Genomic DNA, 144,179 nt, shown 5'->3' with positions numbered 1-144,179 from the left:
GCTGTCATGGATTCATTTGAGCTTGTCAACCCCCATACTTTAAAAACAGTTGTTTCACAAATGAAATCCTCAACATGCTCACTTGATCCAATCCCAACATGGTTCTTCAAAAGTGTTTTTGACTGTTTAACTGACAATGTATTAGAAATTGTGAACTGCTCTCTATCAACTGGCATCTTTCCCACTCCCCTAAAATCTGCCATTATAAAACCACTACTTAAGAAAGGAAAGCAAGATAATTCTGTTCTCGGAAATTTCAGACCAATATGTAACCTTTCATTTCTAAGTAAAATCCCTGAGAACGGGATTTTCAGACAACTTACTGATTTTCTTAGCAAAAACATTTTATTTGAGAAGTTTCAATCAGGTTTTCGTTCTAACCACAGTACTGAGACTGCATTAGTAAAGGTTGTAGAGTGGTTTAAATCTTATCTAGCTGGTAGGCATTTCTCTGTTGTCCTGGGAGACTCTGTTTCTGATAATGTTGACATCACATGTGGGGTCCCTCAGGGGTCTATTCTTGGTCCCTTGCTCTTCTCCCTGTACATGATCCCATTAGGTGGAATCATCAGAAAACATGGTGTACATTTTCATAGTTATGCTGATGATACTCAGCTGTACATATCAGTATTGCCTGATAATTCACATGCACTCAGCTCGCTGGAGAATTGTCTCCGAGATATAAAACTTTGGATGTCCAAACATTTTCTACAACTAAATCAGGACAAAACTGAGATTCTTGTCATTGGACCAAAACCACAAAAAGACAAATTGTCGAATACGATGGGAACCTTGCTTTCAAACTGCAAACATGAAGCTAAGAATCTAGGTGTGATTATAGATTCTGACTTAAGCTTTGAGCCTCACATCAAATCTATCACTAGAAATGCTTTTTATCATCTACGCAATATTGCAAAAGTTCGACATTTTCGGCAAACTGATGCAGAAGTGTTAATGCATGCTTTTGTTATTACACGTTTGAACTATTGTAACAGTCTCCTTTCTGGTCTTCCGAAGAAAGCTATTGGCCAGCTGCAATTAGTCCAAAATGCAGCAGCGAGAGTTTTAACCAAAACAAGCAGACGAGCTCATATAACTCCTATTTTAGAAACTCTACACTGGCTTCCTGTTAAGTTCAGAATAGATTTCAAGATCCTTCTGCTTGTTTATAAAACTCTCACTGGCACAGCACCAGAATATTTGAAAGACCTTTTGCTAGCATATCAGCCCAATAGAGCTCTCAGGTCTTCTGACGCTGGTTTTCTCTGTATACCACATGTACAAAAGAAGAGATTTGGTGAGGCTGCATTCTCATTTTATGCACTCAAATTGTGGAATGCACTGCCAGTTTACATTTGGGATGCAACTTCAGCAAATATGTTCAAGTCAAGACTAAAAACCCATCCTTTTAATATTGCATTTAAGTTACAAAATAATTAAATTAAGACTTTATAATGTTTAAAGCACTTTGAGCTGCAACGTTGGCAGGAAAAGCACTATACAAATAAAGTTATTATTATTATTATTATTATTATTATTCTGTAAAATGACAAAAATGTCATCCCATCACTATTCTGCAATACAGTCATCAGAAAAGCAAAGATATTGAATTTTATTTTTGAACTAGGCTTATTCATAAATATGACAGTGGCTGACATGTCTAGCTGACAGCTACCATAAAAAAGCTGGACGGAACAGTGGTGAGCCTGGCCATAGTAGACACATTATTAAAAAACTCTAGAGGAGCCTGGCCTGATAGAGCAAATGATCTTCAGTTACACAATACTGTGGATAGCAAGGTAGACTTCTGGTTTGTCATAGATAAACGTGAGGACATACATTGTTATCCTAACAAAGGCACCCCTTACAGCAATGTCATTATGATTATCTGCCTAGTTTTCACATAAATAACATATGGAGATTCACCGATCCGATACTGGCCTTAAATGCTGGATCGGAGATGAGCTGACATGTGTGGTGATAACAATAACAACCATGTCTGCGGTCTAGAATTACTTCACAGATACCAGCAAAACTGGGAAGGTGCGTGTTTCGAAGAGTGGAAGTAGCATTTCACATTTTAAAAAAGAGCCTTTTGTGGGATCGGTACTCAGTATCAGCCGATACTCAAGGTTCAGTACTTGGAGTTGTTAAAAGTGGTATTGGTACATCCATATTAGGTATGGTCCTCTAGGCATAAGCTATGATGTATCCACATGGGGCTAGCTGTGATGATAATGTTGTTACTTAGTAATGGGTAAAACAAAAATTGTTTTAATTACACCCAAACCACATTTTTGTTTATTGATTTGACCTCCAATATCTGCTCCATCCAGACTACTGGTAGCAGGGCAGCACATTCAACACCTGTCAGACTACTGGTAACAGGGCAGCACATTCAACACCTGTCAGACTACTGGTAGCAGGGCAGCACATTCAACACCTGTCAGACTACTGGTAGCAGGGCAGCACATTCAACACCTGTCAGACTACTGGTAGCAGGGCAGCACATTCAACACCTGTCAGACTACTGGTAGCAGGGCAGCACATTCAACACCTGTCAGACTACTGGTAGCAGGGCAGCACATTCAACACCTGTCAGACTACTGGTAGCAGGGCAGCACATTCAACACCTGTCAGACTACTGGTAGCAGGGCAGCACATGGTTCTTCAAAGCCCAGCAGCCATGCAGCAGTGCTGTCTGTTGCTGTATCTTCCAGCAGCTAGAACGTTCATGTTCATTCACCTTCATCAAAACAGTTAGCATGTTGGTCTTCACCATACATCCACTATGGGCAATATATTGTTTATGTAATAAAAACTGTGTAGAAATTGCTGTCTGACTAACAGAAAATACAGACTAATACAGACTAAAATACAGAATTTGATTTCACATTTGTTAATGTATCTGGTAAACAAAAATGTCTGAACAAATAGTTTCAATATTCAGAGGATGTGTAGATGAATAGACATACAAAATGGCATCAAAAACAAACAGTCAAACGGATTAAAAATGAGTCACAGCGATGTGGCATTTTCAATGGTAGCTCAGTTCAGGCCATTACTAGATCTAGTAGACCCAATGTCTTTATGTGTGTCTATAACTAGGCATGGAAATTGATAAGATGTTATTGATACCGATTCCATTATCGATTCTGCTTATCGGTTTTATTCTTTATCAATTCCCTTATTGATTCCTGAGTTTTCTGTGTGGGAAAAAGTAGGCCTAAACAGTTTTTCTTTTACAGCACAGCTGTTTTACTATCTTGAGTCTCTGAACAGTGTATAATATCTGAACATAACATTTGAGCATAAATAAAATGTGCTTGAGCAGCTGGCTGTAGCGTCAGAGCTATCTGTAGCAAAGGTCTGTCTGTCATCATCTAAAATTGATTAAATGGGAGAATATTTGTGCAGCATTCGTTTTCATTTCTTAGTCAAAGAAAACATCTGCTAAACCTGCCTGCGTAGCGCTAATATTACCCTCAGTAGCGTTGTCAAACTTGTCAAACTTGCGTGTTGTTGAATTGTACTCTCTAGAGTACCAATCAAGCCACAACCATAACCATAGCAACGACTTGCTCTGACATTTTTACATTGGAATGTGCAGACGCTTTGAAAACTGTCAGCGCATGTGCAAAACATGCCGGCATCGATAAGAGGAATCGCTAACCTCGGAGACGTACGATTCTGATGCGTTGAACAATTTGTTACCGGTTCTCAACTGGAACCGGTTCTCGATTCCCATCCTTATCTATAACTATACTTGTATTGCATTAATACTCTATCATAGTGCATTATGAGTACTTATACAGCACATGTACCGTATAATGCCTTATGCTTATGGTCTTCATAGAAAGTGTTACCCTAGTTTATTTTAGCCAACACTGCAAAATAAAATAAAATAAACGAAATAGCCTTGCTTCAGGTTTATAAATGTTTCTTATGATGGCACAGTTTACTTAGAGTGTTCCACTGACTCTTCCTTCTTGGAGCAGAATTCACCGGATTGACACCAGAACCATGTTGTTATGGTGGATGGTGTACAAATTTCAAGAACGAAGAAAAGCAAAATGAGCGTTTAGCCGCTAGTGTGAATTGCCTTTCGCACCAGACAGATTTTCTGATCCCATTATGGCTCCAGCTAGCGTTCTTAGTGCAAATTTCTCAGCGCTTGTGTCGATTGCACATTCTCCCGAGGCCTAATGAGGGAGTATTAGCCAAGGGAGAAGCAGTAATTAGAGCAAGCGTCAGAGTGGAGGACAGATGGCATGCAAAGACAAGTCTTTTCCCTCTGACTTATTGTCCCACTTCTTCCAAGTGGCAAGACCTGTCACTTTTTCATTCTACAGTATGTCATAATCTTTTGATACACTGATTGAGATCAGGATGTATGGGATGACTTATTGCATGTTTACAATCACTCGCTGGTTAGTCATCTCTTGTTCTTGTACTTGAGAAGATGGCAGTTTTTGAACTCATAGAGAACCTTTTTTAAAGGTCTGCTAAAGTGGGGCTGGAGTTGATTATAACTTGACTCATCTTGAGTCAGCTGCTGTTATGGTTATTGTCTTTAGTTATCAAAAAGTACTTGTGTGAAGATTTCTCTGTTATGGAGACTTACAAGACCAAACAAAAGTGAAAAGGAATTTCCCCAGGTGTTATTGAGGCTGATTCATGATTAGATGTGTATGAGAAGGTTTAGTTGTGGATTTAATTGATTCTTAGTAGATTGAGTAGAATTTATAAAGCACAAAGAGCTTAAATCAATTGACTCCAAAGAGGCCTTTTAGAAAGTCCCATGAGCACAGAGAGAAAACAGCAGACAAAAAGCTCCCAACGTTGGGCGGGACTCATATTTATAGAGCTGTCCTTGGTCATGAGGTCACTATTCTTGGGAACCAATCATATTATACAAATCTGTGATTGCACAAGTTATGGGCCCTGTCCATAGTCAGAATTATTAATTGCTCCACAGTTCTTGGCACATCTCTTACAGGAAGGAAATCGGCCTTCCTTGAGTGCTAGATTCGCCAAAATGTAGAGAGACTTATATTCTCAGTATAAAATGATATAAAACTACAACAGTTTCCTCAATCAGTTGAGAACTACACATAATCATGTAAGCTTTGTGCCTGCCTGCCTGTCCCTGCCCATTTGATTCTCCAGTTTTGACTGTACATAATTAGCTTGGGATTTTGTCACAATTTAATGTGTTTATTAGTGTATTGTTTATGGTAATGTATTGTTCATGTATTCAAATATTGCGATGTGTTCTGTGTCTGCCTGTAGCACATTTTGAGTTAATTAGCCTGTACAGGATTGTGTGGAAGAAATGTGGAAAGTTGTTGACAGCAAATCAACATCTCACCTCAGGAAGAACAGTGTAAATAGTATGACAAATATACTGTATGTATGACAAATATCCTCAGTCATGCATTTTTATTACATTATTTACACACATTTGGGTATTCATCAATGCTTAACGCAATGCTGTGTACCACTTAATGGTAGATCTGAACAAACATTTAGAATGTCCAAAAAGCCCAGAGGCACCCTTATCAGATATATTCACAAGAGTCATATGTAGCTACAGTACATTTATGAGACTTTATTTGTACTGCGTTATGTTCAGTATAAGACTCGTATGCAGTAAAGGGCTGTGTATGACTTGCCAATTTGAACATCGTTGTTCAGGTGACAGTGAATGGCTCCATGTAAATCATCTTCATTCTGTCTTCCGGCCCTGCAGCTGGACTTGTTCCTCTTTAGTCTGTTGGGGGCAGCTGAGGGCGCAGGTGCCGGTTAGCACTGTGTGAGAAGCATACCATGGGTGTGTGTGTGTGAGTGCGTGCGTGCTGTATGTCAGTGTGTGTGTGTGTGTGCGTGTGCATGTGTGTGTGTGCATGTGCGTGTGTGTGTGAGTGCGTGCGTGCTGTATGTCAGTGTGTGTGCGTGTGCGTGTGCGTGTGTGTGTACGTGTGTGTGTGCGTGTGCGTGTGCATGTGTGTGTGTGCATGTGCGTGTGTGTGTGCACATAACTCACAGGGGCCAAACACAGCCATGCCCAGCACACCTCCACCTCCACCTCCACCGGATGCCAGCCTGCTCCAGGGCATTCTTTCTTACAACACCTCCACTCCCCAAAACCAGCCAGAGGAAGGATCAGCTCACAGCAGGCTCCCTCCATTTCTCACTTTGACTGAAGCCTCTGAATTAGCCTCCCCCCCCCCCCCCATGAGGGCCCTGACAGCAATACCTTTCTGAAGCTGTTTGAATGTGACATTCTAGCGTTGCATTTTGTTTATTTTTTCTTCCCTCTTTGTCAGTGCTCCCCGAGCCCTGTCTGTCTTTTACACACACACACACCTGTGATGCCCCAGGGCTAGTCCGTCATCCCGCACCAACACGCACACACACACGCACACACACACGCATACACACACACACACACACACACACACACACAAACACACTCTGTCTCGACATGGAGGAACAGAAGAACATTTACTTTTGAAGTGCCTATCCAAAGGTCAACACGTCTCAAATTCTAGTCCAATAAGAATCAATGACCAGCCTATGCCAAATACTATCCTCATCTAGGAATGATGAAGGCATTAACTAATTAAACTTTGTTGTGGAGATGTGCAAATTAGTCACTCTTTTCCACACAGCTGTTTATTCGTTTTCTTCTCCTGTGTCCCTGTAATTCCCTGTAGCTACCTGCCTACCACAGTATGTGCTTTGGAAAATACAAATGTTTTTTTTTAGGAGGGGGGGCATGCCCACTCCCAAAGTGCCATGCAGGAAGGTGGAGCCAGCCCCGGCCCCCTCAGTTAGCGTTGGCACCTCAGCTGTCAGCCAGCCTCACTGATGAAGAGAAGGTGTGGGGCGAGAGAGCTGATAATGAAGGTACCATCTTGTTGTCACCACAGACTGTTTGCTCAGGGCCCTTCCGAGGTGGCGTCAAGCCACCCCCAGTACACCACCACCACCACCACCACCACCACCAAACTCCTCCACCCCAGGGCTTGGCACTTCTACCAGGGGAGAGGAAGGTATTTTTACCCGTTTCATTTCCATCAGCACTCTCGGCCAGATCCAAGTTGTTCGGTGCAAATGATAATATTTTGCTGGATTACTGATCTAGTTTCTCATGGGGTTTTTTTCTTTTCTTTTTTCTTCACTCCCTTGTGTGGAATGAGTTGTGATACAAAAACTTTAGAAACAATGCTGCCCCATAACTCAACAGAGCATAGTAACAATGATTCTTTTTTTGGCAAGTAATTGGAAGAAAATAAATAAATAAATGTGTTTTTGCCAAGCTTCTTGCTTATGATTATTGCTTATTTCCATTTACCAAATCTCATATCATTTGCAATGTCATTTAAGAGTGTTTTGTCCATTTTTAAGGATGAATAGAGAGGCCAAAAGTCTGAATAGCCCTGGACTGAATCTATGGGAAGCCAACAACACAAAGGGTTGATTGGCGAAGTCTGTCACAGACTGGGTCTTAATGAGAGTGTTCCGTTGGGGTGTGTGTTCCGCCCACTTCCCCTGTGCTAATTGCTTTATTAATGGCCTGCCTGTTCCTGATATCACCATCCGCTCAAGGACTATTTGTACCCAACATTACCCACTTCTCAAAAATCAAAGCTACCCGACCCTTAGGTCCCTGATCGCAGGCGGGATAGTAGACGGCAGGGGAAAATAAAAACAACTTTATGAAGCAGCCGCCCCACCAATGAAGCGGATCATTTGAAGAAAACCATATGCAGTGGCATCTGCTTCCTATGACTCCTTGCAAACTGCTCAGTAGCTACATAGTCACTAGAAGCGCACGGAGCACTGTTTTTAAACCAAATAGCCATCTGTCTTCTTTTCTTCCTTGCAAGTGCTTTTCTTGGCACGCAGCAGAAGCCGCCCTTCTCCGACATTCTGAAATGAGAGCGTCTCCACAGAGAAGTTAGTGGCAACTGCTGCTCACACAACTACTCCCTAAAGTAGAGAAACAGGAAACAGTGATCATTGGAAGTCGAATATGTGTGAATTGGTTAACTGGATGAATGCAGATCTCATTATGAAAATGTTTCAGATATGAAACTGCCAAACATACAGTATGACAGAGTAAATATGATCTTACATGGCCTGTGTTGGGCAAAGCACTGTTTTGTTACAAAGATGGTTGGACAACGATTGTAATGCTTTCCTAAATCTCAACCTCACCTTTAGTCCTCTCTCCACTCCACTGGTTCCTAGAATATCACAATAGGAGAGTGAATTTTAAGATTTGGTCGAAGACAAGCCCAGCGGAAATGAGAGTTAATCAAAGCTTTCATCTCTTCCCCTTTTCAAGACTTTCTAATGGCAAACTGCTAATGAGTGCCACAGCCATAGTAGCAACTGAATGGGATAGGCGGGACCCTCAAGAGTCTGCTTCACATTGTCTGCAACTGTCTGTGTTCTCACGCACAATACATGCTGTACGTGACATGAAATCCAGGCATTAGGCATAATGCAGGGTACTGGAAATGGCGGTTGGTAGTGTTGAGATATACTGCTTTTAATAGATGTTGATAAGTAGGTCAACATTTCTATATGCTCTACTTTCATCGCTAAATCCCTTACCTTGTTTTTAAGTGCTAGCAGTGATAATTTCACTAATGGCAGTATGAGTACTTAGGAGAGGAAGTGACCAATGCAAGCTTTACTAATTGATGAAAATAATACCATGCGCCCCAGTCATGGCCTAACAAATGAGTGAGGTGTTTGGAGAGTCTAGGCTGACAGGGGTCTCCTGCAGGTGCCTATTGTGTCAACTCACCATGAGGGGTTTAGGGGTGGGAGGGGAGGCGGCTGGTTTGAACACGGCCACTATAAAAGGAACAAGGCAGGATTAGCTTGTTCCCAGCAGTATGGGGCTATTTCTTCGGTAACGTCATTAGACGGCATTAAAGCGTTTCGCTTTTTTCTCCATTATTCTTCGAAAGTTCCACAATGGCCTGGGGGATTAGATGACTAGCAGCTTTAATTGACAGACTGCAGTCTATATTGATTGTGCCGCAAAATGATGTTATCCCCCCCATTGCTTTGATATTTGGAACAAGAGAGGAAAAAGGGATTAGTTACGCTGTATTTCTTTTTTCTTTTTTTACTTTTCCCACTAAATTCCACTAATTTGTAAAGTAAGATGGTGGTAAAAATGAATTTTCTTTACACCTCAAAGAATGTGAAATAGGCCCATGCTCATATAAGAAAATACATTTTCAGTTTGCTGTGGTATTCAAATTTGGCAACTAGATGTTCATACATCATCCTCCCCTCTGGTACAATACTAGCCATCTGAATAGTTTCCAAGTGAAGATATATAAAAAGTTACACCATTGCACCAATGTCTCCCTCACCTACAGACAGTAGTAGTAAGAATATAAGTTCCATGACCACAGCTCTCTCTAGGACTAGAGTCTTTCTAAACCTTCATTTCCACCCTGCTCTCTCCATGGCTAGAGAAAGCAGCCGTACACTAATGTAGTCCTTCATCCCACAAGTACTAGTTTGTAATTAAAGCGTGATTAAGAGGCCGTTCTTGATGAATGTGTGTCTAAGTGCCCCATGCTGAGCTGGTGTTGGGCCCAGCATGGAGGTTTTAATTGATTCAGCCTAATCAGTGGGCAGAATTAAAACAGTCACAGTTGTTTGGGGGGAGGAAGGAGAGAAGGTGCGTTATTCTAGAGCGGACCGGCAGAAGGCATGTTGTAGTATCCTGCATAAATTATAAAGAGGGAGACACGCACACCAGGCCAGAACCAGGTTGCCAATGTTCTGATGGCCAAAGAAGAGAAGAAGAGTCCACCAATTAAGACTGAGACTGGTTGTCCATGTCTCTGACACGTAGGCTAGGCTACAGAATAGGCTAGCTACAAAGTTGGGTGCTACATCATTTGGGAGTAGATGAGCTCAAAGTCCCCTTTCATAGAATAGAAAAGGACAAAGAAAACATACCCTGCATACAATTGGAGAGTAAAAAGAAGGCATCTTGAAAAAAGTTTGGGTAAAAATGTTTTAATATTTTTAGAATGTTACTGTATGATCACCTCTAACATTCACAAATCACTTTTATTAATAAGCCGTTACAGGTACATTTGCATCCTGAAATACACATTCATTAAAGTAATAGAATAGATTGCTTATAGGTGAGTAAATCATTTTTTATCAATTAAAGTTATTACATAGTTTTATGGGATAATTAATTACAAATGGGCTGGTGGTGATTTGTTTTAATAATAGATACCATATTACAATAGTTCTATTGTATCTGTAAAACTCAGTATTTGGCATGTTCACTTTTATGGAATATCATGGCAAGATATTTGCTTAGAGTGGAAGTCGACGCCTCCAGTTATCACAGACATACAAACTGCAAATGAATCACGACAGCAGTAGTCATATTTAGCCCAATTATACACAGCTTGAGATTGTTCCATATGGTCACTGACTACTGTTGCTTCAGTCGTCCTCACTGATAACTACCTATTAAGTGCACATTAAGTTAATAAATAAGTATGTATATGATGCTATTGTTTTGGCAATGCAAACATGACTTATGCATGACTATTTTTAGTTATATAAAAGCCTTCATAAACCCTTTATGGTAACCCTATGGTAACCCTATGTATAAGGGCTATCATAATTAAACCCTTAATAAGACCTATGTGTATGCTTCACAAGTTATTTATAACTATAAATAAATGTCATGCTGTATATAGGACGTTTCTATGAAGTAGCCCTAACGCAAGTACATCAAACTCAACAGTATAGGGACAGCTGTTTTTGAATTGGCTATACTATACTTTGTCCCTCCTGAGATAATTGTGGTCTGGCTAATGAATGAAGCCAAGCTGCTTGTACAGATGGCAGTCACAGGACAGTTCTCTCCTTGGAAATGTCAGTAGTCTTTAAAGAAAATGACTCTTTGAATATTGTGTATTAACCCCATATGATCTCAATTAGATCTTGTTTAGGCTAATAGGAGTCAGTCAATTACCTTTGGGGGGGAGTATGTATATGTATCTATTATGTATTATCACATCATTATCTACTATATGTTGGGAGCACTTTTGACATTTGCTCTTTGAATGTTGAGAAAATTAGAAAATATATGTAATACTGTGTAAACAAACTGCCTGCTATTGTGGGAAAACATGGCATGTTTAATTGCTGTTTTGAGATCAAATTACATAGCTGTGACATAATACCGCAAAATGATAGGGGGATGAGCATTTTTGTGTCACTAAATTGGTAACAACTTTGAAAGGTTGTTTGGAGTTTACATTTAGTATATATTCAACAGCAATCAAACAACTGTATCCATAACTTGTCACATTTACTTTAACTCTAACAAAGTATTATATTGTTTATTTCCCTTTATTTCTTTATCACACACACACACAGACACACACACACACACACACACACACACACACACACACACACACACACACACACACACACATACGCATGCATACACACACACACACACACACACACACACACACGCATGCACGCATGCACACACACACACACACATACACCCACACACACCCACACCCGTCCTCTCCACAGTAGGTCTGTGCACTGTAATAGCCACACCTGGAGAGACGCTGAAGCGATCCTTGTGTGAAGCCTATATTATGCTAATTGTGACCCACGGGCACTGTGTGAAGGCTTGGTATAATTATCCGTGTAATTGTCTCGTATTTTGTAAAGTGCCAGATCGTTTAATTCAGGATTAACACTTCTCACCTCCAACGGCCGAAGGCTTTACTCAAAATCACCCCTGTTCCCTGTGGGGAAACTCAACAATATTCATAAGCCACCCCCCCCCCCCCCCCCTCTCTCTCTCTCTCTCTCTCTCTCTCTCTCTCTCTCTCTCTCTCTCTCTCTCTCTCTCAGTGACACAGCTAAAGGAAGGGGGAAAATGGTGCTCTCCTCTTAACTGATGTTTGCAGAGAGTTGACAGAGTTGCTTATCATTTCCGTCAGTGTCACTTTTCACATGCTTGACTCTTTAATCCCTCCACTGTTTATCCATAGGATGGGTGTAATGAGTTCCTACTGTTGTCCGTCAATGGACCTGCTGGTTTCGGTGAGGCTCGTACGGTAACCACAGATTACTCCTTTATCATGGGACGGATCCTTTGGTTTTTTGTTTGGAGGTCTCCATACAGCATGAAGCCACAAAGTCAAATGGTTGTGAGGAATATCTAGGTGTATGCTGCCCTATCTTAACCTTATTTGTCTCATCTGTCACAGGTAAAATAGTGTAGTATCCCTTTTTTCAGGAAAATGTATGCTAACATACACATACAGTACATACAGTCTTTGTCAGATAATATCATTGGTCCCCAGTTGTAATTCAATTCAAAACAATAAGCATGACGTGATATTGATCATGATTGTTCTCAGGTTAAGACTGTAACATCACCATAGCTCTTCCTGCTAGTACGCCACTCACCAGCTTTCCTCAGAAGGTTGTTTAACTCTGATTACTGTAATACATCACTACTCATGTCATAGAAACAGTTCTCCCCTCAAATGTGGCTCCATTAGCCATTAGCAACCGTCTATGGCAGGGGTCGGCAATTAGGTTTGGCCTCGGGCCAAATTTTTTTTGAGCCACTAGATGGCGGGCCCGAACATTTATATTTTATTATTTTTTTTGTTTTTTTCTAACACCAGGGGAGCCACCCATCCTAAATTTCGTTGTTTGGTACCTGTACTGTAGCAATGACAATAAAGACCATTCATTCATTCCATTCATTCATTCATTCATAAGTAATTGATTGTTAAAAAATGTGACACGTTCTAATGCTTTGACTTTTCTTTCGAAAAATGTACACATCGCTAGTCAACTAACACAGCTTGTTTTGTGAGCCTGCTAACAATGTAAAGTAGTGTTGTAGTTAACTAGGTAACAATGTAAAGTAGTGTTGTAGTTAACTAGGTAACAATGTAAAGTAGTGTTGTAGTTAACTAGGTAACAATGTAAAGTAGTGTTGTAGTTAACTAGGTAACACTGTAAAGTAGTGTTGTAGTTAACTAGGTAACAATGTAAAGTAGTGTTGTAGTTAACTAGGTAACAATGTAAAGTAGTGTTGTAGTTAACTAGGTAACAATGTAAAGTAGTGTTGTAGTTAACTAGGTAACAATGTAAAGTAGTGTTGTAGTTAACTAGATAACAATGTAAAGTAGTGTTGTAGTTAACTAGGTAACAATGTAAAGTAGTGTTGTAGTTAACTAGGTAACAATGTAAAGTAGTGTTGTAGTTAACTAGGTAACAATGTAAAGTAGTGTTGTAGTTAACTAGGTAGCAGTCCAATCCCTTACGTTGCAGTATTTTGGCTTGACTAGCAAGTTTGTGTTGTGATTCTCAACAACGTTGAAACGTAGTTTCACCCTTTTCCATAGTTTTGAATAATAAATGTGTGGACTGACGATGTAGCGCAGCCTAGCTTATTCTAATAATTATTTAACATACTTTCATTCTGAATGATTCCCCCCTCCTCCCAGACAAGGTCACATTATTATTGGATTGGTTGTTTGCGTGTCGGGTGAAGTTAGCTAAACATTTAACCTGCTAACTAGCAAGAGAAACATCATGTCACTCTCCAAAGGTGTAAAGAGGAAAGTTGACGGTGAAAACAGGGCATTTAAAGAGGAATGGACAGGGAACTATACGTTCATCCTACCTGGTTTCATCAACGCAAAGCCGTTGTGAGACTCACATCTTCCGTGCTCACAATGTTCCCTTTCTATACATGCGAGTCGTCCTTTTCCTCAATGAATGTGATAAAGACGCACGAGAGGAATCGATTGATGCAAAAAAAAACTTGAGAACTGCCTGCGGATTAAAGTGACGTCCATATAACCAGATATCAAGTAAATACTGACCGATGGGAGATGCCACTTTTCACATTAAGTGAGTACCAAGCCTGTCGTTATTGTATTTAATAACCTAATTGTATTTTGTATATTTTGAATGAATGGCTCATTGTAATTATTATCCCTAATAGCGTGTTTGCTCTGTCGTTTCAGGAGCATAGGCCTATGCACCACCACCCCTCGCATAAGCGGATTACTTTTCTTTCTTTTCTTTTTTTCACCGATTTTGTTGTCAATGTTTTTCAGAATATTAAACTGAATTTGCTTTGTTACTGTTCATATGTGTGTTGCAATCACATATACGTAAACATTACGTTTGAATTATTTACTGAGCTGGTGTTATTTTTTTCAAACCGCACACGGCTATTTCAGCACTACACGTTGTCCACCTACTGATTCACTATGAGGGGTTCAGCGTCAGTGCGCTTCGGTGCACCCCGCTGCCTGATTGTCTGTCCCTGTGTCATTCACTCTCAACATGGATAAAAGTACAATAAGCATTATTCAGGTGGAGGTAGATTCTCTATTCGGACATTATAGGCGCTATATGTGGGACTGTCGGTCCGATATTGTAAAAAAAAAAAAAAAAAAAAAAAAAAGGATTCTCAAAATATTCTGCTGGGCCAAATATTATTGGTGATGGGCCAGCAATGGCCCGCAGGCCGCCTATTGCCGACCCCTGGTCTATGGGTTAGGGACTGCCATGCAATTCCCCTCTTAGGATGACAAATGCTCTTCTGTCTAAATGAACACTTCAGAACTCTAAATAGACTTAACAGCATGACAAATTAACTCTCAGGTTATACACTACACAGCAACTAATGTACACTGGTATCTCTTGATCTGAGATAATGGCAACATTGACTGTCATGTTGTCATTTGGATGACTGGGTGGAGTTGAAGAGCTTTAGCTCAAACCCTTGGTGATGGGATTGAGACATGCACCATTTTCAGAGGCTGTCACAGAAATGCAAATGTTGAGTGGCAACAGGTGACATTTAAACAAATGCAATGTCATTAAATGTCTCTCAGCAGACACTTTGCCTCTTTCTTTCATTCTTTCTCTTTCATTCATTCATTCATTCTTTCTCTTTCATTCATTCATTCATTCATTCTTTCATTCCTTCGTTCTTCCTTCCTTCATCTCTTTCTTTTCTTAGGATTTCCAGTCATTAAAAAATGTCCAGGTTCTGAGCTCTCCTGAGGTAAGCCTCACATTTAAAGAACTGAAATATTCAGACAATGGAGGTGTGAGAAAATACACTTCAAAGATTTAGAAATGATTGTGCATCCTAAGTATGACATGTTTGTAATTCAATACTCTCATTTAGACTGGTACCTTGGAATTAGCAAGTTGCTCAGCCATGTCACATATTATCTTAACTAAGCTGACAAGTGAACAGTCTGGAGCAAAACGATTAACCCTCCAGCAAGAAAACTGAGACAGTTGTGTTTTCGCTCAAGCTAATCTGACAGTTATGAATTGTTAGACTCGAAAGCCCCTGACAGTGAAGGGTTTTTAATTTAAACATTACTTGTTTAAATAGTCTATAGCCTGTTGATGCTGAGGTAAATAGTGCAAGTTTGGGCCTGGGACGAAATCTCGACACGGCACCTGAAGTATTCATGATACAACAGTATTTAAAATGATCTCAGTGTGACTCAATTCCCTCTGGCTAGATATAGTTTCCCTGAAATCTGTGGCAGGATTTATTCTCCAATCATGTCATGTGATTGACCAAAGTGTTTTCGAGACTATAGAAACATGACATTGAAAGAGTTATGTTGGCGTTTATGCAATAATATTAAGCAATATGAGTGAAACCAAGTCTCAATAGGACTGAAACTGCCTCCCGAAATCCATATAAATGTGAATGACAGATGAAGAGTGATCAAAGACAAAAGTCTTTGTGGTATGTTTTTGTTCATTAATACCTAAATGACATCCTGTGTGTGAAGGGATTTTGACACAATTCATTTCTTCAGCCTGGGTTTGAGCCAGAACAGAGAGCTTAGCACTTTGTGTTTACACACAGGTAAATGATTGGCACTTGGCATGTTACCGTCTCTGCACAAAGGTTCTAACATGCAATTGATGCACAACATGGCATCGTTGAACTGCCACACCAAACTACTGGTGTACAAAAGCAAGTTCTACAACCAGAGCACATTGAGTATTGAGAACATAATAGACATAACATTACTGTCTACCCCTGAGATAACATTTGTATCATTTTGATCAGAGGCGATCAAGTACAATACTGTATTTTGTCCTGAGTCCCAGACACACTCAGTAACTGTCACTGAAATATGTTAATAGAGCATGAACAGTCATTTGTGAGGAATAATAAACCCAGGTAAATTGATGTGTTAGGAAATAATTTGAGGCCACATGTCGCAACCAGTTAAAATGTAAATGTCAAGCAGCCTACCTGCAATGTGTTTTGTTACAATCATTGACTCATCTGGTAAAATACCTGTTATTATATAGAAAGGCATGAAGACCTACAACCTAGTTTCTCTGCTTGCACGTGTTGGGTAATTTCCATGCTTCTCCAGAAAACATGCCACCTCTAATGTAGTACCTGGAGGTAATGTCTGTCTGTGGATTTATAGGAAGGTGTCTGCTAAATATATCATTATTTTCACATTTCCTTCCTGTAGTCTGTGTATCTGCTTTGCAGAAGCCTGGAGGCGGGGCGGGGGGCTGTGACTGGGGGGGTGGGGTGGGGGGGGGGAGTAGCCTTATCTGATCCAGACCACTTTGGAAAGACACCTGTGGAATTCTGGCCAATATATTACCACCTAAATAGCCATAAAATGCAGATTTAGTGTCGTACCTGGGCAGTCTTGACAGCTGCAGGCATGGCTGCTCAAGCTCCTTAGGATGGCTACAGTACTTTAACCTGGTTTGAATATCGTAACAACATGGACAGTAAGACATAGAAGAGAGATACATATGTTTGCTTAAACATTGGAGTGGAATTGTGAATAGCTGCTTTAAAAAAAAAAGAAGAAGAAAAAAAAGAAGCTACCCACTACTAGTGCATCCTCTCCCATGTGCTGTATACCACTCCCCAGCCACAGGGACTGACTTGAACCAGATTCCCAATCAGATGCTGCTCTCTCTCTCGCTCTCTCGCTCTCTCGCTCTCTCGCTCTCTCGCTCTCTCGCTCTCTCTCTCTCTCTCTGGAGGCATGCTCGTCCATGGTTCAGCTTGGCCTTGGAGCTGACACTCCATTCTGTCAGAGGACCTGGTCTTTGATCTACTGGGCTTACCTGCTGGCCTAGGTTGAAAGACTGTTTATGTGACACCTAATGTGTTGACAGGTGTCAGGGCCGGGGGAAGCCTCTCCCTTTGTCTGCAGCCTGCCTGGGGGGAGGGGCGGGGGGCAGGATGCTTCTTCTGAGCCCCTGGGGTCTTCCTGTGGTGGCGTATGTTTCTAGTACAATCCCCTTAAGGTGATGGAAGCTTTAAATAGAGGCTTTAGCCAGCCCAAACGGGTCCCCGGTGTGCACAATTAAGTCTTAAACACCTTTGTGCACCCCCTCTTGTTTGTTTTTTCCTGTTTTCTCTTCTGTTGATGAGTTGTTTGTTTTTTGTCCTCCTGCATGTTTAACAATGTCTTTTCAGACAGATCTGTGTTCAGCGGATTAGAAAACAATGGTCGAAACTTTCATTTGGTTAAATGTTGTTTAAAAAATTGTTAGTTGACAATTTTCAGTACTAGTATTGTATTATTATTGTATAATGTATGTATTATTGTGTATATTTGAATGCAGTCTCAGTTTAAGACAATACATATGAGAATGAGCAACTGCATGCTCATGCTAATTAGATTAGATTAGATTCAACTTTATTGTCATTGCAGAGTACAAGTACCAGACAACGAATTGCAGTTTAGCATCTAACCAGAAGTACAAATAGTGCTATAAAACATGATAGGTACAGTATGGCAAGTACGGTAGTTAGAGGTATATACAGTTATGAGCTATGTACAGTTCAGGTAGCAATGTACCTTAACTGTACAAAACATTTACACAAAAACTATGTAAAACATGTTCTTTTTATTGTATACGACTGGCACTATGAAGGACTTCAAATCAAGTATTAAAAACTTCAAAAGTTGGAGCTGGAAGGCAGTCGATTTCTATTCTCTCTATACTCTTTCTAATGCCTTTGAGATTAAAGTGTGTGACAGAGTGAGTGAAGTCAAATGAAACAGGGAGGATGTAAACGTGTCCGTGTGTGATGTTCTGCGCTGGGGGAATGCAGTTGGGCCACGTCTGTCACCGTTCCGATGGGAAGTGTCACTTACACGCTCCATGGAGATCCCTTTGCGTGACAGCCTATAGTTCTTAAAATGACACTATTTCAAAACGACCTCCAGTATCTTCATGTGCTACAGTGAAGGGAGGTGAGGAAACCAAATGTATTACGTGCAACAGTGGAGCATAGAGTGGAGATACAAGACAATTGATGGGAAATATGTCATGACATGGTTTTTTGACCTGCCTTGAGAATCAATGTGAAACGTCACACCTCCCCACACCACTCTCTGTCGCTCTACTATCTATAATCAGTGTTGTATGGGGCAGAAGGATGAATGTCATCTATGAGGTGTGACCACAGTCAGCTCCAACACCTCAGCCCTATTGCGCTTCATAGAAACACATGACTCCATGAAAGTAAAGGAGGGAGATCTCTGGATGAAAGTAAAGGAGGGAGATCTCTGGATGAAAGTAAAGGAGGGAGATCTCTGGTGGCTCAGTGATACCACATGGATTTACTGCTCCTGTAATTAGCACCTAGCGCTGCTTATGCATGCCCTCGCTAGGGAGTGGCTAGCTAACTAACTAGAGGCAGGTCTAGAGAATCATCAAATCCCCCACTCTGAACCCCAGTGATTCCAAGTTGAGGATGCTTTGTATCTTATGATACAAATGATCAGTTTAAGTCTTCTTCTAGAAACCTTTATGGTCAAGTAGATGTTGAGACTGAGGTACATTGATGTTAGCTAAACTTGCCCACAGATATCTAGCCGCTGTTCCAGCCCCTTTACCAACGTTGCCACAGGGCATTTCACTGTACTCAGCACTTAAATGATAATTTATGTGTTGTTGTCATGGACAAATTGCTCCAGGAGGTGTACCATTAGCTAAACTCTGTCTTCAACATGTTTTCACCTGTGCGAGAGCTATGCCAAAAATGTCATAACTCACTATGTCCCTGGGCAACCAAAGACACAGCATACACCAGAGATGAAGCTGATGTGGAGACTGATAGGTTTACCGATACACGACAGACACAAATAACTCACATTTGCTATCTTATCTATGCTGTTCATCACTCTAGGTAGTGAGTGTGTCATTACAGGATGGTTTTAGTGACAGGCAAAAAGGCTGTGTTGTCAGTCTATTTGGCAGATTAATGTGAGTGGAAATAGGAATAATCATAATCATAATAATTCATCAATGTTTTATATGTATAGAATATTTTTATGAAAGGCACTTGTTTAGTGATAAAAAATTAATTTCTTCTAAGTTTCAGGACATGGCTAGACTATTATTGAAAAATCATAGAAATAAGTAAAACCAAATCAAATAAAGGTTTATTTTTAAGTGTTTTAAAATATACAAATATTTAAAGTCCTAAGGTACACTTTAGCTTCTTGTGATGATTGGATATGTCATACTGTATTAATGTGACATATCAGTACACTCCTCCTGGCCCAATGAATCCTCAATGCCGTATCTGTTAAAGCAGTTGTAAGAGTGATGTAAAAACTTGACATGCACCTGGAACAGAAACGGGTTAGGTTTCCAGAGCACAGCGTTGCCTTAACAAAACAGTTGATTTATAAAAGTGTCGAGACACATGAAGTGATTAATCCTGACAAATTTGATGGGACGGCTGAAAAAACAAGAGCTCTTATCTGATTGAAACAGACCACAAGACTGAAGTCACGATGTAGGAAACAGGACAGAGACCTCTAGTGTTTCCCTTTGGAAACTGACTTCTGTTGTGAGGGCTAAAAATGATGGGGCTTTACACACTACATCTAAAACCGAACTATGTTGGCTTGGATATTGTCTTTAACCATTGTGTGAACACCTCAAATACTAATATAAATACTACTATAAGTATTTAGCCTGACATCATTTGACCCAGGTCTCTATTCTAGAGGGTACATTTCGACCAAAATATGTTGAATATAACATGAGCCGTATGTCCAGAGTCATGTGACCAAGCTCTAGCTCCACACGCGTAGCGACAGCAAAAGCACAAGATGGGCATGAGGAGTGTGAGTCTGGCCATCTGTAAAGAGAACCTTCCCTAGAGGACCACATGGCTTTACCAGAGGTACTAGAGGCCCGGCCAGGAGAATTGCTGCCTGGGTTTGAAGAGCTTCTTCCCTCTTTTTCTTCAGTAGCATTTCACCATTATTAATCACGATTTCAATCAATCTAATGTATTTAGTCCTTTCTTTTCAAATAAATAAAGTTTTGTCACAAAGTGCTTCACAAAATGTTTCACTAAATGAACAATATAAACAGTTATGAACTATTGTTAACCTACAGTATAGGACTGTACATGCAAGAGATGGATCCTGCACACTCTATTGCCAGTTCAAATGTCAATGCTCTAACAGTCTAACTGATATGATTAGAGCCATGGTTTTCCAAACATGCCCTGGTTCAGTGTTTTATTTGTTTCTTTGTCATTCAACAACCAACCCCTCTATGAAACACCTTTCCTCCTCAGTGGAATGTTTCAATATGAGCCTGTGGTGAGAATGCCTTGCCGGGTTGTGTTATGTTTGAATCTCAGACGGAGGGTAATAGCATTGGGATGTAGCCAAAATCTACTAAACCGTAGCTTGGGAGAGAGAGAGAGCAGTCTGAATACAGTGTTAGAAGGGGGGTAACTTCACCTTTTTTCCTCAAAGCTGTTTTCCCCAGGGTGCAATTTTCACCTTTTTTGTTCTGAGCAAATGCGTGGAAAAACACCTCTGTTGCCACAAATAGCAGTTGGCAATAACCTGAAATCTGCATGTAGTTTAATTTTTAATTCCCCACATGGTAATTTAAGGCTTATCATTGCTATAACAATATAAAGGAAATTGTAATAAATAAAGACTGAGCCGTGTACTTCACACATAATCAGGCTGCAGACATGAGAGCAGAGGAAAAGGCAACACATTATTTTCAGCATCGTTAATGAATATCGGGAAGCTTCTATTACAGAGCAATTAGCAAATTATAAAGATGGAAGAAAGGTATTGTATTAACTTCACACAGCTAATAATGCACAGAGGGACTAGGCAATACAGGTGTGTTGAAAACAGGACTCTCTCTCTCTCGCACGCACGCACGCACGCACGCACACCTCTACTCCACCTGCCCTGCAAATCTCAACGGCAGAGTTGTCAGAAGCTAAGTACACCTAAGGAGAAATACTAACCTAACAGTCTTAACGTTTAACTATTGGAAACTTAAGTTAAATTAGATCAGGGATAGTAGGGGGGAACATTTCAAAACATGAAAGTCAGATGGAAGCAACTTAAAGTGAAGCTAAGAAAAAACAGAGCTTACTCAATTCAGCCCTTTTGTTCGGGAATTGCTGGTATGCTAGGTTGTGTGAAGGTGGGTTGACATGCTCACTGTGACTACAGTTGAAACAGGATGTTGTGTTGACTGCAATGAAACTGGCCCACACACACACACACACACACACACACACACACACACACACACACACACACACACCCCTTAGAGAGGTGCTCCCAGGTGGCTGTGAAATGCCCTGGGAACAGGGTGACATCATGGCAGAGGGGCTGACCCTGCAGTTAGCTAGCGTTAGCGTGGAGCCAGGGCAGCCAGGGCAGGTATTGTCAGGTATTGTCCCGACTTGTCAAACATCCATTGACATGGTGATCCTTTTACATCCGCTGAGCGCTTCCGCAACAAAACACAAGAGGGCTGTCCCACTTTCACCTCCCCTTCTGACACGGCCTGTGCAAGGCAAGGGGATAGGGGCGACAGGGGGGGGGGGGGGGGTTCAAGCACCATGGGGCAAACATCACCAATCAACATGTCAATCACAACACCTTTGTTCTGCTTGTTGCTCGTCACGTCCAACACCTTCTCAGATCACCTCATCATACAGAACAGTGAGAATGGATCACTCTAGAATAAATGTACTCTTGTGCCTTGTTTAAAGACTAGTTGATTAGTATACCATTTATTAAGCTGTGGAAAGATGTTGAAGTACACATTTTCCATAATTTCATAGTTTTCTTCGCAGTGAAAAACGCCTAAGCTAATACACATTTGAAGGATAAACATAAAAAAAACGACATTTTAAAGGTGAGTGGAGGAAAGGAAACAGGATCAGGATGACTTCAGGATGGCTATCAAGCTCATTTTGCAATCTCAACTACATGTATCCTGTTCTGCCACCTAGTGGTAACTACTGGTAACTGCAGTCCATGGAGCAACATGACCTACTTACCTATCACACTTGCCTGCAATATACCAACAGGCTCTTTAAAGTAGTAAAGGCAACTTGACATGTTTAAATGTGATATAGAATCAGTAAACAATAACCATGCAGCGAGATACTACTTGATTATAGATGGTTTTATCCATAAGATAACAAAAAAACTGGCTCCATAAAATAAAAAAATATAAAACTATCTTCACTGTAGGTTTTTCTCGACTGTCATTCTCATCCTCATAAAGAAACACATTTCACACAAACCTTTGTCCAGTGACTGAGTTGCAGGTCTTTATTGTGATTCAACAGCTTGGCAACTAATAACTAAACACTGAGACTTTCTTACAGTCAGCCAACAAACAAGGAAATAAGCAAGAGTAACTAAGTTTTCCAACATCAAAAATAACAACAACAACAGTCTCTCTCACATTTAGTAAAATACTGATTAAAAAGTGCTAGTGCATAAGGAGAACAAATAAAAGCACTAATAAGTGCTTTTTGGTTCCTTTATAGGCCTGTCAAAAATGTTCACTGTCCTCAACTTCAAAATAGAAGAAAATGCCAACATGGCAATATATTCCACAATCTAAAACCAAAGTAAACAAGATAAGATAAAAGTAAATTAAAAAATAATAATATCACAACAACAAAGTTGTCTAGATGGTTTAAATGTTGTTTATACCACATTACCACTCTTATCAAATATGCATTAATGTCAAACCCTAGCACTAATTATATATTAGAGGCTCAAGAGAAGTGTGAATTAAATGTACTGTACAAACAAACTGGAACATCTGCATCTTAAGTTCCAATTCAACCACCAAATCTCCCATTGTAAAGCAGGTGACAGGTAAATCAGACACAGCATGGCCATGTCCAATTGTCCACTGCCAATAAAACAGTCCTACTGAACCAAAACCATCATGTCAAAGATGCTCAGGAGAGGCACAGGAAGAGTATATAACTGGATCTAACATTTGGCATCAGGTTCCTGCTAGCGACTACGCTCCTTAGTCAAGGTACCTGGGCTTTGGTTGTCAGGGTGGGGTTACGAGGCTGCCAGTCCTGAGTGGTGTGTGGATGGTGGGTGGCATGTGGATGGTGGGGCAGGAGTCCCTGTGTCTCAGCTTAAACATGAGCTGCTCCTTCTCCTGGGTGAGCTTCTGACTGGTGACAGACTGCCGCTCTAGCGCCCCCTGCAGGTTCTGATGCTCCTTGGACAGCTGCCTGGAGTGGAGGGAAGAGCGAAAAGCAAGGCTCAAGATTTGTTTATTTCTGAAAGATAGTAATGGCCTTGCGATTATTATTATCTGAAGCCAAATATATATGTTTTTATCTATACTTCATTAAATAAAAGTCATTTATTAGTTTTTGTTTCCTTGGTGCTGTAATGGCAACAGGTGGATTAGCACAGACACTTGTTTGTGGATGAATTAAATTAAATTAGTTTAATTTGAACTCCCACAATCTATTCTCAGAAATCCCCTGCTCAGACAGGCATTGTCCACCAAGTGGTGCCACATGCACGTGTCTCACGCAAACACTGGAGTGAACTTGACTTAAATCTCAATGTCTTATTATTCTCCACTGTGACTTTGAGCTGTGGTTTTACAACAGTCATGTACACTATGTACACAAGGTCAGGGCAGTTAAATAAGCAAACTGAGGAGAATGGAGGTGGTGTGAGTCATGTGATGATCATGGTCTTACTGGATAAGGCTTTGATAGTTGTCGATCCGTACCCTGAGGTCCTCATTCTGCTGTAGAACATGTATGACTTGGTCTTCTAATGACTGATTCCTTTCCACCTTAAATAGCAGACACCGGAACATAAGGACACAATCAGCAGTTATAGCCCAAAGACAACATGATCAAGTTCACATTTGGGATAGCTATTGAAAAAAACAGTAGGCCTATAGTTTAAAGTGTGCTCTGGGTAGTATTTCTATGCCTGTGTTTATGCTGCAACCAAACTGCCCAGGCATGGGACAATACAGCTTAATTAAACTGATTAATCTAAACAGCCCATAAGCAATTAAGAGTATGTTTGACAGCTTGAAGCCCAATGAGAGATGATCTCATTGTGTCCAGTGCCTCCCAGTCTTCCTGTCTAACAGGTCAGGTCCGGTCCCCGTCCTACCAGATCCTGCATCTGCATCAGCTTGCTCCCCTGATCCTGCACCCGCTCACTCTTCATCTCAATGACAAACAGCAGAGACTCCTGCTCTCGCTCCCAAAACGGCCCCGGGCTGCCATGGGCCTGGAGGGAAGGGAGGGAGGGAAAGAGAGAGCGAGGGGGGGGGGGGGGTGTTGTAAAATTAACAGCAAAAAAGGCCCTGAGAACAGATGTTCAAAGTGTAATGTTGCATAGTAAGGGAAACGCAGCTATTCCCCCTAAAAGTAACAATCTAACATTAACTGAACAGTGCATGGTATAAACACAGAAACACACACACCTGAATGTTTCGTTGTAGATCCTTCTTGAAGGTTGACTCCTCTAGTCTCTTTTTCAACTCATTGAAAGCCTGGAGATCTGCAGTCAACTCCTCAACCTTACACTGTATGTGGGGCAGGCAAGAGGTGATGAGAAACAATTGGTATGTTCTTCTGATGAAACATCAAAGGAAGGTCATAGGCCTACAGTGATATACACTGTAAAATAAATGCAACACTTTTTAAACCAAGGATGATTAAAAGACTTACAGCCATAATGAGTTGAGACAAAGCTAGACATGCATACCTGCGAAACCTTCTCAGTTGCCTGATACGTCTCATCCAACAGAGCTTTCTCTTCTCTGTGTATCCTCTGCAGTTCTATGAAGTATAAAGTAATTTGGTGAATTATTTAACTTAATACAGCATCCACTGGTTCAAACATACAATCTGAAACAAGGCTTTTGCAGACCCGAGGTAGTTTCTTTGCAACAGGTGCGTAGGTGAAATCAGACAAAACATTTATTTCATTGTTCCATTGCAAGCAGAGACATAACATCTTCATGGTCAATTAATGTGTCATACTGTAGTAATGGCTCTTACCTTCAATGTTGTGCTCATGTTCCTCTGTGGCACTCTTGCTTTTCTCCTCGTGAAGAATGAGCAGATCAGCAGTGATTTCGGTCTTTACCTGGAGGTTACACACACAAATACTAACTTGGTACAGCATCACCTTTTCCAAAGGGAGCAATGTCTAGGTCACCCAGACGGACAACCACAACTCTCTTCTGCATGGACTGAATCCAATAACTCAAATTCGAACCCAAACTTGAGGTAACTAGAATTTTCGCTCACATCTTTCATGACAAATAGAGTGACGAGTGTGGATTGTATAAGTAAGGACCTTGACCATGTCATGGTGGAGACACCTCACAACCAAAATGGGTGCTACCATGAGTCATACAATAAACAAACACCCCTCCAAAGGCTTACTCTAAAGTGTTCTTACTTTGTCAGTATGTTTGTACAAATCAATGCTGTTTCGTTTTCTCTTCGCGGCATTACAATGCCAAGCTTGCCTATAAACAGGTCTGGCTTTGTTGGCAGTGACATTTCAGAACGGGCCAAAGGCATGCCAGAGTGCTCTAACTCACGGCCTAGTCACACGGGCACCATAACACTTGCACACAAAATAGGCACTGTTCCCAATCTATTCTGTAATGGAAAAGCATGCCTTGTTTATTATCAGTGACAGCTGCACAATATATGACCTGACATCATCATTTGTTACTTGCTCTCTGGTTAGTCTTTAAAAACTGCTTGACTTGAAGCTGCATGTCCCTGTGGTATGCCATGGGGCCTCAGTTTAAGGGCGACCGGGTGCTTTCTCTGGGACCAGATTTCCCCATGCAAATTTGGGAAGCTAACCCGACAGACTTGCCCTGAGCTTAGTGGGAGGCTGTCCCCAAACATGTACCGGTTGCTTTGGATATGGCATATTGTTGGTTACGGTAACCACATTGTCTTTTTCTAAATTATGACAAATTGTCTTTTGTTCAGTTTGTTTGTTTCAAATGTACCTACTATTTATGTCTATTATCCATTTCAATTAGGGTTGGCCGGTTTTACAGTTAAACTGTAAATCGTGGTCTAAAAAAATAGCAACAGGTTTTTGTCAATACAGTCATAAAACCATCATAAATTGCTATATATAATAGCGAGTGTTTGTACTATACCTTCTGCCTTTCAACTAACTATACCTTCTGCCTTTCAACTCACTATACCTTCTGACCTTCAACTCACTATACCTTCTGCCTTTCAACTCACTATACCTTCTGACCTTCAACTCACTATACCTTCTGCCTTTCAACTCACTATACCTTCTGACCTTCAATTCACTATACCTTCTGCCTTTCAACTCACTATACCTTCTGACCTTCAACTCACTATACCTTCTGCCCTTCAACTCACTATACCTTCTGCCTTTCAACTCACTATACCTTCTGACCTTCAACTCACTATACCTTCTGCCCTTCAACTCACTATACCTTCTGACCTTCAACTCACTATACCTTCTGACCTTCAACTCACTATACCTTCTGCCTTTCAACTCACTATACCTTCTGACCTTCAACTCACTATACCTTCTGCCTTTCAACTCACTATACCTTCTGCCTTTCAACTCACTATACCTTCTGCCTTTCAACTCACTATACCTTCTGACCTTCAACTCACTATACCTTCTGCCTTTCAACTCACCATACCTTCTGACTTTCAACTCACTATACCTTCTGCCTTTCAACTCACTATACCTTCTGCCTTTCAACTCACTATACCTTCTGCCTTTCAACTGACTATACCTTCTGACCTTCAACTCACTATACCTTCTGCCTTTCAACTCACTATACCTTCTGCCTTTCAACTGACTATACCGTCTGCCTTTCAACTCACTATACCTTCTGCCCGCCTGACCACTATGGGGTCTAGAGCCTTCAGCCACCCATCTCTGGAACTCTCTTCTACAAGATATCCGCAACACTGACTCCCTCTCCACCTTCAAAACCTGCCTGAAAACCCACCTTTTTAAACTGGCGTATTTTTAACTAATTGTTGTTTAAGTGTTTTGTTTTGTCTTGTTTTGTTTGAATCACTGTTTGAATCTGTTGTTTGTTTTTAAATTATGCTTTGTAAGGTGTCCTTGAGTGCTTTGAAAGGCACCCATAAATAAAATTCATTATTATTATTATGTTGTGTGTGTCTGTTTACAACTGTCAACAAGCTTTTCGAAAATAACTTTCTAGCTAGTATGTTGTAATTCTCGCGGATCTACGAGTGACAATGGATGATTACTATGCTTGTTTTTATGTCGAAAAACCTAGAATAGGCTTGAAGAATAGCCTAACGTTGTAGGATACGCTTTTATGCCCTTTTTTGTTACTGTTATTTCTTTATGATTTGATAAGCCTACTAGATGCTATATAGGCACATTTTTGTCATTGTGTGAAAATAATTAGTCATAACCCTAAACCGCAGTTAAACTGGAAATCGGGGTCTTATTTGGGGATGGTTTAACAGCAGAACATTTTTTGAAACCGCCCAAGCCTAATTTCAATATCAAGTGCAATTCAATTTGTATAATGCTTTTGAAAATAATATCATTGCATTATCAAATTGTACTTTAAATAAAGTTTTGGTTTGAATTTGATGTGACTTGCTACCTTGTCAGTGATGCCGTGGACCAGGTCACAGATGTCTCCGTGTGGGTGGCCCTGCAGCAGCTCTGCCCTCGCCTGGCCCCCCGCCGCAGACAGCACCTCCTTCAGGACCTTCAGCTGCCACTCATACCTCTCCAGCTGCTTCTCCAGCCCCACATCCAGCTCCTCCAGGGGAACTTTACCTAGGGGTGGAGAGGGGGACACCAGGTTAGCATTGTCAAGTGACTGTGACTGGGCGCAGTCCCAAATCAATTCCTACTGTTAGGGATGCTCCGATCTGGATTTTTGGGGCCGATACCGATCACCGATTTTTTTCCTCAAGATCAACCGATACCGATACCGATACCGATTTTAAAAAAAATACATAACTGTAGGCCTACTGACTGGATAGCCTACATATTTTTTGCTTTTTAGACAAAAGTTTTGATCCATTAGGCACCAAGCAAACGCAGACCCATTTTTATGGCATAGTAAAGGTCTGGCCTATCACCCAGTTAGGGCCTGAAGCCCAAGTCAGTCGATATGGCTGTATAAAACACATCATAAACGTGGCCTTCATGGTTTACATACTGTTACGTTCTCCTATGTTTTCTGTTCAGTTATCTGTCTTCCCCAGGGAAAAAAAAAAAAAAAAAAAAAAGATCGGTTTTTGCGATCGGCCATTTTTGCCGATCACCGATCGAGTCATTTGGAGTGAAATCGGCCGATTTAAATCGGTGGCCGATAAATCGGAGCATCCCTACCTACTGTATGACTTCCTTCTCCCTAGCCACTTACACAGTGGAGTCTGGTGGAGGTAGACATTGCAGGATGGGCTCATTGTAATGCATGGAATGGAATGAGGAATGGTGTGTTAATATGGTGTGTTTGATACCATTCCATCATTCCAATCCATTCCATGCATTTACAATGAGCCCGTCCTCCGGTTTCTACCTCCACCAGCCCCCCTGCACTAACAGTATGTACTATAGATCTGGTAGGATTTAATAGGGACATCCAACTTGCTTGGTAAATGGACTGCACTTATATAGCGTCTTATTCCAAAGCACTTGCAATGCAATGGCCTCTCATTCACCCATTCACACGAATGGCGGCAAGCTACCATGCAAGGCGGCCGGCCCGCTCATTGGGAGCAATTTGGAGTTCAGAGTCTTGCCCAAGGACACCTCTACAAGTGGACAGGAGGAGCCAGGGATCGAACCGCTGACCTTGCGGTCATTAGACGCAGGTTCTACCTTCTGAGCCACAGCCGCCACCATGCCTGTTGCTTATAGCTATCCAATCCGCTCAGATATACAAAAGACAAATGTGTCTAGGTTGAAGGGGCTTGAAAAGACTGATGACACAGTGGCCATAAGAGTTGAACCCAACCTGACTTACAACCTTCACTGGATTGACTAGACTCAGCAGAACAATAATACACACACGAATGTGTCATACTTTATTCTATAAATACTTGTACTCTCTGTATAATCCAACTGTGCTCCGGTGCAACTTTAAATGCACTCGGGCACCTCTGCATGGAAGGTTTGACATTACAAAAACTTTGGCTGACCCTCAGAACCGTAATAGCATGGCAACAAACACACCTCTGAACATACGCTGGTAACTGCAAAGCAATGGAGGCTAGTGGGTGTAGAAATTAGAGGACGGTGTACTAGAATTCTTTAAGTATCTAAATAGAAAATAGAACAAGGCAGCCTGCTTCCTTCAGATTGTATAGAAAATGTATTTAATTCTCTTTTGCAAAAGGAGAACAGTTTACAAGCATGACAGAGAGTCTGTCAGTGAAATTCTTCTCAGAAAAGTTAAGTTCATGGCACAGAGCCTAGCTTTTTATGTACAGGTAACTGTCACACCCTCAGGTAATATACAAGCAAATCACAGGGATTTCCTGTCTACATCAATAATGAGGAGGGGGTCACATGACACTAGCTGTGATGCAAATTATGAAGAGGATATGGGGGGATTGACCCCCACTTTCTCTTATGGCGCTTTTCCACTACCGGGCTGATCCGTGCCGTACTTTCAGAAACGCTTCTCCATTATACGGAGCGACCCGGGACTGTAGGAGGAGTTACGTGTCATAAGAATGCGATAAGAACTATGTCAAAATGCAGCATTATCATGCACAGATCAGCCTTAAAACATGTAACGTTAAGTGCCTGTTACTTGCCGCTTTCACATCTTCGTCACATCAACGGGGGAAATGCGAGATAAACTCAGTTGAACGGAAAGTCCTAAAGTATTTTAGCCTTCCCCCTTTCCACTGGTAATAAGGAATTGGCAAGAAGAGATCGATATAAATAGATCAACATTTAAACAGATGAAGAGAATGATTACAATATAGAGATAAGTGTTATTACTGGAACTGTATTCTACTAGCGGGATAATGCACTCTCTCTCTATTTCGGGCTAAACTGTGCAGTGTAGCCGGCGTCCTGGTTCCTCCAGCAACCGGACACTTCCATAAATAACAACAAATATGTAATATGTAAATATATAAATATTAAATAATATGGAAAGGGGTGATCGCAGTTTTAGAAGCATGTAACGTTAGATATATAACGTTAGACAGGGAGCGATGTATTTCTATGGAAAGGCTGTGCTTGACACTCTCATTGGAATGACGCGGGGCTCATACAATCTCCGCGTTTGTTATAGATGGGTCATTGACGGATAAGACTTTTGAATGGGCCAATTTTAAAATACTAACAATAACAATATATTTGGCCATTATTAAAACATTTGGAATGTAGTGTACACATGCATTTATGCAAAAAAAACAAATTAAGAGATTTTAGTGTTTTTAAAGTTGAATGAATAGGACACGCCCTTAAAAAAAGTCATTTGGGGCGACCGTAATTTATCTAAAAATTAATATATTTCCTTAACATTACTAATATTTTAACAAGTATCAGTAATTAAATAAACTGTTTAAGAAAGACAGCCTTGTGTGCCCTTTCATTTTTTGTAAACCATGACTTCACAAGTTTATTCTATAATGGCAGTGTCTCCCTCGTAATGCAGTTACAATGCCCATTTTTGTTCTAAAACCCATAAAACTGAGTTAAAATGTGTACAGATAATATCCACTTAAGCATAGTATACAATTGATTAATATTTGAGCCAAAACTGATGGATATTCTATTTTGAATTTAGTACAGTAATTGCCAATAGTTGGTTACCCCACATGACAGATGGTCGCCCCAAATGATGAGAAAACTGCAGGCAGTTAAAAGTCTATTTGAAATGTACACAATACAGTTCAGACTAAAGAAAACGGAACAAAGTTTTTATTACAATCTTTTCAAGTTGGTCAAGTCAAAAATATTCTTAAATTCATTCAAATATCACAGAACTAAAAAAATGTACAACGTAAAACGCGTAGGTTACAAGTTTCGTCAGGAACATTCAAATATCACAAATGTTAAAAACATTAAACATTTAAAAAGTTAAAGTGCAATGCACATTATATGCTTCAGGAACTTCTTCAAGAACAAATATTTTACAAATGTAAATGTTCACGTCCTTGTCATCTCATCTTTGGTTTTGTCAATCTATGAGTGAGAGAAGGAGGGTTAAGTAGCATCACTTTTGTGGACCCTGGTAGTCACATTGCACAGGGATCAACAATTTCAGTAAATAAAAAGTAAACAGTTGTATATATGGAATAAAAACTAAACACCAACACAGTTCTATAGAGTCAATAAACAATAAACACCAACCTAGTTGCATGGATGAAATCAACACTAAACACCTACAACACAGTTGTATCAGTTCCCTGTATATGACTTACAACACAGGCTGGTTGGAGCAGTGATCATTTGTTACATTAAAACGATGTTTAGGAACATCAGCATGTAACAAACTAGGCTATTTCCATTTCATTGTTACTGTAATTTCATTGTCTTTGCTATTGTCATTTCATTCTCATTTGTCACTTCCATTTTCTTTTCGTTCCTTTATTTCCCCATTTTATTGCCATTTCATTTTCCTTACTCATTGCATTGTGACCAATGACCATCTAATCATTGTGACCAGACTCATGGTAAACTGCAGGCATTTCTTTAACACCAGGGGCCTCATTTATAGAATATGGATAAAATGTGATCTTACCCTTGGCGTACGTAGAAAACCATGTCAAAATAGTGAATCATAAAATTTCAAAGTGAGTCAATTTGACAGTGGAAACGATCGTAGCTCTACGTCAGGTCTTGACTTGACGTACGCACATTACCTACTAGTTATGCAAAGTTATTACAGGCATGTGAGCCTCACTCGAACACGTTAATGCCTACTTAACTGTAATTCATGCGAAGTGAAAGTGGCTCGTAATAAAATTAACAATGTTGTTATCAGCCGAGAAATTGTTTAATTCAAGATTTAAAGGGAACTGATGTTTATGATTGTATTTCAGTCTTCCTTTATATGCCATTAGGCTATTGTATGGTGTAATCATTCTAAATTGAGGCGTGATAAAGGCGGTCGGGTATATCCCAGCCCTCCTTCAGCCGCATCCTGCCTGATGTGATCGGGGAAATTCGGGGGCGTGCGTTTGCGACCGCGCGTCTATTTCTGATAAGACAGTCGATCTCCTCCTCAGTAAAGTTTCTCTTCTTTTGTTTGTCTACCATCGTGTGAACTCGTCAAAGGTGCTGCTCAACACCCCAATCAAGCCTATTTATAGCACTTGGCTTAATTCAGCCTCTATAATTGAGCCGCTATCACAGGGCGTAAATACAAAGCTCATTCACCTGCGTTCAATTTCAAGTATATTGTTATTTATAGACGGAAGTACGTACGACAGACATACGCAATTTTAAACAAGCACAGTCCGTTTTATAAATAATGCATACGTCCATTTAGAAAAATTTGCTTACGTGCAAGTTAAAGATGACGTTCAAGTAAATTTTTATAAATGAGCCCCCAGGCATTTCTGAACTTTACCCAGTCTTGGCAAGTTAGCTTCGAGACGCGAGAAACATTCTGGTGGCCTAAATTACATACAAACTTAAGTTCAAGATATTACAGAAAAGGTCATTCCTAATCCTACTAACATGACAGTTTCAAATACACCAGAGAAAGATATAGCCTACTGCATGTTACCTATAGTTTTTTACCTTTCTTTTTTCCTGGCAAGATAGTGGGCTCTTGCTGCAGGGTCTGCGTTGACCCGCTGCCTGTATCGAGCAGTCTTCTGTTTGCTTGTTTGTGGTGCCATCTAGAAAATAGGTTAAACTAGTTAAACATAACTAATACATCTACAATTACCTAAATGGAATGTCATGCTATACAATTTTTACATTTCTTTCATAAGATTGCACAATAATCAAAAAGAAACGTTAATTCCTAAATAGGAATGGAAAATGACTGAAATGTAGACAAATATGTGTTAAAGTATACAAAGAGTTATGCTAAAACAAAGAACTGTATGTATATAAATCATTAATAAAATATAAATATACAGAAACTACAAATACAGGACGTTTATCTATCATGTAAGACACTCAGCAGTGGTCGCCCCACATGATACTAGGTCACCCCAGATGATGTTTTCAAGTTCAGTCAAATATTACAGGCTAACAGTTAGCTACAGAAACCAAACTAGCTACTTCTTACCACATGTCACTATCAAATTTATCATCAAAATATAGATTTGCAGATAAAACTTATTATTCACAGTTTTGTGGGGGTCGTCCCACATGATATCCAAAAGTGGCAAGTACATGACAGCAGTTAAAAAAGAGATTTATTTGCAAATATGAGAGAGACTTACTAACCTGCCAGTTGTTTCTCTGGGTCCCTCACATGTGACTGGCGGATGCAACATCTGTCCTTGAGGTGGTTTCAAAATAAAAGTCCCACAATTGTGTTTTCTTGATGGTCGCCCGAGATGATATTTCATAAAATGTACATATTCGGACAACATTCGTTTGTATTTTATGATGGAAATATAAGTGCAAATGCTTAATAAGTTTGTCAATTAATGTAAAACATGTTTGAAATTATGCCAAATAGAGCAAGGGATATATTTAAATCGATTTAAGTGATTTTAAACCGGTTGTCTAAATAGAAGTCAAGGCTGGACGGTCGCCCCACATGATGTTTTGACACTTCAGATAGCAGAAAAATAACCAATAACTAAAATGTTTGGAGAAGTTAGAGTGGTTATGTATATGGGGAAGGTATTAGACATACATGTTATCTTTTTATGTTTTTTTATGTTTTTTTTAAGGTAAGAAATTCAGTTGGACAGAAAAAGTAGGCGTCACGTCATTGACCCAGATACGAGTGCTGCGCTGTCTCGCTGGTAGTCAAATATATTTATTTATATAGGCTATACAGCATATGGATGTTACGTGCCTGTTACTTGCCGCTTTCAGTTCTAGTAGTTTAGATCTCGCAAGGAATCGCCGACATGCCCCAACCCTAACCCTTGCCACTTTCAGTTCTAGTAGATTTGTAGTTTAGATCTCGCAACCAGGGATTGGGAAGCGATGTATTTCTACGGAAAGGCTGACTGACGCGGGGCTCATACAATCTCCGCGTTTGTTAGTGCTGCGCTGTCTTGCTGGTAGTCAAATATATTTATTTATACAGCATATGGATGTTACGTGCCTGTTACTTGCCGCTTTCAGTTCTAGTAGTTTAGATCTCGCAACCAGGGAATCGCCGACATGTTAAAGGGAGCAAGACGCGAATCTACCGGCATTTGGCTGAGTGAACGGCAAAAATGCCTGGACGGCACAGCTTGGGATTCCATTGAAGTTACAGGGAACGATGTGTGAAAGAGGTTTAAATGTTGAAATAACAGTAATACCATGTGCATTGATAAAATGACATAAGGGATGAAAAGGGAAGATGGCAGTTTTATGGCGCTTTTCCACTATCGTGCCAGCCCGGGTCGACCCGGGTCAGCCCTGTGCTTTTCCATTTGTCGGCCTGGATCAGCACGGCGCGGTACGGCACGCTTCTTTAGCTACCCTTCGAGGGCAGGAACCTTTTTGAGACCCGGAACCTTTTTGCCAGGCTGCGTGTGACGTGTGACGCTGCACACCGTTGATTGGTCAATGGAAATCGTCATCCCATGTTCATAGATTTCTTCGCTAACCGCCATCTTTAAATACCACATTCACTCTAGGAAAATGTCACTACTGTTTCTGTAATAGCTTATTAATAAAGATTCGAAAAATTATGCTGACCATCGTATTATCTTAGTTTAATGTCATTTCAATGCATCATAGAACTTTTATTTACAACAAGCCTAACACAAAAATCGCTATTATGCACCATCTTTGCCCGTGAATAACACCGGCTATGAAGGTGGTACAAACACAATACTCCTTTGCTAACTTCACCATCGGTATACGGTCATTTTGAGCCCTTAACCACCGCGCTGACACCCCGAGAAGTTATGCTTTTAACCGTAAACTCAATGAACCGGGAGTTCACCCGCTGCTGCTCGCAGCACCGCGCCTGCTGGTTTAAACTCCCGTTGACAGCGGGGGGAGAGAATAGTTTTACCAGGCAATTCGCTCCTCGCTGTGTCGACCGTGATAGGAGTGTAGTATCGACACCATTCAAATGGTTTTGGATTCCCTGTCCTCTCCCCTATCCGGACACGTTTGAATTGTTATCCTAACCCACGGTAAATCACAGTTATTAACCCGCAAAGGGCACCGTCTTTGCCTGTGAATAACACCGGCTATGAAGGTGGTACAATCACAATACTCCTTTGCTAACTTCACCGTCGGTATACGGTCATTTTGATCCCTGAACCACCGCGTTGACACCCCGAGAAGATATGCTTTTAACCGCAAACTCAATGAACCGGGAGTTCACCCGCTGCTGCAAGCGTATCTATAACGAACGCGGAGATTGAATGAGCCCCGCGTCAGTCAGCCTTTCCGTAGAAATACATCGCTCCGTTATATATCTAACGTTACATGTTTTAAGGCTGATCTGTGCATGATAATGATAATGTGCATAACTGATAGTGCTGCATAATGTTGATCTATTTATATCGATCTATTCTTGCCAATTCCTTATTACCAGTGGAAAGGGGGATGGCTAAAACACTTTACATTTGGATAGATAGGACTTTCCGTTCAATGAAGCATGATACTCGCGAGTTCATCTCGCTTTCCCCCCCGTTGATGTATTAAACAATCTAAGCAATCTAATCAGAGCAGTTGTTATTATGTAATATGATTGATGGATGTGCCATTTTTGATGGACAGCAGTGAGCGGATGACTTGATGTGAGCATGTATTTGACTAATGCTGATAGTCTTGCTCCGAAACCGGATTCAAACTACCGTAATTCATGAACTATATGCCCAATCTAAAAAATTCAAAGAGTTTCTGAAAGCAGAGAAGTTGCACTTTTTGAACAGTTGAACTTTTTCAGGCTTATTACGGTAGTTCACCAACAAAAAAAGCACAGTGCTCAACGTGTCAGGAGAAATAAAAATAGAATTGTGTCGGCATTTCCCTGGTTGCGAGATCTAAACTAGTCTACTAGAACTGAAAGCGGCAAGTTACAGGCACTTAACATTACATGTTGTAAGGCTGATCTGTGCACGATAGTGCTGCATTTTGACAATATTCTTATCGCATTTCCCCCTGCTGATCTGTATAGTGGGGGGGAACTTATGACACTGTTATGACGCGTAACTCCGCCTACTATCTCCTGCTCCTCCTACTCGTTCCTGGTCTCTTGTGTATAGTGGAAAAGCGCCAATACCCAGAACTGTTCAAAAGCGTGCCGAAGCGAGCTGAGCCGAGCCGAGCCGTATAGTGGAAAAGCGCCATTAGAAGGGGGATGATGAAGCGCGCTGGACTGAGGAACATAAGTGATTTTTTTTGTTATGGTTGTTGTAAATAAAAGTTCTATGATGCATTGAAATGACATTAAACTAAGATAATAAGATGGTTATCATACATTTTCTAATCTTTATTAATAAATTATTACAGAAACAGTAAGTGACATTTTCCGAGAGCGAAATCTGTTGTGGTATTTAAAAATGGCGGTTAGCGAAGAAATCTATGAACATGGGATGACGATTTCCATTGACCAATCAACGGTGTGCAGCGTCACACGTCACACGCAGCCTGGCAAAAAAGTACCTTTCCCCAACTTTCGCTACCCATCCCGAACAGGAACTAAAAATGGTACGGGTACTGTGGCCTGGTTCAGCACGGTTGGCAGTGGAGAAAGGCAAAAGAACAGGGCCAGCCCAGGCCGACCCGGCTCGGGTCAGCACGGCTCGCTTCGGCACGCTTTTGAACAGTTCTGGGTATGAGCCTTTTTCCACTATACACAGGAGACCAGGAACGAGTAGGAGGAGTAGGAGGAGTAGGAGATAGTAGGCGGAGTTACGCGTCATAACAGCGCGCCATGGTGGTGACGTATATTTTCACGAGACACAACACAGCCACAACAATAGCAACATGGAGGAACTTGATGCTATCGTATACTTTTTCCTCGGCATGTGGTATATTATTAACCGTGATTTTTTGGAGAGAAAGAGAAAGAGAGAGAGGGAGAGAGAGAGGAAGCTATGTACACATAATAAAGTCATGTTGTTTGAACCCTTAAAACCACTGCCTTCACTTGTCTGCTTTATGAACTGTATGAGCATATGAGATGGCTACTGCCTGATCGATGTCGACACTGCTCGTAGTGAATATAAGCACTTGACGCATGTTGAACTCCTGGTTCATTGAGTTTACTCCCGGTTCACTTCTCGGGGTGGCACCACGGTGGTTCAGGGCTCAAAATGACCGTATATGGTGAGTTAGCCAGCATAGTCTTGTCTTTTTACCACCTTCCTAGCCGGTGTTATTCACGGACAAACACGGTGCCCGGAGGCACCCTTTGCGGGTTAATAACTGTGATTTACCGTGGGTTAGGATAACAATTCAAACGTGTCCGGATAGGGGAGAGGACAGGGAATCCAAAACCATTTGAATGGTGTCGATATGACACTCTTATCACGGTCGACACAGCGCGGAGCGAATTCCCGGGTAGAAATTGTCTGTCCCCCCGCTGATATCCTCCATGACGTGCTGCTGCTTAGAGCAGCGGGTGAACTCCCGGTTCATTGAGTTTACGGTTAAAAGCATATCTTCTCGGGGTGTCAGCGCGGTGGTTAAGGGCTCAAAATGATCGTATACCGATGGTGAAGTTAGCAAAGGAGTATTGTGTTTCTACCACCTTCATAGCCGGTGTTATTCACGGGCAAAGACGGTGCCCGGAGGCACCCTTTGCGGGTTAATAACTGTGATTTACCGTGGGTTAGGATAACAATTCAAACGTGTCCGGATAGGGGAGAGGACAGGGAATCCAAAACCATTTGAATGGTGTCGATACGACACTCTTATCACGGTCGACACAGCGCGGAGCGAATTCCCTGGTAAAACGTTTCTCTCCCCCCGCTGTCAACGGGAGTCGTCAACCAGGAAGCGGTGCTGAGAGAGCAAGACACGAATCTACCGGCATTTGACTGCCGCTGGACTGAGGAACACCATAGGCACAGCACATCGCCATAATAGCGATTTTTGTGTTATGCTTGTTGTAAATAAAAGTTCTATGATGCATTGAAATGACATTAAACTAAGATAATACGATGGTCAGCATAATTTTTCGAATCTTTATTAATAAGCTATTACAGAAACAGTAGTGACATTTTCCTAGAGCGAATGTGGTATTTAAAGATGGCGGTTAGCGAAGAAATCTATGAACATGGGATGACGATTTCCATTGACCAATCAACGGTGTGCAGCATCACACGTCACACGCAGCCTGGCAAAAAAGTACCTTTCGGCCCTGTAGTTCCTGCTCGTGAAGGGTAGCTAAAAAAGTACCTTTCGGCCCAGTTCGGCTCGCTTCGGGCCAGCTCGGTTGTCAATGGAAAAAGGATAATAAACCGGGCTGACCCGGGCTGGCCCTGTAGTGGAAAAGCACCAATAGAGACACTGAGGTGAAAAAGGAAAACACAAAGGGCCAGACCTGCTCTAGATTGCTCAGTCTCTCTAGGTGCAGGTTAAGAGAAAAGAGAGCAATTAGGTCTTTGTGATCATTCAAATGTGTCTGCTATCTAGCCAATGTCAAGCTTCATAGAGAAACTTGTTTCATTGTCTATTAGACTGAGGTCATCAATGTGTTGATTCTGCCCAGACAGTCTGACTGTCTAGTGACTCTTGTGAATACAGTCTCAAAGGTAATGAATGTCTTATCAATAAATAAAATGTCTTATCAGGCATATTATTCCACCACAACGGGCTCATTGTAATGCATGGAATGAGGAATGGTATACAACCCATACGTTTGAAACTTTTGTTTCATACATTACAATTTCTACCTCCACCAGCCTCTCCTGCAGTAAAATAAGTTCATAGTGCTATGTGGGGACTACCATTTAGTGCAGAGATGTATAAAGTATACAAAAATCCTGCTAATATGTATTTTCCCACATAATTGTATGGCTCCTTCTGTCATTTAGAACACAATGTATATTATGTAGCCAAGAAGAACTTGTTATTTCATTCCATGCATTACAATGAGGCCATACCTCTACTGGTATACAGTACTCCTCTCTCTTAGCAGCATATTCAGACAAAATTAAGAAAATAAATAGTATGTATAAATATATATGCAGTAGGTCTATGTAGCAAAACTATACATTATGGTGTAAAAAAAAACAGAAAGCATAAAGTATAGCTTTTAGAACTGTCAGTGATGAGTCTTCGTGATTCATTCAGCAGGCGCTGTAAAGTGTGACATCCTTTGGCTTGATATACAAACTGGCAGGCAGCACTGTTTTCTACAGGAAACCACTCACCACTTCCATCTTGATGGTTGTTGCTCTCCTGATGAGTCTTCTCACCCTGTTTGCCTTTGTTTTTCCTCTAAAAAGAAGAGAAAACTGGGTTATTTTTAATTGATAAACTCTGGTATGGGTATTACACAAACTCTTAGGCTAAAACTAGGTCTCAGCAATTAGATGATTATCATTACTGAGAGGATCTGAACACCATTTTGGAAATGCCAGGGTCCCCAGCACTTTGGGTTTGTCAACAGGAACAAGAGGGGCTTATGAAAGCTCCTGATGAGTACTTGACCCATATTTGCTACTTCAGAGTGATTAAACTTCACATGACTGGCATTCAATCTTTTTTTTCTCCCTAAATTACATAACATGGTAGAATTGCATGATTCAAAACTGTTTTGCACTGTTTCATTGTGTGCTGAAACAAATAAAGTTGTTTTTTAAACATACTTTAGCCTGATTTAAATATATATACCTAATATAAATCTAGCCAGAAAGATTAGCCACAAAGGCTGTCACTAGGCTACCATCACTAGCCTACTCTTAAGTTGAGATGTAACAATACCAAGGTTTCTAACATGTTTCTAAGAGTACAACACCTTGGGCCATCTATGGAGACAGACTCCTCCCTTTAAAACAACGTTATCCCACCCCCACTACCATTATATAAACACATATAAACACTCTACGGAACGCGGGATACCAACTTTATTTGAACATGGAAAAGCCAATAAATACCATGCTACGTTTCGCTCACTATTCTCCAGCCAAGCATTGTAGAGACAATGTAGACAAGACAAGCATAGAATGATGCGATGCATTTTATTGCTTGCTTTAAATCTCTGTAGAGGATCTTAAATACACAGTCCAGGAGCATGTGTTCTAGAGGGTTTGGGATGGCTCTTAAAGGCGGCCATAAATCAAGGCTTTCTTCGTTCCACAGTCTTTTTAAACATTTGAGCGCTGCAACGTTTAGGGCAGGGCAGGCGTTCACTAGCCTCCACTTGGACCCAGTGAATGGAACATCCCAGACACATGGCAGAATGTACACTCTGACTGCAAATGTTTACAAGTGTCTTTAGGCCAAAAGTTGAAGGTTAAGATGCACCCTTATGTAACTTTTGTGAGAAATACCGGTGACGGTCAGCTCCATAGAGTTGAAACATATTTGAAGAGTGCAAAATATCACACATTTGGTAGATGAAAGAAGTATCAACCTTGGATGGAACAAACAAAAACTGACCCCAGGGCATGGGTATCCACACAAACCAATAGTTCTTCTAAACAATATCTCCCATTCATAGAAAAGTGACATTTAGAGTGATGTCTGGTCTTTACAGCCACGAAACAAACATTGGTGTTATTTCATTAACACTTGGCTGTGGCTGCATCCTCTTCATGTGGTATGTTCATTCTGGTCCGTCTGTATAAAGTCACTGCTATAAGTGTGACTCTCTTGGCTTCTCTTGTCAAACCTTTGCAGGCCCCAACACTTCTCCAATTGCCTACGTCAACCATAGAAACAGATGGTTTTGTGATCTGCAAAAGGTGCAGCGTCCAAGTGCATGGTTTATATGTGCTTACCAATACTCTGTGAGAGAAATAGATGTGTATCTCAAAGAGAGTGTGTAGGCTCTACAGGTACCATGTCATTTTGATAAATCAATTGATAATCTACGCCATTTAAATACTGTAGTTTTTGTGAAAGATTTAAATGGATCTGATTCATACACTGCCAGAGAAACTAATGAATTATCCCCTTTCATCTCAGCAATTAAGCAATCCTCAACAATACCATCTTGGATATGGTTTAATCTGTGACATAACTACTTGGTAAACTGTAGCATGAGCTTGTGTCGAAGCAGGTTCATGTAGTACTGGTACTTCCAACTGAATTATTGAACTATATTAAAAAAAACACTTGTGGCCTCTATTGTCAAGACCCTTCCTATTGCATTCAGTGCTGTTTGTCACGTTACTACAACACTTTTGAACTGATTCTGTGGCCAGAGTGAAGGGATCCGGCTTAAGTTATGAAATAAAACCAGAGTCTACAGTAGGCTATGGTATCAGTGTATCTTTACTAATTACCAATGATACAGAAGGACGCATGGATGCTTAAAACAGGAGGCATGATACAATGTACTAACTAGCACTCTCATTTCTGTTAACATAACAACACATACAGTTGGTTCTGTGAAATGTTGTCAACTAAGAGCAGTTGGGCTTCAAACTGTCGTGGGAAATAATTTTTTTCAGGACATCTGTTTCCAATCACAACTTTGCACAAATTGATTGAGCACCACACGTTTGCAAAGCAGCAATCAGGGAAGCAACAGATTATTGGGAAAAACAACTTTCGTAGTTTATTTGCGAGCTCTATTAACCAAACACGTTTCATTGTAACCATGCCTCGAAGCGTCGCGACAATGGCAGCTCAAAAAACAACACTTGGATCGCTAATTAACTTCCCGTTATCACCTCAAGGCGTTTGTCAAATACATTCGAAACACTGGCAAAGATGGATAAATACCTTTCCTCTGCAAGCGTGGATACACACCTTACTGTGGCTACAACCCATTCCTTGTCCCGCGTCCTCCCTTCAACAAGTTCTCTTGTCTTCAGTTTTCAACTTTCAAATACCAAGCCTGCCTGCACTGCACCGGGGCTGTCTGGCTCTCTTTACCAGATGGGCGGATCTTTCATAATCCAAACTCCCCAAATGCCGAAATCTGCGCAGCAAACTGATAGTACAACTATTTGGACCGACTCAGAGCACCTCAAGTAAGATGTAAACGCACATAACATCAATGTAATGCGCGTCATGTGCATACTAGTTGAAGCTCGTGGATTTCATCTCTATTGGTTTGAATTTTTACCGTAATACACAAAAAACACGCACAATTTCCATGAGACAATAGCCATGAAAAGGATTCGTTTATCATACTGGTATGTAACCATGATGAAACATACGATGAAATATTTGTATTATATATATTAGATTTTCTTTAATCTAAAAAGGTTACACGAAATAAATATGTGTTCCAAAGTATTTTAATGCCAGTGTAGTACACTAAAGAATAAACAATTTAATGGATTGTTTGAGAGACAGATTTAGTTATTTGTACTCGTTGTGCCATTACATGTGAATAATATAGTAGTTTTAATAGCCATTAGATCATTTCATTAGAAAGCCTGTATTTACTTTTCAAACTAGTTCCTCACTAGGAGTTCATGTTGATCTTTCGGGGTTGGGTGGGACTGCACTGCAGAGAGGCCATATCATAGCCTTGCCCCAGTGTGCTGCATATCCCACATAACTCACCAATAACATCAGCACTTCTCTCTGTCACTCACATAGTATAAACACTAACAAGACCTACAGTATTATCCATGTAAAACCCCAACAATATGTTTGCCCCTTTAAACTATTCAAATGGGAAGTATGTTCAAGACAACTGTAGTTAATTTTCAACAATGAGACACCTTCTACTGGAATGTTTTGAGTCATTTTAACAACTCCCCCTTGTCAAAGATGCATTGGGAAATATGTTAGATGGATTCAAGACCTACCTCAGTGGCAAGCTGTCAAAGACCAAGAACCTGATTCTCTTCTTAGCACAGCATCAGTATCTGAGGGTCACAGCTTCACTGGGATGGGCCTTGGCAAAGTTACCTGTCCTGGAATGTATGGATTTGCGCACAGAATGTAAACTACTGCCAGGTTGGCAATGTTCCATGAAGAGCTCCACTGGTGGTTGATAAGAATCATATTTCAGAGAGGTGACATCATAGGTTAAAAAGCCAAACTACACCAGTTGCAAATATATAACTAGAATGTATTCCTCAAGTCAAATTATTTCTTTGTAGCATTTCATTATTCAATTTAGGTACTGTAGAATACCGATCTATGTCTGCAACGTTGTTCAGAATCAGAATCAGAATCAGAAGACTTTATTGCCATGACATGTAAACATGTTAGGAATTTGGTTTGGGACAGTGGAGCACGGTTTACAGCAGGACAGGTGCAAGACAGGACAAGACAGTGCAAACCAACATCATAGTGCAAGAGTCATAATTAATATAAATATAAAGTGTAGAGATCAAGTGTTCAAGTGTTCATATCCAGACAGTCCAAAGCTCTCTGGGTGGGGGTGGAGGGAGGGTAGATAGATAGGGGTCAGGTCAGGGGGTGGGGGGGGGCCAGCGGCATTTAGGAGCCGGATGGCTGTGGGGAAAAAGCTGTGTGCATGTCGGGCCTTCACAGTTTTTAGGGACCGCACCCTCCTGCCTGAGGGGAGCGGGGCGAAGAGTGTCCTGGGTGTGCGGGGTCAGCCATGATCTTCCTGGCCCTCCCCAAAGCCCTACTTTTAAACAGGGCCTCAAGGGGGGGCAAAGGGCAGCCAATCACCCTCTCCACCGAGCGTATCACCCGCTGCAGCTTGGCCTTGTCCTTGGCCGCTGCAGCGGTGACGGTGACGATGGACTCAATGATGGCCGTGTAGACGTTGTTCAGGGAGACAAAACGATTAGAGAACAAGATTATAGATTAGAACAATGGTTTCAACATCTATATCCGAGACCACACCAGCTTAATCTTCTCCACAAACAGTTGGTCTATTTTTGGACACGGCCTCTGTTTATATTAAGCATAGATGTGGCACCTCCACAGCAGATCAACTACGGAATTTGAGACACTTTCATTTTTGTGAAAACCCGGACTATTTATAGGTCCGCTACTCTAATCCCACATAAAAAGATGGAGCAGTTGTTGTAGTGAACTGTGTGTGTGAACAGAAGATGTTTCCATGGAGGAGCAGCTGCAGCAGCTCAGTTACCATTGGGTCAGACACCGCTATCAGTATGTGACAAGCTGGCCGATGCACCCAGAGTTTGCATTGCTATCTACAGTAAAAACAACATGATAAACCTATTAGGAAAAAAATGTTTGCTCATCACATCCTGGATAATGCATAGATAATCATGGGGGTATTCCATCAACGTCACTAAAGGACAATCCAGGCTTATTTTGATAAATCCTGCGAGCAGTGGCGGACTCAGGCTGTTTGAAGGGCCGGGGCGAAAAGAAAAAAAGGGCACCTACTGCACAACATGGGACCCCATCAGTGCACATGGTCAAGTTCAGACCATTGGAAGGGCAGCCAATAGGCCACATCCTCTAATTTTGCCTCTCAAAAGGGCACTTTAGTGCAACGTTTTTCAACTGTGGGGGCACATGGTCAAGTTTAGACCCTTGGAGGGGCACCAATAGGGCACGTCCTCTCATTTTCGCCACTCAAAAGGGCATTTTTGCCACTCAAAAGGGCACTTAAGAGAGACGTTTTTCAACCGTCGGGGCACCAGGAGGGGCGGTCGCCCCCCCTGCCCCCCCCTCTGAGTCCGCCAGTGCCTGCGAGATTTATTTAAAATCAAAATAAGCCTGGACTTTCCTTTAGCGATGTTGATGGAATACCTCCCTGGTCATAATCTAAGTCATTGTTGGTAATCACTTAAACAGGAAAAGAGACCCAAACAAACACCACTGGGTAAGGGGGAAAATACAGTACCGGTACATTAAATTATGACTTTTTTTCTAAATGGTGTAAACTAAGGATTAGGGGTAGAATAAAAAACAGCCTTTTCTCATAAGAGGATTAAAGGGCAAATTACAATCCTTTAATAAGTTATACTTCTCATCACTTTGAAGCAAATGTTTATTAGGCTCCATCCAAATATTTGAGGTAAGACTGTTGAATTCATTGTATATTTAAAAGGGATTTAAAAGCTAATAACTGTATTTGCAGCTATATAGTTTCACACTGTCGACGTTTAAACCTTCTCGCCCATGTTTGAGAGCAAACAGTGACTGTGTCTGTGAAGCATATGGCCTGCGTATAGCACTCAACCCTCAGAGGCACGAGGGGCCTGGGCAACAGTGCCACAGCACCAATGTGCCTCGCTCCTTCTCAGTCAGCCAGCTGATAACATTCTTTCCATTGCCTCTCAGACCAAGTCCAACTCTCAGATAGGGACACACGTGATGGAGTCCCTTCCAGCCACAGTGGAATACAGTGTCTTCCTCAGCTGGAGTGTTTTAGTTTTTTGTGTCGTGTATTTGTGCTTTTGTGTTGCTATAGCGACCCTGGGTGAAGTCTGGATATGAGTTTGTATAAAATAAATGATTTAGTGGAGAGCCCACATTTGCAAGAATGATGTACATTATGTAATTGGAGTTGGAAGTGGTGATGATGGTCTTGGAGGTTTGATGTCATTTCTTATTTCAAACTACCATTCAAGCCTGCAAACTGTGACACTTTAAATAACGTGAAACAATACTATTGTGCAATATGACAACCCTAGTCGTCTATCTGTACAGTATAGTACAGTGGATAGTGTACATAGCCTTTATTTATGTAAACCAGCTCCTTCCCTTCTTGTGATTTTTTTTTTTTTCTCCCTTTCCTAACACCAGGGGAGCCACCCCTCCTAAATTTCGTTGTTTGGTACCTGTACTGTAGCAATGACAATAAAGTCCAAAGTCCCCCAAAAAAGTCCATTCCTTATTTCGTTCCATGCATTACTATGAGCATGCCCTCCGTTTTGTATCTCCACCAGCTTCCAGTGTTAGGTACAGTAGTTTCCATAGCTACAGTGTTAGGTACAGTAGTTTCCATATAATAGTATAATAATAGTTAGGAGGTACAGCACCTGGACATCTGGAATCATGAATTGGAATGGAAGTGCTCCCTTGAAAATCAGGAATGACAGGAATGTTGATAAATTGAAAGAGAGGAAGAGTCACCTGGACCCTGAATAGTTACAGTATGTCTTCCTAGACGTGTATTCTGAAAACAGGGCAGCATATCAGAGATATTAGAATCTTACCTCTCCTCTTAATAGAAACACATGATATCTTAGATGTTTTTAGAGAAAGACTACAGTACACATAATACAGGGGAGGCTAGTGAAGGTATGGGGATGGGCTTATTATAATGCATGGGACAGAATAAAGTATGGTAGTTTGAAAGGAGGAATGTTATAAAACTATGTTATAAGAACTACCATTCTTCATTGTGTTCCATGCATTACAGTGAGCCCATCCTCCAATTTCTACCTCCACCAGCCTCTCCTGGCATACTAGCTGTTCCATATTGTGCAAAAAAACATCCCTGTTCTTCTTCAGGAGCATCCATTCTGATATGTGCAGGTTGATTGTTCTCAAAATGTGCATTGAAATATATATTACTAATTGAATAATCGGCACTGAACCACTTCATACTGCATTACAGCAGTTTTTTTTTTTTTTACATGAACCATGTTATGAAGTCATGCAAGTCACATTTTACCACTACATCTCTGCCATCTTGTGGTCATACAGGGAAACATCAGATCAAACTCAAACTGAAACAGACAGTGCTCATTTGTTGGATACTCTTTTATAAAACATTTTTATTTTATTGTGTGAAATGATTGACCAGTGTCACATTGTTTGTCAGTACAGGAATGAATATTCTCAATCAAAGATTAACCAAACATTTGGTCAACCAAGCAATATATATATATATATATATATATATATATATATATATATATATATATATATATATATATATACACCGGTATATTGTTTTATGTTTTTCATTTTGTTAATGTTTGTTGTTCATGTTAAGGACAGGAAATACTGTGCATATACAATGTTCGAATTAGGTTTGAATTAATCCACTACATTGTTTTTATGGTAATAAATAAAGAATGGGCTATTTAGCACACATTCAGTAAGTTCACCACCAATCCATTCCATTACAGACAGGAGGTCTATTTAGGCACTTTTACAGTAATATGACAAAATAATAAAATCACCTTCATGAAATACACGATCAACTGGAAGAATACCACACCATGTCATCCATCAGAAAATCAAATATGAGAAAGCAAAGCAAATCAAAGCAGCACTATAACATACCACATAACTAAAACCTACCTATGATCATGTACTCGAGCAAACAATCTAAAATAAACATGGCACAATAACAAAGAAGAAACTTGATTTGTCATGTCAACAGGTTTCCAAGAGAAATGTCTCTCTCCAACAGAAACATCAAAAGGCTGTTCACCCATTTACAAGTCCTGTCTGTTTAAAAAACATCAGATCATAAAATCCTACGTCTATTAAAACATTTGAAAAACAACTGGACTGGTTGTACCGTGTTAATGAGTATCCATGCAAAATGACAGAGTTTTCCCTTGAGTTCCCTTGAGAACGGCTCAGTGTGAATACAGGACATATTCTAGGCATCGGAGTGAACAGAGAATGCAATTTTGAGGCAGCCTAGTTCTTTGTCCATACTTCCCAGCACTCCCTGTACCCTGTAGTTGCCATTGGTGAGCCAGAAGGGGAGTTCAATATCAGGCAAGTAGAAGTCGGACTCTGGCAGTGAATAGACCCCCTTAGGAAAGAGGAGACATAGAGGTCACCTGAAACCAGTGGAGGCTGGTGGAGGTAGAAATCGGAGGACGGGCTCATTGTAATGCATGGCATGGAATGAGGAATGGTATCAAGCATGTGTCATTCCATTTCCGTGCATTACAATGAGCCCATCCTCCGATTTCTACCTCCACCAGCCTCTCCCGCTTGCAACCAATAGACAGGAGTACAGCATGAAGTGAAGTGCTGTGTGGTACACAGATGCAGCATGGTGTTGTCAGTGTCATTGGTAATACTTCACATAAACTTGATCTTACACCTTTGTAATATAACAATGTACTATAGGTGCTAAATTACTGCAAACGGTTCTAGATTTCTGAATTTGTACTGATCTGACTCCATTACGTACTCCATTATGTAATAACGATGCATTTTTAAAAATGTAATATGTCAATGCAGTGTTACTAGAATAATTAGATTGTAGCTACACAGGAGCAAAATAAAGCTGTGGATAATTCACCCTCAAAACACATTCATGTGATTAACCACATACCTTCACTCCAGTCAATATAGCAAGACACTTTTTTATGTCCAAATCCCAGCAACTTGCAGTAGACACATTTTCCAATAATCCAAGCAGGTGGGGTCCAATTTGTGGCCCCCATTGCCTTGGTAAATGTGTCTGCTGCAAGCTCACATACGGACATAGTCACATAGACGTGTTTTTTTGTTATGAGCTTAGTCACAGGAATCAGATTTTAGAGTGAACTCTTTAATGTAAAGTGTTACCACAATCTCTTGCTCCACAACCCAAGAAGGTCAGCAATTCAGTGCTCTCAGAGGACATTCACTCCATTGCACCAAGCAGGATGTCAAATAGGGAAGTAGCACAATAAGACATTTCCTACAGTACATCATATACCAGTCATTTCAGTAGCCTACAGATGAATTTAGACTTGAATGTAGACTTACTGCTTTGAAGGGGCAGTGACAGGGGATGCCATAAGTATGTAGTGGTTCAGGGCAGTCTTGGCCAGGTGGTATCAACTGGTTGAGTAGGTCACAAGCATCAGGGTAGTGGCAGCTCCCTATCTCCTCCAGACATGGCACTTTGACCCAGAAGCCAGCTACTTCTTTCTCCAAGGTTACATTCACCTACAGGAGGAGATAAGGGCCAGTAAACTTGTTGGAAAAACATATCCACGAGTTTGGTCAATAAAACAATGTCTTACAGATATACAGTAAACATATCCACATGTTTGGTCAATAAAACAATGTGTTACAGATACACAGTAAACCAAGCTTTCTCTTGAACCTTGCTCTCAAGTTGTTTACGGGAGCAGTGGAATGTTAGTTTTAGGGGGATGGTCAACTGAAAAACAAAGACCGAGTCATTTTCAGGATGACAAGACCTCATAGTCTTAGAGATATTTGTTGTATAGCCAACTGTAGCCTCCATGTTTAATAACTACAATATTACAGAACATTGCCATTGCAATTGTCATCCTGTCTTGGGGATTTCTTCATTTTAAGGATGAGCTTCTTTGAATCTAGGACTCATATCTGGCTTGTATTTTAAATAATGTAGCCATGAGTGTTGCAAGTTGTGTCTGTGGTGAGCTGCTCACATGAAGCTCATGAGATAAGCAGCAAGCATCCCCCACAGACACGTAGCAGCCTGTTTAACCACACATAACACCCATGACCGACAATACACTCACTGGCACAAAGGAATAACCCAAACTAGAGACAGATATGGTAGACTTTCAGTTCCCTAGGTTTTAGAGGTATCTGCTAACCGGAGGAAAAAAATACTGGTAGGCCCAGTAGGTATTAGTATTACTACCAATACTAATTACTACTACTATTATTATTATACTACTATTATTATTATATTACTATTATTATTACTAATACTAATACTGGTATTAGGCCCAGAGATACTTAGCAAATATTACATGATCATATGCACTCAATAAATATTATTTTATGAAAGAACAAGTGTAGGCCTACACATAATCTGACAGGCAAGACTCAACACGGGCGTGCTTACTCACAGGCAGGGGTGAGACCAGTTCTACTGTGGTGGAGCCCGACGCGCTGGCGGTCAGGTCCCCTGGGACGGTGATGGGGTCAGGCGACACGGAGAGGCTCTTCACAACCGCTGGGTCGTCAGGTTTGCCGCAGTTCTTCCACGCGAAACCCACAATCTGTTGAAACATATGGAAGATGTTATTGTATACGATTTTATCAAATTGAATAGAATACTATTACAGCTAACGAAGACTATTAATCATACCCTTGTTGCATTCGTCAAGCGTGTTTTCTTGAAATGCACTTTGCAATCCCCTATAATTATAGTATCTGTAATGCATAGCATTATCATCAACGCAATACAGTTCCTCATGATTATAGTTGCTAATTATCTTTACAATAGAGCTAAACGTATATAAAAAAAATACAATTAACAATTGCTCAAGGTTTAAACTGCTAGATAATTCGTCTATTGAGGCGGCGGCATGGAAGAACACTGCGTTTACTTCCGTATTTATCCACGCCAGTCACGTGACAGAGACCTCAGAGAAGGAGGACTTTATGATTAATTCACATTTAATGTGACGGCTAGATTCAATTAGTTTATTGCTTTACATATCCACCACTCCGGTAAGGGACGCACATTAATCATAACTTTACTCGCTGTACGAGTTGTTTTGATATAGTACAAATAAGCACGGTGTATTGTAAACGACGGGGGGAAATGAAACAGTAATCTAAATCAAGTTTAAACTTCTAGGTAATGCGTCTATTAAGAGTAAGTTCTGTACTGCTGAAATGTTACTTCAGATTTAGAGTTTTCCTTGAACCCATGTAAGGTCTGTCTCAACTTATTCTTCTTTTTAAATCATGAATCAGTAAATGAAGACTGACAATTCTACTACCATTTAATAAAGTATGAACACATTTTTAATGTCACCTCTTTCCTTACTATTTCAGGTGATATTGAAGGACTCATTCCCTGTGGAGCTCATTCATACACAGTGCTCCTGTGTCGCTGGTACAACATTATGTAACCACACCGTTGCTCTGTTGTATCAGTCTGCACATTACTCGCAGCTGAAGACTCCAGTGGTCCCGCCTGTCCTGAGCTGCACAGAGAGCGAGCAGCGTTGGCACAAGCCAAGAACAATGGTAAGTAGTTTGGGGGGGAAAACATATGAAGGCCTACATAAGCACACATGACATCAATATCTAAACAAATGTCTTTCAATTAAATAGGGTGTGAAGCCAGGCCCAGTAGACAAAATGGTTGTCTTGTCTGCGAGGCCTAAACCAAAACAGAGGACGATGGCTGATGGCGTGAGGTAAGTTCAGAAATATAAATCTGACACATCATTTACGATAACACCACTCACACACTGTAGTTATCTGGTACTGCAGGTGCATAAAATATTCTGTTCATTGTTATAAAAAAATAAAAAAAGGGCATCCACAGAGCCCTTGGTAAGTAGCATGGTAGTAGTGCAGTATGGATCCCCTATTATTTTTTTATTTTTATTTTTTTTACAATGAATGAAAGTGCCAGTTTAGGAGAGTTGTTAGTCCCAAGGAATGCTCAGATGAAAATGGTAACCTGACTCCACCAGATGGTTTGTCATTGTAAAAAGTAAGAGGATCACCACTGTATTTTAAATGTATTAAAGTTAATTTGTAATTATACCATGGTACTTGGTCCTGATTGGCTATAGCCTAACTATTCTGGTGGGTAGATAGATAGATAGATAGACTTTATTTGTCATTGCTACAGTACAGGTACCAAACAACGAAATTTAGGAGGGGAGGCTCCCCTGGTGTTTAGGAAAGGAAAAAGAAACACATTTTGGAAAAAGCATAGATGCATAAAATCACAAGAAGGTAAGGAGCTGGTTTACATCAATAGAGGCTATGTACACAATCCACTGTACTATACTGCACAGATAGTCAACTAGGGTTGTCATATTTCACAAGAAAGTATTTTTTCACATTATTTTAAAGTGTCACAGTTTGCAGGCTTGAAAATGTACATGTTTGTGCCTCAGCACTAGCTGCCATACAATCCGTCCGGACTGTCCTGGGCCCAGAACTTAGGCCTTTTCTGTGTTCAGGGCCTTGACGGCCCTGTGGTAGAAGCTATCCTTCAGTCTGTTTGTCTTAGCGGCCGGGGTCCTGTACCTCCTGTTCGAGGGCAGCTTGACAAAGTGTTCGTGCCCAGGGTGGGTCGGGTCCTTGGAGATCTTGGAGGCCCTCCTGAGACAGCGTGTTTTGTACAGCTCCTCCAGAGAGGGGAGGGGGGCGCCGGTGATCCTCTGTGCTGTTCTCACGACTCTCTGTAGATCGCTTCTCTCCGCTGCCGTGCAGCTGTGGAACCAGTTGGAGATGCCGAAGGTGAGGATACTCTCCACTGCGCCGTGGTAGAATGCAAGTGGTAGTTTACTTTCTGTAAAGATAAAATTATAGTATTGTAAAGAAGTTTACATGTAAATGAAGGCCATGGTATACATGATATGAACCACCAGGAGACATGAGTGAGTTACAAAATTATATTTTTAATTGTAAATCACCTCTAGACCTCGGGACCTCTTTCTCAACTCCAGTCCTCGGGACTAGAAGATTTTTGTTGTAACCAGGAACTCACACACCTGATTTAACTAATCAAGGGCTTTTCTGATGGTTTGATTGGTTCAGTCATTAAATCAGGTGTTAAATCTGGACTGGATTTAGTTCCTGACCAGGAACTCACACACCTGATTTAATGACTGAGGCGGCGGCGTGCAAGAACACTGCGTTTACTTCCGTATTTACCTACGCAAGCCACTCAGTCACGTGACAGAGACCTCAAAGAGAGAGGTCTTATAACCAGTTAACATTAAAATAAGATTCAATTCATTCATTTAGTACGGAAGCGCAGCCTTATCTCCTAAAGAGGAGATATTTTCTCGTAATTAAGAGATCCATATCCCGTAATTAGGAGATCCATATATCCATAGGAGATCCATATAGTTATTGTTTCCACCACGGAGAACGGAAGCACATTAATCATAACTTTAATTTAAAGTTTAAATGTTGTACCTTTGTTGTGTTGCTACAGTATTGAATAAGTTGTGGTGGGATGATGTGAATATTGTCACCCGTCAGCGTTTTAAATAATGTATCTGCAGACTGCATTTCAGTGAAGTGCTCCAGCAACAGTGTTCCATTTGCTAGTTAATCTACCTCAGCAGAAGTTCCTCTTTGTGGTCTCTGTGTCCAAGATCAAATCAAACATAATTTTAGCACTGGAGTCAGGCCCTCAGAATAATTTGGTGCTTGCCTGGCACACTGCATTAAATAATGCATCCCTTTACTTCACACAGCACACAGGCCAAATGGACCGTATCTGCTTCCTACTGTAACTCTCCTGAACGTAACAGTGCTGATACATTCTTGACCACAAGATGGAGATCTTGTACTCATTTTCTCAGCTTCGGCATGGGTAATACGGGATATCCACTGGTGAAACTTCAGTCCATCTCTTGTCTGGGATGGGATTGAAAACAATGTTGCCCGATGTTGTTATGAACGTGTATTGACATATTCTCAGTTTCTATTTCTTGAGGGGCAGAAGTAGTCTTGTTGGCTCCAGTCGAGGCAGAACTCAGAGGACAGGCTCATTGTCCGTGTTCTGCTTCCACCAACTTCCCCTCGTTGGCTGAGAAGTAGTATGTTTATGGGTTATGTTGGCTGAGAAGTAGTATGTTTATGGTTTATGTTGGCTGAGAAGTAGTATGTTTATGGGTTATGATGGCTGAGAAGTAGTATGTTTATGGTTTATGTTGGCTGAGAAGTAGTATGTTTATGGTTTATGTTGGCTGAGAAGTAGTATGTTTATGGTTTATGTTGGCTGAGAAGTAGTATGTTTATGGTTTATGTTGGCTGAGAAGTAGTATGTTTATGGGTTATGTTGGCTGAGAAGTAGTATGTTTATGGTTTATGTTGGCTGAGAAGTAGTATGTTTATGGGTTATGTTGGCTGAGAAGTAGTATGTTTATGGGTTATGATGGCTGAGAAGTAGTATGTTTATGGGTTATGTTGGCTGAGAAGTCGTATGTTTATGGGTTATGTTGGCTGAGAAGTAGTATGTTTATGGGTTATGTTGGCTGAGAAGTAGTATGTTTATGGGTTATGTTGGCTGAGAAGTAGTATGTTTATGGGTTATGATGGCTGAGAAGTCGTATGTTTATGGTTTATGTTGGCTGAGAAGTCGTATGTTTATGGTTTATGTTGGCTGAGAAGTCGTATGTTTATGGTTTATGGCTAATTCATCACGTGCTCTTTGCTTACCATCTTTGTCTTTTCCCAATAATAATTAATTGTTCTACTACTCCTTTCTGTCATTGTCTTTTCTTTTTTTTTTTTTTTTTTTTTTTCAGATTTTATCCCTTTTTCACCCAATTTGGTAGCCAATTTAACCCAACTTAGCATCCAATTATCCCCTGCCTATTGCATTGGATCCGCCGCCCGACCCCGTGGCCGGCAGTCCCAGAGGAGGGCGCCAGGCAGACTAGGCTGACTGGCTCCTCGAGCCCAGTACCGTTATTCCGGCACCCCAGGGGGCGGTGTTGCGCGACGGATCCTAGTCCAGAAATACTCCTATACCCCCCCTCGGAAGCGGCCGGCCAATATGCCGCTTCCCGTGTGCCTCGGCCATTATCTGGATCTGGCGAGCCGGGATACGAACCCCGGCCCCGGTGGGCAGCATGCACTAGCGGCCAGTGCGTAGACCGCTACACCACCGCGTCATTGTCTTTTTAAACTATTTTTGCTTATATAGTGTTGTTTATTATGAATGAATGAATGAATGGTCTTTATTGTCATTGATATAGTACAGGTACCAAACAACGAAATTTGGGAGGGCGGGCTCCCCTGGTGCTAGGAAAAAAAAAAAAAAAAAGAAGGGAAAAGAGCTGGTTTACATAAATAAAGGCTATGTACACTATCCACTATACTATACTATACAAATAAAACACTGTGCTGTACTCTATGCTATGCTATACCTATTCTAACATTTCCTATCTCTGAACCTTATGTACGGTACCTGAGGGTTGTCATATTGCACATAGTGTTATTGCACATTCATTTAAAGTGTCGCAGTTTGCAGGTTTGAAATGTCCACAGTTGTGTTTCAGTATTGCACTTGATTTCAATCTAGTAGCTGCCATCAAATTGTCTAGATTGTCCAGGGCCTAGAACCTAGGTCTTTGCTGTGTTCAGGGCCTGAATGGCCCTGGGGTAGAAGCTGAGCTTCAGTCTGTTTGTCCTTGCGAACATGGTCCTGAACCGCCTGTTCGAGGGCAGCCGAGCAAAGTGTTCGTACCCAGGGTGGGATGGGTCTCTTGTTCGTTTTCAAGGCCATCTGTGGCAAGCTTCCTCCTTATATCGCATCTTTATTGGACTGGAGTCTTGGTACTTATGTGACCAGATCTAATAGTTGGCTTTCTCTTCGGGTTCCAAAAAGGCTTATAGCTTGCAGGTGGAAGTCACCCCATTTCTTGACCACGCAGAGGTGGATATTAGACTATATAGACATAGCCAGCATAGAACACTGGATTGCCAACAGGCATCAGGCAATATCTGATAATATTTCTTGCTGGGATCAAACTATAACCATTCTCAAGACACTACTATAGGCTAATCTATTTGCTCCTTCCATAGGGTCCTGTAGGGTGGGGGGCGGGGGCCTGTGATTGGGCGGGTGGGTTGGAGGTATTTGGCGGGAGGGACATTTGTGGGGGGAGGGGGAGGTGGGGGACTGTTGGGGTAAAGGGAGATTGGGAAGGGGAAGGGGGGGGGGGGGGGGGGAAGGTTTATGGGAATTTTGTATTTCTACTGGATTTGTGTTATTCTATTTCTCTTCTGTTCATTTAGTTGTTACCACTGTCATGCACCATTCCCTGAAGAAATTATAATAAAAAATTGATAGTGTTTGTTAGATCAAAAAGTATAGTCCATGGTATCAAGTATAGTCCTTAGTATCCCAAGGGGGGGGGGGGTACTGAGAGTCATAGTCAAGTGTGCATGCATTCGATTCTGCAACCATTCCTTGGTTTCATCTATTCTCGGGGGACAGCTATATCCCAGTGAAGATTGAGTGGTTTCAGTAGCATTTGATTGATATAGGTTAGCCTTTAGGTCGACAATCCATGTCTGGTTAGGGGAAAACATATTCAGCAAAGAATGCTTCCTGTTAAGAGCCAGATCACATTGCAAACAAGTGTAAACATGTCACATTTCAATCTTTCCGCAAGTGAGTTTGCAGTATTCTCACCTTGATACCCCCATGTGTGACAGTTTTTCTTCATGTGTTGATTCAATTTGCACGTGAACGGAAGAACAAGTGTGAATTTTGACGGGCTAAAACTACAGAACTCTTTAGGGCTTCTAATAACATTGAATACCATTCAGCTCCATTTCAGAGGCTGCCTTTGAGTGGAATTAGACCATTAGATGGTCAAGGTTTTCTTTATATAGTGTCACTGTAGTTCACTACCTAGAATACCTAAGACTCATTCACCTGGTTGATGGGACGTGGTTGATGGGCCTACAGGTGAAATGTCCTGCCAAGTATGTTGCTGAAACAGGGTGCACTAGGGGCTTGAAGTGCTGCATGCTGGTTCCACAGTGTTTTGTGTATGCTCTACAAACAGTGAGACAGCCTGGCCCAAGTCCAACAACTTGATGTTGATGTTGTCGCTTCCTTATTATAGTTGTCTGCTTGCTGGAAAACAGTGTGTTCTTTTTGTGAAATTCTATTGCTTTATAGACTAAATGTAGGCTACTATACAATAATCGAGACAGTGATGTTTTGTTATGCAAATTGCTCTGAAAGATTATCCATAACAGCCCACTTTCAGTCATGAGTTCAGTCATTAGGAAATCACATTGAGTCTTGGGAGGGATAAAAAAAGATTGACTACTTGCTTGAAAAACAGAGAAAGAAGACTGTATTGCCGCTTTTCCACTACCGTACCGTACCAGACCCTGTGAGCCCGGTTTGTTTTGTTTTCTCCACTGCCAACCGAGCCGTACCGAGCCGTACCGGGCCGTAGTACCCGTACTGGTTTTTGCTACCCTTCCTGACTAGGAGCGAAAGGTAATATCCGTGCTAGGCTGTGTGTGACCTGTGACGCTGCAGACCGTTGATTGGTCAATGGAAATTGTCACAACATCGTCATCCCATGTTCATAGAGTTCACCGCTAACCGCCATTTTTAAATACCACAACAGATTTCGCTCTCTGCAAATGTAATTTACTTTTTCTGTAATTACTTATTAATAAAGATTTGAAAAATTATGATAACCATCTTATTATCTTAGTTTAATGTCATTTCAATGCATCATAGAACTTTTCTTTACAACAAGCGTAACAAAAAAAATTCTCATATGGCGATGTTCCACAGTCCAGCGCTTCATCATAATGGACTGACTTATATAGCGCCTTTATCCAAAGCGCTTTACAACGGCCTCTCATTCACCCATTCACACACACATTCACACACCAATGGCGGTAAGCTACCATGCAAGGCGCCGGCCCGCTCACTGGGAGCAATTTGGGGTTCAGTGTCTTGCCCAAGGACACTTCAACATGTGGCCAGCCGGGGCTCGAACTGCCGATCTGCCAACCTTGCGATGATTAGACGGCGGCTCTACCTCCTGCGCCACAGCCACATCATCCCCCTTCTAAAACTGCCATCCCCCCTTTCCGTTGTGTGGTCGGCGATGGGGTGCATTTTTCGATAACGATGACGCGGACACCCACACATGTAGTATGATTTACTTAATACTGTTCAGCTGCACATTCAATGCATGACTTGTGCTATATAGGCTAAATACAATTATGAAAGGGGCATGTAACAGGCACGTAACATCCATATGCTGTATAAATAAAGACAACCAGCAAGACACCAGAGCACTCATATCTGCGCATTGGTCACAGGGTGCCAGTCACCCTCTTCCTCTGCAACAAACGCGGAGATTGTATGAGCGCCCCGGCGTCAGTCCAATGGAAGCGTCAAGCACAGCCTTTCCGTAGAAATACATCGCTCCCTGTCTAACGTTATAACCTATATCTAACGTTACATGTTTTAAGGCTGATCTGTGCATGATAGTGCTGCATTTTTACTTTAACACACCCTACAACATTTACACTACACCTTTCACTCATCCATACACTGCATTCACTACTGATGATACTGATTGACATATCTATTGTTATGTTGAATACTTTCAGTTAGTTTATTAATAAATACTTTTGTTCATGAGTTAAAGCATGTGTGGTCTCCCCTTATTTTGTGTACAGTCCATTGAGCCTGGGCTGTTACATGGGGGCTCGTCTTTATGAGATCTTGTTGAGTATGGCTCAGTAGTGGGTCAAAGCCTAGTTTTGTTGTTTGGTGCCTTTGTCTTTGGCAGCGTGGTATTGTGGCAATTGTTACTCTGTCTGTGTGCTGTATTTCGGCATGTTTGGGGAGATTCACACGTGTTTTTTTGTTAAAGGTTGTTGGTTTGTGGTGGATTGAGGAGAGAGCATTTGGTCCCAGGTTTGCAGTGTGGCTCGTGGTGAGTAACCTGGAGTTTAGTTGTTGACTTACAGTTGTGCATGCGGGGTGGGATGACCTTGTGTTTCGGAGTTATTCCCCATGGTTTTGTTTTTTGTTAGTTTGTTGTTTTAGTTTTTGTGCAGGGCGGCAACAAAGACCCACGGGGGGTCCAGGGGACACACCCAGAGCACGGGGGGTGATCAGCATAGCTGAGGGCCTTCCTGCTGTTCTGTGCAGAGGACAGCACTCTGTGTAAAGGGCTTCAGTGGTCTGATTTTGGACACTGGAGCAGTGTTTAAAAAGCCCATCGCCAAGCTGCATGAAGATTTTGAATTTATTTTGGGGTTCTCCTGGTTTGGTGAGGTTATCCTATATCCTATTTCACAACAGTAAGGTCAACAGTTGTTGAGATCTAGGTGCTTGGCATTGTTTTTGTGGCCTGTGGTTTGTTTTAGCTGGTCAGCCTGTCTGGTTGTGTTGTCCAGATGGCTTCTGTTGAGGAGTTTTTTGGTTCTCCTTCTGATCACTTTCTTGGTCTGTGTTCGAAAGAACAGCTGTTACAGATAGCTGAGCATTATAAGGTTGAAATAGGTGATAAACGGGTAAAATTAGACACACTTAAACTAGTGGCGACTGGTGTCCTTGGGATGGAGAACAAGGTTGGTTCGGCTGGTTTGGATTTTGAGCAGCGTAAAGAGTTGTTGGCCATGCAGTTTCGTCATGAGGAGTGGAAGCAGCAGAAGGACGCAGAACTCAAATTGGAACTGGAAAAAATGAAGCTTCTGTTGGAGAAGGATAAGTTGGATGTCGAACGGTGTAGACTAGATTTGGTTAGGGAAGGTAAATTGTCCGATCTCTCCGGTCGTTGGGGGGGTTCTACTTTTGACATTGTCAGTAATTTAAGGTTGCTGCCAAAATTTGATGAGAGGGATCCCGATACCTTTTTCTCACTGTTTGAGCGGGTTGCAGATTGATTGATTGTTTATTTAAGGTTCCCTTAAAGGATTCCCTTAAAGGTTCCCTTAAAGGTTCCCTGAAGGTTTTATTCTTCCCTTGAGAAGAATCTTCTCATTTTCGAGGGGGTCCTCACATGACGATACAAACATAATCGTAACACATAACAAATAACAATACAAAGCACCTACACACACACTCACACACACAGCCCGTCATCACTCCACAACCCACCACTACAACCCAACCGCAATATATAGATGCAACAGTCAGATACATACATAATATAATTATCAGAATGTGCGGGCGTGGCCTGACACAGAGCGCACTTTAATGCTTCAATGTGTTTTTACGGGGAAGGCACAGGGGGCATATTCCTCTCTAAATCCTGCGGACGCTAGGGATTATGATAAAGTAAAAACTGCAGTTTTGAAGGCGTATGAATTAGTCCCGGAGGCATATCGTCAACGGTTCAGGGAGTGGCGGAAAACTGATAGTCAAACCTATTCAGAGTTTGCGCGTGATTTAGTGTCTCATTTTGGTCGTTGGTGTGTTGCGTCGGGCGTGGGGACGTTTGATGAGCTATGTAATCTGGTGATTCTGGAGCAGTTGAGAAATTCTTTGCCTACCTATATTGCTACGTATGTGAATGAGCGCAAGGTTAAAACGCCTTATGAGGCGGCGGTTTTGGCTGATGAGTTTGTTTTAACGCATAGGAGCAGATTTGCGGAGCGGCGTACTGATACGGAGGGGGGCTATAAGAGTTTTCCTGGGCGTTCGAATTTTTTTAGGCCGGCTCCAGAGCCTGCGTCCGGTAGAAGGGACCGCAGTAGTACTACCTGCCATTATTATTATTATTGCCAGTGCACGGGTCATTGGAAAGACGAGTGTCCAATGCTGACATCAAGGCCTAAGTCAAGTGGGTCGCAGGTAAATCCAGTTGTCTGTGCTGCACCGTGTCCGGTTGTTTCTCCTCAGTTGATGGTCCACTTAGTGGGGTGGGATCAAGTGGGTGGTATTGGATATGCTGCGTTCATGTCACACGGGTTTGTTTCGCTGGTGGCCGGTGGTGAGAAGGTCCCTGTTAGGATTTTGAGGGATACGGGGGCTTTGGACAGTTTTGTTCGAGGGTCAGTGTTGTCATTTTCAGCTGACTCAGATACGGGAAATTCAAAGTTAGTCAGGGGGATGGGAATGAAAATTCTGTCTGTTCCTCTGCACAAAATGCAGTTTTTCTCCGATCTGGTGGAGGGAGAAGTAGCGATTGGTGTTTGTCCTCAGTTGCCGGTGGATGGCGTTGATGTCATTCTTGGTAATGATCTGGCAGGGGGCCGGGTTTGGGCGGACGGTCCTCCACTGGTTGTGACGCAGGTGCCGGTAACAGGGTCTCCTTCACAGGGGCCTCGCCTGAAACGTGATAGTTCGGGCTACATAAAAACTTGTCACACCTGTCAGCTTACCAGCAAACCTAATCAGGTGTTAAAACCTGCACCTCTTTGTCCGATTCCAGCAGTCGGTCAGCCGTTTGAGCACTTAATAATCGATTGTGTTGGTCCGTTGCCTCGGTCAAAGTCGGGTAGCATCTATTTATTGACTGATGTGTCAAGCAACCCGTTACCCTGCTGCATATCCGCTCCGTACTATATGCCAAATCTGTGATCAGGGCTCTGACACAGTTCCTTTCGGTGTTTGGAATACCCCGGGTGGTGCAAAGCGACCAGGGCTCCAATTTTATGTCTCGGTTATTTGCTTAAGTGCTGAAACAACTACACATCAAGCACAACCAGGCATCGGCGTATCATGCTCAAAGCCACGGTGCGCTTGAGCGATTCCACCAGAGGTTGAAGTCTCTGATGCGCGCCTACTGTACAGAGCTGGGGGGTGACTGGGAGGAGGGGTTGCCCTGGTTGCTGTTGTCTGTGCGGGAGGTGGTACAAGAGAGTATGGAGTTTAGTCCAAATGACTTGGTCTTTGAGCGTACGGTGCGTGGTTTGTTGGGGGGGAAATCACCTCAACCTCCCCAAAATCTTTTGAGTTATGTCAATGGCTTCAGACATAGGTTGTATTCAACACTGGAAATGGAAAAAGGGAATTTGGAGAGTGCCCAAGTGAAAATTAAGCGCCTGTATGATCGCCGTGCAGAGCCGAGGCAGTTCACTGCAGGTGATCAAGTACTGGCTCTGTCGCCTGTGGTTGGGTCACCATTCAAAGCAAAATACACTGGCCCTTTTACTGTGGTGGAGAAAATCTCTGAACAGAATTATTTGATAGCAACTCCAGAACGGAGGAAGTCCACTAGGCTCTGTCATGTTAATCTTTTGAAATCTTACTATGTTTCTTCAGCAGAGGGTCCTACACGCCCTGAAGAAACCGCGGAGGGGGTTCGACTGGTTCTGTTAACATGTACTGAGGGTGTGATCTCATCTCTGGTGGCAGCATATGTGGGGGATGAGGAAGTGATTCCGGATGAGGGGATTTTGCGTGGCCGTTTGAAAAACTCTGAGGCTCTCAATAACTTAGATGTGTTGTTGGGGCATTTGGATGGTCCTAAGAGAGAGGAAATGGCCGGTCTGATTAAAAGTTGTCCTTCTCTTTTTTCAGATACCCCGTCACGTACTCCTCTGATAGAGCATGATGTGGATGTTGGGGATGCAACACCCATCCGGCAGCGTTTTTATCGGGTCAACCCGGAGAAACGGAGGCATCTCGAATCTGAAGTAAAGTACATGTTAGAGAATAACATAGCTGAACCGTGTCATTCCAGCTGGTCCTCGCCGTGCATTTTGATCAACAAACCGGATTTGACGTTTAGACCATGCACAGATTTTCGCACGGTCAATAATGTGACTAAACCAGACTCCTTTCCTCTTCCTAGAATGGAGGATTGTGTGGATCAGTTGGGGTCTTCAGCATTTTGACGTGTACGTGGGGGGTGGCGTTGCTCCGTTGGTGGTCTACACGGACCACAATCCCCTCACCTTTTTGCGATCATTACAAAATCCGAACCAAAGGCTTATGAGATGGGCATTGTTTTTGCAGCCATATCTCTTAGACATCCGCCACATTAAAGGCGTCGATAATGTGATGGCTGATGCTCTGTCTCTGGCATTTTGAACCATGAGCAGTAAAGGGTAATGCATGTCTTCGGTATACTTACCACATTGGTGTAGCCATTTGTCGTATGGGTTACTGGGAATTTATGAATTCTTGTTGGTTTTTTGTTTGGTTATTGGGGGGTATTATTGGGTTTTTGAGGAGGGGGATGTGGCAGCCCTCTCACTATGTGCTGTGGGCTCATACCATATATGGATTGGTTGCTGCAGGTCCTGGCTGGGCAGAGGCTTGATTAGGTGATCTGAGGCACCTGGTGAGTTGCCTACTTAAGCTGGCTGCTCACTCTGATTCTCCCTCTTCTCCTCCTTCCATCGGTTTGGTTGGTTTGAGCTTAGGCTCTCCTTACTTTTACTTTAACACACCCTACAACATTTACACTACACCTTCCACTCATCCATACACTGCATTCACTACTGATGATACTGATTGACATATCTATTGTTATGTTGAATACTTTCAGTTAGTTTATTAATAAATACTTTTGTTCATGAGTTAAACCATGTGTGGTCTCCCCTTATTTTGTGTACAGTCCATTGAGCCTGGGCTGTTACAATCACTTCATATCACTACACTACACATCACTACGTATCACGTTTCATCTTGGGTTGAATGGGTGTCCTAACGTGACTTCAAAATAAAAGTTCCATATTACAAATGCCACCCTCTCAGTTTGATTCTTGGTTATAGTGCAACGCATACTACCGGTACTGGATACTTGTGGATGAAATGTCAGATGAGTCATATAGTTTGTGACCTGTAATGTCAGTGTGATAAAGGACAAGGTTGGGTGGTTACGATGATTGTTAATTATTTATATAATCATGACATTTTTTATGAAATTATCGACCTATTGCCCTTCACCTTTGATGAAAGGTTAAAAACAAGATATTAAAGGAAATGTCAGTTCACCAGGATGCATTGGCAGTTTTTGATGTGGTTCATCATAAATGACCTCATGATTAGGTGAAAAGAAATGTAATCCCATGTAATAATTTGCATTATGAAGTCAATCAAGCATTACAAGGCCATGATTTATCATCAGCATGGGTAGGGGGAGTTGTTAGGCATGCTATGCAGCATCTAGCATTAACTATGTGGGCGTTCAAAAAGTCTGGACCACACTTTTTTGTGCATATGTTGCAGTTTAAACATAATACCTGCAAGTTGCAGTAGTGAAAGGCAAGCACACACACACACACACACACACACACACACACACACACACACAGACATGCATGCATGCACGCACACACATGCACACAGACATGCGTGCGCACACACATACACACACACACACACACACACACTCACACACACACAGACATGCGTGCGCACACACACACACACACACACACACACTCACACACACACAGACATGCGTGTCACACACACACACACACACACAGTAAATCTTGTGTTATTTGTCACATTAGTGAAAACAGATAAAGATAGAGGTAGTTAGAAAGCCCTTCAGCTTTTGCCACATCACAGTTTGTATACTCCTGAATGTTAATCTAAAAGAGTTATGTTGCCTGAGCTGCAGCTGACAGTTTAAAAGCTTACCTCAACCCTAACCCCAACTGTCATTCAGACAGATTTTGGGAAATCCAGCTGAGGAGAGAGTGGAATTAGCCAGACTCATTTGTGGCCAGGGCACTGTTGCTTTTGAATGATTTCGGCTACATTCAATGATTGCAATTATATCTTTTATAGTCTATGATATTATTTATATCTATAACTATCTATAATATTATATCTATATCTATAATCTATAATCCCATATACGATTTGGCAGAGATCCAGCAATGAAATGCTCTATAAATGCTAAAAGAACCCCCCCCCCCACCTACGCAGCAACTGTTCTAGGACATATCCTGTCCACATTGAATAGCGTGTGTTGGGGAGAGACGGGTCGCTGAGTGCAAGATGGATGGATGGTGGTGAGCTATGTGTCAATTCCAAAAAGCATTATTTGCCAGAGGGTTAGTTAGTGTGTGTGTGTCAGTGTCAGTGTCAGTGTCAGTGTCAGTGGAGGCTGGTGGAGGCAGAAATCCGAGGGGGAATGATAAACGGGCTCATTGTAATTCATAGAACGGAATAAGGAATGGTATTGAAGTAATCAATAATATATTGACATATTCAGAGTATGAGATGATGTTTTGTCTGCGCCTGTCTTGTCGATAAAAACATTATATTAAACTCTGAAGATCCACCGTCTGATCTTTCATTGTTGATCAATTTGAGTCCTTCAGTTTCAGACACGTATCTGAAGCCATTCCCAGTTCTATTCCATGCATTACAATGAGCCTCCCAGTGCCTTTGATTTAAATAAAAAAACAATTCTAGTGTCATAGTATTACAGTTTGCGTCCACAACGAAATGTTATTCTGTAACCAAAGATGCTAGATAAGTCTTCAGATTATTGCTTTGAATGGCAGTTGAACTTGACATACCTGTAGGTGCAGGATAACAATATACAAAAGCGTTACATTCAAAGCAATACTCTGATGATTTCTCCAGCATCTTTTGTTACAGAACAACGTTTCCATGTGGATGAAAACTGTCATACTGATCATGGCAGAGCCTGAAAGAGGAGAAAGCCTTGAACTGCCACAGTCCCAGGCAGCCTAACCTGACATTCAGTTTGCGTGCTGCCTGCAGCCATGTTGGGCAATAGAGAGAGAGGTGCATCTGTCAGATGTTGCCCGCAGATGGTTACTGAGACTTGCTGAGACAAAGCCATGTGAGCCAATACAAGCGTATACTGGATCCTAACTATTATCACTGTGCACTTGGAGAATTAGGTAGGGAAGAGGCCACTCACATTCAAGTGTTCACATTCCATGTAGGCCTATGTTATGCCCCTATTGTACCATTACAAGTGTTTAAATATTGACTTGAATAATAATCTCTCCTATTTCAATCTCAAAGTAATGTTAGCAGTTATTATTCTCATGTCATGATATATTTCACTATGTGAAAACAATTTAGATGATTGATTTTATGAATAGGGACCATCACTGTGTTGTGTATACATGCAGGTGAATGTGTGCGTGTGTGTGTGTTTATGTTGCAGTTCATGGTCACTGGGTGAATCACGAGAAAGGAGGCTTGTGCATATCTGTAGACTTCGCTAAATTCGTTATCTGTTTTGTGTTGCAGACAAAGACCCTGTTCTTGGTGTTATCAGAGTTAGAGCATGCATCGCTGGCAGAGGCACAGTCCACCTTTATTCCGAAAGAGAACAGATGTACTTCATCTTATCTGTGTCCTTCAGCAAGTCACACTTCGGCCATCTTGGTTTGATACAGAATCACTCAGAGCCACGTTAAACTGAAATCATTTGGTAATAATTCAAGGTTTATAAAAACAAGGAAACAAGCAACAAAGTTTGGTGAGATGCAGGCTACCGTATTAAACTTAAAATAAAGAAAGAGAGCGAGTCTTACACTCAAGCTCCAATGCTTGAAAGATTGAAAATCCTCTTCAGATTCAAACCCTGAAGAAGGCAGCTTGCTCCTGAAACATTAGTCCAATAAATAATTAGCGTAAAAATGTGTATACAATCAAAAATATACAATATATTTAGAAACATGATTGGAACAAAGGAAATACAAGTACTGCACTGTTAGTCTATGCTGTATAATTAGTTAGCTGAATCACAAAGTGAATCATTGCCAGTCAGCGTATCTGATCAAAGGCAGTAGCCTATCATGATATAGTCAACAGAGTGACTAAGTGCATCTGTCACTATTCCTACTAACTCACCGAACCAGTTCTTAAGACCATCAACAGAAGGATGTGAGGGGAAAACAAGCCATATGTTACACAGAAATATTAATTCCCAATTGTATGGTTACATTAACCGGAAGAACCTGCACGGCAGCTGGATTTGAAGTCACAGTCCTACAGATTTGGCTATGGCAATGTGTGTTTATGTTTATGATTCTGCTCTAAATGGGATGTGAACTGAACAATGTTTCCAGCCATTCAACATGTGACAATAATATCAATATCATTTTTGTGAACACATGAATGTACCGAGAGGGGAGAGAGGAATGAGAGAGAGAGAAGGGGTGAAGAGAGATAGAGAGAAGGGTGGGTGAGAGAGAGAGAGAGATAGAGAGAGGGAGAGAGAGAGAGAGAGAGAGAGAGAAAGAGAGAAGAGAGAGAGAGAGAGAGAGAGAGAGAGAGAGAGAGAGAGAGAGAGAGAGAGAGAGAGAGAGAGTGGGGTCATTAGAGAAGGTATACTGTACAGTTAGGGTCTGGGTTGTATGAACGATGCATGTCAGGCCCAGCAGGTCTGCTGGGATTTTGATTGTGTTTCCTGGGCCTGCTGGGCTGTGCTGAGGCCCCGCCCCACTCCCCCATGCCCCTCTCCATCTGGCCCTCCCCCACCCCCCCCATGCCCCTCTCCATCTGGCCCTGCCCTCCTCCAGCCTGCACCCCCTCCTTCAGCCTGCACCCCCTCCCAGCCCCCACATGCATCAGCCGGCTAGGAGATAAACAGGTGATTTAGGTATGACGTGATGGTGGATGTCGTATGCACACACACAAACACCCGAATGCATGCACGGATGCACACACACATACACATAGACACATACACACACACACACACACACACACACACACACTCCAGCCTGGGTGCGCTTTAATGAATGCTGACACGCAGCATTGTGTGGATCTGTTCCACCGTGGGGGAACGGAAGCCTGTGAGGTGGGCTTCGCTCTTGCAATCGTTACAAATAGGCACCTTGTCTCTCTGCCAGGTCGTTACTTATCTCACTCCACAAAGCACAGTGGAACACAGACAACAGCTATATTGAGATTTCATATGTTTCTTCTTATCCATCAAGCCATTGACTCATGGGAGTCACTGAATGCCTTCATGAGCATGAGACTAGGTGTGTGTGTAATGCTTACTAAACACAATGCAGAGCATCGAACTGTACTTTTTTTTTTTTACTGATTATGCATTATAGATTATGGATTGAAATGTAACAAGTGCCCTGTAATTGTGGATTGCAATGAAGAGTCACTTATTCTACCTTATCAGATGTGAATCAGTATAGTGAATCAGTATAGTGAATCAGTAGAGTTCCTCTCTGAGTCTGTAAATTAGCCCCATTGTTCTTTGTTCAAGCCTTATGAAAATGTGTTGGGATTTGAACAAGCTGATCTAATCTGTTAACCTGAGAGATCATTTTGCCTCCAACTATTTTGACAATGCAAGAGCACCACGCATGGTGGTGTTGTCCCAGCCTGCCTGATTGCACTCTTCCTACAAAACAAGACATTTACAGTTTTCTCAACAAACCACACTGTGATGGAGACAGAGGTTTCCTGTATAAACAATAAGAGATTACTACAGGCTGATGGAGATAGAAAGGAGGATGGACTCATTGTAATGCTGGCATGGAATGAGGAACGCTATTAAACAAGTATTTTGATACCATTCCTCATTCCATGAAGAACATCCACCAGCAATTCCAGTCAGGTAAACCATTGGGATCAGATGCTTCAGTACTTTCAAATGTATGTCCAAAATGTGTTCCCCCAACCATATTGACTTAATTCAATACTCTTTTTTAAGAAAAATGGTCTAAAAGGCTAAAAGGCCCAATTTATTCCCTCCACTGTGTTTTGGTAAAGGATTGTGTTAAAAGAAAATAGATCGACATCCTTTCTCAAAAAATTGGAGCTACAAAAACGTTCTCTTCACAAAATACCACACCCTAACTTTCACTGAACAATAGAAAGCATGACGTTCTTTTATCATACAGTAGACATACAGCATTGTGAAAAATGCTGTATCATCACTGTCAACTGTAGCATTTTAACTGCCAGTCGCCTCTGGCCCGAGCATAGATTACTTTTTCTTGCAATGACTGATGGATAGATGACATCTGCTAAATGCCAAACATTTTAATGTAAATGTACCTAAACTGTCAACACAAGTCATCACAAGCTATTCGGCACAATAGCATTCTCTATGTGTAAAACACAATTCTAAGACAAAAAATATGTTCACATGAATTTAGATATTGCCAAGATACAGAGTGACTCAGTATTTGCATATCCATACCTGTTATTAGGAAGGAGACTCAGATAGCAGCAACCTAAAGCATGTAGGCTTCTTTAACATGGGGCGTGGATTCAAACTGACACTACAATAAATTACATTCAGGGAGTCCACCTCAATGTCAGTGTTGCATCAACAAATCAAAGATTGTCTATGTCTAGACGGAGATATCAAATGCATGCTACTGTACCTGCCTGTTGGTAATTGAAGTCAGTTTATTTTTAATACTATTTCCCATTAGTCAGCACTGATTATGGGTGTGCGCTCTTTATTACAGAGTATGTTATCTGCATTCTGTACCCATTGTCTCACAGAACAAGACCATTGTACATTTCAAGAAGCTCTTGCTCTTGCCCTGTTTTGTCTGGTGCTGCCTTGCTGTGTCAGGAATCTATGATCAACAAATCAATCGACTGCCCATAAACATCTCATCAGTGAGGGTTTCAATCTGTAAACACCAATAAGGAGGAATACGGCTATTTAATTAACAACACCCTACCATCTACCTTGCCATGTCACGTACACATACACCTCTCTCAGTATCACACTGTTTTCTTTCTTATTTTTTGCTTGAATAAGAACTTTCATCTTCTCGAGAAATTAAACTTGTTTTCCAGTTTCCATTCAATGCCATCGGATTACGAACATTTTATTGCTGATACTTTTTTCAAAAACAATGGCAGTTATTGGCATTATGTCAATCTCCCAATTAAATGGTGTGTTAATAGCTTTCTCTTGGTGAGACGTGTGGTGACCTCATGTGGTGGTGACCTCATGTGTGAAACATGTCTGAATCCAAACTCAAACAACTCATAACAATCACTATGAATGAATGAATGAATGAATGAATGAATGGTCTTTATTGTCAATGATCAGTGATGCCGGTAACGCGTTACTAAGTAACGCGTTACTCTAATCTGAATACTTTTTTCAGTAACGAGTATTCTAACGCGATACTATTTCCAAATCAGTAATCAGATTAAAGTTACTTATTCAAGTGACTGTGCGTTACTATTGCGTTACTACCTCATAACTTAGGCTAAATGCAGTATTTCTTTGTAATGTTCGATAGTAAACAAACATTTGTTTGCTTTTCTCGTGTCTTGGGGAGTGACGTCAGTGCTCACGTTTTCAACACGAGGTTGCAGCAGAATCGCTCACGTGTATCACCACGCTGATTGCACAGTGTAAACAGAAGAATGGAGCGAGAACAGAGATATGCGTTAAATAGCTGGAAATATAAGGATTATTTTGAGTTTGTGTCAGCAAAGGATGACAAGAACATAAATGTTCGTTGTACACTCTGTGCTGGCAAGAAAATATTGTCCTGTGGTAAAAGCCTGAATGGTCAGGGTAGGTTTTAGGTTTTGTGAAACCACTCCTTGCTAGTTACTGTTAAATAAAGATTATATTTATTTTATTGTTTAAAAACAAGTATTTATGTTGGGTGAGGCAAAGAAAGACTCTTTATTTTGTTGTTTTAAGTTATTGTTTAAAGTTTAATTATGTAATATAAGTTACTGTTAAAATAAAGTGAGTTTTGGCAAAACCAGTTTTCATTTTTATGTTGCGGGGGGGGGGGGGGGGGGGTCGGGTGCCTAGGCAATAGTAACTAAAAAAGTAACTAGTAATCTAACTTAGTTACTTTTAAAATCAAGTAATCAGTAAAGTAACTAGATTACTTTTTAAAGGAGTAATCAGTAATCAGTAATCAGAATACTTTTTCAAAGTAACTGTGGCAACACTGTCAATGATATAGTACAGGTACCAAACAACGACATTTGGGAGGGGGGGGCTCCCCTGGTGCTAGGAAAAAAAAAAAAAAAAAAAAAAAAAAAAGGGAAAGGAGCTGGTTTACATAAATAAAGGCTATGTACACTATCCACTATACTATACTGTACAAATAAAACACTGTGCTGTACTCTATGCTATGCTATACCTATTCTAACATTTCCTATTCTCTGCAACCTTATGTACCCTAGGGTTGTCATATTGCACATAGTGTTATTGCACATTCATTTAAAGTGTCGCAGTTTGCAGGCTTGAAATGTACACATTTGTGCCTCAGCACTACACCTGATTTTCAATCCAGCAGCTGCCATCAATGGAGTCACTGCCTGTTATTCTTTGATCTGTGATGTCATCAATTAATATATTGACCTTTAGAAGTCAAGTCAAAGTCAAAAGTCACTTTATTGTCCCATGACTGGGAAATTAGTTTTGGGCTTACACCACACTGCAGCCAATAAACAACAACAGACAATACAACATGTTAAAACACAGACAGAAGGCAACCCTGATTCAGACAAGAGTAGAAGTAAAACGATAAGTAAAATCAATCCAAAATTTTTCTGGTGCTGTTTTTAAAAGTTAACTGAAACCGGAATAAAATACATTTTAAAACCTGTTAAATCTAGAGCGGGGGACTCTAAACCTCCTCCCAGAGGGCAGTAGGTCAAACTCTGCATGTAGGACATGAGAGGGATTCGTGAGAATTCTATTAGCCTGTCTAAAGGCCTATTTAAAGTTCTGCGTCGAATTTACGTGCGTAGCTACGTAAGGGGTCTCGCACTTTACACTTCTGCGTAGGCCGCGCTGCAATTACACCGTCACATCGCTAGGTGGCAGTGTGTTTTCTATGCCCCTGTGCTGTGCCTCTTCCGGTTAGGAACTCAACGGAGCTCAAAGCTCAAAGCGGCATAATAGCGATCTTTTTGTTGTTATGCTTGTTGTAAATAAAAGTTCTATGATGCATTGAAATGACATTAAACTAAGATAATACGATGGTTATCATAATTTTTCAAATCTTTATTAATAAGTAATTACAGAAAAAGTAAATGACATTTCTGTCATGGCTTCCGCATTTTGGCCGACGAGAGAGTCGGAATCTTGTCGGAATCATGTGCTACCAAGCGGACCAATCACAGAGCTTATGGTTGCGTAGAAACTGACGCGTTCTTACATTTTTGGAGATGTGCAACCCTCTCCGTAGGCAACGCAAGGCCACGCGGGCCGACGCAAGGCTACGGCGTCGATTTTACGCAGAAGTTTAAATCGGCCTTTAGAGTAGCCTGTTTAAAAATAGACTGCAGGGATGAGTGGCTTCACCCCTATGATCTTCCATGCAGTCTGCATCAGCCGGACCAGTTTGGACTTTAGATGTACAGATACAAACCAAGCTGTAATGCCGTATCTGATGAGACTCTCTAAGACAGACTGATAGAAAAGTAACATCAACTTTTGGTCAACACCATGAACACTAAGGCGGCGTAGGAAGTGCAGGCGTTGTTGAAGTCTGCTAGACAGACTGTCTACATGGGTGCTCCAGGTTAGTGAGTCACACTATTTAACAAACCTCTGGATTTCCGAATAATAGTCACATAGGTCACTGTCATTTTTAAAATAAATTAATTAATTAAAGCTTTAAAGCTTTAGCTTAGCTTAGCTGTACCTGTATTACATCTATAAGCGAACTGAAAAGGATCCAGAGAACAGCTGACTACATTTGTCACTTTGTTGATAATGAATTTCTCAAAACATTTGCATTTCATAACATCAGAAGCCAAAGCAACTGGTCGCAGGTCGTTATTTTCCTTGCAGCTTGCCTTCTTGGTAACAGGAATAATGATAGCGTCTTTCCAGATGGACGGAACAGTGTGAGAGTCCAGAGACTTGTGGAAGATAGGACACCAGGCCTCAGCCAGCTCCTCACTGCAGGACTTTAGCATGAGCCCAGAGATGCCATCCGGTCCAGAGGCCTTCCTAGGTCGGGTGTTAGAGAACAATCTCTGGGCTCGCGCTGCTCAATGGTGATACCTGCTTCCAACACAGGTAGCGCCTGGAGAGCCACTGTTTGCTCCTGCGAGAAGTCGGCAGTCTCAAACCTGGCCTAAAAATGATTAAGTTAATTGGCTTTTGCACCCTCGTTTAGAACACTAAGGGCACCCAGAAGCTAATAACAGGGTAACTCGACCCCATTCACAGAACCCTAGCAACCTAGCCAAAATGCACTACCTCTGACTGTAGTCGTCACCATGTAAACACTCCACAGACGGTTCTTCTGGTCATGTGGTCAGTGATTAGGGGTGGGTTGGTGTTTACTTGGGGGGGGGCGGGCAGTTGTTGAGATCTCTCATCTGCCTGTCACAGAGGCAGACACCTGAAAGCCCCGAGGCTGGGCCTCCCTGTCTGCCTGAGGCTGGGCCTCGCTGTCTGCCTGCAGACTGGGGGGATGTCTACTATCTGATGTCTTTGTGGGTGAGAAGTGGTTCTCATCCTCACAGCCAAGACAACAAGGGTTATTCCTGCTCTTACCTGCAGGATCCTTATCTGTTAGGAAAGACAGGCAGATCAGTTATACTACAAATGGGGGTAGTTAACGCTTCCTAGCTTCTGCACGGTATAAAATGACTCGGTCCGAAAAACAAATTCAAGCTTGCAACAGATGGACTCACTGATCTTGATGTACTCTATTTAGAATAATAGTCAAACTTGATTTTCTTTTATATAACTTTGCTAAAGGTGTTTCGAAAACATAGATTTGTTTCCAGAGAAAGCAATATCTCCATATCTCCCAATATCTGTCCTATTTGTGAACCTGAATTCCATTTAGCCAGGGTCAATAAAGGAGCTAAAAAGGTGAACGTATTGACCCACACACAATAAAAAAGGTCAAGCCACATATTTAAAGGAGTGCATGAAAGGAATTGAAGAGACTCACTCCATCAGTCACAACCTCAAGAGAATGCTTAACTTAATCCTCTGTCACCAGTGGCAGTCTACAACCTTTCACTGCCTACCTGTCTATAGAGCAGTGAAAAGTGGCCATGACATTTGAACTTATGTCAACTCACTGATAACACTCTATATAAATACACATAATTAGTTGACCTGATTTTTATGGGTTTATGATGTCATTTCCTACTCAGTTATTGCCTCGTTAGATGTCTATCTACACTACCTTCTGTTTTTAAGGGCAAGACAGAACCTGCAGAGATGTCTTTCTTTCATCGATACTGTGAAAACACTTGTTTTAAATCAATATAACCATTGTATTTTCTTATGTGTCAGTATTTGGTTGGATTTTAATGGATTCAAAAAGCATTGCATTTAAATCATTTCAGACCCTCTCTCAGGGTGTGAGACATGTAGCCCCTGCAAATGATGTGTGGCCCATCTTTGTATGATACAAAGAACCGGTTATGCTTCTCTTGCCTGGTTATTATAATAGCTTGAATACACTTAAATGTCACTCAGATTAAACCCACTGCAACACTCGTTTGCAAGTAGTTTTTTTCACATGCATTACGGCTTGACTGTGGACTTCTTTTTTATTAACCTCATCCTGAAAGTGTTCCTTTGCAGGTCCACCTGCTGAGAATGGCCTTATGCCCACCTTCTGTTGCTTTTTTATTTCTAGGCCACATCCACTGACTCTCACTCTTCCTCCTTGTGTCCATGTGTTCACTCTCCCCTAAATGTCAGGTCTTGGCACCGGATCTGCTTGCTTATGTTGCTCACAACGCCTGGAGGATCCGACAGGCTTGTCCTAACTTCTCCTGTTCTGGTACTTGGGTCCAGAGCTGTCCGCTGACATCTCCTGGCACCACTAAGTCCACAGTGAGGACATGCTGTCCTTTTTTCTGAAGGCACTTTGGATATGGTTCCCTGAGAGAATCAAATATCCCCTTTCTGCAGCTCCTTCAACACCCTCAGCTGATTAGTGGAGGGACGCATTGAGCATGGCCAGTGAGGTTCTATTTACATAACAATAAGACAAAGACTGTTGACTTTAGGGTGTAAGCAGCAGCACAGGAACCCACGACAGGTCATTCATTACCTTTTAGCATTAAAGGAGTGCAATAATATTCAATAACATTATCAAAATGTACTTGTTACAGTGGATTTCTTCCAGTTACTTAATGAATTAAACTGATATTCATCTTTCATATTGCTGCTCCACACTGTCCCAGTAGATCCACTCAGGGGAGACTGGTGGAAGCAGGAAGCAGAGGACAGGCTCATTGTAATACACAAAATGGAATAAGGAATGGTATCAAACATTTATTCATTTCATTCCATGCATTACAGTGAGTCTGTCCTCCAATTTTTGTACCTCCCCCAGTCTCTACTGATTCACGTCCTCATGTGTCCTGAAGGCCAGCAAATGTTGGTTAATACGAATACTGTACTTGTGGAGGGAGCTAAGAACAAGAGCAAGCAACATAATATGATTCCCAAAACCTCAGAGCCAGACACTCCAAACAGGACAGACACATCAAAAGTCCTGTTTCAACACATGCCTTGGGAGCACCTCTCTGGCCCTGGCCCGTATGCAAACTCACAGAGAGAGAGAGGGGGAGAGAACAGCCCACACTCTGTGCTCATGCGCCAGGGTGTGTGTGTGTGTGTGTGTGTGTGTGTGTGGGGGGGGGGGGGGGGGGCAGTGTGAGAAGAGGGAGGAGATGGACCTCCTCAGGGAGCTAGGTGTCTCACTAGCCACTTGAGTGCTCCAGAGAATAGCAAGTAAAGTTAGCTATCCCTGAGCAGCACAGAGTTTGTCTGTATGTTGGGATTTTGGAACTCCCAAGGTTTACACTATGGGAGTACAGCGTTCGACACTCTCATTTCGCTGGATTGCTAAAATCCCTAAAGCATAAGGAAAGGAAGAACAAGTTCCGGGGACAGTTATCTCGGAGGACCTCAGGTGAGTGTTTATGTCATTCCAGTGTTGACTGCAGAGCTAAGCTTAGGTACAACTTCAGATTGTACTTACTATTAATCCTCTTTGTTAAGTGTCATGGTTTATCACAATGACTAAAGAACTTTAAGACCTGTCTTAGCTGACTTCTGGTAAACAGGGTATGGACATGTGTATTTTCTTGCTGCATGTAGTGTGCCATTTGGGACTACAGTGGCTACAATGTGCTCTCTCTACGCTTAGTGTAGATTATGTAACATGTTAGGAGAGAATGAATTGCAGTTGAATGCTTGTCAATGCATGTGATTGTGACCCTAACTTGAGATACCACTTCATTTTACAAGAAGTAAGACAACTTCTAATTTGACCTTGTTAGAGTTCCTGAATTAAATAATCTTAATAATAACGTTGCCATACTTTTAATAAAACATATTTTGAGTAGTCTCACCACCTATTGATCCAAATAACGTCATGGGGATTGTCTCCCACAGAAGATATGAATAATGTCTTTATTGAATAATATACTGTAAGAACAAATATGAAAACACATCAGTAATCTGACACCAACAAATTTCAACAAACTTTCAAGAGTGGCATCATTTGACCCCAGTAGCATCAGTTCAGTCCTGTCAGTAAACAGTACTGCATAGCCTGATGAGTTACTTTACAACCTGATTGATTTGTGAAATGGAGATGACATGAACATTGGTGGCTGTGAATAATGGGCCCTAAGATAACCTCTAGAAGACCACCTCATACTTTTCAACATTTACCAGAACATTCCCCTCATATCTCTATCTGTACAAAGGAAGGTTGTTCGGATGTTCAGAGGAGATTTTTTTTTTAATACTTTTTTTTATCTTGAAGACTGTTGAGGAGTGGTTCAAATGGCTGAAGTGGATGTTAGTCACCACAAAGCAGCCTTAAGTCTGCTACATTAGAATGTAGAATTAGACAAGAAATTACCCTGGCCATACATTATTGACCCCTCCCAGTAATTTGGATAATTGCCATGCAGCCTGTGGCGCTGGGTGTGGGGAGAAGTGTATTGTAACTGCCCAGGTCCAGACCTCCACTGCTCAGGGGTCCTCTCTGAATAACTTCCTTCTGCTGTGTAAACAAGTAAACATTTTAAAAAGTCTAGTCAGAATACGTAATGTCACATAAAAATAGTTCCTCCAATGCTAATTGTGGGTTCTCTAACCATATTTCATCCTGACAAATACCCCCATGCAGCCTGTCAGACATGGTAGCTCCATTCATTCGAGTAGTCATCTATTATATGACTGTTGCAGGGAAAACATGTTGAATCATGGGTCATACCCGCAAATCTCTCTTCGTTATGCCAGGAGCACTTTTTTAATTGAAGGCCAGGTGACTGGGTGGCGAAATGTGTATACTATGTAACGAGTGTATACTGTGCAGAGTTGAAACAACTCTTGAGGATTGAAAGATGAATCATAAAATGAAACATAAAAAAACATAGTATAAAAAAACACATTTTGGGCCTCACACCATCAGTCTTATCCTATTCAATGCTTCTAGAGTCCAGTTGGGAAATATTAGATTTGAAGTAGACAGAGTAGGCGCCTGAGCTATTGAAAACGCAGACTGCAATGCTGCCAACTTTGCCAAAATGCCTTTACAATAGGGGTGATGGTGAAATGTGATCTCTGCACCACGGCTGAACGTGTGCCTACAGGTTGGGACAACCAGGCTTTGAATGAAGAGGCAGGAACACACAGGAGCTCAAACAGACCTCTACAGCTAGAACAGACCTTGCTGAATCACTAACAGCCTGAGGAGTTCAACAGCACTGCCAGCTGTTAAAAAAAAAAATGTAAATTTCTTTCTAGCGTAACCGACATCAGGAAGTGGCTTTGTACATGTTCATGTAAAGGATAAGATTCAATGAGAATGATTGGAAATGAGAAAATATACACATCATAACACATCAATATCCACTCCCAAACCCAAACAGTCAGTGACTTTACCTACATAGCGCATCATTTAACCAGATCAGATTATGCGTCACTAACACCGCCTACTTAAGACAAAGCACATATACCTGTCACCCCGCATTGAAATCTTAAGTGCAGGCAAGGTAGATGGTATGATGTTTTTAATTCAACACCCGTATTCCTCCTATTTTGTGTTTAGAAGTGGAGGAATTCTGCTTGAACTCCACGCTGAGAGGCTCATGGGCAGTTGATTGATTTGGTTTTCATAGATGTGTGTGATACACAGCCAGGCAGCACCAAACCCAAACAGGCCTTAGCTTCCTGACATGTCCAGTAGTCTTGCTCTGTGAGCTTTAGCTTTGAAACCAATTTGATGAGTCAAATAATTTGATCATGCTTATAGTGTTCCAGCGTGCCAGACTCATGGCTCTTCCAAGACCCAAAAGGTAGAACAATGTTCATACCAGGGTGGAGGTAGAACACATTATGTTCATACCAGGGTGGAGGTAGAACACATTATGTTCATACCAGGGTGGAGGTAGAACACATTATGTTCATACCAGGGTGGAGGTAGAACACATTATGTTCATACCAGGGTGGAGGTAGAACACATTATGTTCATACCAGGGTGGAGGTAGAACACATTATGTTCATACCAGGGTGGAGGTAGAACACATTATGTTCATACCAGGGTGGAGGTAGAACACATTATGTTCATACCAGGGTGGAGGTAGAACACATTATGTTCATACCAGGGTGGAGGTAGAACACATTATGTTCATACCAGGGGTGGAGGTAAAACGGAGGACATGCTCAATGTAATGCATAGCATGAGGAATGCTATCAAAGCATGCATGGAATGAAATGAGGAATGGTATCAAATACGTGTGATACCATTCCTCATTCCATTCCATCCATTACAACAAGCCATCTTCTCATCTATATCTCCACCAACCTCCCCTGGTTCATACCAATGTCTTGAGTATAAAAGGAAAACTTTGTCTTGTAAAATGGTTCCTGCTGGGACCATATAAAGCTGCTTTGCATAAAAGTGTCAGCTACATGGCATATTATTATATTATAACATCTAAAGCTAGCATGCTTTTACGACTTAAAACATTGGTTGTACTGTAGCCCCCCCAAATAGGGGTACAGTTTACTGTTGTTGATATAAACACTTTGACCTGGAACAGTGACAACAGCTACTTCATTTACTATTTCAAGATACAGGTCAATAGATTTTTCTCTTGGATCAGCTTGAACAGTCATGGAGCTGGCATGTGTCGGCTATGACCGTCGTCAATGTGCTGATGGATTTGGTTTCTGGTTCCCGAAACCTACAGTAATATTAGCCTAATGCAACCCTAGAACCTTAGAACCTAAATTACATGCAGAACAACATATTGTATTTGAACTCAAGGCTGATCAATTGGTAGATGTATTTATCGATGATATATTTGAGTTTTGTATGATGTTATCATAATGGTGCTTGTTCACAGTATACTGTATGGACCTTGTAATGTATGGTGGCTATGTATTTTAATTATGAAGTGAAATTAATTATACAATTCTGAAACAAAACAGAGCAGTCAGTTACACAGATGAATAGTTATTTACATTTGGATAAAGACTGAACCGACCGCAATCCTGTCAGAGACATTAATCTTCATACAACAAATCCTTTTTATTAAAACATGCTGACAAAGGCTTAGTAATAACCATTTAATTATCTGGTGTTATATTAAAAGAAAAGGATGATTATGGGGAAAATGCAGCACCTGTCCAATACTGCTTTGAGGCTGTTTTCAGGCTTGAAACAATGTACAACTTGCTTGGGTCAATGCATGTTGGAACAGGAGACAAATACCTTACCACATGTTTTCACTTTAGTATTGTGTCTGTGTGTTTTTCAGTGACATTGGATCACTCATAGAGCAGAAACAGTTTGCTTCTTCTTTTTTTCTTTTTTACAACTTTGACATGAGTGTATACATGCATATTAGTTGTCTATGTTGTCTTGTGTACTGTAGTCACTTTCTTTTTTTCAACTACAAGTTTTCTTCCTCCATATGAATAAATGGGATTCTAACTTACATATATTTAAAATGGAAAGTTGATTTGATCCCTAATAAGTGCCACCTTCTTTCTCTCTCACTCTCTCTCCCCTTTTCTCCCTCCAACTCTCCTTCCCTCCCTACCACCCCTTCTCCCCCCCCCCCATCTCCCTCTCTCTTTCTCTCTCAGAAATGAGGATCCTCATGGAGAAATTGAAAATGGGAATGTCCGACACAGGTCTAGTTCTCACAGTAGTAGCACTATTACTGAACCTAGCAAGATGTCAGGGGAGCTTGGGAAAGGAAAAGGACAGCTCTCTAATGAGATTCACCCATCATCTATACAATGCAACCATAAATGAAAACTCAGCCCCACGGACATATGTGGAGAGTCCTATCAATATGGGTATTGTAGTAATGAATCCTTTCTGGGACATCAAGTACAAACTTGTCTCTGGCGATGATGATAGCCTTTTCAAAGCAGAAGAGGTCAAAGTCGGGGATTTTTGCTTCCTGCGAATTAAAACAAAAAGCAGTAACTCTGCTTCCCTGAACAGGGAAGTAAGAGATAGTTACACTCTCACCATCGAGGCCACTGAAAGCACTTACGCCTTCCAGGCCAGGACGAAGGTATCGATTCAAGTACTTGATACCAATGACCTGAAACCGCTCTTCTACCCAGCATCTTACAACGTAGTTATCAGGGAAGACACTCCATTGAGATCAAGTGTGGTCAGAGTTAGCGCTACCGATGCAGACATAGGCAGCAATGCAGAGTTCTATTACTCCTTCACCAGTAGAGCCCATCCGTTTGCTGTTGATCCGTTCACCGGAGTCGTTAGCCTCATCAAGAGACTCAACTACAGCAGAGCAGACAGATACGATATCACCGTCTTAGCAGAGGACAGGACCAAGAAAATCTCTGGGGTTCAGAAGTTTGGCAATGTTGCCGTGGTGAAAGTCACCATAGAAAAGGTTTCTTCAACATCCCCTGTTATCCAATTGTTCCCAATCACCACACCTCGGGAGGATGATGAAAAAATAACTATCAATGTCCGTGTAGAGCCAGGGGTTAAGCAGGTTGAATCCTTGAGTATTGTTGGTGGGGATCCACTAAAGTGTTTTGAGATTATCCCATCCAGCCTGCAAGGTAGTGACTTTCAAGTAGTGTCCACACAAAGGATTAAGTGGTCCCAGAGCCCATTTGGACTAAATCTCTCCCTTCAAGCCAAAGACAAGAGCAGTCCTCCTTTACTGTCTCAGATTATGGAGATCCATATTCCCTCCCATCAACAAAGTACATTGAGATTTTTGGAAGACCGTTATCATGTCATGTTAAGTGAGTTTTCTCCACTAAAATCCCATGTGGTCAGAGTTTCTGTCTCACCAACAACCTTGAATGTTACATACCACATTAGAAGTAAGTCAAGTCAATTTAAGATAAATTCCAAAACAGGGATGATTGTAACTTCCGACACCTTTGACTTTGAGAAAAAGTCTCATTATGAATTTGAAGTGATAGCGAATAATGGCGAAGCTGAGACTCAAATAGTTGTTGACATAATCGACGAAAACGATAACTGCCCCAAATTCACCCAACCCTCATACCAGGCCACACTGCCAGAAAATTTGCCCATTGGGAGTAGCGTCTTGACAATCACTGCCAAAGACGAGGACAGGGGCAAAAATGGGTTTGTGACCTATGCTATCGCAAACAAAAATCCCTCACCCTTCACAATAGACCCACTGACAGGAGTGATCTCTACTTCTGAGGAGCTGGACTATGAGCTCATGAAGAGATGGTTCCACCTCAGAGTCTGGGCCTCAGACAGCGGCAGTCCCTTCAACCATGCCAGCGAATGTGCTGTAACAATCACCATGAGCAATGTCAATGACAACATCCCTCTATTTGAGATGGTGGGGTGCAACGCCACCATACCTGTAGACCTGCCGGCTGGAGTGACTATAGGCGAGCTGTCTGCCATCGACCAGGATGACCTCCAGCAGCTCAGATACGTGATTGAGTCAGGCAATGAGCTCAAACTGTTTGCCATTGACTCTGTATTTGGGGCAATTACACTGGCCAGACAGATTCCCTCCGTCATGATAGAGAGAGAAAAGCCTGTATTCAGACTGAAAATCACTGCATCAGATGGCAAACATAACTCTGATCCCTCCATTGTTACTGTAACTGTCACCAACAAGGGCAGTGAACCTACAATCCATTGCCAGGAAACAGGGATCTTCAAACAGTTGACAGACAAACTCATTGAGACCATCAAGCCTGTGTTGACTGTCCAGGAGGACGACTCTTTCTCTGACGTCCATATCATCAATCGTCACTCTCCTAAGTTTGACTCAGACATCCCTAGCTCCATTGACATCAAAGAGGACTTTTCATTGAATTCCACTATCCTCCATTTTAAAGCCACAGATAATGACACTGGATTCAACAGTAAGGTTGTCTATGTCATCTCAAGTGGAAATGAAGATGGGTGTTTCACAATTGCTACATTCTCTGGGGAGCTTCAGCTTGTTTGCCCCTTAGATAGAGAGAGCAAAGAGTTTTATATATTGAACATCACCGTATATGATTTAGGGAGCCCACAGAACTCTGCATGGAAATTTCTGGCTGTGAATGTCTTGGATGTAAATGACAATGTGCCAGTATTTGACCAGCCCAGGTATGTTGTAAGCATCCCAGAGAGCACAGAAGTAGGTTCAATCTTATTTGAGGCGCATGCAATGGATTTTGATGCAGAGTATAATGGAAACGTCCAATACTCCTTGCTAACATTAACAGATGTGTTTAAGATTGATGAACTTACTGGTGAGGTGAGGGTGACCGGCCGTTTGGATAGAGAAACCTGTCCCAGATATGACCTGAAGATTGAGGCGAGAGATCAGTCCAAAGTTGACCCACAGCTGTTCTCTATGACTGACCTGGTGGTCGTGTTGGAGGATCTCAATGATAACCCTCCCAAGTTTGTCCCCAAGACCTATCAGGTCAAAGTCCCAGAGGACATGCCCTTGGGAACAGTATTACTCTGGGTGGAGAGCTTTGACTTGGACCTGGGCAGTGGGGGGCAGATCACCTACAATCTTAAGAACAGTGAAAACGGAGCCTTCTTCTTGAACTCATCAACGGGTTCTCTGATTCTGGAGAAAGAGCTGGACTTTGAGAGGAAATCGTTCTACAACCTCACCGTCCGAGCTGTTGACCATGGACTGCCTCGCTCTCTATCCTCATCCTGCATCATAGAGATAGTGGTTCTGGACGTCAATGAAAATCTGCATCGGCCATCTTTTTCCATGTTTGTGTATGAGGCCAGTGTAATGGAGGATGCCCCCGTGAGGACATCAGTGATAACCCTGACAGCGGGTGACAGGGACCTGGGGAGAGACGGAGTGGTTAGGTACCACATCCATGATGGCACTGGCCTGGGTGTCTTCACAATCGATGAGGAAACAGGTAAATTATTATGTTTGATAATAGTTATAACCCCCCACCATATCTGATTGTGTGTCTATTATGAATGTGTTACTGTGTTATTACTGTATGATGACAAGTGACATTCCATCCATTGGCTAGCCTGTAATAAGATGTGATGACAAATGGATGTAGTGCAATGTGAAATAACCCTTTTTGAGACCTGTCTATTTTCCAACATATACTTTACAGGGGTTAAGTCTATGAGCTCATAATATGACTGTGTATTCCATTAGCATGCTAAGTCTTGTTTGGAAATCTTCAAAATGAATTCAAGATTTTTAAACCAAATACCTGCACAATAGACTTGACCTTCTTTCACTCTGCTTATCAATGATATACTATCTGATTGTAATATTTTTCATCAAAGTGCGTAGTCCACCAATGTAAATTAAAACGTTTTTGTTTAAAAAAAAAAAGAAGTTTGCTTTCACTAATAAAGTTGTCATCATTCTCATTATTCGTCACCACGCCACTAAACAGAAAATACAAAGGTTGAGGTGATCACATGAATACTCTGTTTTGCAGGAATCATTCGCACCACTGAGACATTGGATCGTGAGACTGTCCCCCACTACTGGCTCACAGTCTATGCCAAAGATCTGGGCACCGTGCCTCTGGTGTCCTGGACCGCTGTGTTTGTGGAAGTTGTGGACATCAACGACAACCCACCTGAGCTGTCCCAACCCATCTACCTGGCTTCAGTACTGGAGAACGTGTCCAGGGACAAGTCTGTGCTTCAAGTCTCTGCCACAGATGTAGACAGCTCCTCTGAGGGAAAGTTAACCTTTCAGATGTTGGATTCACAGCGCACATATTTCGACATCAACTCCAACACAGGTAATTGACCATGTCACACTAAAACATACACATATTGGGCTGATTTCACAGACAAGGCTTAAGCCTAATTTCAGACTAAAAAGCATCTTCAATGGAGATTTTACATTTAGTCCAGGACTAGTCTTAAGCCTTGTCTGTGAAACCGGCCCATAACATTTTGTCATTCTTGATGGATAAGTAAAAAAAAATATATATAAATAAATAATGATATATATATATATCTGTATCACATTGTACTTTGCATGATTTCTAGTGTCAAGTTCACTAATCCATTCAAACTTGTATTGCCACTCAGCAATAAAACATGGCAACCTATGTTTTGTGATGAGTAAAACATCCCAGATATCTTAACTCTTTCATTAAACATGTCTGAGCAGCACAACACATCTAGGGTGTGTCACTACCAGAAGGGGCAGCCATGAAACTACACAAAACAGCGGCAACATTCTCAAAAAAGGACACAACAATGAAACAAATTACCCACCCAGGTCCTGAGGGTGGGCAGTGAGTGAAACAAGAATCACCCAACCAGAAAAGTAAACCCCAAATTCCCCACTCATCTCTGACAGTTTCATATTCAGTTGAATGCGTGTCACACAGTGTGGGCTTTGAAGTACAGGCAATTTAGAGTTGCGTCGCAAGCTTGTACATGTCCATCCTCAGCTACTAATCTCTCGTTGCTCCAGGATCCCCACCCAAGCCCAACACCAAAGGATTAAAGGGAAGAGAAGCTCCATTAATTCAGAGAGGGCATCATACAATAGATTCAATGATATATAGAAGCAGCCACGGTAATAATAAGACAGGTCCCTTGTAAATGGGTCTTTTGTTTAGGTAAACTAGTTCTAGTTTTAGTGAGTTCAATTGTGTTTGTGCTTAGAATAGCAAATTATGTTTTCCCTAGAACTCCTTACTTTCTTAGAATACTATTTGTACAATTTGTTATGACTTTTTCATAAATGTTCTAGTTAGCTATGGTATATTTACTTTGACAAATTACTTTTGTCAAGAACCCTTATTATTTTTGCACATGAGGCTTCAAGGGAGGCTGGTGGAGGTAGAATTCAGTGGGAACATTGTAATGCATGGAATTGAATGATGAATGGTTGCACCTTTTGCTTAGGTATTATTTTACCTAATTTAATTAGGTAACGCGTCCTTGGGTTTTATGAAAGGCGCTATACAAATCCAAGTTATTATTATTATTAATAATAATTGAATGAGGAATGGTAAATAGCTAAATAGCAGCTAAATAGCATATATATTCTGTTCCATGAGCCTCCACTGGCAGACTTAAAGTACATTACGTATGGGTAAAATAAGACTTAAGCAATAGGTGAAACCTCAGCTCATGCAACAATGGGACACATTCTAATAGTGTAAGTTGTTGGGAGACTTTCTGAGTGCGAGCTGCTATTCTCATGTCTGAGCAGGACAGAGGTGACTCACAGTTGACGAGGTGTCTGACTAAGCTTTCGATTCAAAAGTGTGTAGAGCCATAAGATTATATACAGCATCAATAGTGCAGTCCTTGTAAGCCACAGTTAAGTCCCTGTAGTCCCTCTAACAAGTACAACATTGTGAGCTAGAAGAATCAACGGCATATAGGAAGACTGACATTGTGAGACAACAGACAAATAAAAGAAAAATGCTTTCTCCCACTTTTCCCCTCTTTTAAATTGCTAATGACAAAAGCACACTTTCTAATGTGTCTCACCTGCCTAAATAACGTCTGCCATAAAAGCCCAGCAGGATTTGTTTGGAGTGCCATAAAGGCTAAATGCTCCCCAATGGGGAGTCTCCACTCACTGACAACACCCACCTTTATAATTACCCCCAGAGGGGTCTCCTTGGGCGCTGGTTAAACTAATGTTTCTCATGCCTGTTTTGTCTGCACCCTGATGTGTTGAATCCCAGCCTCACCCAGATTTCGACACAAACAGCTCACAAACCAGTCACGTAAACCAGTTGTGCAAGGTTTTTGATCACACAGCTGTACACATTGGCATGGGAATTGGCTTTACATAGAATGGGTAGTATGGTAGTATGGGTTATTACCAAATGGCCATATCAGTAGATAAACCATACTAGCTCCCTCCTTGACCTTGAAATCATACCAGCTCCCTCCTCCCTCCTTGAAGAAAAAAAAAGAAACCGTCCTTCTAGCATTACGACGGCCAATGGCCCCTCGGCCAAGCATAGATTACTTTCTTCTGCTATGACTGGTGGATAGATGATTCACTTACTTAGTCAAACAATTTGTTGTAAGTCGCTTTGGATAAAGGCGTGTGTTAAATGCCATAGTCCTATAGTCCTAAATGGTTGAGTAATAAACCATAACACCATGAAGTTAATTAACTTTGGAAGTGTCCCAAGGTACCCTTTAGCGTATACCATAAAGTTAGATAAACACACTTACAACGACAGATTTCTCTTGTGGGAAGAGTGAACTGGCAGCCTGGAGCTCAGAAACAGGTGTGCCATCCATGTGGGACAGACTATCATTGATGATCCTGTCCTGTGTCTGTGTCTGTGTTTGTTTAGGTGTGATCAGCACTCTGAAAACTCTGGATCGGGAAGACAAATCTGAGCATACTGTTGAGGTAAGGACAACTGCTTTAATCAATCTAAACAAAACTTTTTTGTTGTTTATAGTTTTTTTCGGTTTTATTTTCTGTTAGATTGTAAAAAGGCAAAGAGGCTATAATTGATCGGTACTTTCTGTTATCTCAACAAATAAAATTGTTCTTAAAAATTGCTGTGATTTACAATGTGCTATTGTCACTCGATGAGACATACTTACAGTATATAACTATCTCCAACCTGCTCATCCCGAGATACGGACACATGTTCCCGAGATACAGACATGTCATTGTTCATGCCACAGATAACATCCAATGTTATAGTTATTTTTATCGTTTATGCTAATATTTGCTAATGCCTTTCCCTGGCAACTTACCCTAACCGTAACGACTCAAAGTTAATGTCTCATACTGCCTAACCGTCACACAAGCCATAATTCATGTGGTCAAGCATACATAAACTTAGGTTGTAATCTGAGGCATGAAAAACCTGAAAATTCTTACGTATGGTCAATGAGATCAGGTTGCTGTCTCTCTAGTCTGTCTCTATGAGATGCAGAAGAGCATTGTCCTCCAAAGCAGTGTTTTAAATCCAGACCACAACACAACCACAACCCCTCTATCTTCCTGTTAAGCCTAACTAACCCCAACTCCCTTGCCTCAGGTCATAGTGTCAGATAACGGTGCTCCCGCCCTGCGCTCCACTGCCACCGTGGTGATCCAGGTCCTGGATGAGAACGACAACAGTCCCCGATTCACTGACAAGCTCTTCCAGGTCAAACTCCCAGAACAGCAAGGTCAGGCCGAGCCACAGGAAGCCTGCCGTATGGTTGCCCGAGATGACGATGAGGGAGCCAACGCCCAGGTCACCTACAGTCTCCAGGACAACCTGGATGAGAGATTTGACATTCATCCAACTAGTGGGTTGGTGACCTCACGAGGGGACTTCTGGCAAGGCAACTACAGCATCCTCACGGTAGGATGGAACACATTCCAAGGCAGCCATGTTTTCTGTTTTCAGTCATGTTTCCTGATTCTGAGTGAAATCAAAACCACATCTTCAAATGTGGCCAATGAATGTATGTGGAGGAGCATATGGTAAATGTTAAATGGTAAATGGACTGCACTTATATAGCGCCTTTTCTGCTGCTCCAAGGCTGCTCCAAAGCGCTTTACAACGACCTCTCATTCACCCATTCACACACACATTCACACACCAATGGCGGCATATGAGTGTGCTGACCCTATTTTTGTTCAGTCTGTTTTTCTTTCATGGCTTTCCAATTCTGGGAGGGAGTGAATGCAGAAAATTGGTGTTGTCATGTTGTCAACATGAAAACTATTACTACTACTATTATGTAACCACACATGATCTTACATATACTGTTTATAGTTGCACAAACTTTTACCACAGTTCAATAACAGTACATTCTCCATATCCCTCCTCGGGTAGATAAAAGCCACAGACCATGGGAGTCCAACAAGGTCATCAACAGCACGCCTCGACGTGATATGGGTACCCCAGCCGCCGCCCACCTCTGAGGCCCTGACTTTTGATGAGCCCCACTTTACCTTCGCTGTCATGGAAACGGAACCCGTCACTCACATGGTGGGGATCATCATGACGGAGACACAGAGACTGCGCTGGTTTGACATCATAGGTGAGGAGGAGGCCTTTGAGCCCGGCCATGTATGATGTGTTGATGAGGCCGTGCAATGAATTGTTTTTTTATTTTATTTTTTGATCTGTTAGCCAGTGATATTTAGAAAAATAAAATGTTATTCAGTTGATATTGCTTTAGTTGTAGTTTTCTATTAGTTGTCTAAGAATGACGTCTACTGTGGCTGTCTTTTAAGTGAGGAAATGACTGTTTCAAATCATGTTCATTTTGATCAGCCAAACATTTCACACAGTTATAATAATATAATTATATAACCCAAAACGTGAGAAGTAAAAGATTGTGAGCAGCACTGCAAAGGCGGCGAGTACAATTTGGATGAGATCCTGGCAGGGATTCTATGTTTCTCTGCGCTCAGCGTAGGGTAAACGATGATGGTGGTAGATCAATGTGCTCATGTCAGTGTGCTGTTGAACAGAGCAGGCCTCCGTGGCAGATAAGATCTCAGCTGGAGGCATATGGTCCGGGCCAGGGGAGAGCACCAGCATAGCTCCTCTGATGATGGGCCAGAGAGCTAGAGGAGAGGCCCTTGCCCAGGCCTGGCCCGATGCGTCTGATGGATCTACTTTCAGTCCCCATGGTGTCAGTGAAGCAAAACAGATCTGCTCAGGTTGTCCTGTTTGACCGTGTCTCCATCAGTCTAAGCCTGCATTATCAGCAATCTAGGTCTCTGACAGTTAAATTACTATGAAAAAATGAGGACACCTAAATCACTCAACTGATAGTGAATGTCTTGTTATCGTGTTTTAGTTTGCAGGAACTCCTAACCTCATAATTCACAACGAACTAGAATTCTGCTTCAGACGGTGGATGAGACATTGATTTATATAAATATGATTGTTAGAAAGAGGTTCATGCAGAAATAGTTTGATGCAAATCAGTGAGTGTTGACTGTTTATGATTAGATTATCAGTAATACGTTTTTCCCTCTGCACTATAATAGTCAGTTTCAATAAATACCAGATGCCAGACCAAAATCTGTTTGTGAAAATATTCCCAAATGAAAGCAAGTGGCTGGGGGAGGCTCTGCTCTGCTACAGATCAATAGAATTCTAAAGTTTCCAGTTCTTTAGTCTTCCATAATGTATGTCCTTTGACGCATCTGTATTTCAGACCCCCATCCGTATAACCCTGTATAAATAAAATAATGATGTATTGATTATAAACAAATTAAACACAGAGAGATCTTCAAACAATACATTTCTTCTCTGTCTCCCTCTCAAAGGCTCCGTCGAGACCTCTAATTTGTGCATTAAACACAGTATAGTGTAGTGTAGTAATAGTACAGTATATGTCGATATAACAAATTAAACATTTGATTAATTATTCAAACGAGGAGAATCCAAATATTGGTGGGAGAAGTTTGAAGTTTAAATATTCTATTTTTCCCATGGTATCACTAGTCATATCTAAAGGGAAAGCTTCTTCTGCTTGTGACCCTTCAAAAGGTGGATTTCTTAATAAACACCATCTGGAAGAGCAAGCATGAGTTTACCCCTACTGTTTCAGGCGTCTGTTCAACGCGTGTTACTGCCAAATGTTTCCCCTTAAACAATTGTGTTGTATTCTGGTACACTTGGACACAGGGGGCCCCCTTTCCAGTGACCTTGTTTGCTGTCATTAAAACATACATGGCTGAGCATGGAGAGAATGGCTCATTGGTTGCGCACATGGATTGTCCTGAAGCTTGCAAATTGGTGAGATGAGATGAGGCACTCATTTACATTAGTGTTTATTCAGTTGTTGCTCAGACACGCATGCATACACACATGTAGACACACACACGCAGACACACACGCAGACACACACGCAGACACACAGGCAGACACACACGCAGACACACACACGCAGACACACACGCAGACACACATGCAAACTCACACACGCAGACATACACACACAGACACACACGCAGACACACACGCAGACACACACACGCAGACACATACACGCAGACACACACACGCAGACACACACGCAGACACACACGCAGACACACACACACAGACACACACTCAGACACACACACACGCAGACACACACATGCAGACACACACGCAGACACACACGCAGACACACACACGCAGACACACACGCAGACACACACGCAGACACACACATGCAGACACACACATGCAGACACACACGCAGACACACACGCAGACATACATGCAAACACACACACGCAGACACACACGCAGACACACACGCAGACACACACATGCAGACACACACACACACACACACACACACACACACACACACAGTGTCCAGAAGGAACAATACATGGCAGTGCTCCCTCTCATACCTGGAACTTGTCTGGTTGGTGCTGTTTCATCTTCCCCAGCCCAAGCCAGGCTCAAGCCAGGCTCCATTGTAGTCTTGAAACTAAACTTGTAGTTTCAAGATGCTCAAAACAACTGTCCACAGTGCAGTCTGCAGAAATGAATGTCCACCAACCACATCCAACTCATTTTGGTTTTGGATCCCACAGTATGTCCATGGCTTTGCCACAGTATGTCCATGGCTTTCACTCTGTAGTCCCCCAGGGCCCATGGAGCCTGTCTCCATGAGTGAATCTCACAGACAGATGCTGTGTAATTTTCTACCGCTTTCCCTGAAGTGAGCCCTTTCACCACATCTTTACACCAGTCCTTTGTTATATCCATGTGGGGCCGTGCATGACTCCACACTTCAGGGAAAGGCTAAATAATTGGGACATTGATTGATTTATTCCTAATCTGTTTCCTGTCAGGTGGAGATGAGGATCAGGACTTTGACATTCAGAGGAACTCAGGGACCATTGTGATCGCCAGACCCCTGGACGCAGGGAAGACATCCAACTATAATCTGACAGTGAGGGTTACAGACGGGCATCAGACTGCAATCACACAGGTGAGACCGTTATAGATCATCATCAAATGCTCAGGAAGGTAGAGTCAATTTGTCATGAAAGTTTTAAAAATGTTATACAGAAATGTGACGGCAGCTAGTGAAAGAGGGAACAAGTCAGCAACCGACCAAATGTACAGACTTCTATTCTGAAAATAACGACCTAGTTAGTGTAGAGTCAGTGTAGAGTAGTGGGAATTACTCACTGAATCCATTGCACTGCAATGTTTTGGCTTGACTAGCGAGTGTGTCATTGATTTTCAACAACCCTGAAATGTATTTACATTTTTCAGAATAAATGTCTGAATATTTTGATTGGCTGGTGACTTGTTCCCGGTTGTACCAGCTGCTGTCACATTTGACATGTCGGGCTACTACAGGATTTGTGTTCAAAACGGGCCTACTGTAGGCCTACTACTTCCTATATCACATCTGTCCTTTGACTCTCAATCAAGGCATACATACGTGTGCTGGACATGAATGAGCATCGGCCCATGTTCCTGAAGAACCTGTACGAAGTGAGAGTTCCAGAGGACACGGCTCCATGGAAGGACATCCTCCACGTCAGTGCTCAGGACAAGGACATCAACAGCAGGGTCATCTACTCCATCCACAGCAGTGTCCACCCAGACAGCATGAAGTACTTCCATCTGGACCCCAAGAGTGGTGTGCTGGTCATGACCGAGGGCCTGGACTATGAGAAGCTTTCTATGCACACACTCATTGTGATGGTAGGTCTAATACATGTAACATTAGAAAGATACACATCTCTTTCTGTTAATCAGATATGTCCATATGTTAGCATACATTCTATCTATCTATCTATCTATCTATCTATCTATCTATCTATCTATCTATCTATCTATCTATCTATCTATCTATCTGTCTGTCTGTCTGTCTATCTATCTATCTATCTATCTATCTATATAGATATAGATAGAGATATATATGTATGTACATATATACTATATATATATATATACTATATATATAATAAGTTGTATACCTCTGTATAGGTTATATACATAAGTTAAATAATGCTAAGTTGTATTCCTCAGTATATGACAATGAAACAGCAACACTGTCCTTACCATCCCACTTTACATCCACAGGTACGTGATCAGGAGATCCCAGTGAAAAGGAACTTTGTAAAAGCAGTGATATACGTGGAGGACTGCAATGACCACTCCCCAACCTTCACCAGCCCCCGCTACGAAGGCAGCGTCACTAACCTGGCTGACACTGGGACGGAGGTGCTGCGTGTCAGAGCTCTGGATAAAGACATGGGCAGCAACGCTGAGATCAGCTACTCCTTCCACTCAGGTAGATCACAGTTTTAGAGGATGCCTGGTATTCTTGATTCTCTCTTTGCGTAGCCTATAATGATCAATTTGAGTGTTGATTCTTCCATGATCGATTTCTCTTGTAGGCTATTGTGTTGCAAGTATTAAACATTCAAACCCAGTATCAGTTTTTGAAATCATCCATTCATGAAGTTTGTTTTTGTCCATCTTGCAGGAAACATTGACAGCGCCTTCGAGATTGACAAAGAGCTGGGAAGTATCAGCATTGCCAGGCGTTTGGATAACCTCCCCCAGGAGCAGTACCAACTCACTGTGAAGGCCACAGATCAGGGTTTCCCACAACGCAGTGACCTCTGCTCTGTCCACATCACCATCAGGCTCTCAGACCGAACCCCGCCTAAGTTCCATTCTGAGGAGTATTTCACAGAGGTCAGTGAGTCCAGTCTTTTGGGGACTCCAGTGGTAACCGTCTCTGCCAACAGCCCATCCGCAATGCATTATGGGATTAAAGATGGAGACCCTAACGGCACATTTCACATGAACGCCTACACTGGATTACTCTCAGTCAAAAAAGCCCTCAATTTCGAAGAGTGTTTCTCATACCAGCTCCAAGTGAAAGCCACCACCTCAGCTGGAGCCTCGTCTGATGCTGTTATTTATGTCTATGTGATAGATGAAAATGATAACCCACCTTTTTTCCTTCAAGAGGAATTTCTGGGCCAGATTAGTGAGTCTGCACAAATAAACAGTATGGTGATGGGAGAGAGAAATACGCCTCTGGTGATTCAAGCTTCTGACAGAGACAGAGACTCCAACGCTCTGCTGGTCTTTCAAATACTTGAACCAGAGGCGTCAAAAGTCTTCAAGATAGATTCAAGCATGGGCACACTCTCTCTGATATCTGCAGTCGACTTTGAAGCCAAGGCTGAATATCGCTTCAGTGTTCAGGTACGGGACTCTGGGGAGCCCTCACTGTATGCAGCGAAGCCTGCCAAAGTCACCATCCGTGTCCTAGATTTCAATGACTGCCCTCCCAAATTCTCTGCATCAGTGTATACCTCCTCCATCATCTCTCCCCCTGTCAAAGAGATGGAGGTCATTAAAGTTGTAGCGCATGACGCCGATTCAGTGGTCTCGTACCGCATCAGTGAGGGCAATCTTCAAAATGAATTTGTGATCCATCCTTCCACTGGAGTCATCTCCATAAACAGTGTGTCAGACTTTAAACCGTTTTACCAGCTAGTAGTCAGAGCCTCCGATGGTCTCTACAAGGACACTGCTATCGTCAAGATAAATGTCACCAACGTGACTGGCAGCCATCTTGAATTTGAGCAGAGGTTCTATGCAGCCACTGTCATGGAGAATGTGACATCTGTCAAAACTTTAGCTGTACTGAGAGCTACAGGCAGCTACTTGAACGAGCCTTTGGTATATTCCGTTTTAAACCCGATGGGCAGGTTTTCAATAGTACAAACGTCAGGAGTGCTGGAAACCACCGGAGTCCCCTTTGACAGAGAGGAACAGGATGTGTATGATGTTGTGGTGGAGGTGAGAGATATGAGGAGTCCACCTGGCAGGGCAGTAACCCATGTTAAGGTGTACATAGATGATGTCAATGACAATGCACCAACTTTCTTAAACCTGCCTTACTCCATGATGATATCGGAAGACATTGACCCAGGGGATGTACTCTTTCAAGTGTCTGCAACCGACAGGGATCTTGGAGAAAATGGATCTATTATGTATTTACTGGAGGAGGACTTTGATCTCTTCAGGATAGACCCTTATGTTGGCGATGTGTCTCTTCAACGACCTCTTGACTTTGAGACTTTAAATAAATACTCGCTGACTGTGCTGGCTACAGATGAGGGGGTGCCCAGTTGGACAACTGTGTCAGAGCTGAATATCCAAGTGAGAAATCGCACCAATCCCATTTTTCAGACTTTGCTCTACCCTCTGAAAGTCCCTGAAAACATATCTCCCTTCACCACCATCCTACATGTACAAGCAAGAAACCCTGAGGGATATCGGCTTATCTACAATCTGGAGGAGGAGAATGCCTCCAAGAACTTTCACCTAGATTTCAAAACAGGCGTCTTGAGTGTCACTGATTTGCTGGACTATGAGACCCAAACAATGCACGTGTTGACGGTCCGAGCCACTGACTCTGTGACAGGCTCTTTCTCAGAGGCCTCAGTTGAAATAGAAGTGGAAGATGTAAATGATAATGTCCCAGTTTTCTCAAAACTGACATACACTGCGGATATACCAGAGGGGCTACCGATAGGCACCTCATTATTACACATATCTGCCACTGATCAGGACTCTGGGAGGAATAAAGATTTAACCTTTCAGATATTAGGGACGGGGGGGAATGAGACAGACTTCTTTGAGATGGATCCCCTGAGTGGACTCATCACTACAAAGCAGGTGCTGGACTATGAGAACATACAGCACTTTCACTTGAAAATCAAAGCCACAGATAATGGCACAACCCCCATGAGCAGCGAGGCATATGTCATTGTCAACGTGACTGATGTCAATGATAACCCCCCCAGCTTTAGCGAGCCCAGTTATGAAGCAACATTGGATGAAATGGCCAAATGTGGTCACTTTGTCATCAAAATTCAAGCCTCAGATTCCGACACCAGAGATATAAATAATCTACAATATAAAATTCTCTCTGGGAATGAGGGCAGATATTTTGCCATCAATGAATCCTCCGGGATTATTTCTTTCTCTAATGTTTGCAAGAGGAATTTAGAACGATTTTACAACCTCACCGTCGCGGTATCAGATGGCGTTTTTCAGAACACAGCCCCTGTGAATATTGATATGATGAACACTAATAAACACAGCCCCTATTTCAAACAAAACATCTACGAGGCTGAGCTAGCGGAGAACGCTGAGGCAGGAACACGTGTGATCCGACTGGCTGCCATCGACCCGGACGACGGCCCTTACGGCAGCGTGGACTACACCATCATCAACAAACTTGCTGATGAAAACTTTGCCATTGACAATGACGGACAAATAGTAACATCTCAGCCATTGGATCGTGAAAATCCAACCCAAAGAGTGATCGCTATCAAGGTTATGGCAAAAGATGGTGGAGGGAGAGTAGCTTTTTGCACAGTGAAGATCATTTTGACAGATGAGAATGATAATGCTCCTCAGTTCAAAGCATCTGAATACCAAGTTTCCATTCAGTCCACCGTCAATAAAGGCTCCCCAGTGATTCAGATCATGGCTTATGATGCGGATGATGGCAAAAATGCTGATGTCACCTACACCGTTGATGAGGCGGAGGAGGTGGCGGAGGATGTCATCGAAATTAACCCCTTCACAGGAATTGTCAATGTCAAAGAGAGCCTGGTAGGATTAGAGAACAAGATATTGAACTTCAAAGTCAAGGCTCGGGATGGAGGCTTGCCGTTTCACAACTCCACGGTTCCGGTGCAGGTCAAAATAGTTCCACCAGAGGTTCCTCTGCCAAAGTTCTCAGAGCCTCTCTACACCTTCTCCGCATCAGAGGACATCCCCATGGGCACAGAGATAGGGTTGGTCAAAGCCGACTCTGATATGCCACTCATATACAGCCTGGTGAATGGCAATACTGTGGAAAGTAACAGGGATAAGGTTTTCACTCTAGACAAAGAAAGTGGCACCTTGCTTGTCCAGAAGAGCATTGACCATGAGAAGACCAAGTGGTATCAGATAGACGTCATTGCACAAGGCAATCACAACGGAACCAATATAGCCTCACTAGTATCGGTTAGCATCCAAGTCCAAGATGTGAACGACAACCAGCCTGTATTTGAGGCCAACCCGTACCAGGCCTTTCTGGCTGAGAACATGCCCGTGGGCACCACCATCATCCAGGTGACTGCCAACGACCCGGACAGCAACACCAACGGGGAGGTGACCTACACACTGGAGGCAGAGGATGACGACATCAGCGAGGTGTTCGCCATCAACAGCCAGAGTGGCTGGATCACCACCCTGAGAGAGACGGACTGTGAGAAGACAAAGTTCTACAGCTTCCATGTGGTGGCTACTGACCATGGTGGAGAGGTCAAGCTGTCATCCTCGGTTCTGGTGGAGGTGACAGTGACGGATGAGAACGACAACCCTCCACAGTTCACTGAGGAGGTGTATCATGGATCTGTCATGGAGAACAGCAGGCCTGGGGAGGTCATCGTCACACTGACCACCACTGACCTGGACGTGACCCAGGACAACAGACTGATCTCATGTTACATTACAGGTGGGTGAAAGCTCCTACAACATTCACTGATGCTAGACAAGTATTTCAATATCAGCACACTAATTACTCTGAACAATATTTGTTCAAGACTCTATTCCTAATTTATCTTGAAGGTAATTTGTTTAACCAAGGCTTATGACATTAAAATGAATAGACTGACAGATAGATTATCAAAGGATTTTTCACAACTACAAGGCAATGGGTGACAATGGAATAACTGCATTTAAATATTGTTTAGATGGAGACTCGTTGGGCCAGTTTTCCATTGTGCAACAGGGAGAGGAGTGGGGTGTGATCCTCAAAGAATCTCTTGACCGTGAAGTGAAAGACAAGTACTCTCTGAAGATAACAGCAACCGATGGAAGATTTCAGGCCCCTGCCGTAGTAGAGGTCCATGTTCTCGACATCAATGATAACAGTCCCTTGTGTGAGCAGGTATGTCAGCACACTCTCCTGTGAGACACCAGTAGTTTCCTGGTTGAAGTCCAGCACACTGTACTATTTTCTGTCTCCTTAGTCTTTCCAAACATGGAAAATAGAAAACAAGTAAAGCTTCCTCTCACCTATCCTGTTACTACTGGTATTTATCTGGTATTTAATGTAAACTTACTGTGTAGAAATGTGTATTTGGTATATTTATTTGTTTTTTACAATTATTAATACAACTGTTATAAAAATGTGATCACACAAAACGAGTATAACATGATATAATACAAATGACGCTAATAGCATTGTTTCTCTCACAGTTGCTGTACACAGAGGTTGTAATGGAGAACTCTCCATCCAGGATGTTCATACTGAAGGTGTCTGCCTCCGACCCTGACATTGGCACCAATGGACAAGTAGCATACACCCTGCACGGCCCCAACGCAGACAAGTTCCATCTTGATCAAAAGACAGGTAACATGCCACTTTTATTTGGGGTAAGCACTAAGTGAACTCCATTGTTTGTTTTAGAAATAGATAGCATCTCCCAGTCATACAAGTAATTATACTCAGAGCTTCAACAAGTCTGTACTTTCTGAGCAAGGCCACTCTATTGTGCTATTGCCATCCATCTCACTTCATTATTGTCAACAAATCAGACCTCAGGATCTCCCGGGCTTATCGTATCATGTTACGGATATGAGATATGCTTATGGTACAGTAGTGTGTTGAGTGACAACAAAAAATGAACATAAAGATTTATAAACATAATGGTTTATACTGTTCTACTTTGCACTATGCTTTTCCTTTTGGCAAATGTTTATTTTTAACATATTTACAGTGTAACTTCTGTCTCATCTTACTGCTATTTTGATATGTATGGTTTGTATTGCTTTTACCACCACAAATACAACTACTGTAGACCGAGGTCACTATCCACAAAGACATTTTTGCGTAAAATGTTATTTTGTGATGGCTCCATTACTCCTTAGAAATGTTCCCTCGTTTACAGTGGGACCAGAATGCCTCTGTTCCCCATCACTATCTAATCATCTCTGACTCTGTTCCCCATCACTATCTAATCATCTCCGACTGTTTGTGGCAGGAGAGTTGTTCACCCTGGCTGTACTGGACCGGGAGAAGGATACAGAATATGATCTGGTTGTCAAGGCTACTGATGGCGGTGGTCGCTCCTGTCAGGCCGACATCCACCTCTTGATCAAGGATATGAATGACAACCCGCCCCGCTTCTCCAGCAACCACTACGAGGTGACCGTGTTCGACAACACCACGGTCAGGACGCCCATCACAGTCATCTACGCCAAGGACCCTGATACTGGTACGTCATCCCGCCGTAGAGAGAGACCCCTAATCACAGCATGTTATGACACCTTTTCTCACCTGCCTCTCCAATGTACACATCAGTGTGCCTGTGTGATATCACTGATCCTTAATAAAGGTTAATAACATGTCCGAGCACAGAGTGCCAAGCCAACTGAGTGGCTCCCCATTTTTTCTCCCTGACAGACCAGCTGTGTAGTAATAGCGTAGGTGTGTTGTGTTTGATCTGGGATTTGGATCAGTGATTCACAGGGAGAGAGACATCATTAGGGGTAGAACAGGCCACTCCTGTGGATGTGCAGGAACATGTCTCTGTCTATTATTCCCCGGCTGGGTGTTTTCACCTCTACCTCCTTGTCTTCTTCTTCTTCTTCTTCTTCTTCTTCTAGAACTTGCTTCTAGTCTTTACCACCCAAACCATATACAAGCCATGTGTATTATCAGTTGTTAAATTTGTCATGTTCAGTATTGTTCCCCGCAAACATTAAATGATATAGCTAATGATATAGCTAAGGGTGCTGTCTTTACCAAGCCTACAGTCATGTGACAAAATGAGAACACCCCATCAAATATTTAGTTAATATTTACTTTTTTAAGAAATATGGACATATCAACATTTGATCTTCTTTCAATATCTATAGGTAAAGGTGATGTAATTGAAACAAAAACAATGAAAATGTAACTTTGTTATCACTTAATTAACAAAAATTAGACGTTAGGACACTCTCAAGGACACTCGCAATAGGATTAAGATCCGGGCTTTGACTTGGCCGTTCCAGAACTCTCCATCTCTTTCTTTTGAGCCATTCCTTGTTGGATTTACTGGAATGTTTTGGGTCATTGTCATGTTGCATGGTCCACATCCACTTCAGCTTCAATATTTGGACAGATGGTCTCACACATTCCTCAAGCACCCTCTGATACAATAAAGAATTCATAGTGGATTCTATGATGGTGAGCTGGCCAGGCCTTGCTGCAGCAAAGCAGCCCCAAACCATGACATTTCCACCCCCATGCTTCACAGTTGGTATGAGGTGCGTCAAACATGTCTTTTGTTACTGAGCCCAAATAATTCAACTTTGGATTTATCTGTCCAAAGCACATTGTTCACATGGTTTGTCTAGGTGTTCTCTGGCAAACTTAAGTCTTAGTTTTTGCAAGTTTCCTTCCTCCTTGCACATTTCTGATGGTAGATGCATGTACTTAATGTACATTTTAAATATGTTGAAAAAGACAAATGTTTTCATATGGTGTCCTTTTTGACATGACTGTATATATGACTGTATATCTGCATTTTAGATATAGTAACTACAGCACCCTTAGCTACAGTATATCATGATTTACTGACTCATAATTCTTTGGAAGTAAATTAAACTGGTGTGAAACCAGACTGATAATGATATATTATTATTCTGTCCCTCAGGTATCAACTCTGAGGTGAAGTATTCTCTCCTGGGGGACGACAGCGGCTACTTCTCTCTCGACGAGTTCTCAGGGATCCTGAGATTGGAGAGGTCTCTGACCGCTGACACCAGGTCTACCTTTGAACTCAAGGTCAAAGCAACTGACCGTGGTCTCCCCCGACACCTGTACTCCATCGCCACAGTGACGGTCCACGTGGTCGACCTCAGCGACTATCAGCCGGTCTTCCTGAGCTCAGAGTACACTGCCCAGATACCAGAATCCACTGCAGTGGGGAAGGAGGTGATCAGTGTGTCCGCTCTCGCCAGAGATGGCTCGGCCACTGAACCCATAGTCTACACCATCATATCTGGCAACGAGGATAGGAGATTCCAACTGCACCCAGAAACTGGTAAGACATAATCATGTACAAAAATCTGTTTTTTATGTTTAGTGTTTGTTTTGGGGGCAATACAAAATGTGTTTATAAAGCACTAGGCTCATCTATTGATTGTGATTCTCTGGTCTCTCTCTCTCTCTCTCTTTCTCACTCTCTCTCTGTCTCTCTCTCTCTCTCTCTCTTTCTCTCTCTCTTTCTCTCTCTCTCTCTCTCTCTCTCTTTCCAAAGGAAGTGTAATGTGAGAAATAGAACTCAACATTCCAACGTGACATTGAAAGTGAATTATTTTGAATGCTGTTTCACACTTTAAGCTTATTGAACACACTTTTCAGTGCACCTGACACCCATACACAATCTTTAAGCGTGAGTTGTAATAGCACATTTTGTCTCACACTGCGACAGAATCTTTTGTAACTAATGATCCAAATCTGAGAGCTTCAAGAGCCCATCACGGTGAATGAACCAAAGGGAGATCTATTTCACACTCACGGTACTTGAGAGAGAAGAGGAGGGAGTCATTTACGTTGACAGTGACAAATAGCTGTCCCCTTTCTTGTTCTCAGAATTCTGATGCACATAATTCTGTGCGTGTTTGGAATGAGACAATCTATAGCACAGGACTGATCCAACCATGGTAGGAGGGTGTTGTGTAAAAAGTCACTATCTGGTAGAACAAAGCTCTTGATCGAGCAAATACATGAAAAGACAATCTCACCTGTGCAATATTGCACTTGTTGAAACGTGATGGGTTTGGAAAAATGCTGGTGGTTATGATTGCACTGTGCCATCTTGTTTTATCTTAATGAAGTGTGTTACTAACCAGACTGGCAGGCAGCCTAAGAACTCTTGTATGCCATTTCAAGTGGCTTTTTCAGTAGCAAACACATAGAGAGAAAGGAAGAAAGAAAGGGAGAGGGAGAGCGGGAAAGAGAGTGAGTGAGAGAGAAAGAGAATGTGTGTGAGAGAGAGAGAACGTAATTAATACCCCACGACACGCACACGCGCACACACACACACACACACACACACACACACACACACACACACACACACACACACACACACACTCTCTCTGGTGTGTTTGTTTTCATGTCTGTTTAATATCAACCATTTCCACAGCAGTCAGCCTTCTACAGATAAGAGCAGTGACGGGTCTCTCTGATGCTGTTATACTACAAACAGCTGGACTGTAGCTGTGAATAATATCATTTATAAAAAGGGACTTGGCGAAGTGTGTGATCTGATTCACTAAGAGGGAACCGGCTTGGGTTTTGTGGTGACTGCCATTGTGACATTGCTATTAATATGGGAGGTACTGATGAGAATACAGATCGTTCTTCCTGCAGTGTTGAAATGCTCACTTTCACATACTAGATTACATTTGTGGTTACATAGTAGTGCACTTTGTAGCTTTGGTAAACCTATGAAAAGTAATGAGCCTAATTGTTATGTATACTGTATGTCTATTGTGGACTAGCAGCCAGACCCATATCTATGGCCTGCACTGCATTACTGTAAATACCTGCCTGCTATGGACAATGTCACTTTTTATTTAGAAGAATATATTATCCATCTCATACAAAATAATGCTCCTTGCTCTAAATACTGTAGCAACCGCACCCAGCACTCGAGTCGAGGGGGGATGGCATCCCCCCTGAAATAAAAACGGTAAAAATCATCCCCCTTCTAAAACTGCCATCCCCCCTTTCCATCCCTTATGTCATTTTATAACATTTATTTTTGCGCGTATTGAGTAAAATACTGTGGGGCTTGATGACATGGGCGAGGGGGCATGATGACACGAAATGACATTTTTTACCAAGTCACTGACACTGAAGTCACTGACACTGTGGGGATGCAAAAATTGTCCCCATATGATCAAATCCACCATCCTGATCCTGACATCCCCCCTGATTCTCTTTTACAACTTCAGTACTGCCCGCACCGCCTGTTCATCTTAGGAACAATGAACACAATTTCTGGTCTTCAAAAGGGAAGGGGACATAAAACATTCCCTCCTTTGTCCCCTACGGCTGTTTCTGTTCCTAAAAGAGTGAAAAAGAAACACCTCAATCAGAAACCAATGCCATATTAGATTAGATTAGATTAGATTAGATTCAATCTTTTCTTTGTTGTCATTGCAGAGCACAAGTACCAGACAACGAAATGCAGTTTAGCATCTGAGGTATATACAGTTATGAGCTATGTACAGTTAAGGTAGCTATGTACAGTATGGTATGTAGAGATGTATAAGTAGTGGCTATATCAAAGGTGGTATGTGCAATGTGCCCAAAAAATCTGGTATGTACAAATATTGTAGCACATTGTTATTTGTGTTGCAGGTGTTCTGTCTGTGGACGGCCCTCTGGACTTTGAGCTCTGCCATGAATACTACTTGTCTGTGGAAGGGACGAGAGGCAAGTCAACTCTTAGTGACATCACCATGGTTATTATCAACATCACCGACGTCAATGACAATCCACCCGTGTTTGGCCAAGGGGACTACGCTGCCGAGATCTCGGAGGATCTGACCCCCGGGGGCCTTGTGATGCAGGTATCATTGGCAGCATATCTCACCTATCACTGACCAACCAGGGATGACATCATTCACTGGGTTCATTGACAACAGAGTGAACCTGACTGATCTGATCTGCAGTCTGATTACTAACAAGGCTGGCTGACCGTCATCAGTCAGACATGAATGATAATAATGTTTACTTATTGGTGAATCACTATTATAGACTTGAAGATACAGGAATATCTTAAGTTGCATTAAAAGTGCTAACACTTTTTCTTTACTCAAATATTTGGAGATTTTGAAGTGCAACAAATCAAACCATGGGGTGATGACACAAGAGAGCGCAGGCCTTGTTGGAGTGGATAGATAGATAGATAGATAGATAGATAGATAGATAGATAGATAGATAGATAGATGGATAGAGAGATAGATAGATAGATAGATAGATAGATAGATAGATAGATAGATAGGCATTACAGCAGCTCACACCACAAACAACAAAATAAAATGACAATTGAATAATAGTAAATAATAAAATAAAAAAATAAACATAGGCAAGGCAAGGTAAGTTTAACACATTTCATACAACAGGGGCAATTCAAAGTGCTTTACATATAGCATTAAAGGAAATACAGAAAAAGGATAGTAAGAAAAAATAAAAATAAAAATGGCAAGGATACATCCAATCCCCTCGGGGGCAATAAGGTTCCAATCCCCTAAAACGCAATTTAAGTTCCACTGCCATAATACATTCTTAATAAAGTCACATATGGAGTAGCCTAACAACAGTCCAGTATGATTTAACATCCCCTAGACTCATCACAACCCAGCCAGCTGGACGAGGAGTGTTATTGTGGCAGGCAGAAAAGATCTCCTTAGTGCAACGTGTTCAACGTGTTCCTAATAGTCTGTTGCTAAAGGACCTTTTCCTCCTTTTGGCCACCTCCTCCACTGTGTCCCGGGTGACATGGAGGACAGAACCAGCTGTCCTTATAAGCTTACTCAGCCTTGATGCTGCCCCCCAGCTTACTACCGCATACCGCACTGCGCTTACTACCCCATACAGCACTACGCTTACTACCGCATACCGCACTGCGCTTACTACCCCATACAGCACTACGCTTACTACCGCATACAGCACTGCCCTTACTACCCCATACAGCACTGCCCTTACTACCGCATACAGCACTGCGCTTACTACCGCATACAGCACTGCCCTTACTACCCCATACAGCACTGCTCTTACTACCGCATACAGCACTGCCCTTACTACCGCATACAGCACTGCCCTTACTACCGCATACAGCACTGCTCTTACTACCGCATACAGCACTGCGCTTACTACCGCATACAGCACTGCCCTTACTACCGCATACAGCACTGCTCTTACAACCGCATACAGCACTGCTCTTACTACCGCATACAGCACTGCCCTTACTACCGCATACAGCACTGCCCTTACTACCGCATACAGCACTGCCCTTACTACCGCATACAGCACTGCTCTTACTACCGCATACAGCTCTGCTCTTACTACCGCATACAGCACTGCTCTTACTACCGCATACAGCACTGCTCTTACTACCGCATACAGCACTGCGCTTACTACCGCATACAGCAGTGCGCTTACTACCGCATACAGCACTGCCCTTACTACCGCATACAGCACTGCGCTTACTACCGCATACAGCACTGCCCTTACTACCGCATACAGCACTGCGCTTACTACCGCATACAGCACTGCTCTTACTACCGCATACAGCACTGCCCTTACTAGCGCCTACAGCACTGCGCTTACTACCGCATACAGCACTGCCCTTACTACCGCATACAGCACTGCTCTTACTACCGCATACAGCACTGCTCTTACTAGCGCATACAGCACTGCTCTTACTAGCGCATACAGCACTGCTCTTACTAGCGCATACAGCAGTGCTCTTACTACCGCATACAGCACTGCTCTTACTACCGCATACAGCACTGCCCTTACTACCGCATACAGCACTGCTCTTACTACCGCATACAGCACTGCCCTTACTACCGCATACAGCACTGCCCTTACTACCGCATACAGCACTGCCCTTACTACCGCATACAGCACTGCCCTTACTACCGCATACAGCACTGCGCTTACTACCGCATACAGCACTGCGCTTACTACCGCATACAGCACTGCGCTTACTACCGCATACAGCACTGCCCTTACTACCGCATACAGCACTGCGCTTACTACCGCAGACAGCACTTCCCTTACTACCGCATACAGCACTGCTCTTACTACCGCATACAGCACTGCTCTTACTAGCGCCTACAGCACTGCGCTTACTACCGCATACAGCACTGCTCTTACTAGCGCCTACAGCACTGCGCTGGCCACCACTGACTGGTAGAACATGTTCATCAGAAGTCACAGACTGAACACATTCATTGTGCAGAGGGAAAGCATATGCGCAGTATTTCTTTTGAATAAAAGAGCAGCAGCACCTCATGTTTACTCTTCTCTTCTCTTCTCAACCTCCCCCCCCCCCCCAAGGTAACTGCCACTGACCTGGATGGCCCATCGAACAACCTCATCCGTTACACACTCGTCAGTGGCAACGGGCAACAGCAGTTCATCATTGATCCGCGTAGCGGGGAGATATCTATCAGGACGGCGCTGGACAGGGAGGAGGTGAGGGTAATGTTTGTTGGTTTGGGGGGAGGGGGGGTGACATGTATGGTGGTTCCACATGGGTAGGATGGTGTGGGGTTGTCTTTTTCTGCCCCTGTCTCCTCAAAGTGCATACTGGGCTGGATATTGTCTCCTTGAGTCCCAATTATTTTGTGTTCTGAACCCCATTAAAGTGAACATTTACAGTGTAAGGTCACTTTTCAACAATATGACAATAGTGGTTCTGATTTTGGCCAGGACTTTTCCCTGACCACCTGACCAATAATGACGTGGGGCTTTCTGTGGTTAGGAAAACCTTCTGACCGTTGTTATGATATTAGGGTTAATATACTGTCTATGATAGCATTATACTGGCTCAAGTGATATTGTTTAATCAGGTTTTTGCACACTTCATGACAATTGTCGACCTTACTACTAAACTTTCTCTGCTTTTGTCTCTGCTTTTCTCACAGATAACTCACTACTCTCTCTGCTTTTCTCACAGATAACTCACTACTCTCTCTGCTTTTCTCACAGATAACTCACTACTCTCTCTGCTTTTCTCACAGATAACTCACTACTCTCTGCTTTTCTCACAGATAACTCACTACTCTGCTTTTCTCACAGATAACTCACTACTCTCTCTGCTTTTCTCACAGATAACTCACTACTCTCTGCTTTTCTCACAGATAACACACTACTCTCTGCTTTTCTCACAGATAACTCACTACTCTCTCTGCTTTTCTCACAGATAACTCACTACTCTCTCTGCTTTTCTCACAGATAACTCACTACTCTCTCTGCTTTTCTCACAGATAACTCACTACTCTCTCTGCTTTTCTCACTGATAACTCACTACTCTCTCTGCTTTTCTCACAGATAACTCACTACTCTCTCTGCTTTTCTCACAGATAACTCACTACTCTCTCTGCTTTTCTCACAGATAACACACTACTCTCTGCTTTTCTCACAGATAACTCACTACTCTCTCTGCTTTTCTCACAGATAACTCACTACTCTCTCTGCTTTTCTCACAGACAACTCACTACTCCCTGACCATACAAGCTGCAGACGAAGGCAGCCCTCCCTTGTCCACCGCCGTGCAAGTGACCGTGACCGTGTCCGACGTCAACGACAACCCGCCCGTCTTCTCCCAGGTCAACCACAGGCTGGTCCTTCAGGTAAACGATAGCTATTCCTTCGGGAGCCGTCTACATCAACAGCATGCTAACATGCACTATCCTAGGCTTCTCTCTCTCTCTCTCTCTCTCTCTCTCTCTCTCTCTCTCTCTCACACACACACACACACACGTTGAGAAACCAATCATCCAGCTATGGATTGGCTCCCATGCCATTTATCCGTGGTGTGGTATTTGCTCTGCCTGTTTCATCTACTCTAATTACAGGGCCAACTCTGCTGACTTGAAAATACATTTTTACAGACAATTTACCTCCACTTTCCGAGTCTCTGTCAATGTCTCTGTCCTACCTGCATGCGCCAGAGTTATTTGGCTAGATGGAGGTGGTCACTAACAATTAGGCATAGGTCTGCCAACTTTTTGGCTGTTTCAACTAGCTGTCCCAGGTGTGTCAGCAGCTGAAATGGAACAATCCCAGGAAAGGTGGAATTGTTGTGCCAAAATGATAAATTCTTCCGCTCATCCAAGCATTGAGAGCCTCACCCTGATTTTCAGAAGAGATAATAAAGTTTTTTAAAGGTCGTAAAATGAATAGAATCCACTGCTTTAAAGCCCCTCTGGGTTTGTAAATGGACTGCACTTATATAGCGTCCAAAGTGCTTTACAATGGCCTCTCAAATACAGACATTCACACACCAATGGCAGCAAGCTACCATGCAAGGTCCCGACCTGCTCATTGGGAGCAATTTGGGCTTCAGGGTCTTGCCCAAGGACACCTCAACACGTGGACAGCCAGAGATCGAACCGCCGAACTTTGCGATCATTAGACGCCGGCTCTTCCTCCAGAGTCACAGCCGCTTCTGGATCATTTGATGGGAGAAAGTCTGATGCTAGGACTCTTTTGTATATTGACGAATGACAGTACTGCATGTTCTTTAAATTAAATTAATTAAATTAATTAAATTAATTAAATTAATTAAATTCTTTCACAGGAGGGTGAAGCCGTTGGTAGCAGTGTCCTACAGCTGGTTGTTACAGACAGAGACACACCTCAGAATGGACCACCATTCTCTTTCCACATTGTGTCTGGGAACGAGGACCGTAGCTTCCACATTGACCAGGGAGGCCTGCTGTCCATCTCCTCTCCTTTGAGGAAGAGAGTGAAGCCACAGCACCTGTTGAAAATACAAGTAAGGCTTCCTTCCGATATAGAACCTAATAGTGTGTGGGAGGTATGAAGGTCGTTATACCATGGTCGAAGTAGTAGTATATGTTAGCATTGGAACTTCTGGAATAACTCCAAACATTAGTCAGACTGGGCAAACTAAATGATGCAGATGATATTGTATTTGATGTAATATTCATATTTTTGTGCTAGGTCACAGACAGCGGCCACCCTCCACTCTCCTCCATCTGTGTGGTGAAGATCAATGTTACAGAGCAAAGCAAGTACCCACCCTCTGTGATGCCCTTAGAAGTCTTCATCACCAAGAACACAGGCAGCACCTTCTCTAACCGCGTCATCGGCAAGCTCCACGCCTCTGACCAAGATCTCCACGACGTCCTCTCCTACAAGCTGGTCTCAGAGTCCCCGGTCGGGGAACGTTTCTCTGTGGACATGGTGGATGGTAAGATCTGGGCAGCTGAAGATTTGGAGACTGGCCTCTACTCCCTCAACATAAGCGTCTCCGATGGGAAGTTCACCGTTTGGGCTGGAGTGCGGGTCTCTGTGTGGGCGCCCACCCAGCGGGCCCTGGACTCTGGGCTCACCCTGCAGCTGGCTGGCCTCTCCCCAGAGGAGTTCCTGGGCGACTACTGGAGAGACCTCCAGCGCAGTCTCAGCACGGCCTTGAACATAGCCAGGCAGGACCTCCACCTGGTTAGCCTGCAGCAGGAACCCAATTCCCTGGAGGCCTTGCTGCTATGGAGGCCACACGGTGGCGCTGTGGAGCCTCTACCTACCAACCGTCTCACAGGTATCATCTCGGACATAGAGGAAAACTTGGGCCTGAATGTTCTCAAAGTCCATCACAATGGATGCAGAGGAACCAGATGCCCTTCTAGAGGCTGCAGGAACTCGGTCATCATGAGCAGGGATAGAGTCAGCCACTACACCACGGCCCGAACCGGCTTCATCACCCCGCAGCATTCCTGGGAGAGCGTCTGCTCCTGTAACGGTAGGCGCCTACCCATACGACCCACTCTGAGATCTAACGTCACATTCCTGGGGGGATTAACAGGTACAGAGGGCAGGGGACCTCCAGGGCAGTCATTATCTGCATGTTTTGGGCCCCTGTGACTGTTTGCCTGGCAGACATATTTACTGAAAGCACTCCATTGAAGGAGGTTATCACCTCTGTATTTTGACTATATTGGCAAAATCTTAAGCCCTAACAAACAAACCAAAAATCATTAGGAAAGCTCCTGGGAAAATCTGAGGCTGGAGATACAGTACACTGGAGGAATTTCAGGTTGTTTTTCCATTTGTTGGGGCCTCAATAGATTCTGTCTTTAAATATCTGCTTAATCAAACAAACAACAATCAAACAAACAAATTAGGCCCCGTGGACTTAAAAATGTGTGTTTGGTTATAGTAGAGAGGGAGTTTGCTAAATAAAGTTTGGGATTAACAAACTGAAGAGGAAGTGTATACTATGGTTTGTCGTGACTGACATGTTTTTGGTGAAACCATACAAAAAGATACATAACTACACTTTGTTCTCTTTTACTTCAGAGTCGGCTATAAGATTTGACGGACAAGGGTACCTCAGATACCTCCACCACATGGGAGAGGAGAATCAGAACCTCCGCCTCTCCCTACGCATCAGGACCCTTCAGCACCACGGTGTCATCATGACCACCAATGCCACTGACTGGGGAACCTTGAAGGTAGCCTTAATAAAATATATTGTAACCTTTACCTTACCAGGTAACTGGAAAGAGAACTAAATCTATTTTTCAGAAACAATCGAGGGAAGAAGAGATGGTATGGAATGAATTCTAGTAGTGTAAACTGGGGATGATGGCCATGATATTATACAGTATGGGCCAGGTTAAGTCCCACTGCATTATGACAGTAGATGAAAAAGCGTAATATGCTCTTTGCTTTGGCACGTCTCTCTATAGATATGTGATTAAGGACGTATCTAAAATGCCTGATTGCATATCACAGCCACGTTAATCCGGAAGGGGACATTCCGACGCAGATTATAGGGCTAATGTTACTGGTTTGTTATCACGTTGTTCACCCTTTGAGCATAATCTGTCCATCAATGCACTTTTACCTTGGCGCCTTGTTGTGACGAGTAGATCTACTGTCTCCATGTTATAATATTATTATCTCCTTTATATCAATTCTTGCTGGGGTACACTGAGGAGCCTAGCTGTGGGTTTACTATGAAAGGCAGTCTAGATTTGGACCTTTGACTTTACTGTTGTGTTACAGTAGGTCAGGGGAGGCTGGTGGAGGTAGATATTGGAGGACGGGCTCATCGTAATGCATGGAATGGGAGGAGAGATTGTACATGTTTGATACCATCCACATTCCATGCCATGTATTACAATGAGCTTGTTCTCAGATTTCTGCCTCGACCAGCCTCCCCTGCAGTAGGTGGAAGTAGTGATTTTAATGCATTGGTAGACTGCATCCATTTTTGGACAGCAAAAATGATATGTATGCCATTGATTCTTGAAGAATATAGTTTATAAATGCTTCATGGGCTTAGTTCAACTTACCACATCTGGGGCCTCATTTATAGAAAGTACTTTGGATCAAATTTGATCTTACCCGTGGCATACGTAGAAAGATGATGAGTCAATTTGACCGTGGAAACAATCGTAGCTCTACGTCAGGTCTTGACTTCACGTACGCACATTACCTACTGGTTATGCAGAGTTATTACAGGCATGTGAGCCACACTCAAACACGTAAATGCTTACTGTAATTCATGCGAAGTGAAAGTGGCTCGTAATAAAATTAACGATGTTGTTATCAGCCGAGAAAATGAGTTTAATTCAAGATTTAAAGGGAACTGATGTTTATGATTGTATTTCAGTCTTCCTTTATATCCAGGGGTGCACATAACTGGTGCGCCAGTGCGCATGCGTCGCCAAAATGCATCGTGCGCGGCAGATCAGCCGCATGAACGCGCTCTTGCGCACCAACAGCTGGAAGCGCTGGGAGAGGAATTTACTTCCTCAAAATCCAACTGCTGACTCCTGACTGCTGCATCACTGCAAGCCCCACTAAGTAACTATTTGCCGTCCCCGACGAGTAATCCATCACAACAGTCGACCGACGACGACCACGGCGACTCCCCTCACGAAAACATTCGGAAAGTATCGTAAATCGTACTTTCATTCCGCGTATCGCGTATCGCACGGTTATCACGCCGCGGCGCCGCCACGTGAAAATTCAGTCCCGAACGACTCGTCGCTAAAAGGAAAAACAACACCAAGGGACTTAGCGTTTCTTTTCTCTGAAGCTTTCAAACGTTCAGACGTTTGTTTTACAGCTTCATTATCGCACATAGACCCCTGACCCAGGATATGGTTGGGAATTCTATTAGAAAAAAGAAAAAAAAAGACTTTGTTGCACAATCAAAATAATGAGCTATTTAAAGTGATAGCCTGCCCTACAACATCCTCTACCATGGTTGAAATAAATTGAGGACAGTATTAACAGCAGTCAAGAGAGCAGTGATGAAGATGATTAAGCTTGTAGCATAAATAAATGCTTAGGCTGTAACTTTTTGTTGAAAAGTTGATTTCAGTGTTTACAGAACAGAGCAGTGCTTAAAGAGATGTCAGTTGATTTCATTGTGTTTAAAGGAGTCTGACAGACTTTCATGCTTAAAGAGCAGTCATTTGATTTTGCATTTGTTTATTTTGTTTTGCACACAATCATTTGTACGTTCATCTTTATTTATGAATAAATGTCGTTATCCATGTATCCCTTTTTTATCCATCCTGTGGGACTGGTCGTGACTCGCGAGCTCGGGGAGCACCAAGCAGCATCCCTCGGTGCTCCTCTGAGCACTGGCCCCAAAAGGTTATGTGCACCCCTGTTTATATCCCTCCGGAGCTGTCAAGGCAACGCCATCTCCACTTCAACATGCCTATAGTGCGCTCCACAACGGACCTTGCCCGGCCATGCGCTAAATTATACCGGATTTCCTCCGGTGTCTGGGGCTTCGCAAAGGGAGTGAACAGCCTTGTTTTCAATGGATAGCCCCTGTCACCTGATAAAAATGAGACCATATTATATTATTACAGTATAAGCATTTGCCTGGTTAGTTGTCATGATCAAATGTTACAAATGCAACTTACCGAGAAGCCACCCTTCTCTGCCCTCTCCCGCTTCCAGGCGAACGCCTACCCTATATCATAGCACTTGGCTTAATTCAGCCGCTCTAATTGAGCCGCTATCACAGGGCGTGACAAACGTACGCAATTTTAAACAAGGGCAGCCTGTTTTATAAATAATGCTTACGTCCATTTAGAAAAATGTGCTTACGTGCAAGTTAGCCTAAAGATGACGTTCAAGTATTTTTTTTATAAATGAGGCCCCTGAACCCAAAATATAAGCTTATAAATAATATAATTGTAAACACACACGGTATAGCTTCCAAATATGGTTAAAACGTTCATTTTTTATCTCATGGATGGTCAATCTCACTCTGTCTATGAATTTGAGATTCCTCCCGTAACATCCCTGAGCTGTTTACCAGAAAAGGTGGTGGGGTGACCGCTTTGTTGTTGTTTGAATCAAGGATTAAAGTGAATATGGAATTATTGTATATTTTGAGACATAAACCCTCAGTGCATGGTTAGATAGAAGGCCTGACCTACCAAGTAGATTCCTCATGCGTGCGACATTCACACACCATGATAGAATATAAACATATTTGACGCTTTAAAACATCAAAAGTACCATTCACTTTTTTCACAGTTACCTCTGGGGTTTGGATCTTGGCAAGCACCTGGGTCAATATTATTAAAAAATGTCTTCAAAAAGATTTTTTGAACATGGTCATTCAAGAATTCCCTTGTCCATTCTCTCCTCTCACTTCACAGAGGGTTTGAGATGATACATGGCACAATATCTGTTTACCTAACCTTATCCACTCCCAAATCTTAAATATTTAATGTTTAAGGGGAATGCATCTCTTAAGAAACTCCTGAGAATTGAAATTAAGTTTGGACCTATTCACCGGCTAATTCCTTGTCATGCATTCACAAGTAACTTTGAAATGGAAATTCTTACCATTTGAACAAAAGCGCCTGTGACAAGGCTGAGAAAATAAAAGGTGACTTGTCAGTAAAAGAAAAGCGCTCGCCTTTCTGAATACTGACAGCTTAGATATATTATTATCAAGGGAAAAGGATCCCAGACATGATGGAAATGGTGAGGGAGATACCCTTTAATGCTCCCAGTCAGAGCGTGCACATTGATCGTGGGGGTAATTAGGTTTTTCCATAACAGGAGTTAATTCACGTCAGGTCCATCTGCTACAGTACAGCGGGCCCAAAGTGTTTGAAGTGTTCTGTTTCCACACAACACAGAAGGAAAAGGAATTCATTACCATGTCAGGTCAATGGTGAAACATCAAGCTGCGAGCGATCTATTCAACAACTGCAGAACTTCGGTCTTTAATCTTAGACAAGGTGCAACGTTTCCTGTTCCCTGCGGTGATGTCCTTATAACAAAACTTACTCATTAGCATATGATTGGATTTATACAACGGTTTGATCAGAACAAGCATTGTGATTTTCTGAGAGGCTTTCGAAGCCGTGCTTTTTTCCCTGATAAAGTAACAGATATGATGCGTTTTACCTGTTTACCATATACATTGCACAAATATATACATTGCACCATATCCCTGCACAAATAGGCTACTCAAGTTACAAATATTTGTTTATCACGTTTCCTTGACGTAGTTGTTTTGAGAACTATATTTCTGAGTACAGAAACCACCACAATATATCACAAAATAAATAAAGTTGCTTACTTGTCAGAATTCTCAGTTTTGTTGTTTAACCGTTGTATAAAAGCAATAAGGCACTGTCTGTGCTTTATCGTGTGTCGGGCCTGACAACTCCCCTCAACTGTGACTTTATTTATTTATTTGTGTCTAATTGCTTAAATACACCATGCACAGTTACAGTATGAGGGATATTTTGGAGGTAGAAATACATTGTAATACATGGAATGGAATGAGAAATGGTATCATGGAATGGAATGAGGAATGGTGTTTGATACCATTCCTCATTCCATTCCAAGCATTATACTGTGTATTATTCCATTGTATATATGTAGATTTTTATCATTTATCATCATCACTTGAGGGTGATTCATTCCATTACATGCATTACCAGAGACTCTGAGGTCAAACAATAATAATATATGCCATTTAGCTGATGCTGTTATCCAAAGCAACGTATACACTGCAGTAAGTGCATACATTTTTCAGTATAGATGGTCCCAGCAGGAACCGAACCCACAACCTAAGCGTTGTTAGCGCCATGCTCTACCAACTGAGCCACAGAGGACCACAATGGACAGATAATATGACTTACTATCTTACATCCTCTAAAACGACACGTGGGGAGCCACCATGATGTACACAGTGTTTTGTGGATGTAACCCTGCATACTGAGGACTCAGTATCCACATGAGTAGTATACACAAAACAGAAAAAGCAGTGCTGAGAAAAGCAAAAGCACCAATACCCAAGGGTTGAATCCTGAATGCTGAGCAGCTAACTCTGTGCTACTTCAGCCTCTGAGAAAAAAGAAAAAGAACCTCTGAAGATTCTGCTGCGGCAATTAAGTGCCTAGTGCAGAGCACATCAGGGTTTAATAATGCATGCTAGATACATCTATGTAATGCTTGCCAATTTGAAAGATACGCACACACCATGTATTATTTATGAAAAAAGGGTGAGGAGAGGAGGTAGCCAATACATAAAGTAAACATGTTCATATATGAAAGGAAAAACAGCTTAATGTATTCATTGTCGGAATGCTGAAGTGGCAATAACCTGGGGTCGGATGCTGATGGTCTTGTTTTCAGAATGACTTCGCACTCTGACACTATAGCCTTGGGATGAAGGTGCTGTATTTCCCTGGAGCACCAGCTCTTTTACTTACTTTCCTCAAGTCCTCTGTGGTAAAAAAATGTAAAATAAAAGAAAAGAATAAGAAAACTATTCCCATGGTATCTCCCAGAAGCCAGTTTACAGACAAAAATGTGTTCTTCATCCCTGGAAATTATACACAAAAGTAACAGTACTCCTACAGTACCAACACATGTTCCATACTGTACATCTGGTTCTTTATTCTTTAAACAAATAAACATAATCTTTACATTGTAATTAAGCTATGAGTGAGTTGTGACCAGGAGAGTTTAACTGGGACTAGTCTGATGTTCTTCCTGCCCATTGCCTCCACAGCTGACCAATGGAGAACTGGAGTTCAAGTACAGCTGTGGAAACATCCTCCCGGGTACCCTTCACGTGAGGACCTCCCCCGTGGCAGATGGACGCTGGCACCATGTCCTCCTGGAGGTCAACACCACGGTCCTCAGACTGACCCTAGACCACATCCACCCAGTGTCCGTTGCCCTCTCCGACCCCTGTCATATGACACCGCCCCATGGAGCCCTGCTCTTTGCTGCCCCTACTCCCGTCTCCGCTAGAGACCTCACGCAAGGCTTCGTGGGATGCATGGAGGGCTTGGAGTTGAACGGGGAGCCAATCAGAACGGACCACGATGAGGAGTGGGCGGGTCCGGGGACGAGGAGGGTATTCGGGGTGTATGATTGTTGTCCACGATTGGACAGCTGCGCTTCCAATAACCCCTGTCAGAACGGGGGTGCCTGTGAGGAGGATTCAAATGCAGGTGAGGTGTCAATGTACTCTATGTTCCACCTGGAGGTCGGGTTTTGCGAGTTTAAATCACTAATGATAATAATAATCACTTCAATCCAGACTGAAGCTGAGGGTTTAAATCAGATGTCACTGTCTGGCTGGAGGAAAAGCACAAACAAATCAACTTTACCAGGAATTGTGATTTGGACTTGGTTACATAACTCTTGAGACATGGTTATGTAAAGTCTGAGACATGGTTATTTAAAAAGGGAGGTCAATTTCCATCATCAAATTAATACTCTATTGTATATTATTCACTGAATGCACCGCCTAACTAAATAGACAGAGGAAGGCAAAGGATTGCTCCAAAGGAAGATTGGAGGCCTGAATTGTCCATTTTGTCAGAATGGTGCATTGTAAAAGGCATTCAAACATTTCCGTTTGACTGCCACATTACATGGCTACGATAAGCACGCTGCAGCTGTAAAGGAGAGATTTTTTAAAAAATGAGAGAAAATATTCTTGAATGTTTTGAAATGTCATTGCAAGATTTCAGGACTCTGGTAGTCATAATCTTTTTTTTGCTCTGGCAAGGTGGATAGCACACAAGAGGCTCGTCATAATATACCTTGTATTTGGAGGAATTCAACAAAGCCTAAAGCTTTGCAAAAAGTCTCTGCAGATATTTCTTTACTTGACTATTTACAGTTCTTTACAGTAGGTGTACTGTACCTACAGTATAAGTATTGTAAAAATGTAATTCCCTTCAACAATAAGAACTGTAGGAATTACAGTAGAAAAGGCTTCATAGCTAAGTAGGTAATTCCCTTTCGGCAAAGTTGAACAAGAGGGCAACTGATTACTGAAATCTTCATGGTACTAATATCATCTTCATGTCCATAGTCTAAAAGAGATTAAAGTGATCTTAGTATTATAACACTTTTGGGAATCTCATCCATGAACATTTTGTAATGAATATAAAAGCACCAATATGTCAAAAAACAAAAATTTCCCAACAAGTTATCTGATTTTTTAAATCTGACTTTAATCTGCTTTAAATCCCTTAAAATATTACTAAACCTATACAACTATTGTTTAACTAAATGAGATGGCCTGACAAACTTCCAATAACACTTTACTTATAGACCAAATACTTATACAGGCATAACATATTATGATATATCAAGAACACATTATAAGACATTATATACTGTATGCCTATAATGACTTACAGTATACGGCGTTATATGTGTCTGTCTCATAGAAAGCGTTCTAACCCAACTTCTTAAAAAAAAACGTCATCCTATGATACAGTGGGCCTATGTTACTTTGGAATATTTGGTATCGCTCATTAGAATACCACCAGTATTATATGAAGTGTTACATTGATCTGAGTTTTTTTTTCCATCTCATTTATTTACCCTCCAGAGCTGCACTGCAGATGTCCGGCGCAGTTCTTTGGATCCCACTGTGAACTGGCCAACAACCCCTGCGCATCCCTTCCCTGCGCCCACGGGGAGGTGTGTGTGCCAAAGACTGAAGGTTACATCTGCAACTGTCTGGAGCAAATTGGTGGAAACAGGTATGGCTCACAAACACCCAAGTATATATAATATAACACACTGATATTCCATTTGCTTTCAGAGGTTGAATGTAGAAAGGAATTAGCATTTGCAAGTTTTTTCCCAGAGATATATTCAGCCTTTATTGATCTAGGAAGTCCCATTGGGGTCAAGCTACCTCTTTTATAAGAGGTATGAGAATGTATTGTACTCATATGAAGCGGTGGGTGTACTATATATGAAAGGAAGCATAATTCTGGATTACGTGTTTTAGCCACACAGCATGCCTGTATTACATACGTTTTGCCACATAGTGTGCATTAGACTGCATTATTTCTCACCATGTAAGCCAATTAACCTTACCCATGGTTTAAACAGAAAACCATGGGAAACATGTTAACGAATACATTATTCAAACCATTTTCAGTTATTACGGCAGCAGTTTATTTGTGTTCTACAGCATTTTTACATTGAACTGACTTCTGCTACTACCCTCCTCTCACAATACTCTATAGGTGCCAGAACCATGTAGATGCCTGCTCGTCTAACCCTTGTCCAGGTGGGTATGACTGTAAGTTCTCTCAGGGATCCATCCACTGCGATCCATTGCCCCAAGTCTCACCCACCCTGGGCTATGTGGAGGTCATGGAGATCTGTGCCAGCATTCTGGGCGTAATCTTCCTGGTTGCCGTCTTCGTCTGCGTCCGGAAACGCTACGTACGACAAAAGAAGAAGAAGCCGGTGTGCGTTCAGGACTCCAATGGTTACTTCCAGCCCAATCTCGCCAAGAGCATCATGGCCGACAACCAGGAAATGCACCCCATCGAGATGAGTACCATGGTTGGTTTTGGGAATGATCTGGACCTCCACAGTCCGTTCCGCTCCCTCAGGCCTCGCAGCCAGGTGGACTTGGGGTCTCAGTTAGGGGCCTCCACCGCCAAGATGCAGGGGCCTGTTGTGTGCAGCGTAGCCCCCAACCTCCCCCCCCGGCCCCCTTCCAGCTCGGACAACGAGTCCATCAGGAAAAACAATTGGGAGATGGATTATGAAGGTGAGTTAATGTTAATACATTAACGCTCTGCACTTTATGGTCTGTTTCTGGCCTACACTAAAAACTGATATTGATTTTCATGACAGATGAAAGAGTCGAAGGGAAAGCGATTGTGGTTGATTGAACCTGGAATGATCAGTAACTTACAAAGCAAAGTTTTTCATCCATCTTTAGATCAATTCAATGGGGAATACTTGGGGCTACTTATACATTTATTCACACAGTATCATACTCAATACATAGTACTCAAAAGTCACACAGCTCCTGTAGCATCATTCTCTAGATACCAAATAGCTAATGAATTATTCATGACAATGTATGTGTTGACCTCTAAGATAACAAGGACTCCTTTGTACTGTTGTGACGTAAAACAGTTTGCAGCCTAAGGAATTTTGGACTATGAATAAGAATAATGATGGAGGTTTCTTTTTCTCTGTGTTTACAGTGTACCCTGCTGACCCTGACTACTACGGACGCCCAACTGTCCAGGAGTTCCCCCAGTTTGACATCGTGGAGGACACCTACCCCACCGTGACCGCCGTGGAACTTAGGAACTCTCGTAGGAACTCTCGCTTCGGAGGTTTCCCTTTCCCTCTGGAGCGCTGTGACCGCCGTGCACCCCTCCCCCCCTGCTACAGCAACCAGAACCTAGATGACTTCCTAGGGCCTGATGGCCTACCACTCCCCAGCTCCCAGTGCCCTAACGAGTACACTGCCATCAGTTACTACCCCACTCAGCACGCACGCAGCATGGACAACGTTTCAGGGGGCTACCGGCGACTCAGCATGCGTCTGAGTGTGGCGCAGCCCTCTTACGCTGACTGCAGCAACCCCGCCCAGGCTAGGCCTGAGGTGACGTCACGTAGCACTAACCCCCGCAGCTACGACAGCTCAGACATGGTGGAGAGCGATTACGGAAGCTGTGAGGAGGTCATGTTCTAGGGCCAAGTGACTGATACTCCCTAGATGTGTTCTCTGGGGGGTGACTGCTTCAGACAGACACAAAGACATGAATTAGTTGAAGTCAATCTTTGATGGGAGAAGCTCAATAATAATTGACCAGAAAACAGTGGGAGCACTCCTGTTTGGTTGTCAGGGATGAACAGTATTACAATGTGTCTGGAATTAGCCAGGTCACATAGTCTTCTTTGCTGAACTATACGTGGTGCAACATCATCAGCAACACCCATGTGTGTAGGCCACTCTCCCAGAGGGGAGCATTATTGTTATAAAGTACTTCAGTATTGTGCACTGCTATAACTAACTGTCATTTTACTTTGAACGTGTCATCAATGAAAGTTGGATGTAAGGACATCATTGGCCCAGTGTTGTCTTACTTGAAAAGACTGAGTGAAGATGATGCTCAATTCATGATGGCCAATTTACAATAACTCACTAAACATCGACACGGTAAAATGGCATGCACTGTACAGTATATTGTTAATGTATAACTACTTCTAAAGGTGAAACCACACATGTATAGTAGAATTATCAGAATGTTGAATATATTGTAAATGTGTTTATATTCAGAGTATTACTCATAGTATTTGCTCAAAAGAAGCATTATATCGAACCAAACCCGAAAAGAGAACATTTCATGGAAGATACACTTCAAACCGATATGACAGCCATATTTTTTCAATACTGTATGTTGAAATAGGTAATTTCCGTCATCTGGTCACCTAATTGCAGTGCATATTTTTGTATAATTATGTCATTTATAATTATGAAGGGGCTGGATCCTCAGTAAGCATAGAGCCATAAGTAAATTAATGGAAATACTCAAATATTCTGTGTGTTCATGGTGAAACAGATTTATCGTTGTACATTAGGTTCATTCTATCAATGATCTAGCCAATTATGTAAATAAAGTAGAATAGTGCAAATAGCTTAATTTTTATCTGGAAACATTTCCTTGAACTGCAGATGTATCTACATGATAAAAGTACACTTATATAACCGTAAAAAAATGCCCATGCAGCCATTTTAAATAGCTTGAACATGTAGACTGTCATGACAAAGAGTTTTCTCTTTTTTCTGTGTAACATACTGTACATGTATTTCATTTTCAAATTTCACAGCTCATCAGTTACAGCCCACAATTGTGAACAAGGTTGATACTATTCTCCACAGCAATTCTGTTGTTCTATGCCCAGGTATATAACCAGCCTTAGTGTTTACCTTCAACAGTACAGTTAATACCGCATTTCTACCATGTCACAGTAACAAAGTGCCAAGAGTTTATACTATTCCACCATACCTGCTGATAAGATGTTGTGTTTCCATAAAAGCCTGCAGCATCATACAGTAACATTATGTGCTTAGTGTTACTTATGTTGTTTGCTTATGTTGTGGCCTGTTAAGTATTTTTGGCTTGTGTGGAATCTGTCCATTGTTGGTTGCTGCTTTGGTGTAGTGATGGTGCCCTGTGCAGACACGGGGTGGGGAACAAATGTAGTGTTTTCCCTTTTTCAATTTTCATGTACGGAATGGCAGCTGTTGGAAGTATGTGGACTGTTTTGGGTGACAGTGTGTCCTCTGTTGAGAGCGTTGTATCCTTGTGTTATTTGTATGTGCAGTGTATGTGGTAGTCCAATGAGTTCATGCTCACCTGAATGTCTTTGTAATGTGTTCTATGTGTGTATCAATGTGGGATAACCCCCATGTTTTTTGTTGTTGTTTCTCTGTGAGAGATTTTACTATGATATCGTACTCCCATTTATTTTCAACAGTGTAAAGATATATAAATAAAAGTTGTCATCTTATATTATTAACAAAGCATGTTGAGTATCTATAAATCCTCTTAACTAGTAGTTCTTTTTTTATGTTACGAAGTACATCATGAGGCCTACATGTGATGCCGGCATAGTCCACTAGGAGACACAATTTGTTGGTGTTAACTACCTTCATATCTAGCTCTTTGATTATCTGAATTTCTCTTTTCCTCAATATATGTCCCTATCCTTTCATCATAGTATTTTTGAATTCATCACAACACAGCCTTGTGTAATAGCCCAGCGCTTTAGCCAGCATTTATTCTGTCACAACATAATTTACGCCATCGGCAACTGCATGAAATTACTGTTTGAGTGGGGAGAAACCTCCCAGAATCAATGGAAAAAGGGAGCAGTGTCGGTTTAAATGTTCATGAACCTATATAGGCTATTTAAGTAATGGAAATGCATAATGAGGAAAGGGCACGTACGAGGCAAATAGTAGCGAATCTGGTGCAGTGTGTGAGTCAGCTTCGCCTAAACGGTCCTATCCTCTGCAACTCAGCAACTTTTTTGGCAGATGTATTATTTGCGTGACATTCATAAAAGGGCTGTCTGATAAAGTGTTATGCGTTTCCTATCTAAGGGCTATATGATTTCCTCGATCGATATAGAGAACATGCTTTGCTACAGGGTCTTATGAAGTATAGGTAAAATCCGTAAATCAATCGCATTACTGCTATGCTCCCTGAAACATAATGGTAGACAGACACATACTTCTTCTGATTTTCAAATACACACACATGCACGCACGCACACACAGACACCTCAGAGGTGTGTTTTTCCAGCAGCAGTTTTGAGTGCTTGTGGGAGCTTGGAAGGGTGTGTGTTCTCTCCGTCAAAGCCAACTGTCTTTAGACACCAGCTGTGTTGCGGTTCGTCAAGTCCGCCCGCGTGTCACTCACTCCTGTACCCTGTCACTCTCCATCAGTCTCCTGTCTCTCAATGACTAGCCCCTGTCCAGAACTACCATTGAGGACCATTGAGGTTTTTGTTGTTGTTGTAAAGCATGACATTGAAGACAAAGACAATCTATTACCGGTGTCACTTCAAATATGCTGCTCCGATTCGTTTTGGTTCGCTGTTGTTACCCCTATCCAAATGATGAAAACCGATACGTGCATCGTGGGGTCACGCCTTTCAGTTGCATGAAGGTTGTTAGATCCTGTGATCAAGTGGAGCGAAGCGCGGCAGCAAAGCATAGGCATCAGAATCACACATATTGGAACGAAAGGTAGACAATGTATTTATATAATTAAATATAGGCCTACGTTGAGATATTGTTGTTGACAACATCCGTTTTGTTCACAGCAAACATTCTGACATTTAGCAGACGCCTTTATCCAAACTCAAAGCGATTTACAACAAATGTTTAACTAGTGAATCATCTATCCACAAGTCATAGCAGGAAAAAGTAATCTATGCTGAGGCCTGGGGCCATAGGCTCATCATTTTAATTTCTTACCAAAGACTTAACAAATAGGCATAGGCCTATTTATAAAAATGTCACAAGACATGATAAAGATATTGTACCTATATAGCCTAATTTGTAAAAATAAAAAAAAATCTAAATATGCACATGTGTCTTTGGTAACAAATTAAAAGGATACACTATGGGACAGAAACAGAGTAGACTAAAGCATCTCCATTGAGCATGTATTTTAGTTTAGGATGTATGCTTAGATAAGCCATGAAAAAAAAAAAAAGATAGATATAGATAGATAGATAGATAGATATGAAATAAACCATAACCTCCCTTGATCAGGAAGAACCGAAAAACACGGCTATCACACAGCCCACCCCAAAATAATCACACTAAGACCCCTCCTACTCTGACGGTACTGACTGTGCAGTGGACTGGTTTCGCCACCCCCCTAAAGGTGTGCAGAGCGTTTAGCAACGACTGTTAATCTGTCCAGTCACAAACTACGTATTTGGCAGTAGTACGCGTTACTTGGCCGCTCCCCTAGAGACCTGCTCAGCTCCTGGCTCTGTCTATTTATTGATCTCCCCAGAGTCTAAAACAGAGTCATGAGCGGGTCCAGGTGCAGCTCATCAATCTAATTAAGGAGGCTACGAGGTTCATCACAGATAGATAGATAGATAGATAGATAGATAGATAGATAGATAGATAGATAGATAGATATGAAATAAACCAGAACCTCCCTTGATCAGGAAGAACCGATCACTGGGTCCTACTAGCGGGTAGCACTGCCACCACCTTTGTATAACCGATGAGGTCCGGGGACAGTGGTCTGAACACACCACCACGCAACACAGGGTTAGCAAAAATCAATAGGCATCTTCTCCAATCCATTTCCGCCGACATCCTTCCTTACCTTACCACCCTAATCAACTCCTCCCTATCCACAGGATCTGTCCCAGCGGCCTTCAAAATAGCCAGAGTCAAACCTCTCCTCAAGAAACCTACCCTTGACCCATCATCTGTCCACAATTACAGACCTGTATCCCTTCTCCTTCTCTTCCAAAACCCTTGAACGCGCGGCATCTAAACAACTGACTGACTATCTCCGGAAGATGGAACACTTAGACCCCCACCAATCCGGCTTCAAGGCTGGGCACTCCACTGAGACTGCGCTCCTTGCTGTCACGGAAGCCCTCCACTCTGCTCAAGCTTCCTCCCTCTCCTCCATTCTCATTCTCCTGGACCTGTCTGCTGCCTTCGTCACAGTCAATCACCAGATCCTTCTCTCCATCCTCTCAGAACTGGGCATCTCTGGCACCGCACACTCCTGGTTTTCTTCCTACCTGGCGGGCCGCTCCTACCAGGTGACCTGGAGAGAATCGCTGTCTTCTCCACAAACCCTCTCCACTGGGGTACCCCAGGACTCTGTCCTAGGGCCCCTACTTTTCTCTCTCTACACCAAGTCTCTTGGCTCGGTAATCCCCTCACATGGGCTCTCCTACCATAGCTACGCAGACGACACTCAACTCTTCCTGTCCTTCCCCCCGTCTGATCTACACGTGGCAACCCGTATCTCTGCATGTCTCGCTGACATTTCAACATGGATGGCTGACCACCATCTCAAGCTCAATCTTAACAAGACCGAGCTCCTCTTCATCCCCGGGAAAGCCTGCCCTCTCCAAGACTTATCTATCACAGTAGAGAACTCTACTGTAACCCCCTCCCTGACAGCCTGATCCTGGACAACCGACTATCCTGTGCGGAGAACATTGCAGCAACGGCTCGCTCCTGCAGATTCTTCCTCTACAACATCAGAAGGATACAACCATTCCTCACCAGAGAGGCAGCGCAACTCTTGACCCAGGCACTGGACATCTCCCGCCTGGATTACTGCAACGTACTCCTGGCTGGGCTCCCCGCTTTCGCCATTAGACCTCTGCAGCTCATCCAGAATGCTGCTGCCCGGCTGGTATTCAACCTCCCCAAATACTCTCATGTCACCCCTCTCCTTCGCACCCTGCACTGGCTCCCGATAGCAGCTCGCATCAGATTCAAGACCCTGGTGCTTGCATACCAGGCAGCTAAAGGGACAGCCCCTGCCTACCTGAAGGAAATGGTAACCCCCCAAACTCCAGCCCGCTCACTCCGCTCCTCCACCTCGGCTGGCCGACTGGCCCCACCACCTCTACACAGCAGTCGTGCTGCCCGATCACGTCTCTTCACAACATTGGCTCCCCGCTGGCGGAATGAGCTCCCCACGGCTGTCAGAACGGCAGAGTCACTACCCATCTTCCGTCGTAGACTGAAGACCCATCTCTTCAGGTTACACCTTAACTGCTCCTCCTGAGACATCTTCTGCCCCTCAGCACTACGTCTCCTAAAGACACCCGCTTTCCCCTCTATTGTGTCCCTACGAACTTCTATTGCCCCCCTTGTACTATTTCTCTGTTTCTCCCCCCCCCCAAAAAAAAGAACTAGGTTTTAGAAGAAGGTGATAGGAGAAGGTTTTTCCTTCTATCAATGGCCCTGGGCCTGAGCTGGATTACTCTTCCTGCTACGAATGGTGGACTGATGATTCACATGTTTAGTATTCAAATGTATTGATTGTAAATCGCTTTGGAATAAGGCGTCTGCTAAATGCCAAAAATGTAAATGTAAATGTTTTATTTATTCCCACAGGTAAAATTCCTGACATGAGGTAAGGACGGACGCTCCCCGAGCCCACTACAACTAGCCCTCCCACCAGAGAAAGCTGCTAGGGACTGAACACTGCAAATACCAACACGGTAAAAAGGTAAAGGGTAAATCAAGAAAACACACCAATAAAGGAACAAAACACCGGCCTGCCACACCAGCCTCACACACGATTAAAGAATAACACACAGCACAATGGGGCGCTCTGCCCAGGAAAAACACGGCTATCACACAGCCCACCCCAAAATAATCACACTAAGACCCCTCCTACTCTGACGGTACTGACTGTGCAGTGGACTGGTTTAGCCCTCCTCTTACCCCACGTTACAGCTCCTAAAACCACCCCCCAAACCCCACACATACACGTAACATACACATAACATACAACACAAAACGTTCCTATTAAAAAGGCACTCAACTTGCCCAAGTGACAAGACCCTCCCCCGGGGTCTGTGCGTGGTATCACCGTGTCGACTAGGCTCATATAGGGCTGGAGCCTCCAGGGGGATGTCAACACGGTGAGTAGAATTGGGACACTCCCCAGCTGTAGGAGCGCCCCTCAATCCGTTCAGGGAGCGGCCGGTGTGCACCTATTTTCCCGTCCCATCCTATTCTTGCCCTAACCGTGTGCAACTTCCTCCCCCTAACTCTCTGTCTTCGCCGCCGGCAGCCCTAACCATCTGCGAACGGCACCCACCCCCCTAGAAGTGTGCAGAGCGTTAAGCAACTACTGTTAATCTGTCCGGTCACAAACAACGTCTTTGGCAGTAGTACGCGTTACTTGGCCGCTCCCCTAGAGACCCGCTCAGCTCCTGGCTCTGTCTATTTATTGATCCCCAGATTCTCAAACAGAGTCATGAGTGGGACCAGCCGGCTGGTGCCCTCATGGTTCCTCCCTCAGCCCGGGACGACGTTGGCTGCTGTGGACTGCTGGTCCGGTTAGGTAGGTCTTCCCTCTGGGGGCCTGCTGCAGCCGGTGACAGACACTCCCTCGGTGTCCTGGTCCCTACGGGTGGTTGCGGCCCCCTGGTTGACCCCGAACTCGCCGGCCCGTCTGAGGACTGGTGGTGGACCTCTGCAGGGCGCTCGCTCTGGGAAGTGCGACCCGGAACCCCGCCTGGTCGTTCTTGGGGCACCGGTGTCTCTGCAAAGGAGCAAGGTACAAAGGGTTTGAGTCGATTGTAATGTGTAACCATCTCCGGCCCCCCCTCTACTAGTGCGATCCGATAGAGGACGTCAGTCACACACTCCAAGACTCTATACGGCCCCTTGTATCGCCTCTGTAATTTAGGGCAGACGCCCCACCTCCTCGCCTTATTCCGCACCCACACCAGCTCTCCTACGGAGTAATGTTGCGCCTTTGCACGAAAATCATAATTTGCCTTCTGTTGTGACGAGGCCATAGCCTGGTGCCTCTGCACTGCCCCCACCTCAGTGGATAAGGTATCTGCCACTCTGGCTACATAGTCACTAGCCGAGACAAATGTATCCATTGGACTCACGTCCAGCATCACGTCGACAGGGAGGACTATTTCCTGCCCAAACAGGACCTTATAGGGTGTATACCCAGTACTGGCATGTACACTACTCCTGTAAGCCATCATCACATATGGCAACAGGGTATCCCAATTCAGCTGGTTAGCATCTATAAAAAGGGACAACATAGACAACAATGTGCGATTAAAATGTTCGATCAATCCATCCGACTGGGGATGGTAGGCTGATGTACGGGTTTTGTGGATGTCTAGTAACCTACACAATTCTTTGAACAGGTTCGACTCGAAATTTCGTCCCTGGTCAGAGTGAATACTGCGAGGTGCCCCAAAACGACAGACCCATTCCTCCGCCAGAACCTTTGCAATGGAATGGGCCTCCTGATTGGGGAGAGGAAAAGCCTCTGTCCACTTTGAAAAAGAATCCCCAATTACCAGGATATACTTGTTTTTATTTGGAGTTTCTGGCAGGGGACCCAAAATATCCAATGCGTTCATATGGCCGAGAGCAGACAGACACATTCATGGGAGCGCATGGTGGCCTGCGTTGTGTCTTCCGAGACGCACAAACCACACACTCCCTGCACCATTTCTTTACATCCCCAAACCACCCTGGCCAATAGAACCGGTCTTTCACTTTTGCCTGTAATTTCTGAATGCCTAGGTGGCCACCTGTAACTGTGCTATGCAACATTGCTAGTATGGAGGGCACCATCACTTTAGGAAGAACCACCTGCATTGTAGCAGCTGCATCAGAGTGGGAAGGTGGAGCACGTACCAGGCACTGATCTTGTACCCGCAACTGGTCCCATACCGGGGAATATTTACGCAACTCTGGCTTATTCGGCAATTCCCCCTGTCTACCCCCAGCACTCTGCTTAGCTTTAATGAGTTGCACTATCTCTGCATCCCCTTGCTGTGCTCGGGCCAACTCATCACAGACCCCCATGTCTGGCTCTGAAGCTACAGGTTCAGCAGTCCATTTTACTACACGAACAGACATAGCGGGCCGTTGTCCCTCTACCGCAGAAGCAGCCCCTGACTCATCAGAAAAAGCCGGCAAACGGGAGAGCGCGTCGGCATTAGTGTGCTGTTTGCGGTGAACAATTAGATATTGAAAACTCGCCAACTGCTCAACCCACCGGGCTAATTGCCCCTCCAAGCCCCGGAAATTATGCAGCCAACGTAACAAATTGTGATCGGTGCGTAACACAAACTCTCTTCCTAGCAGGTAATGTTTGAAGAACTTAGTAAATGTCACCATGCCTAGCAGCTCTTTTTTTGTAGTAGCGTATTTACGCGCTTCTTTGGTCAGCACTCGACTAGCGTACGTGATCACACGCTCCATACCCCCCTCCTCTTGAGATAATACCGCCCCAATTCCGACGTCACTTGCGTCCGTGTCTAGGATAAACGGCTTAGTGGGGTCGGGATATGCAAGGACTGGGGCCGTAATGAGGCTATTTTTCAACCGCATAAACGCTTGTTGGCAGTCTTCTCCCCACCGAAATCGTTTCCCCTTCTCTGTTAATTGGTGCAGGGGGCACGCTATGTCTGCAAAGCCCTTAACAAAGCGCCTATAATAAGAGGCCAGACCTAAAAAACTCCTAACCTCGGTTTGGGTTTTGGGTACAGGCCACCCACGGACCGACTTGATTTTAGCTGGTTCAGCTCTAATGCCTTCCATGGAGATAATGTGACCCCGGTATTTCACCTGCGTAGAAAAAAGTTACACTTTGAGGGCTTGACTTCCAGGTTAGCTGCTTGTAGCTTAGAGAGAACCTCATCTAACCTGTGTAGATGTTCCTGAAACGTCCGCCCGAACACTATAATGTTGTCTAAATACACTCGGCATGTGGTCCATTGTAAATCTGCCAACACTAAGTCCATTAGGCGCTGGAAGGTGCTGGGTGAGTTGCATAGCCCAAAATTCAAAAAGGCCCTGTCTTGTCGTAAATGCTGTTTTGGGTCTATCTTGGGGGTCAACCTCCACCTGCCAATAACCACTGGCTAGGTCGAGAGTGGAGAACAAGCGTGCATTTGCTAGACTGTCTAGGCTAGGCCTAGGGCATCATCAATTCGGAGGAGGGGATACGCATCCTTTGTGGTCACGTCATTATGCTTCCTGTAGTCTACACAGAACCGCAAGCTACCATCTTTTTTTCTAACTGGCACCACAGGGGCTGCCCACGGGCTGCAGGACGGTCATATAATCCTGTTCTCCTGCATCTGTTTTATGTGGTCGGCCACCTCTCGCTGGAGGTGAAGGGGAACCCTACGTGGCGCCATTTTAATGGGTTTGGCATCCCCTGTATCTATTTGGTGCAGTCAATTAGTCAAATCAGTCTCCCCAGTGCTGAAAATGGTGGCATGGCGTTGCAATAGGCCCCGCACCGAATGAACCTCTGAGGGCGAAAACCCCTTCTCCTCCAACCCAAACTGTGTCACTAGAGCATCGATGGACCAAACTGGGGCGCACCACTCGTCCCGCCCCGCATCGTCTGCGGCTTGCCCTATGGTAACATCGGTGAATAAGGTGCCAATTTTCATGCCCTGTTTTAGCATAAGGGTATCTTCGGTCAAATTAATAACCCTTGCTGGCATAACCCCTTGGTCCACCTGACACACAACGCGAGCTACTAACACATCACAATGTTAAGATAAGGAGGCGGAGGGCTCCAGCATGCCTGCGGTGCATCTGCCCAGGAGGCCCTTCACAAACCCTGAAAATGTAAATGATTACTTCGCAGCGAGGGCCCACCGTGGTGTCGGCGTAAACTGTAACCACTTGGGGTTGGTTTGTCTCTAGAGCTGAGATCAACAGCAGTTTCTTATCCATCAGGCAGCAACACTGCTTATCTAAGTCAATGACTGCGCAGAATTTGGAAAGAAAATCAATACCCAGTAATACATCAGAGGTGGGCACATCAGCCACCAGAAACTCAGCAATCAGAGCTAGCGTATCGAATTGAACTATGATCTGCCACTGACCTATTATGCTCATGCCCGCCCCATTCGCAGCCAAAGTTTTTCCACAGATATTCCATTAACTCAGCACCCCCCTTAGTCAACTGCAGCCACATTTGCTTGGGGATGATTGACACTTGCGCCCCAGTATCAACTAGAACATGGGAATCTAACCCACCTATTTTGGCACGGAGATATACACCGGGTCCTTTCTGGTCACATGCGAATCCCGAAGAGGGGGGGGCAGGCATTTGGCCGGCTGTGCGCGCCCCCACTAGTTTCCCTGCAAATAAGGGCAGTCACGTTGTGTATGCTGGTTACACCCACATTCCCAACATACTTCTCCCCGCTCTCGATAGTTCCGGTCTGGAACCCAGCCACTCGGTCCGCGTACGTTCGAGGCACTGCTGCGCGCTGTACTGGCCTGGGAGTTTCCTGGGGCTTGCATGGACTGAACTGTATGCTGTAACTTAATCCCTCTACCACTCCCAATAAGAGCTCCATCTGCTTATCATTGGGGGATCTTTCAACCACGCCCCAAACCTGGGTATCGGAGACAAGGTGGGTCTGTTCTAGGCTCCTGATGAGCTCAAGTTCGGAGGCCAGATTGATCGCTTCCTCCAATGTGGACGGTTTGGCACTACGAAGATTGATGCGCAGGTCCCCTCTACCTACATGTTCTATGAAATGGTCGCGAAAAGTTCACGGGTGTCATTGTCGGCAGAGGGATAAGCCCTAATTATCAGGCGGCGTAATGCGTTACCAAATTCCCTGGCCGTCTCATTATGCAAACGCCTCCTTGCTAGGAAGCTTGCACTGTTCCAATCGGCACTGTCACATGGTTCTAAGCATCTCCCCATGGCCCCTTTGAGCCGTGCATAATCAGGAAAAACACGGCTATCACACAGCCCACCCCAAAATAATCACACTAAGACCCCTCCTACTCTGACGGTACTGACTGTGCAGTGGACTGGTTTCGCCACCCCCTAAAGGTGTGCAGAGATAGACGACTGTTGCATCCTCGTAGAGGCGGCAGTGCCGGGCAGCCAGCCGAGGTGGAAGCATTCTGGATGAGCTGCAACGGTCTGATGGCGGAGGCAGGTGCCTGGACCAAGACTTGTGCTGCTTCTCTCGTGAGGAATGGATGTATCTTTCGGATGTTGTAGAGGAATAATCGACAGAATCTGGGTAGCAAACGCGTCTGTTTTGATTGAAATAAGCATATCTTCTTCAACTACTTTCAGATTTCAATCTATGACACATCATTTGAAAGCGTACAATCTGCACTTTCAAAATCTGCAAAAATGACCTTGCCCTACTTGAGGACCTTTTCACCAGACCCTGTCACAGTTTTATTGTGCATGATAACAGTGCTTACAAAATCAAAATAGCTATCAATCTGTACAACATTGTCAGAAAATGCAGGCCGTGTCTCTGGTTTTCTATCATTAATGGAAGAACAACAAACATGTTAACATGATGATAGCATGACCCTGGACAATTTGCAGGTCAGCATGAAGAATGGGATGCAGAAATGGCTCCTGCCTCTAGAATAATGTATAGGACTATAGCGCTGGCATTAAATTGCAGGGGGCGGATATAGCCTACAACACAACACATCTCTCAATTTCTGTGACTCTCAATTCAGATATGATGGTGATTATGATTCGGGCTGTGTTTTGAAGGGAGGCAGGTAATAGGTCCTCTGCATGGCATGCCTCCAGTCTGTGTGGATGTTTTGTTGATCCATGAAGCTATGTACTCAGCATGACAGGATCTACACTGAAAAGCTGATGGGCTTGTCATTAACATAGGTGCAGGTTCACAAGAGAGTGATTCCAGACACAAAGTGATTCCAGACACAAAGTGATTCCAGACACAAGGTGGTTCCAGACATAAAGTGATTCCAGACACAAGGTGGTTCAGAGCTCAACATGATTTACAGCTAAACACCATACCGGTACTTTACATTGGTCAAGCCCACTCAGCAAAAACACTCCCTGACACCAAAATAGGCAACACATAATTTACAAGGATAGGGGATTTTCAAGTCAAGCATGAACAAAGTGCATGATAGATTAGGGAGGATATAAATAAGACAAGGGATACATTCACCCTATTTGGACACAAATCCAAAGATTTTGAGAATGTTTTGTTTGATGAACTATATTAATGATTGATTACATTTTCTTTTCTTGTTTTGTATCAATGCCAAATGTGTATTCATCTCAACGGGCTGGTTTTCTTCTTCCATGCCTTTATGTTGGTGATAGCCATATGCAGTTTCAATGGTACTATGTGTCACATACTGTTGAGGCAATTTGTTCTGTTTCCCTTACTTGCTATCTGCCCTCTCTGTCCTGGTTGAATCCCCTGTGGAAATCAGAATGGCAGTATGAAAATGCTTATAGCTCCATCTACTTTGGCTAAAAAAAGTTTCTTGAACTTTCCACTGGACACAGATGGGTTGAATCAACATTGTTTTCATGTCATTGCAATCATTGTGTCATGTGACTCATGAACACTGACACATGGCACATTTTCAACATTCACATTGTTTGTCTTATTCAACCATGTTTTCAAGAATATTTTCAGAAAACTGTGACTGATCTCAACGTTACATTTATTTAACACAGATTTCAAGTTTTTTCAGATGACCATGCAGGGCTGCATATTGACATCTTCAGAACTATGATTAAATGAGAATTGCAGTAGTACTAATCATTGTCTAATAATGACACCAACACAATGTTGTGAGGAAACAAATAGTTTTCTCTTTCTGTTATCCATTCAAGAATTTAAGTAAATATTATATCTGCTAACAATGTATCTTGCGTGTGTTCGATTAATTGTGGTAGACACAACACATTTCATCCCAAAACAGAGAACAGAGACTTCATGAATTTCTGCATTTACTCGTTAATTAGTCCCATTCTATCTGGAAAAAAATGGTGATAGACCAAATTAATTGGTAGTATAGTGTTTCTGGAAACAAGATTAGATTGGTGTCATTTCATCATCAGCATTTGATGCGCAGGAGGAGCGCCGAAGTAGTTATCCTCTGACCGGGTTTATGGACCCCTACGAGTGCACGTGGTATGAGGAGACCACAACACCGGTAGCAGCCCATTGAAACAGTGGCGATCAGACACTTTCAGGAGTGATAGGAGACAAGACGAGCGGAGAAGCGAAAACCACAACCACACTGAGGATTGAACAAATGGGAATTACACTTTTGGGATTAAAAACCGCTGTAAGCAGGCTACGCAAGTGTGGTGCTAAAATTATACAGTTGCGGTTGAAGTTAGAAAGTTCATTAAAATAATATGATGAATGACGAATAAGGGAGGGAGCCTTGAATGGGCATGGATTTTTTAAATGAGCTGTTCACATGAACAGTTTCATAGGATGTGGAGACCGATTTTGGACACAATCAAAATGGAAAAACAAGACAACATTTTTCAACTGACTTGCAAGACAAAATGAAAACTGTCTTCGAGAAACAGAACTGATAAAGGTTGTATTTCTGTCCTAATATCTACAACATCCAGATGTGGAAGACTTTATTTATGTCTTTTATTAGAATGAAACTGCCCTCTAAATGCGCTGAGAAGATGAGAGTGGCGTAATATACTAACTCTATTGGCTGTTTAACAAATACACTGTCGTAACAACAACAACAACAACAACAACAACAACAATAATAATAATCATAATAACATAAAATCACCTACTTAAAACATCTCACTTAGTTTGACATGTTTAAGATTTAAAATATTTAAAATAATGAGGTAGACAAAAAACGAATAAATTCGTTAAATTATTTAAAATAATGTCATGAGGTAGACAAAAAACGAATAAATGCCTTTCTTGCATTCACTGACTGGACGGACACTGTACAACTCAATGCACGTTGTTGGAAGGTACCTGCCGCAGTTTAACCTGTCCTTAACAACAAAGTATGAATTGAGAATGGTAGAAGGAACTATCACCCCCAGAAACTCTTCACATGGAGATGGGAGCAAAGAGGACCATCGCTTTCCTTGGGTGATGACTTTACTGGCCAGTGTGCTGATCACAACTATTGTAGTAGATATATTGGGCAACCTGTTGGTCATCGTGTCTGTCTTCAGAAATAGGAAACTAAGGAAAGCAGGTAATATGCACCTCCATCTCATACTGTACTGTATGGCTGACATTGTTTATTACATTGGTTTCTTTAACAATAAATTCCCTGAGTTTTGTGGAGTTTGCCATGTGCCACATGGACTATGCCATGTGTGGAGTTAATTGTTTGATTGTTCTGTTCATCAGCGGCATATCGTGATCTTAGAATGATAAGGTTCTATCTCCGTTTAGGGTAGTTTAGAGATATTGAGCGTCAACGTTTTTACAGTCCATTATGTTTTGTGAGATGGAACCTTTGTATTTTATTAATTACTAACTCAAAAATGTCAACATTTTAAAAATAACACCACACAGGCATTAATAAACACCTACTGGATCAGATTATGTAAAAAACTAAATTTTGACAAAAATTGAGATAGAACCTTATAATTCTCCCTGAGTCACAGCTCTCCTATAGTTTTATATTTCTCTTTTTCTGAGCATCAGCTTCAAACAGAACCAATGGGAAAGTGATTCATCCAGTCAATTGATTTGAAAATCAAAAAGTATTTTCTAGAACTTGTCAAGAGTGCAGTCAAGCTGACGCAGTCATGGTGGCACACTGCTGGGAATTGTTTTCATTCATTCCACAGCAGCTCATTGTTACTGAATGACAGTTTTATGTACACCTTGGATTCATAAATTCAGATTCATAAATTCAGCCCCTATGTAAAGGAGCTAACAGATTAAGTGACCACAAAGCACATACTGTGATTTCTTGGAGATCCTTGTGCATTTTGTCAGGTTTCATATTACGTCATCCTAGAGTAAAATACTTGCTTATGTATCACCATAACAATCTAAAGAGAGAAATTGATAAGCTAACGGAAATCAGATTCAAGTTAGTTATTGCTATGCACATATCGACTGCAAAGTTGTAGCTATTTCACAGAGTTCTACCCCCTTGTTTGATCACCTCATTAACAGTAGATACAGCTCTCCTTCTACTTCTCACTGCTCCTGTCAGTGGTAATTACTTGATCATTAGTGAAGTTCTGTCAGAGAGAATCATGTCCCCCTCTCTCAAGGTAGGACTGGCAGAATTCACACACAGGGAATGGATCTCAATCAGAATACCAACCCAACTATTAGTAGTAAAAACTGTCTAAAACTGTCAAGACTTCAATCGATCCATATGAGGTTCTGGTCCAAGTCAGTCTGACCATGAGATATTTAGTAATGTAAATGTTGGAAATGTTACATTTTGTGTCAGGGTAGCACATGTGGAAAGAATGCTATGAATATGAATAGCATTAAAGCACTCACAGATGTTCCAATCTTAGTAATGAGCAATAATTCCAACTACTGCACAGCTATCCATGGTCACAGCACTGCCCCTGTGGTGTCCATTGTGCCCGTTCTCAAACATGAGGAATTCTAGAATCAGAATTTTGGATCTTTGCCTGTTTGGGTCAATCGGGTGGGGCATATGGGTATTCTCATCTCCTCCATTCACAACCACCTCACCTCATTGGTCCTGGTGTTGTGAACCTACCTGTCAGTGGCCTTATCTGGGTATGTCACTTCATCCACATATCAATTCTCTTCAGAGGATGAAGGCAGTGGTGGTGCTATAATCATCCTTGTTTCAGTCAACCCAGCTCATGGTTCTGAATTAGTCGGAGCATGGTTGGGTGTGAAATGGTCACTCAGTAGGGATGGAGCCTCACAGAAGCCACTGCAAGAGCAGCTCTGCTGAGGCAGGCAATCCTGAACTGTGGTCTCATGTCATTTTAACACACAGGTCTTAACGTTCTTTTTTTTCTCACACTAATGGTTGTGGATGTTGGGTGAGGGGTTGGCAGCTTTTCAAAGGGATAGAAGCCCAATAGGATACTTCACCTAGTAAAGCCATGCCCACACGGGATGTTACACTTTTTAAATATGTATTTGTTTTAACGAGGCCAGTGAGATGCACAACCTTATTGAAGATGCTGAGGTTGCATTTACAATCCAAACACACTGAAACTTTATGGTTGTAATATACTGGGTTTAAAGACGAATCTTCCATAAACAATTTCAACAAACATGTTATTCTTTAATGAAACATAAAGATTGATTTTCTTATTCTTTCCCCGTAGGAAATGCCTTTGTGGTCAGTTTGGCCCTTGCAGACCTAGTGGTGGCGATTTACCCATACCCTCTGGTCCTGACTGCTATCTTCCATGATGGCTGGATTGCAGGACACATCCATTGCCAAATCAGTGGCTTCCTCATGGGGCTGAGTGTCATCGGCTCCATCTTCAACATCACCGGCATCGCCATCAACCGCTACTGCTACATCTGTCACAGCCTCAAGTATGACAAGCTCTTCTCCAACAGCAACACCATGGGCTATGTCATCCTGGTGTGGGTGCTCACCATACTGGCCATTGTGCCCAACTGGTTCATGGAGTCTCTTCAGTACGACCCGCGGGTTTTCTCCTGCACCTTCGCCCAGTCCGTCAGCTCCCTGTACACCATCACAGTGGTTGTGGTCCACTTCATTCTCCCCATCAGCATTGTCACCTACTGTTACCTCCGCATCTGGATCCTGGTCATCCAGGTGCGCAAGCGGGTCAAGCCCGACTCTCGGCCTAGGATCAAGCCACATGACTTGCGCAACTTCCTCACCATGTTTGTGGTTTTCGTCCTCTTCGCTGTGTGCTGGGCTCCCCTGAACTTCATAGGCCTGGCAGTGGCCATCAACCCAAGACTGAGCCAAGGTATTCCTGAGTGGCTCTTCACCGCCAGCTACTTCATGGCGTATTTCAACAGCTGCCTGAATGCAGTCATCTACGGGGTGCTCAACCATAACTTTCGAAAGGAGTACAAAAGGATTGTGCTTATCATTTTCAAGTTCCATTGCTAAAGGTTTCCTGAGCAGGTGAGAGACTTACAGAACTCTGCAGCATGATGAGGAAAATGGGAGTCTGGTCAAAGTCAAAGCTGTTGGCGATGTCACGTCTGCTTCAAGTGTTCAGTTCAGTTCTGAATCCCGAAGCGTTGTTTTTTGATGCCACACCTTTGCCATGGATTATTTATCTTTTTTATTGGAGGCATTTTAGAATTGATCATAGTCTAACGAAACGGGTGTGTTGAACTCGTCACAATATTAACCAACATCCTCACAAGTTCATGTTCAACTCAGTGTGACTTATGACTCAATTTAAAGATGTATTAAGATTGAATTCTTAAGCAATATTGTATGCACTTTCATCAAAATATTCAACCTGCTCTCATAATGTATGCCCAAATCAATTAATATCATTCACAGTCATTTGCTTCATAGCCAGATAGACGAGAGAAGGTTAGTTAGATAGATGCAAGCCCACTAATGATTAAATACACAGGAAATCATTTAATGTTTCATATTTTTTCATAGATTAAAAACGTATCATTATCAACAGCCAATAGCTTGGACATTTTAAAAAGTTTATTAAACTATATGATATAATGTATTGCTTATACCAGGTTGAAACCTAAATGTTTATCCTGTGAATCACTTTAAAGTCCAGGCAACTCTGTGATGAATATGTTGAAAATAGCCATTTTGTGTTAGACGCTTTTCATCCCACATCATCATTAAGAATGTTCATAGTGTTTATGACAGAATCGCTCTGACATTACAAATAAGTCTTAATAAAGAAGGTTCACTGTGATCTGTATGTTAGATATATCTGTTTTTTGCCATTCTCATGTCTGCTACCTCAATAAATGAATATAGTTTTGATCTTAAAGAGAGCAGAGATTTACAAAAGACAGACAGTGCAAGAACATTTCTGTTTTCTATGTCACATTAAAAATCCACAGGATGGAGATGAGGGAGATCATGCTAGATGAGATATACTGAAAGAATAAGGCTTTCATGGAGACATTTATTAAGTAGGGCACCTTGCACTGTGTCCGTTTTGTGCCGGCTGAAAACCCCAACCCTTTTCTCAGAGAGAATTAACATTTTGACTTAACAGACACATTTTTTACAGTACAATATTGTAGCAACCTTGTATAAATGCCCATTAGTGGCTCTACCAAGGGGGTTAACTCTCCTGTTGTAGCGAGTGTGGCCGGTTTGTAAGCGGGAGGTTGTTAGTTCGATACCTGCTTAGGGCAAGCTACTGTACCCCGCTGTTTGCTACAATATGGTCATTTTTTACCTGCTTTTTACTATTTTATAGCCTTGAAAAAGAAATGCATGTAGTATCTGCTCTTAATTCTACTGGAGGAGGGAGAGAGGTAGAGTTTAATGCCGATGTTGACAGGTTGGATGAAATGTACCCCAGGCTATATTGTCAGTGATCAAGATCCAAGATCTAAGGGATCAGGGTCTCTTGGCCATGTTGAACAGCCCCAGCATATAAAAAGGCAGACGTTCCCTACAGGTTTTGAACTGACTGAGATAAACAGTCTTGATAGTCCTGTTGGTTGTGTAGATGTATGCTTCAGCTTACCAGTGAAAGCAGGGGCATAGCCAGTTCATTTTCAGGAGGGAGACATTTAGACTACTAAGTGGAAACAATTACTTTTCTTAAATAGTACAGTTAAGCTACAGTGTATTTATGTCTTCATATTGTTCTTGTTGGCTACATTAACTCTTTCACCTTGTAAGGAAGGTGCATATGACCTTTTCATTTTGCACTGCCAACATAACAATTCTAATTGACATGTCCCCTTGTTTATGATATTCTCATCAACATAATGTCATGTGCAATTAGTAAGCTCACCAACAGTAGCCTAAGTCATATTAAGCGGGTGAAATGTATTGTGCAAGAATAACACTATTTACAGCGCTGTCAATTTATAAATATTGCAATATGTATTACTATTCTTTTAAAATAATGATAATCCATTTTTCTTTTTAAAATTTCAGATCACAGACATATCTGCCGATATTGACTTTCTTTTTGAAACTGATATTTCACTGTTCTGTGCCTGAGGTTTCTTGAATATCTCCTCTTCTTTTCGTTGTCTACCTTGAGAACAATTACAAAGTAACTACAATTTAAGCAGTTGAAAATGATACTTTCCTCGACTTTTAATGTTGCATTAACGTAGAACAAAGTGCAGATTGTAAGCTTTCAAATGATGTGTCATATATTGAAATCTGAAAATAATTGAAGAAGATACATAGATGCAACCACTCCTTCAGAACAAACCTGGTAGCGAGCAGGTTTACGGTCTGGTTTAAGTAAGACGTGTGTCAAAAATGTGGCGGAAACTAAATCCCGAACGACAGTTCCGTCAAGTGTCTTTTGGGAAATATTACTTCCCACCATTTACGAGATAGATAGATCATTTGATATTTTGCTAGATAGTTTGATAGTGTGCTAGATAGATAGAAGGCAGCCAGCTAGAAGTTTGAAGTTTCCCAACTTGATTTAATTTATTTATTTATTTATTTTTTTAACATATAACCGAAGCCTTCATCATCCAAATCGATGTACAATATATATATATATATATATATATATATATATATCTGTCTAAGTAAGTGAATCATCTATCCATCAGTTATCATAAGAAAAAATAATCTACACCAAATCCAGGGTCCAGTTAGAAGAACACCATTTACTAGTCAGAAAGGCTTCAAACACCATTGTAATCGTGTCAGTTCTCGTACATTAGCCTACACCATCATTTTATAGCCTACATACATTTTTAGATTAGAACTTTATTGTCATAGAGTACAAGCATCAGACAACGAAATGCAGTAAAAAGTGTGTCAGAAGAGGGATTTGACTGTCTAAAAATTACAATTTCATACCATGGTAGCAGTTAATACCACTATGCCATCATGACAATATGACCATATATAGCCTGCTGCTGATATCACCACAGTAGTGAATATTCATTTATTAAAATATTAACATAAACCAATAAGTAGGGGCTAGTAGGGGGAATCACTTGAGGCTTGAATCACTTGACACCTGCAATAGCAACTTGCAGATTATTATTATTACTGAAGGCAAGGATTTTAATTTCACACCTATAATTCTCTGCTGATTATGGTACAAACCCCTGCAGAGATAAAATAAACTAGAAAGGTAAGTGGAAGAGCATCATTATTTATTAACTACAACTTATGTCCATCAGGTGGACAGAGAAGGTCACTCTATGATGTCTTACTGATGATGTCTTACTGCTCCATGATATCAACCTTCATTTACTGTATACTGTCACTTCATACGGAATGGATGTAAAATACTGGAAAAAAAGATGGCAAGAAAATGATGAGTATATATTTTGATGGGTCTCTGCTCATCAGTAATAGCACGATAGTCATTACCAAAGCTTAAAAGGTGGACTCCAGCAGTGTCTTTTGCCTTGTCTTTTGTTGTAAAATGCATAATTCCACTGCAGTAGGCCTTTAATACTTGACAGAAAATGTTCCTTTGATGTTGTCCATCTACCAACAAAGGTAAATGCAAAAGGAAATACTAATTTGCATACACATTTGTGGGCATTTCAATGATTAAACCTCTCCAGTTCCACTTGTCCACGTGGCTAGAGCATGTATTGCATATGCCGGAGAGTTGATGAGAGATGCATTATTCTCATGCAGTTGAAGACTAACCCATTGAAAGGCTTGATAAGTGCTATGAAAGCATCTCTATCAGGGGAGGCTGGTGGAGGTAGAAATCATAGGACGGGTTCATTGTAATGCATGGAATGGAATGAGGAATGTTATCAAACACGTGTTCGATAACATTCCTCATTCCATTCCATGCATTACAATGAGCTTGTCCTCCAATTCTTACCTCCACAAGCCTCTCCTAGGAGATTGCATTGTATTTATTATCTATTGATTGCATTAATATAAGGCTAGAGTAGCAACCTCACAATAATGGATTCTTTTCAGTGTAATAATCAGCTATCGCTCCCTTTCTCCATCTCCTGAAAGAAAAAAGTCAACATGAATAGCAGACCATTTGCAACCAATTACATCCTGTTGCATCTGAACATCAACAAAGCACTTATTTATCAATCAGTGGGAATTTATGTTTATTTCCATTAAATGAGTTACATTAGCAATATCTTTAATGCAAGTATTTAAATTCCCATAAGAACGATACCAAGAAAACCTAATCAAACAAAGTTCACTAGATAGATAGTTCAAATGAAGGCTTCAAAGACATGAATTCTAACTTGTGTGTGATTATGAGAAACACCCATTATGACATGTTCAGCAGTATTTTCTTATCAGTTCCATGTTTCATTTTGAATAGTTCAAAACTGAACAATAGTTAAAACCTCTTCTTATCCACCTAATTTTTCTGGTTTTCTGCTCGAAATGACATGCCCACAGTGAATATAGAATATCTCCACAATCACAAGGGCCTTCATAATGATATTGTTATCAAATGAAAGCTAACACCTGTGGGGTGGCTGTAGAAGTGTCAGAATCAAAATCTATGTTACTGTGTCAGAGCAAATAGAGCTAGAACATTATAAAACATCTCAAATTCAGTCTCCGCCTAAAACCCCCCCAGCTTTTACAGTGAATATCACCTTGGAAACCTGATAACCAAGCCCAAATCATCTAGGAATCAGTACTCCAGGGTCTTATTAGTACTTGTGCCAAAGTTGATGCTAGTAATGTGAGCAAATGCAACTTTGTACCTGTTTTAGTACAGGTATGTTTAGGCGGACACCTATATGTTTAGGCCATTTGGAGATATTTTGGCACCATCTTTGACCTTTGACCTTTCTCATGTATCAGATTTTTTTATTTTTTTTGGGTTGGCCGACCAATGGTATGGAAATTTGGCGTTGAAACCGGACATGACACATTCTCCAGTTGGAGAAAATTGGATGTGACTTAGGCCGTGTTTACCGTCTCGGGAAAAAATGTGGCATCGTATAGCATGCAAAGTTGTGAAAAAAATGTGATATCGATGAAGAGAATTGATCGAGGTAAACTCTTTATATCACTTCGGATGCCCATCTGGGTCCGTGGATAAGAAGACCTTTGCACTACTATTAAAAACTAGTCAAATGAAGCATTATGTCAGCATCACATCCAACTGACCCGTTGAGTCTGGAAAACACCAACATGTCCTCCATCTGAGACAGGAATGATTTGTGCTTTTGTGGAGGTGAATGAGAACAGCAGAGACAGTAATACAGAGACAGTAATACATGCTCCATCTCTACAGTATGTTGGCCATATACAGTACACAGGGGTTACATTAGGATGTTCTAGGTGGTAGATTTCATCTAATAATAATAATTATAAATAATAATTCACAATATATCATCATTCATCATATCACAATATATACAATATCGAAGGACAGGGAAACATCTTTGTAAATACATGTAATCATATACTAGCACATAGCAGTTACTTGTATAACTATGTACTTACATAGATGTTACTAGTTATGAGACATTACTGTATGCCCTGTCATGTAAAGGAGCTCAGAATGTAAAAACCCCCAAAACATAATCATAATAATAATAATAATAATAATAATAATAATAATAATAAACAATACTCCTGAAAAGATTTAGAATACCTGTAGTCACTTAGGTATTTGTACACATTTTATACAACACTGCATGCAGCCCAAATAGAGTGTAGGGTTTATATCTATAGGCCAGGACATTTTCGAGACAAACATAATAAATTAAAGCACCAATATAAACAAACGTATCATCAACAGCCAATTATTTCAACTGCACAGAAGAATGACATCTGACACCTCCAGATGGACCCACCAAGGTCCACGCTGTGCTGGACTGGCCCCAACTCTCCTCGGTGAAGCAGTTGGAACGCTTCCTGGGGTTTGCACATTTTTATAGACGTTTCATCCAGAATTTGACTGCTCTTGCCCACCCCCCTGCCAGCCCTTACCCAGAAAAGCCCTTTTCCCTACTCCTGGTCCCTGGAGGTAGAAGATGCTTTCACCGAACTCAAGTGGCACTTCACCACGGCACCTGTGCTGGTGCACCCAGACCCCTCTGGGAAATCTAGGCTGTGGTGAGAGCAGCCCTGCGAACCCAACCCAACCCGGCACACGGCCACAGCTACTCCAGTGGGCGCATGCTCCAGCCCTCAACGGCACCCCGGTGCCACCAAGGACACAGGAATTTCTCAGGAGGTTCTGGTGACCCACAGCAGAGATGGACACACAAACCTTCATGGTCTTGCTGGGCTACTCCGGCCCCTACCCATTCCCAAGCTCCCCTGGTCCCACATCTCCCTGGATCTCACCTCTCCCCTGCCCCCATCGGATGGATTCACAACCATTCTGGTCATTGTGGACCGTTTTTCTAAGGCAGCCCACTTCGTCCCCCTCCCCGAACTCCCGTCGGCCCGGCAGACTGCTAAGCTGGGGGTCCAGCACGTCTTTCGGGTCCATGGGCTCCCCCAGGACATACTTTACGATCGTGGCCCTCAGTTCGCCTCCCTCAGCCTATCTTCCAGCTTCCACCCCCAGTTGAGGTTGGGTCAATCCGATGGCGTACCATCTGCAGCTTCCCTCGTCCTTGTGGGTTCGGGGTACCTTCCATGTCTCCCTCCTAAAGCCTGTCGCCTCCAGTCCTTCAGGGGTCAGCCTGCCTACACGGTCCGCCGGATCCTGGCCTGCCACTGGGTCAGTCCGGGGGTTCCAGTTTCTTGAGGGTCATGGTCCAGAAGAGAGGTCCTGGATCATCCTGGTCTCATCGCTGCCTTCCGTCGTCTCCACCCTGAGGCGCCACGGGGGAAACGGCAAGAGCTGTTTGTTGGGGTGGGGGGCACTGTTACGGATGGAGGTCGCACTCCCCAGTGCGGTCCCTAGGTGTCTCCCTCTGGTTGTCCACTGTGCCGCCTCAATGACGGACTTATCACCTGCACCTGTGTGTAATTGTCACTGATATACCCTCACTTCCCTTCACTCCCTGCTTAGTCTTCACCATGAAGACCACGTAAGCTAATTGAATATACGAGTACTGTTTTTGGAGACTGTTCTCCAGTAAAGATCCTTTTGTACCTACTTGTCATCTATTCATCGATGTCATGAATCAATGTGCATGATGGCCATAATCATTTTGTTTTTTTAATAAACACAAATCCAAATTGCTATGAGAACATGGGTGATTGTGCTTTGACATTCATATTAGACCTCTTCTTGGCGATTTGTCAGGGTTTTTAACAGTTGGGTTTTTAACCCTTGAACCTGTGAACCAGAAAACCACTGCATTCACTTGATTTATGCCTGAAGAAGGTCTATGACTGAAAGCTCGCAATAAACGACGTAAACATTTTTTGCACAGTGTTTGAGTGTGCGGATGCTGTTATTTTGCACTCAATAGTTGGGTTTTTAAAAGTTAGGCCTTGATTAAATCATATTCCTTATGATGAGGCCCATAATGATAAAATGACATTTGCTATCTAACCATTCAGGAGATATGGCAACAATGTATGTCAGGGACTAGTATTAGTGCCTTGTT

The 144,179-nt window shown here is 42.4% G+C and overlaps 3 protein-coding genes across 3 annotated transcripts; 2 read left to right on the top strand and 1 right to left on the bottom strand.

The window, feature by feature from the left end:
* Nucleotides 1-23,478: 23,478 nt before the first annotated feature.
* Nucleotides 23,479-50,872, bottom strand: ccdc69 (coiled-coil domain containing 69; the record flags this gene model as incomplete). Its single annotated transcript, XM_080527146.1, has 11 exons — nucleotides 50,650-50,872; nucleotides 50,408-50,560; nucleotides 49,323-49,505; nucleotides 39,938-40,004; nucleotides 28,093-28,271; nucleotides 25,478-25,565; nucleotides 25,182-25,255; nucleotides 24,898-24,999; nucleotides 24,582-24,701; nucleotides 24,152-24,249; nucleotides 23,479-23,668 (listed from the first exon to the last, which is right to left on the bottom strand). The coding sequence occupies exons 1-11, from the start codon at nucleotides 50,728-50,730 to the stop codon at nucleotides 23,479-23,481; spliced, it is 1,335 nt and encodes a 444-aa protein (XP_080383272.1). The 5' UTR covers nucleotides 50,731-50,872.
* A 29,150-nt stretch (nucleotides 50,873-80,022) lies between these two features.
* Nucleotides 80,023-119,184, top strand: fat2 (FAT atypical cadherin 2; the record flags this gene model as incomplete). The annotated part of the gene is made up of 23 exons (XM_080527145.1): nucleotides 80,023-83,302; nucleotides 83,849-84,160; nucleotides 86,705-86,763; nucleotides 87,407-87,718; nucleotides 88,196-88,403; nucleotides 91,177-91,316; nucleotides 91,769-92,044; nucleotides 92,426-92,636; nucleotides 92,832-96,884; nucleotides 97,123-97,319; nucleotides 97,631-97,784; nucleotides 98,416-98,649; nucleotides 100,075-100,464; nucleotides 102,795-103,006; nucleotides 105,504-105,641; nucleotides 106,658-106,801; nucleotides 107,752-107,949; nucleotides 108,138-108,936; nucleotides 109,494-109,648; nucleotides 115,213-115,660; nucleotides 117,058-117,211; nucleotides 117,707-118,242; nucleotides 118,688-119,184. The coding sequence occupies 23 exons, from the start codon at nucleotides 80,023-80,025 to the stop codon at nucleotides 119,182-119,184; spliced, it is 13,107 nt and encodes a 4,368-aa protein (XP_080383271.1).
* A 14,384-nt stretch (nucleotides 119,185-133,568) lies between these two features.
* On the top strand, nucleotides 133,569-136,614 carry mtnr1al (melatonin receptor type 1A like; the record flags this gene model as incomplete). Its single annotated transcript, XM_080527144.1, has 2 exons — nucleotides 133,569-133,752; nucleotides 135,845-136,614. 2 exons carry the CDS (start codon nucleotides 133,569-133,571, stop codon nucleotides 136,612-136,614), a joined length of 954 nt encoding a protein of 317 aa, XP_080383270.1.
* Nucleotides 136,615-144,179: the final 7,565 nt, after the last annotated feature.

This window comes from Nansenia antarctica (assembly GCF_963989245.1).
Source record: "Nansenia antarctica genome assembly, chromosome: 3".
Classification (NCBI taxonomy): Eukaryota; Metazoa; Chordata; class Actinopteri; order Argentiniformes; family Microstomatidae; genus Nansenia; species Nansenia antarctica.
This window is presented reverse-complemented; position numbering and strand designations above follow the sequence as displayed.